This window comes from Ambystoma mexicanum, chromosome 2p (genome assembly GCF_040938575.1).
Source record: "Ambystoma mexicanum isolate Mex_15411 chromosome 2p, UKY_AmexF1_1, whole genome shotgun sequence".
NCBI classification, from domain to species: domain Eukaryota; kingdom Metazoa; phylum Chordata; class Amphibia; order Caudata; family Ambystomatidae; genus Ambystoma; species Ambystoma mexicanum.
In genome coordinates this window covers 1,015,780,070-1,015,924,248 of record NC_090923.1, presented here as the reverse complement: position 1 = coordinate 1,015,924,248, position 144,179 = coordinate 1,015,780,070, and the positions used below count along the sequence as shown (strand labels likewise).

Sequence of the window (144,179 nt, the reverse complement as noted above, 5' to 3'; positions counted from 1 at the left end):
ATTGTAAAGAGGGTATCTCTAGTGTTGACAAATTCGACTTCCTTAAGTTTTTTTAGAAAGTGAGTGGTGTCTTTAATGTAGGTCGGGGTTTCTTGTATCAACGGTTGTAAATCTTGATCTAAGTATTTAGCAAGTGGTTCCAATAGGCTATCAGTAGCCGCTATGATAGGTCTGCCAGGGGGGTCCGAAAGTCTTTTGTGAATATTCGGGAGGATGTATATCACCGGGATGATTGGATGTGTCTTCTCTAAAAATCTTCGTGTCTTCTCTGAGATCACCTCTCTTGCTTCAGCCTCATCCAACACCTCTCTGATCAATTCCCTGACCTGTTCAGTAGGGTTGTGGTTAATTTCTTGATAAGTTTCCCGATCAGCAAGTTGTAGTTCGATTTCTGAGACGTATTTCATCTTATTCATCAGGACTAGGGCGCCCCCCTTGTCTGCAGGTTTAAAGATGATCTCACTGTTATCAAGCAGCTTTTTGAGGGTTTGACGTGCATTCGTTGTAAAGTTGCCTCTCTCTTTCGATCTGAAGGAGATTTCTTTGAATTGGTCCAAAACTGTTTTCTCAAAGACCGCCAGCGCGTGATTGCTAACTGGGGGGTTGAAGAAACTCTTTGGTTTTAGTTCCAGGAACCTTGAGGGCTCCATGGTATTCTCTTCTTCCTCAAGATCATTAAAGAAAACTTTCAACTTTAATTTCCGCATGAGTTTGAAAAAGTCAATCTTTTCTTTCAGTAGACTGGTGTTATAGTGGGGTACAAAAGAGAGGCCTTTCTGTAGGACTTGTAGTTCCATACGTGTCAATTGGTAGGATGAGATGTTAACAACTATGTCCCTTTCCCGGGTTGTTTCTTCCTCTCTGATTTTTTTCTTCCCTTTTCCCCGTCTGGTTGGCCTTTTTCTAAAAAAGGAACGGATATTGGTGTAGTTTCTTCACTCCTTGATGAAGAGGGTGCGGAGCCTCCAATGTCTGTGGTGGCTTCAAGTTCTGTGCTGGAAGCTTCTAATGAAGTAGCGTCTGTATTTACGGGGCCAGTTTTTGGCGTGCGGGGTTGAAAAGGTCTGCTTGGGCGTTGACCATAGTATTCCTGCCAGGTATAAACAATGTCGAGCTTGTAATCCTGGGTGTCACGTCTGAATTTGCGGATTTTCTTTGTTTCGAGTTCTTGCTTATATTTGGCCAATTTCTCATTGGTGTCATCCAGCACTTGTTTAAGTTGGTCGGCTGTAAGGCACTTGCTCAACGTGTTCTCAATCGTCCCGATTTCCTCTTCAAGGGATGTCAGGCTGTGAGAGAGTTCTTCGATTGTCAATAGGATAAGGTCAAGCGAACACTTATTGAGGATCTGTCTCCATTTCTTTACAAAATTGGGATTCTCCTTGCATAGGGTTGGTTCTAGGTTCACTCTTAATCCACGTGGGATCCTCTGTGCTTTGTAGTAGTGTGCCAGTGTTGTAGCATGGAGTTTCAGGTTAAACTCCCTCCGAATCTTCCACTCAAGTTGCTTGATTAATAGTTCAGGCTTGTCAGAGCTGATCAGCTCATCTCCCGTTGTTTTAATGAGGCTCAATATCCTCTTGGCTTCTTCCTCGCTAAATCCTAGCGATTCAGCTCTATTGTTAGTCGTAGCATCTATTTTAGCGAAGGACATTCTTAAGTACGCTGTATGAGGGAATCAATGATATTAGCAAGTGTATATTGAGTAATAATAAGAAGGTATGAGTGCACTCCCTGGATGTGGCCACCGTAAAGATAAGAGGAAAGAGATTGGGTAGGGAGGCACACCAATTGGTCCGAAGTACTCAGACAAAAAATAAATAACCCATAGGGGGTCGACAATATTAGTGTAGGGTATTAATTCCTTTTTCTTCAGGTGCAGGAGGGAGAAACTCGAGGCCACTCGAGTTTCAGCAAAGCTCAAGCAGAAAACACACACCGACTGTTGCTAGTCGGTAACCCTCTGCTGCACTCCTAGTGGGAGATGGTCCCAAATGGTGATCATGCCTTGTAAATACTAAAGCCTCCAAGTCAGGAGTGTTTAAGGTACAAGGGTAGATATCAGAAATATGTAACAAGATAATAATAAATATTCTCTAATGTTCAAAGGGCAGATAGTATATCAAGGGCTCTATTAATCTGTGAATCTACAAACATGAAAGCATCAGGCTGAGAATAAGCAGACAAAACGATAGACCCATAAGGTGATAAATCCAAACATAATCAGTTTTAATTTATAACAAAATACTCCATGGGAGTGTGTTAGCAGTGGTCGTCTTAACAAAGCAATTTGTACAGGTCAATTGGTAATTCAACAACAAAAGGCAAAATTAGGTTTGAGCTGAACCCAGTACTCAAACATAACCTGTTTAGTTAAGAAACATAACCTGTTTAGTTTAAGAAACAAAAATGGTAAGGTCATTCGTATGCAGGCTCTACACCACCTAGGTGTTGCTCTGCTACTGAGCAGTAACATTCACTCTGCTCAGAGTTCCTAAAGACACTCCTATTGGGTAATCAGTGCCTACGCGTTTCGGATTAGGAAATCCATCTTCAGGGCAGGATGTGTTTTTAGTTTCATCAATGTTCAGTTGCAATTCCTACAAAGTATAAGGATACACTAATTAGACCTAGAACGTATTAAGAGGACTCTATCATTTTAACTTACTAAAAAATGGAAGTGCACTGACCTGCTCTTCTTGTAAAGCAGAATCAAGTCATAATCACCTGTGTGGTAAAGAAATGATCAACCGCTACTTGTAAAAGTCTGACCTTATGTAGGAGAACATATAAAATGATCCTCTATGGTAGAATGTGAGTACTCACCCAGTCACAAGACAGCTGTGTCTCGCCGGGTGCAGGGGTGTTGTCAGGCGGGATTGCCAAAATTGGGTAGCTAGAGGCATGGAGAAGAATCAAAGTTACTGGCGACTAAGGCATATAACTATGTGCGCTCTATAGACATAGTAAAAGACACACCGTGGATTTCTAGGTAATATTGAAGCTACGTTTCCCCGATCATTGGGTAAACCCATAAAAATGAGTCAATAACACCCGAGAAGGGAGTTAGTTGAGATTGATGCACCAAGTATATGTAAAGATGGAAGATATTTACTAAGATCACGTGGTAAGTGTGATCAAGAAGTGAGCACTCATAGGAGTAATGTCTACTTACATGGCGAGGATCGCCCACAACACTCCAAAGTAGAGAAGCAGCCGCTCGCACTGGCGAGCTGCACGGTGAAATGAGGAAGCCGCCGCTCACAAGGGTGCGCTGCAAGGTACTCCCAAGCCAAATGCCTTGCCATGGGAGCGCCGCGCAGTCGCGTCCCCGCGGCGGCCGCCTTCTTGGTATGGGACTGCCAGTCCCAAGTACGATCTGACAAACTGTCAATAACCAATTTCTAAATAAAGTACCGCCCAACAGGAGGTGAGCCGTACTCGGGTACATGGTGCGATCAGGGTGTAGAAGCACTGTAGAAGTGAATACAGCCACTTACAGGTTGTATCAGCAGAGCATGTCGTGTTGCGCATGCGTGTCACGTGCTGGGTTGCTAGGGATGCTTGTCCGCCTGCGTAGTTCTCCGAGTGTGTGTTGCTTTCCCTGCAGATCTTTGCTAAAATCGGACGAGGGTAATCCTCGGTCCCAAAAAGAACGGGCGAATTAAAAGTGGGCATTAGAACTGCATCATACTTGGAAACCATTCCTTCCGATCAGAATAGAGGAAAGAGTTCAGATAAAAGGTGGATATGAGGGCGGATGTGGGTGCGAGCCTCCTTGTATGTTAGGACGGCGGGGGGAGGGGCGTGTCGGTAGCGGGAGGCTGCCTAGCGCCCCTCACCCCCGCACAGTTACTGAAGAATAGCAGAAATCATAAGCAGGGTAGCAGAGGCAAGCTGCCAAGACCTATCCTGCGTGCTTGCTATTCAGATCTTTAATTAGTAGCTGGTTGGAACTCAGTTAAGTTCTGTACTCTGATTAATGAGCCTAACATGGGACACTGTCCTTCACTCGTGTCCTATTGAGAATTAAAATTAAAATCTCCCGGCTGAGTCGCCGTGCACAATCTCATTTTTTGTCCAATAAAATTGAATCAGGTAACAAGATTCACAATCACCATGCTCAACTAGTTCAATCTCAGAAAGATTACAGTCTCGTATACATAGTGCTACCGTCTCAACGGCAAGGTCAATACAGATTGTATCATGTGACAGCTGTGTTATGAAAATCAAACATATGACACATTTCTCGTTCGCCAAAATTTGACGTAGTGATTGAACGTGACAGTTGTAATCATATTTTTGTGCTAGCATAATGCTATTAAAACACTGTTAAAATCACTTGTACAAACACATGAAATGGATCACATGATCCAATGCCAGCATTGCAGTAACATTATACCAGGCAATATAATTTCCCATCCACACACAGGCAAATCCATCTCACTCAACCATTCCTGTACTTGTGACTCAACTAATGTAGTATATGCTCTTAAGTGTCCCTGTGGTAACTACTATGTGGGGATCACTATAAGGAAGGCAAAGCTACGGTGGACGGAACACAAGTCCAATATCCGAACGAAAAGTCTCAGGTCACCTGTGGCAATGCATTTTCTGGAGGCTAGACATTCGATTGCACAGCTTAAATGCATGATTTTAGAACAAGTGAAAGTAGGTCCCCGAGGGGGAGATGTACAAAAGAGACTACTCCAGCGTGAAATCTTTTGGATTGACCTATTGGATTGCCTCAGCCCAAGAGGCATGAACTGTGAATTTGATTTAATGTGTTTTCTCTGATCCTCATGTGATCCATTTCATGTGTTTGTACAAGTGATTTTAACAGTGTTTTAATAGCATTATGCTAGCTCCAAAATATGATTACAACTGTCACGTCCAATCTCTACGTCACATTTTGGCGAACGAGAAATGTGTCATATGTTTGATTTTCATAACACAGCTGTCACATGATATAATCTGTATTGACCTTGCCGTTGAGACGGCAGCACTATGTATACGAGACTGTAATCTTTCTGAGATTGAACTAGTTGAGCATGGTGATTGTGAATCTTGTTACCTGATTCAATTTTATTGGACAAAAAATGAGATTTTGCACGGCAACTCAGCCGGGAGATTTTAATTTTAATTCTCAATATGACACGAGTGAAGGACAGTGTCCCATGTTAGGCTCATTAATCAGAGTACAGAACTTAACTGAGTTCCAACCAGCTACTAATTAAAGATCTGGATAGCAAGCACGCAGGATAGGTCTTGGCCGCTTGCCTCTGCTACCCTGCTTATGATTTCTGCTATTCTTCAGTAACTGTGGGGGGGTGAGGGGCGCTAGGCAGCCTCCCGCTGCCGACACGCCCCTCCCCCCGCCGTCCTAACATACAAGGAGGCTCGCCCCCACATCCGCCCTCATATCCACCTTTTATCTGAACTCTTTCCTCTATTCTGATCGGAAGGAATGGTTTCCAAGTACGATGCAGTTCTAATGCCCACCTTTAATTTGCCCGTTCTTTTTGGAACCGAGGATTACCCTCGTCCGATTTTAGCAAAGATCTGCAGGGAAAGCAACACACACTCGGGGAACTACGCAGGCGGACAGGCATCCCTAGCAACCCAGCACGTGACGCGTATGCGCAACACGACATGCTCAGCTGAACAACCTGTAAGTGGCTGTATTCACTTCTACAGTGCTTCTACACCCTGATCGCACCATGTACCCAAGTACGGCTCACCTCCTGTTGGGCGGTACTTTTTTTAGAAATTGGTTATTGACAGTTTGTCAGATCGTACTTGGGACTGGGAGTCCCATACCAAGATGGTGGCCGCCGCGGGGACGCGACTGCGCGGCTCTCCCATGGCAATGCATTTGGCTTGGGAGTGCCTTACAGCGCACCCTTGCGAGCGGCGGCTTCCTCATTTCACCGTGCAGCTCGCCCGTGCGAGCGGCTGCTTCTCTACTTTGGAGTGTTGTGGGCGATCCTCGCCATGTAAGTAGACATTACTCCTATGAGTGCTCACTTCTTGATCACACTTACCACGTGAACTTAGTAAATATCTTCCATCTTTACATATACTTGGTGCATCAATATCAACTAACGCCCTTCTCGGGTGTTATTGACTAATTTGTATGTGTTTACCCAATGATCGGGGAAACGTAGCTTCAATATTACCTAGAAATCCACGGTGTGTTTTTACTATGCCTATAGAACGCATACAGTTATATGCCTTAGTCGCCAGTAACTTTGATTCTTCTCCATGCCTCTAGCTACCCAATTTCGGCAATCCCGCCTGACAACACCCCTGCACCCGGCGAGACACAGCTGTCTTGTGACTGGGTGAGTACTCACATTCTACCATAGAGGATCATTTTATATGTTCTCGTACATAAGGTCAAACTTTTACAAGTGGCAGTTGATAATTTCTTTACCACACAGGTGATTATGACTCGATTCTGCTTTACAAGAAGAGCAGGTCAGTGCACTTCCATTTTTTAGTGAGTTAAAATGATAGAGTCCTCTTAATACGTTCTAGGTCTAATTAGTGTATCCTTATACTTTGTAGGAGTTGCAACTGAACATTGATGAAACTAAAAACACATCCTGCCCTGAAGATGGATCTCCTAATCCGAAACGCATAGGCACTGATTACCCAATAGGAGTGTCTTTAGGAACTCTGAGCAGAGTGAATGTTACTGCTCAGTAGCAGAGCAACACCTAGGTGGTGTAGAGCCTGCATACGAATGACCTTAACATTTTTGTTTCTTAAACTAAACAGGTTATGTTTCTTAACTAAACAGGTTATGTGTGTGTACTGGGTTCAGCTCAAATCTAATTTTGCATTTTGTTGTTGAATTACCAATTGACCTGTACAAATTGCTTTGTTAAGACGACTACTGCTAACACACTCCCATGGAGTATTTTGTTATAAATTAAAACTGATTATGTTTGGATTTATCACCTTATGGGTCTATCGTTTTATCTGTTTATTCTCAGCCTGATGCTTTCATGTTTGTAGATTCATAGATTAATAGAGCCCTTGATATACTATCTGCCCTTTGAACATTAGAGAATATTTATTATTATCTTGTTACATATTTCTGATATCTACCCTTGTACCTTAAACACTCCTGACTTGGAGTCTTTAGTATTTACAAGGCATGATCACCATTTGGGACTAGCTCCCGCTAGGAGCGCAGCAGAGGGTAACCGACTAGCAACAGTCGGTGTGTGTTTTCTGCACCCTCCACCAGGCCCACACTCATGTGTCCCAGCACCCCCACCCCCCAGCATCCAGGAGCACCCTCCACCAGGCTCCCACTCATGTCTCCCAGCACCCCACCCCCCTGCAGCCAGGGGCACCCTCCACCAGGCCCCCATTCATGTCTCCCAGCACCCCCACCCCCCTGCATCCAGGGGCACCCTCCACCAGGCCCCCACTCATGTCTCCCAGCACCCCCTCCCCCCTGCATCCAGGGGCACCCTCCACCAGGCCCCCACTCATGTCTTCCTGCACCCCCACCCCCCAGCACTGTGGGGCACCCTCCACCAGGCCCCCACTCATGTCCCCCTGCACCCCCACCCCCCTGCATCCAGGGGCACCCTCCACCAGGCCCCCACTCATGTCTCCCTGCACTCCCACCCCCCAGCACTGTGGTGCACCCTCCACCAGGCCCCCACTCATGTCTGCCAGCACCGCCACCCCCCACCAGTCAGGGGCACCCTCCACCAGGCCCCCACTCATGTCTCCCAGCACCCCCACCCCCTTGCATCCAGGGGCACCCTCCACCAGGCCCCCACTCATGTCTCCCTGCACCCCCACCCCCCACCAGTCAGGGGCACCCTCCACCAGGCCCCCACTCATGTCCCCCTGCACCCCCAACCCCCTGCATCCAGGGGCACCCTCCATCAGGCTCCCACTCATGTCTCCCCGCACCCCCACCCCCCAGCACTGTGGTGCACCCTCCACCAGGCCCCCACACATGTCCCCCAGCAAACATGTCATCATAATCTAGATCCCTGGCCCTTATGATCAGCCTCCAAATGCCAAACACCCACCCGAGTATTGCATCCACCGACTTAGAAATGGCAATTACATGATAGAAGCCCAATTGCAAGTTTGTAAATGAACACATGTCCCTCACATACACACAATGGGTGTCAGTGAATGTCAAAACCCATATCATGATATCCATGAAACCAATGAGATGACACTACACATTCAAGTTTGAAGAAAAAATATGTATTAAAAGCAACCTAAATTGAATCAAAAATAAACAATCAAATATGGGAATTAAAAAAAAAAAGCAGCATGTCTGTGAAATAATGTAAAACCACAAATCATAATCCAAAGGAAAGGTGTCCAAAGTCACAGTCCACTAAAGTAAATCCAATGGAAAATTAAAATCGAAAACCATTGCTCCATGGGTAAATCATAAAAAAAAATGAAAATCCAACAGTCAACTATATACAGATAAACAATCCAGGGTCCATGATCCCAACAGAAGAAATGAAACCTATCTAATAACACTACCTAATAAAAAAAACTATATACAAAAATGTGGCCCATTGTCCAAAAGGTCCAAAAAAAATGCAAAACCAAAGGAAACCTAACACTAACTACAGAACTATTTACAAGGGCAGCGGGCTAGTCCGACGGCTCACTTCGGGATGTTCCGGGCCAGGGAACTCCTGCTCAATGTCCCGGAGGCGGTCCTCCCCATGGCCCCGAGGGTCCGCAGGGCCGTCGACATGTTCACCTCCAACTCCCTGCGGATTACCTCGAGGCACTCGGCCCGCCTCAGGGCCCTCCGCATGGAGTTCTCCGCCCTGACCATCGTGAGCCGTGCATCACGCCCGCTGCCACTCCGCATCTATGGCGTGGCCCAACAGCTGCCACACGGAAGACACTTCCCATCCTGGGTCCTCCTGCCCTCCAGCCGATGCCTGCCCCTCCGATGTCGAAGGCTCCGAGCCATCATGGCTCCCACCTCGTTGCTGCTGCTGCTGTGCCTCTGCCCGTGCCCTGCCTCCTGCTGCCTGCACATCCTCCACTGGCTGGGGTGCAGTCGTTGATGTGGCCACCCCTGCTGGATGTCCGACTCCCGACTGTGGCAGGGATGTCTCCTCCACCAGCCTGGCCGCACCGTCAGAGGCAGCTCCACAGGGCACCCAGGTGACTAATGGGTGGGAAGATGGCACGGAGGACGACTGGCGCATAGGGGGTTCAGTTGAGGAGGGGGTCTGAGCAAGCCCCATCAAACAGAGGAATCTGACCTGGGTGACCTGTCCCAGTAGGCCGACGCGGTCAACGAGCCATTCGAGATGACGTGCAGTCTCCTCATGAAAAGACTGGAGGTCACCTTGCATGGCCCATTGACGCAATGCCACACCAGTCTGGACAGGCTCAACCCGGACCCAGATAGCCACGTCTGCAGGCAGGAAGGCCAGTTGTTGTGAGCTCATCCCCTGCCTGAAAACGGGTCTGGACGTAGGCATCCCTGCTGGTGCAAGATGATGCAGTGACAGGATCAGGGACAGGATTGCACACAGGCACCTCCGCGGCGGCCTGTGCTGCCTCCTGTCCCTGGTCCTGCACTGCACCACTAGCACCAGTGGAATCCCCACCTCCAAACCCCGTCTCTGTTGCTTGCACGGCCTCCTCCTCCACCAAACCCCCCACCAACCTGGATGACTCTATGCCATCTTCCCCCGTTGGGCCCTGTGGGGTCCCAGCTGCCCCTTCTGCTGCCGAGGAGTCCAACTCCGACCTCTGCCTCTTGCACCTCCCCCCGGCAGCTGCGGCCTGGGACGCGGCACCGGACTCCTCACTCCGACGAGATCACAACCTGGGAGGGGAGCCGGGCCTTGCGTCCCCGCCGCTGTGCTCCAAAGAACCTTCTCCGCCCTCTTCATCAGTTGACGGTGCAGACAGGGAGAAATAAAACACAGGCATCAGGGCACTGTACAATGCACACATACACACATGACAGTTGTACATGAGTGGCATTGGCAAACCTCAGACATGGCATCACAATCGCCAACACACATGTAATTTCAACTTGCACACATGAGCCATTTCACAGCCATATCGCAACTGCCAGCACCATCCATACACATACAACAGCATGAGCAGGCAAAGGTGAGCCAGACATCACATGCAACACAGGGAGTGCACTACACATGCACACACACCACCACACTTGCATGCATGTGTACACCTCTGCCAACTGTCGCAGTGTTCAGATGGGCATCCATGTCACATCTGCCAATCAGACTTCCACATCCCGCTGTCACATGCATCCATGTTGCATCACTGTTGCACCCTTGTCAAATACACACACATGCACATGTACACAGTGCTGATACATGCAGCTGAAAACAACATCCATGTGTGACATCACGAACATGCCTACTTACATACACATTCATCCAAACATGTAGGCCCACACTGCATTTGGCATGCAAGCCTACACACACAAGCACCATCCATGTCTCACACATGACAGCCCTCGCAAGTGTTAGCCTCACGGCCCTGTACACCCCCACCCATACTCGCCCCCATACAAATACATGTGCAACCTGCACACTACTGGCACATCACCACACGCACAGCTTACAATCATGATGCATGTACACTTACCGCTCGACTCCAGACGGGTCTGCCTCTCAAGGACCTGGACGTGGAGCTCTGGGGATATGCGTTCCAGCACCCTCATCTGATCGTCCGACAAGTGGCCCCGGCGCCCCTTAGCATCCGCTGCCTTCAAGAGGCGCCGGGCCTTGTTGAGGGTCCTGGACCTGATGTCCTCCCAGCGCTTCTTGACATGCTGGAAGTCGCGGACTGCCACCCCCTCCACGTTGATGGCAGTCACGATGTCCGTCCAGATCCGAGTCCGTCCTTCCTTGTCGGCGCGCAAACTTCCGAAGAGGGCATCATACTGCCCCAGGACTTACTCCACCAGGACACCAACTTCGGTGGCAGTGAAGCTGGTGCCCCTCTGCCTCTCTGGCGGGGGTTGTCAGTGGTGCCAGATGTTGCAGTGCCCGACATGACAACCCCAGAGGCAGGAGTGGGTGAACAACTGGGTCCTGGGGCTGGGCTGTGGAGCGATGGAATCCCAGTCGGGAGTCTTCGGTTCCAGCAGGGGTGGTCACAGCAACAGCACCCCTGGCTAATGTGCAGGCAGCAAATGGCAGGGCACGTGGGCAGCAGGCAATCAGGCAGCAGTAGATGGCAGGTGGGAGCGTGCTCGGGGATCTGGGGGGCAGTAATTCGGCCTTCTGGGCAGGAGCGTGGTCTTCCGTGTGCTTACGTGTGGTCAGCTTGATACGGAGTGATTTGGCACGTGAAAATCCAGCACGTCTGTGTGTAATTCGAGGAAAGGGCCTTAGCGCGTAAGCGCGTCAGCACAGGTACGCGTATTCATTGGCCCAAAGGCCAACAGCGCGTATGCGCGTCTGTGACATGCATGCGCGGGCGTTTCCCTGTACACATGTGCATGTTACACGTCCAATGACTGCACGTCAGAGTGTCAGCGCGTGTAATTGGAGGATGGGGCCTTAGCGCGTACACGCGGAAGTGACGCTGGACGTGTGGGCATGTTTAAAAGGTACGTGTAGAACGCCATTTCCTTGTACGAGCGGGTGAAATCTGTACTTCTTGTCGGTTCACACGCAATTTACTTCATGGCGTTCCAAGTTCGTACTCCCTGTTACGTCTGTCAGCTTTTTCTCTTCTTGTCTTTTTCCTGGGCCCGTTTCCTCAAACAGCGTTCACTTCTCCTGTTGTCCTGTCTCCTCAGACAGCGTACAATTCTTCTTTTGGCGGGGGTGTTGCCAACGTGCACACGCGCGTATTTTACACGCGATTTTTCCTGGCAGACGGTGAGTTGCGCACGTATTTGACATATGTGCTTGCCCCGTGTGTTGCCTACCCCTTCAGAGGTGAGTCTAGGCTGTGTGTGACACGCATACGTTCATTTTTGTGTTTCTGGGTGCCACAGCATAGTGCAGGTTTTTTTTTCCATGCACGTGGTCTAGGAGGGGTTGCGTGCACATTATCTCCCTTTTTCGGGGTGCCTGTGCGTTGCGTGACCCGTCATCTTCCCCCAGGGGTCACATACAGCCTTGCTAGAGCACTAGGGTACGAATTCCATCTAGTACCCTACCCCTTTGACCCCCAATTGCCCAGGACAATAGTTTACTGCAACTCCCATATGCACAACTACATCAGTGCCATGGTTGGGAGGCGAGCACGCGGTAAGGGTGGCAAAGGTGGGCGAGCCACAAGAGGTGGCCGTGGTGGATACGGTAGGGGACGTGGCCAGGACTTGCAGGGTGCCCTTAGCCCCCCATGTGTGTGACCAGTCAGGGACACCCATGCCCCCCCTGGTTGAGGGTAACGTGGCTGACACCATCCCCGCTCAGCCCTTGTTGGACCAGCCCATTGTGGCACCAGACCTGGCACTGGGTGACTCCATGGCTGACTTCCAGGTCAGCAGGTCTAGGCCACGTGTGGCGGTGCACGTTGGTGTCACCAGCCCACGTGGATCAGGGGCAGCTATGTCATCTGCTGCCCCGAGTAGGCAGGGTGGGGAGGCTGCAGGGGCAGCTGCGGCACCATCCACCCCAGCTCTGAGTGTCCCAGCCAGGACAGTGTCGGTCCTAGTCCATCCTGCTGACGTTCCCCCTGACTACATCACACTTCAGCTAATGCCTGCACCAAGTCCCATAGTGAGTGTTCATTCCCACACTCCTAGTCCACAGTACACCGGGGCTCCTGCCCCAGAGCGGCGTACGACACTCAGTATCACCACCACCTTCCAAGAGGAAGAGGAAGAGTGCTCGTCCAGTACAGGCTGATGCCCCAGAAACAGCTACACAGTCCGGCCCACCAAGGAAGCCCAGCTTCAATTGGGTCGAACTTGATGCACTTGTGGAGTATGTGTCCGCACATGACAGCGAAATGGTGATTACTGCAGGATGCAAGACCACACCTGCACAACGTCAGGCACACTGGCAGACCATTGCGGAACTCATAAGTGCCCTTGGATTGGTGAGGTGCACAGCTAATGATTGCTACAAGCACTGGAATGACCTTAAGCGCAGGGCAAAGAAAAATCTGGCCTCAAGTCATGCCGCAACTCTAGTGACTGGAGGTGGGTCTCCGGCAGAGGACATAGAACTCACTCCACATGAGTATGTTGCTGGGACCTACGTCACGGAGGAACAGATCCAAGGCGTGGGAGACCTGCCAGATTACGAGGCATTGTCCGGTGAGTGCACATGCATGTGTGTGTCATCCATGTGCATGGCGTGTGTGTGAGTGCTTCTGATTGAGTGCCAGGTGAGGGGGTGTGTGCCTGAGTGGTTTGGGTCACCCATGTGCTTCATCCAATACATTCTGCACACCAGGATTTGGGTGTTGCAGTATCCCTTCTGGCAACAGTAGACATTCAGCCCAACCTCACGCCAGTTGCCCTTGAATTGTCATCTTGCCACAACATAGTTGCATGTTATTCTGTGTTCATTCAGGCTGATTGTCTGCATTCCACCACTTTCACTAGGCATTTCTCAGTCCTATTGCCACATGTGTGACATGGCTAGGGTACATGCCATCTGTGTGGTGGCATGTGTCATGTGTGTGTATTGGACATGCCATTCACAGGCCAATGTGTGATGAAACTGCTAGGTAGCATGCAGCAAATTTGTTGGTCTTCCATCTTGGTGTCATCAATGTGTGCCATTTGCCTCCCCTTCATACGCAGTGACAGTGCATGCATGGGAGGGTTATAGTCATGTGTTACATGTGTCAATGAAGTACTGTTTCTGTTGCTTCTCAGCCCTAATTGTGTTCCATGTTGCTAATGCCTGTTCCCATTTCTTTTCTTTCATGTCTTTGCAGGGGATGACGCACTTGATACTGCTGGGGTTGTGGAGATGGTACAGACCCAGGAGGGGTCACAGGCCCGACCGGGCACCAGTGAGGGATGTGGTGTGGTGGTGGGTGAGAGCCCACACTTGCTGCAGGCCGTCCTCTCAAGGGGTGTCTCTGGGTGCACCTCCCCCGAGCTCTATTCAGGTGTCGATTCGGATGATGAGACCTATGTTGCGTCGCAGGTAAGTGTCTTTGGGAGGGATTCTGTACTGTCCAACCCACCTGCACCAGGGGTAGAACCCTCAATGGGGATGTCAGTGTTGGTAGGTCAGCCTTTGGTGGTTACGGATGCAGGGTCACACTCCGCTACATCTGATCCTGTTCCTGGGCCAGCAGATCAGAGGGGGAATGCAGTCCTGCAGCCTCAGGCAGGGCAGGCACAGCAAGGCGCAGTTCGCCTTGCCCCAGACAGGTGTGGTGCCCGCCGACGCGGTGGCCATACGCCACCTGGCAATACCGCATGGGAGCAATCCATATACGTATGGCAAACCAACAGGCAGCATCAACTGAGATGATGGCTCAGGCCATGGATAGGGTGGCCACTTCCATTGTCCCCCAAGAAAGGCTAATTGAGCAACTACAGCAGGCAACAGACTTCATTAGCCAGTCACACAGGGAGGACATGTTGGCGTCCAACAGGGACAGGCGGGCGGCACTGGAGACTCTGCGGGAAGCCATTTCCATTGAGTCCCAGGGCCACAGGGAAGCCCTGAGGGTGGAACTCCGTCAGCTCAGAGCAACTCTGGTTGAGCTTGAGGCTTCTGCTAACACGATGACAGAACAGCAGCTGGAGCGGCTCACACGTATGCTCTCAGCTGAGATGCAGGCAACTAGGGCGGAGGTCCGGGCATCCCATGAGTTGTTGCATGGGGACCTCTGCACAATTATCCTCCAGAACCAGACCTTCCACACCCGCATGCTTGCTGCCATGGAGGACCAGACTAGGGCTTTGCGTGGGCTGCCTCCCATAGTGCCACCATCTCCTGATGCAGCTGCAGAGGGTGAGGAGAGCGACAGCAGTGATTCTCCCACAATAGGGTAGCCGTGCAGGCCATGAGCCCATGGAGGTGTTTTTTTTTTTCGCAAGATCCACACAGGTGGGTTTTGGTGTGCACCCTGTCCTCGGACCTCCTGGGTGGCCTCCCCCACCCCCCGGGCCGATTCATGGCCATTTTTGATTATTTATTTTATTTATTTTTTTGATTTTTGATTTTTGATTTTTTGGACAGTGTGTTGCCTTGTGTGGCTCCCGTGGGCATATGCTGTATTGTGGCTGGGCACATGCAGGCTTGTCCTGAATTTGGGTCAGATGCTTGGGTTTGTGTGACACATACCCCTCCTGCTTCCCGTTTCCATGGGCTTGCAAAGGGTGTGCCCAAGTGACATTGACTTACACGGTGACGTTGGACTCCCATTTGATGTGTGGGCAGTCTGTAGTCAATACTGTGTAAACATTCCTAGTGCATATTTTTGTTGTATTGTACACTGCATGGTGTATTGACATGTGCCTCTGCATCCATCTCATCCTCCTAATTTGCAGGTCCATTTCTCATGTCTTCACAAGGCAGTCTACTTTGGGACTGGAGTCCATGTTGTAAGCAGTGCACTTACACTCTTGCGTGGCGCTAACACTGTATACTTGGAAGTGTTCGAAGTGCTGCCATTATCAGGTAGTGAGGCTACCAATTTTTCCGTACTGTCATGTTTATGGTAGGTTGGAGGTTGTGTAGGGGATTGGTATTCTTGGTAAGTATTTGGTAATGTGTGTTGTTGGTCCTGCATTACTGTGAGCATTTCATGTGTGGCCAGTTTCCATTAGGGACACTGTAGTTGGTGACACTTGGGGCATGTTGTGGGGATTCATTTGTTTGCTCTCACATTGCATGACATGCCATGGTGTGTTGTGTGGCCGTGCCAGGGAGGGGTTGGGTGACATGCCACTGTTCTCGTGTTGTATTTTGCAAGTGGGTATTCATTTTTGCTTCATGTGTCTTTTGATGACACTGCATTGGTGGTGTTTGTGTAGGTAGAGATGCACACATTGTAACACTTCCAGATGAACAATCTCAGGCTGCTATGATTCTGACAGTTGACTGTCCCTTTGTTCATCATAATTGTCAGATTGAGTCATCATTGATTGTCAGATGGTATGTGCCAGAGCTGTGTGCACTCCACAGGGGTGTGCTTTCTATGTGAAGTAATTAGCCACCAGCTGCGTACGGGCTGCCTCACCCCGTAACCTTTCCCCTCCCATGCACAGCGGGCGTGCATGTGGTTGGGGATGTGGGGGCACCACCATGTCCACAGCCAGGCCCCGGCGTGTTGCAACATTGTGCACTATGATCCTGCACACTACTGGGGGAGTGTATAACTGCTGCCTGCCAGAACAGTCAAGGGAGCGTGACTTGAGCACTCCGAATGTGCGCTCCACTACACCCCGTGTTGCAATATGGGCTGTGTTGTATCTTACCTCGGGAGGCGTGATGGGGTTCCGAATTGGCGTCATCATGTGTGTGCTCAGAGGGTAGGCACTGTCCTCTGGGGAGGTGGTGATGGGGATCATTAGTGGGGTATTGGCATTACTCTGTATCTGTCATGCCTGCGTGTGCTGTGGCATTTCTACTCACCAAGCAGCCATGCATCACCATGCCGCCCAGCTTCCATGTCCCGGTTTAGAGTTGACATCCTGTAAATGAAGCTGTCGTGGGTGGACCCTGGATAGTTGGCATATACTGAGGTGATGATTCCCTTGGCATCACATACTACCTGGACGTTGATGGAATGCCAGTGCTTGCGGTTTCTATAGATGTGCTCAGTTGCCCTGGGGGGACGTAGAGCCACATGGGTGCAATCAATGGCGCCTAGAACTTTGGGGAATTGTGCCACCCTGTAGAAATCCTGGCTGACAGCCTGCCTTTCTGCAGGTGTTCTGGGCAGGTATATGTGCCTGCGGACTGATGGGCGTGCAGTGATGATGGCGAAAACCTGGTGTAGGCACCGTGACTGTGTGGCCTGTGACACCCCCCCCCGACTATGGCACTTGTCCGCTGAAATGATCCGGTAGCCAAGAAGTGCAGTACATTGAGGACCTTCTCCAGGGAGCTGAGTGCTTGGGAGCACAGGGTGGGTGATGTGAGGTCATCCTCCCACTCACTGACCAGGTCGAGTATTATGTGTGGTGGAAACCTGTACCTCCCATACATCTGGTCATCTGGCATACCAAATAGGCTGGTTCTGGGTGTGAAGATTCTGGCCCTGACTATCCTTCTCCTCCTCCTGCGGTATCCCACGGCCACTGCTGCTAGGCACGGTATATTCATCCTGGCGTCTGAGCTTGTTTGTTGTTTGCGCACTCTTTTATGCTGCGCGGGACGTGCGCCTGCTTCATGCTCGCGTACGTGTTTCAGGATTGGTCCTTTTATTTTTTGGCGCGTTGTAGGCGAGCGTGTAAATCTTCCCGCCCACCCCAGCAATACACGTAACACGCTCTCCCAGGCCCAGTCGCGAGTAAATAATCCCGCCCACCCCTGGAATACACGTACCCCACTCTCACAGGCACAGTCGCGTGTGGAACTTCAAGCGCACACACCGAAATAGACGTACCCTGCAAATTTGCGTGTGAAACTTCCCGCGCACCCCGAAATACACGTACCCTGCTGGTATCGCGTGTGGAAGTTCACGCGGACCCATGATACACGTACCTTGATAGAATCTCGTGTGAGACTACCCGCGCACCCCTGGAGTACACGTACCCAGGCAAATCACACAGCTTGGGGGTGGGGGTGCTGGGAGACATGAGTGGGGGCCTGGTGGAGGGTGCCCCTGGATGCTGGGGGGTGGGGGTGCAGGGGGACATGAGTGGGGGCCTGGTGGAGGGTGCCCCTGGATGCAGGGGGTGGGGGTGCTGGGAGACATGAGTGGGGGCCTGGTAGAGGGTGCCCCTGACTGGTGGGGGGTGGGTATGCAGGGAGACATGAGTGGGGGCCTGGTGGAGGGTGCCCCTGGATGCAGGGGGGTGGGGGTGCAGGGGGACATGAGTGGGGGCCTGGTGGAGGGTGCCCCTGGATGCAGGGGGTGGGGGTGCTGGGAGACATGAGTGGGGGCCTGGTGGAGGGTGCCCGTGACTGGTGGGGGGTGGGTATGCAGGGAGACATGTGTGGGGGCCTGGTGGAGGGTGCCCCTGGATGCAGGGGGGTGGGGGTGCAGGGGGACATGAGTGGGGGCTTGGTGGAGGGTGCCCCACAGTGCTGGGGGGTGGGGGTGCGGGGAGACATGAGTGGGGGCCTGGTGGAGGGTGCCCCACAGTGCTGGGGGGTGGGGGTGCTGGGAGACATGAGTGGGGGCCTAGTGGAGGGTGCCCCTGGATGCAGGGGGTGGGGGTGCTGGGAGACAGGAGTGGGGGCCTGGTGGAGGGTGCCCCTGACTGGTGGGGGGTGGGGATGCAGGGAGACATGAGTGGGGGCCTGGTGGGAGGGTGCAGGGAGACATGAGTGGGGGCCTGGTGGAGGGTGCTCCTGGATGCAGAGGGGTGGGGGTGCAGGGGGACATGAGTGGGGGCCTGGTGGAGGGTGCCCCACAGTGCTGGGGGGTGGGGGTGCTGGGAGACATGAGTGGGCGCCTGGTGGAGGGTGCCCCACAGTGCTGGGGGGTGGGGGTGCTGGGAGACATGAGTGGGGGCCTGGTGGAGGGTGCCCCACAGTGCTGGGGGGTGCGGGTGCAGGGGGACATGAGTGGGAGCCTGGTGGAGGGTGCCCCTGGATGCTGGGGGGTCGGTGTGCTGGGAGACATGAGTGGGGGCCTGGTGGAGGGTGCCCCTGGATGCTGGCGGGTGGGGGTGCAGGGAGACATGAGTGGGGGCCTGGTGGAGGGTGCCCCTGGATACAGGGGGTGGGGGTGCTGGGAGACATGAGTGGGGGCCTGGTGGAGGGTGCCCCTGACTGGTGGGGGGTGGGGATGCAGGGAGACATGAGTGGGGGCCTGGTGGAGAGTGCCCCTGGATGCAGGGGGGTGGGGGTGCAGGGGGACAAGAGTGGGGGCCTAGTGGAGGGTGCCCCTGAATGCTGGGGGGTGGGAGTGCAGGGGGACATACGTGGGGGCTTGTTAGAGGGTGCCCCTGGATGCTGGGGGTTGGGGGTGCAGGGGGACATGAGTGGGGGCCTGGTGGAGGGTGCCCCACAGTGCTGGGGGGTGAGGGTGCTGGGAGACATGAGTGGGGGCCTGGTGGAGGGCGCCCCTGGATGCTGGGGGGTGGGGGTGCAGGGGGACATGAGTGAGGGCCTGGTGGAGGGTACCCCACAGTGCTGGGGGGTGGGGGTGCTGGGAGACATGAGTGGGTGCCTGGTGGAGGGTGCCCCTGGATGCAGGGGGGTGGGGGTCCTGGGAGACATGAGTGGGGGCCTGGTGGAGGGTGCCTCTGACTGGTGGGGGGTGGGGATGCAGGGAGACATGAGTGGGGGCCTGGTGGAGGGTGCCCCTGGATGCAGGGGGGTGGGGGTGCAAGCGGACATGAGTCGGGGCCTGGTGGAGGGTGCCCCTGGATGCTGGGGGTGGGGGTGCAGGGGGACATGAGTGGGGGCCTGGTGGAGGGTGCCCCTGGATGCTGGGGGGTGGGAGTGCAGGGGGACATGAGTGGGTGCCTGGTGGAGGGTGCCCCACAGTGCTGGGGGGTGGGGATGCAGGGAGACATGAGTGGGGGCCTGGCGGAGGGTGCCCCTGGATGCAGGGGGGTGGGGGTGCTGGGAGACATGAGTGGGGGCCTGGTGGAGGGTGCCCCTGGATGCTGGGGGGTGGGGGTGCAGGGGGACATGAGTGGGGGCCTGGTGGAGGGTGCCCCTGACTGGTGGGGGTGGGGATGCAGGGAGATATGAGTGGGGGCCTGGTGGAGGGTGCCCCTTGATGCAGGGGAGTGGGGGTGCAGGGGGACATGAGTGGGGGCCTGGTGGAGGGTGCCCCACAGTGCTGGGGGGTGGGGGTGCTGGGAGAAATGAGTGGGGGCCTGGTGGAGGGTGCCCCTGGATGCAGGGGGTGGGGGTGCTGGGAGACATGAGTGGGGGTCTGGTGGAGGGTGCCCCTGACTGGTGGGGGGTGGGGATGCAGGGAGACATGAGTGGGGGCCTGGTGGAGGGTGCCCCTGGATGCAGGGGGGTGAGGGTGCAGGGAGACATGAGTGGGGGCCTGGTGGAGGGTGCCCCACAGTGCTGGGGGGTGGGGGTGCTGGGAGACATGAGTGGGGGCCTGGTGGAGGGTGCCCCACAGTGCTGGGGGGTGGCGGTGCAGGGGGACATGAGTGGGGGCCTGGTGGAGGGTGCCCCTGGATGCTGGGGGGTGGGGGTGCAGGGGGACATGAGTGGGGGCCTGGTGTAGGGTTCCCCACAGTGCTGGGGGGTGGGGGTGCTGGGAGACATGAGTGGAGGCCTGGTGGAGGGTGCCCCTGGATGCAGGGGGGTGGGGGTCCAGGGGGACATGAGTGGGGGCCTGGTGGAGGGTGCCCCTGGATGCAGGGGGGTGGGGGTGCAGGGAGACATGAGTGGGGGCCTGATGGAGGGTGCCCCTGGATGCAGGGGGGTGGGGGTGCAGGGGGACATGAGTGGGGGCCTGGTGGAGGGTGCCCCACAGTGCTGGGGGGTGGGAGCGCTGGGAGACATGAGTGGGGGCCTGGTGGAGGGTGCCCCTGGATGCAGGGGAGTGGGGGTGCTGGGAGACATGAGTGGGGGCCTGGTGGAGGGTGCCCCTGACTGGTGGGGGGTGGGGATGCAGGGAGACATGAGTGGGGGCCTGGTGGAGGGTGCCCCTGGATGCAGGGGGGTGGGGGTGCAGGGTGACATGAGTGGGGGCCTGGTGGAGGGTGCTCCACAGTGCTGGGGGGTGGGGGTGCAGGGGGACATGAGTGGGGGCCTGGTGGAGGGTGCCCCACAGTGGTGGGGGTGGGGTACTGGGAGACAGTAGTGGGGGCCTGGTGGAGGGTGCCCCTGGATGCAGGGGGATGGGGGTGCAGGGGGACATGAGTGGGGGCCTGGTGGAGGGTGCCCCACAGTGCTGCGGGGTGGGGGTGCTGGGAGACATGAGTGGGGGCCTGGTGGAGGGTGCCCCTGGATGCAGGGGGGTGGGGGTGCAGGGGGACATGAGTGGGGGCCTGGTGGAGGGTGCCCCTGGATGCTGGGGGGTGGGGGTGCAGGGGGACATGGTTGGGGGCCTGGTGGAGGGTGCCCCTGGATGCTGGGGGGTGGGGGTGCAGGGGGACATGAGTGGGGGCCTGGTGGAGGGTGCCCCACAGTGCTGGGGGTGGGGGTGCTGGGAGACATGAGTGGGGGCCTGGTGGAGGGTGCCCCTGGATGCAGGGGGGTGGGGGTGCTGGGAGACATGAGTGGGGGCCTGGTGGAGGGTGCCCCTGGATGCAGGGGGGTGGGGGTGCAGGGGGACATGAGTGGGGGCCTGGTGGAGGGTGCCCCTGGATGCTGGCGGATGGGGGTGCAGGGGGACATGAGTGGGGGCCTGGTGGAGGGTGCCCCTGGATGCTGGGGGGTGGGAGTGCAGGGGGACATGAGTGGGGGCCTGGTGGAGGGTGCCCCACAGTGCTGGGGGGTGGGGGTGCTGGGAGACATGAGTGGGGGCCTGGTGGAGGGTGCCCCTGGATGCTGAGGGGTGGGGGTGCAGGGGGACATGAGTGGGGGCCTGGTGGAGGGTGCCCCACAGTGCTGGGGGGTGGGGGTGCTGGGAGACATGAGTGGGGGCCTGGTGGAGGGTGCCCCTGGATGCAGGGGGGTGTGGGTGCTGGGAGACATGAGTGGGGGCTTGGTGGAGGGTGCCCCTGGATGCAGGGGGGTGGGGGTGCAGGGGGACATGAGTGGGGGCCTGGTGGAGGGTGCCCCTGGATGCTGGCGGATGGGGGTGCAGGGGGACATGAGTGGGGGCCTGGTGGAGGGTGCCCCTGGATGCTGGGGGGTGGGGGTGCAGGGGGACATGAGTGGGGGCCTGGTGGAGGGTGCCCCACAGTGCTGGGGGGTGGAGATGCAGGGAGACATGAGTGGGGGCCTGGTGGAGGGTGCCCCTGACTGGTGGGGGTGGGGGTGCTGGGAGACATGCGTTGGTGGGCAGTAGTGCAAGATGACATGTGGGTTGGCTGGGGGGCATGGCCATGGTGGATGGGCTGCCTGCGGGACATGTGCAGGGGTGCAGGGTAGTCCCCTGTGGTGTGGGCCGCCTGCAGGGGCCGTGGAGGGTGTAGAGGGATCAGCTGGGAGGACCCACACAGCCAATTCACGTGTGGGACTCCCCGGCACCCCCGAAATACACGTAGGCTGCTGGATTCGCGTGTGGAATTTGCCGCGCACCCGGAGTATCCGTACCCTGCTGAAATTGCGTGTGAAACTTCCCCCGCACACCGAAATACACGTACCCTGCTAATTCACGTGTGAAACTTCCCACGCACCCCGAAATACACGGACCCAGGGCAATCGCGTGTGGAACCTCCCACGAACCCCGTAATACACGTACCCTGCTAATTCGCGTGGGAAACTTCACACGCATCCCGGAATACCCGTGCCCAGGCCAATCGCGTGTGGAACTTCCCACGAACCCCGTAATACACGCACACGCTATTTTTCACACAGCGGGTGTCCGTGTTTTTCGGTACCCCTTTGCACCTCATTTGTACTAGAGGGCCACTGTATATACCAGTCATCATAGCTGTATATGGGTGCTTTTTGTTAGCGCACATTTTGGTGCACATTTATTTCAGGCGCAGGGACGCTACCGCCTGCTTTCTTGTGGCGTACTTTTTTGGCCCTGTGCGCGCCTTTCACCGTGCGCTGGATTGCCCTATTCGATTCCATGAATACGGGTTGTAGGCGAGCGTGTGGGCGTTCTGCGCACTTACCTCCTGTACTTCCCCCGTGACGCCCATATTTTCATGCGTTGTTCCCCATTCCGAGTGTTACGCCCCGTGTTCCGCCTACTTTTGTGATGTGCGCCGCGCTATGTGCGATTTCGCAGTGGCCGTGGCGCACGCCGTTGGATGATCTGTGCGCCGGCGTGCGCCGCGCACTTTTTCAGCACACATCCAATGTTTTTCTCGCGCACGGACTTCCATGAATCGATGTGCGCTGGTTTCCCTGCAATTTTCGCAGTTGCACTGCGATTTTCGCACTTTTACTGCGAATCGCACGTTTTGGCACCTCTGCGCGGGAATTTTCTGCGCACATTAATTCCATGAATCGACCAGTTAATCTCTTCCCAAAATGTTAACTGGTATCTTCCGTAAATACAACAATGGAACAGACATGTCACAATCTCGTATAGAGACTAGTAATTCATCAGTAAAAGGAACTCGACTTGCAGCTCCATAGAACCCATGAGCATTCATGGAAATTCCTGACATTGGATATTTTCCCTCTCGTATACATGAGCAAGTAGCTCCAGTGTCTACAAAACTGAAAAAGATTTCCCTCCTATCGTTATTTCGACACTTGTTTCCTCCTGGGGGTCTGGTGTTACAGATAGTACTGAACACATCAAGTCTATCCTATTGTAGATACATGCACACCCCTGTACCTGTTAAAGGATTTCCTCCCACCACAGTGTCACCCCCTATTCTAGGTGTCAATAGCTGTCCTGTGTTTGCATTCTGTTGTATTTGCATAGGGGTGTACTGTGACTGTCCTTGCAGTGGATTCAATGGTGCTTGCTGTGCCTTTTGCATTTGCATGCTTGTGCCTGATACACCGTCTGTTCTTTGCCAAACCCTTCCCTATCTTGTGAGCTATGTGCTGGAGGATAAGGTGTCCCCCCTCTTGAGAATTGGCCATTCTGTACATACTATTGGCTTCCACATACATACACAATGTGCCCTGTCATCCCACATGTCCAACATATAGGAGAAGACCGTCTGACTAGTTCCCCTTGTTTGAACCTTCCTTGCGCATTCTGATTCTCATTCTGCGCATTCTGGAACCCACCTTGATTGTTTTGGAATCCACCCCACCCTCTGTAGCCCATACCTCTACCTATTGGTACAAACTCATTCTCTCCTTGGCCCATCAGGCGCTGATTAGTCGCCTGCCGTGTACTCATTGCTTGCTGTACTCCCAGCCCTTCTCTGCTTGTCAGTACTGCCCCTACTATGGCATATTTTGACAATTTCTTCTGAACTAGTCTAACTTCCTCAAGTTTCTGAACCTCTTCTTTCTTCTTATTTTTCTCCTGTAACAGTCGACAGTGATGCACTATAGTCAGCTATATTTTTGCCCATTGCTTTACTTCCATTCCCACTAACTTCTGGAGTTGCCTCTGTACTTTCTCGTGCAGCCCTTGACATAAAATGTGGTAAAATACTGCCACTGTTTTACGCCATGGCTCAAGCATTTCAAGAGTCTAGTGCTCCTCAATGTAGCAAAAGGATCCTCATCTTCTTTCCTCTTATGTGTCATAATTGCACCCATGTCTGATGTGTCAGGATACTGTACCCTGAGAGTCCTCCAGATATCTGCTCTACAATTATTGAACAGTGCTCCATCTTGCGCTGTGTTCTGTGCTGACACACTCAAATAGCCTGCTTTCTTCCATATGTCATCAGCTCTTTCGCCAAGAATGGCTGCTAGGAGACCCTTAATGTCCCCTATCGCCAAATTATTTCCTCCTGTCATTTTTTCTAATTCATAAATCCATTTTCCCGCACCCACTGTTAAACTGGGGAGTTTGTACCATACATTATCCTTATCCATTTGTAGCCATGGAATATACTGTGGTCAAGCTCCTCATTTGTCCAATAAGGGAAACTGCGTAAACCCTAACCCGCAATCTGCTCCCATAGTCTGCCTATCCATAGTGGGGCTATAGTTCCTGACCATTTCCTCCCTGGAAACTATCTTAACCTGCTCACATATGGCGGTGATTCTCTCTTCTCACTATATGGTTGTCCTTTGGGACTCTCCAGATACTCTACAGGGTCAGGTGTCCTTTCATTAGGTTGTTCTAGATTGGATCATCTTACTTCCTTGTCCGCTTCCAAGTTTCCTTCGGGGGCACATGCACCTCCTCCCTCTTCCCCACAGAAGGATTCTCTCTCCTCGTCTGAAATATCTAGTCCCCAACTAGTGTTGCTCTCGTCTCCTTCACCCTTACCTAAGGTCAGTATGCTTAAGGACAAGGCCCTATGCTCGAGACTGAACAGATTTTCCTCTTTGCTCTGTGATTAGAAGACCAGGGTTTGATCTCCCTTCCCTTGGCTTCCCGATTTGCTTCGATCCCTTAACTCTTGATAGGCTTTATCAAACCTGTCTCCAATGCTTCCTATGTCAAAATTCTCTTCTAGGGTTACCCTAGATGGCCCTGACGTTACTCCCTGTAACAAGAGGAACTCTTCTATACTGCCCCATTGTATTGCGTATTGCGTGACTTGGTTCTATCAACTCCTTTGGAATGAGATTAATATCGTGCTCCCGCTGTCCTCTCTTTTGTTCAAGTTCTTCATCTAATATGGCAAGGGGAGCAGAAGGCTCGACTCCTTCCTCCTTACACTGATTAAGCATCCACTACTGAGGTGGCGTATCCGCTCTCTCTTCCTGGTACATTTTCCAGAGTTCCAGAGTTCTAAAATAGCTAACCTTTTCTCCAATTTCTTTCCGGTGTATGCAGCGTGCAAGTATGTGGTCATGTGTTGCAATACCGTCTTTGACAATGATCCCCCTTGTGGTCATGGCATAAATATCTTATCTGCCGTGCCTTTCCCTTATTCCGCACTTTACTGTTTGAGCTAAGTTCGAAGTTTGAAGTTTATTTTATTTATAAAGCGCAAACCAGGCCCAGGGGCAACCGGGCGCATACTCTTGACAACAGGTTACAGTAATCAGTACATACGCAATAACTTTACACAAATATACAAAAAATGTACAGAAAAATAACATTGGCAAATTAAAATACAAATGTAATAAGAGGTGTATATACACAAGACCTATATTACACGTAGAAGCAGGACAGAGTGAGGGGCCTCATAAATCATGTGAGAACAGCCAGGTTTTAGTGTTGTTCTTGAAAGTTTGGAATGATGGTTCAGTTCTAATAGGGGTAGGCAGAGTGTTCCAGAGTTTGGAAGCTAGGACAGGGAAACTCACGCCACCCGCTTTTTGGAGATTGAATCTGGGCAAGATGAGGCTATGAGTTTGGGTTGATTTAGTGGGCCGAGAGGAGGTGTGAAGTGTAAGGCGAGCGGAGAGTTAGGGTGGGGCATTGTTATTCAAACATTTGTGGGTCAAGGCTAGCGTTTTCAGGGCAATTCTTTGTTTTACCGGGAGCCAACATAAGTCGGATCTGACGGTGGAGATATGGGAGCATCTCGGGATGGTTAAGGCTGCCCTTATGGCATTATTTTGTACAGTTTGTAATTTATTGAGGTTGGATTGACTAGTCCCTAGGTAGAGAGCACTACAATAGTCGATTTTGGCCATAATACGTGTTCTAGCGAGGGTGATGAAGTTGATGGAATTTAGAAATGGTCTACAGGCGGTGATGACTTACAAGTGTAAGCTGGTGCAGCCCTTACTGCATTTGTTTGTCTGTTCAAGGAAAGCGTGGAGTCAAGATAGACGCCTAAAGTTTTAGTGCCTTTGGAGACCATGATATTGTTGCCGTCAATGGTGAAAGACTTGTAAGTTTGATCTAATTTGTTAAGACGGTGGCTTGATCCTAGTAGTAAGAGCTCGGTCTTATCATCGTTAAGACAAAGTTTGTGATGTGCCATCAGGCTTGAATGACCAGGTAGACATCATTCAAGGCTTTGGTGTCGGCTGTGTAGTCACCTGTGATAGGAATGAGTATCTGGGTATCGTCCGCGTAGTTGGTGTAGGAGACACCCAGATAATCAAGCACATCGAAGAGGGGCTTGGTAAATACATTGTACAATGTAGGGGACACACAGGAGCCTTGAGGAATGCCACAGTGAATGGGGGAGGGGTCTGCCGATGCTGTAGGTGAGAAGACCCTCATGGATCTGTTACTCAGGAATGAATGGATCCAAGCATTGGCAGTCAGAGAAGTGGGCCGCAGATTTAAGATGCTGGCAGAGTATTTGGTGGTTGACCAAATCGAAGGCCGCGGAGAGGTCAAGTAGAAGGAGTAGGGCTAACTTACCATTGTCCTTAAGTGTCTCCATCTGAGTTTCAGATCAATCAGGGCTGATTCCGTGCCATGTTTAGGACGGAATCCTGATTGTCTTAGCCCCAGAAGATTGTTGGATTCGAGGTATTCTTGAATCTGCAGGTAAACTGCACGATCCAAGATCTTGAGCAGGAACGGGACCGTAGTGATTGGTCTAAAATTGGTTGGGATGTTAGGGTCAAGGGAGGGTTTTTTGAGAAGTGGGATAACCCACACATCCTTTAGGTTATCCGGGACTATACCCGTCTTAAAAGAGGCATTTATGAATGCTGTGATGAAAGGGGCTAAGTCGTGAGATGCTTCCTTGATGATGGGTGCCGGGCATGGGTCGCCTTGGCAGTTGGACGGTTTGAGGTTGTTTATAATTCCTTCTACTTCAAGGGTGGTGAGCGGGGAGAAGGAGAAGGGTTTATGAGCGGGATTGGCTTGGTGAGTATTAAGTATGGGTGTGGTCAAAGGTTGGTCTGACTGTAGAGAGTTTTGTTTTTCTCTAATTTTAGTTCAGAGGGTGGCAATTTTACCCAGGAGTGCTGTCTGAATATTTGTGCACCAGGTACTATCTTTGGTACACGAGTCGGGGGGGCTGCAGGTGTCTCAAGTTCCTTAAGTATTTTGAATAGTTCCTTGGTGTTAGACTTGGCTGACACAATACGGATGTTGTAGGAATCTTTTTTTGCTTGGAGTAAGGCTTCTTTATAGTTAAGAGTGGCTAGCAGAAGACTGTCCTTATGGGTGTCAGAAGGGTGGCTTTTCCAGCGTGGCTCTGCAGTACGTTTCTCTTTGCGTAACACTCTGAGCTGGGGAGTGAACCATGAGTTAAGGTGAGCGCGCTGTTTTGGTCTCCTAAATTTGAGCGGGGCAATGGGGTCGATGGCTGCTAGCACTGACTGGTTGTTCGTGTCGGCTAAGATGGTAGGGTCCGGGCACGAGTCAGGAGCCTTATTAAGGGTGGGAAGAATAAGGGGGAGTAGTTTTTTCTGTGGTTATGTTCTTTTTGTTTCTGGTGAGGGTGGCCGGGGCGACAGGAGGCGAGGGTAGGGAGGCTGATTCAATACTGAAGGTGATAATGTGGTGCTCTGACCAAATGCAGGGGGCGTTCGAAAGTAAGCGGATATTGCAGTTGGTGTCACTGAGCCAGTCAAGGGACCGCCCTTTGATGTTGGTGGGTTCCTGTATATGGTGTGAGAATCCTAGATCTGTTAGGGTGTTGGCGAGGTCGAGGGCCGCGGAATCATTGGGGTCTTGGAAGCCTAGATTAAGGTCTCCCAGAATGATGGTTTGAGAATTAGCTTTCGCTTTATCAAGTACTACGGCGGAGATGTCATCTACGAAGGTTGTGGGAGGACCAGGGTGTCTCTATATTAGATGGATGATGACTGTTTGGTTGGCTGAAAGTTGGAGTTTGACAGAGAGTAGCTCTGCGGATTCCACCTTAATGCTAGGGATGGATCTAAGTCCTAGTGAGTTTCTGTAGATAAATGCAGTTCCGCCACCTCTCGAGGTACGGTCGCATCTGATGATGGAGTAATCTGAGGGGATGGCCAGGGAGAGTGCAGGGCCAGATGTGGCGTGTAGCCAGGTCTCAGAAATGGTGATGAGGTCAAGTTCCTGAGTCTTGATAAGATCAGCAATGTCCAGAGCGTGGGCAGCTAAGGACCTTGCGTTGCTCAGCGCAGCCTTGATCAAGCCGACGTTGCTTGTTGAAGCAAGGTTGGTCTGAGGACAATGGGGCATAAGTGGGGTGGATGTTAGTTGGGGCGGGCTAAGCGTCGGAGTTTTCAAATGTAAGCTCGGGTACATGGGGTGACCCTTCTTGGCTGTGAGTCTAGAGCCTAGTCTTTTGTTTCTTAGGGCGGTGGGGAAAGGTTGGTTAGGTGTAGGTTTTTTGGCAAAATGGTCAGGCCATAATGCTGGAGCATTGACATAGATGTTGTGGTTTTGAGGTCCAGTACTTGGATAAATGTCAGCAGGTCTGTAGGTGCTGGCCATTGATGTATTGTGCAAGGTGCTAAGTGCAGCTAAGTGTGTTGATGAGAGGTAGAGCGTCCAGGTAGATACCCACACTAAAAGTGGTATTTGTAATAAGGAAAGGAAAGACCTTAGGGTGGACAGGTGTGGTAACATGTTACCACAGTTAGAGGAGAGGTGGGCGCAGTGCAGATGCACAGGCAGGAGCACTAGGCTAGCAACAAGTGTAGGCAAACAGTCTCAAATTCACTTATAAGGCACAACGAATTTAGGTAATGCAGAAGCGCTAGCAGCAAGTGTGGGCAAACAATCGCAAATTCAATTATAAGGCACAACGAATTTAGGCAATGCAGATGTGCTAGCAGCAAGTGTGAGCAAACCGTCTCAATTTCAATTATAAGACACAACAAATTTAGGCAATGCAGATGCGCTGGCAGCAAGTGTGGGCAAACAGTCTCAAATTCAATTATAAGGCACAACGAATTTAGGCAATGCAGATGCGCTAGCAGCAAGTGTGAGCAAACAGTCTCAATTTCAATTATAAGGCACAACGAATTTAGGCAATGCAGATGCGCTAGCAGCAAGTGTGAGCAAACAGTCTCAATTTCAATTATAAGGCACACCGAGTTTAGGCAATTCAGATGCGCTAGCAGCACGTGTAGGCAAACAGTCTCAAATTCAATTATAAGGCACACGAGATTGGGCAATGCTGATGTGCTAGTCTGGTAACAAGTGTGGGCAAACAGTCTCAATTTCAAATTGGGAGGCGTGGCAAGATAGGGCTATACAGATAACCTGAGGTTTACATCAAAAGTGGGCATAACAGGACGGGGGCAGAGCAATGTATACAGCATAGTTCGAAAGGTGTGTCGCATCAGGCTGGGTGTTACACATCAGACACTATTAGGCTAAGCAATGTAACGTACAAGAAGAGCAGGTCGGAATATGGGCGCACCGTGTTTTAGACAATGCCGGAAGTAAGGGAGTTAGCTTACATATCGTGCTGTCGGTCGGCACGCGTAACGGGGAGCATCGTAAGTAGGCATAGGCAACAGGGATAGTGTTCTGCTCGGCTAGACACGTACAGTGAGGCCTTAAACATTGGGTGCTACAGAAAGCATGTCGGTAACAGCCTGGGGGCATGCATTGTAGACGCAAAGCAAAGCGCCGTATCCTAAAGTCAAAAAGTACGTTAGTGGCGGTGCGTGTGGCGGGATTACCTTGCGTTGCAGGTAGACAAGCACCGCTGGATGAATGAGCAGGAGGGGCACAGGAGACAAGATGAGTAGCAGCAGTTTGGGCATAAGGATGTCGCCTGGCGCTGGTAGCGCTCGGTCAGCTCAGTCAGAGCCTTCTCTCATGAGCCTTACCTCGTGGGCCGGCTCTCTCGCATGCCGGCGAATCGTGGCAGGTTTGGAAGGATACCTGGCCAATCGGCTCGAGGCTACGAGCTATGGGGAGGCAGGCAGGGGAGAGGACAAGGTGCCTTGGTGGCGGAGGCCATCTTGGAATTTGGAGAACCTCGTGTGTTCCAATGATGGCAGTGGCAATTTTCCTGCAATATGGGCATATGAGCAAAAAACGAATCTAGATGGCATGGTGGATGTGAAAGGAACGGCTTCTCGTAGCGGTTTCAGGATTTTTGGATAAAAGATCGGAATTTTGCACGAGGGGCACGCAGCAGCTGGTAATATGCCTGTGGCCTACCTCAGCATCCTGGATTCAATGCAAGGGGGGAGGCTGCTCCTGCAGCCTACCGCATCGCTGGGGAGCTCCTGCTCCTTACGTGGTGAGAGGTGGTATGTGTTTTGGCAATGTCTTACATACATGCATCAGAGGAGTCATGTCTACCATTGTGGAAAAGTCACAATTGTCTGTCAATACTTACCAGCATTTACAAAATACCTTTATGAAAACAACAAATATGAACGAGCTCCAACAATCGCCGCTCAAAACCTTTATTTCTCCAATGATCTCACTCTACCTCTGGGTCAGTACCGACAGGTTCCCTAGGCAGACAATGTGACTCCTTGACTTTCTCTCAGTTTCCTTACACATATGTCACTCTTCGACACCTTTTTTCAATACAAATACACAAACAAACTAGTCGACTCTTCACATAAACCTTAGTGATCACTCTTAATTTCTGCCACTAATAATACCCAATGGAGACATGCCATTGCAATGCAGACATATGCACGGTTTCATCTACTGTGCTGTTTTGGGCACGTATTGCATGTGGTATAGCTGGTATCATTGAGGATGTTTTATATGTTCTGAACTTTTGGGCATACTTATAAACCTTTTTGGTCCGTGGGCACAATCAATGGTATAGTTGTGTTGTTAAGAAGAATCCATACTCATTAGACAGTATGTGCTGTGGTCTATTTCTTCCTTTTTTTAGGGACGTGTTGGCACCCTTTATAATTCAAATATTTGGAATATACAAAGATGGAAGACAGACGCATAAAATAATCTGAGGGTGGGATGGGTAATTGGGATGAGTTGGTTCAATTAAAAAAAAGACTTATCAGAACGGAATTACACGGCCCCATCATGATAGAATATTTAAGATCAGGCACTTTACCACAAGGACTTGTAGTGCACAATGAACCCCGTTTATTTTTTGACAACAAACATTTCATACTACAATGGAGCTACATAGCTAATAAATGTGGCCGTGATTGGGTGATTCTGATAATCGATACAGCGTGCACGATGACCATAAAACTTACAGGAGATCTAGAAACAATGGATGACGCCATCAAAAAATGTGTCCCGCTGGAAACTTACAAAAGAGGATTAGATGAAATCACGCGAGAAATGGTCGGATTCAAAGGTTTCTGTACACAGGAACGCATTACAAGGATCCGTAAGGACTTGGTTCAATTTTCCCATGAAAATGCATACCAATACACTAAAGAGGAGTATATTTCTCCCTATATGTCTCAACAAGGACATCAAAGACAAAGGGCAAACACCTCCTTCAGCTCTGGAAGTTCAAATGGAGGTGAGTTCAACAGAGGAAATGGACAAAGACCTTACAGAAACCAAGGTCGCCAACAACGAGGTAGCAATCGCAATAGGAGACCCCAAAGAAGAGGTGGAGCTTATAACGAGTTTACCCCGGGACAACAATTACCACCACCACAACAACAACAACGAACGAGCAGTATACCCACGGTCTCTTTTTTGGACAAGCGCGCGATGGGGGAAAATTGGGACCTTGACGAAAGGAGAACGAGGAGCAATCATCCCTATTAGTCAACTTGTCAACATATCAACCAGAACCTGTGGAAGAACTGATCTTGAATAAAGGTTTGGGTTTTGTGCCCACAGCACAGTACGACAGCTTTCGGACACATATGGAAATCGAACAACTACAGCGCAAGATTCATTTGAAACAATTTTTTGCTGAAGAGCGCTGCGACAAAGAAAGTAATGAGAGTGGGTTACGCAACAAATCCTCTTTTGACCCTCCTACAGCAAGTCACACTCCCGAAGCTTTAGTCTTCGAGAAAAGAGTGTGGAAAGATTTGAAGCTCCTGGAGAGTACTCCTCTAGGTCCCACATTTCAGAATCTTAGTAATGCCGAAAGGGCAGCTGTGAAAAGTCTGGCTAACAATAAGAACATAGTGATACGCAAAGCGCCAAAGGGGGAGCAGTTGTTATTCAAGACAGGACAGCATACAGGCAATTAGAAGACACCACCTTTTATGCTCCCATTGAAACTGACCCTACCATGAGATTGTCAGCCTTGATACGTAATAAAGTAGACAAAGCTTTTGAGAGAGACTGGATTTGTAAGCAGGAACATGATTACTTATGTGTATCTAAACCATCTATCCCAAAATTTTACACTCTACCTAAAATACACAAATCTTTGACGAACCCTCTGGGCCGTCCGATTGTGTCAGGCACCGGCTCTGTGTTAGAACCTCTTTCCAAGCTAGCTGACAAGTACCTCAAACCGTTTGTTCTCACCATGTACTCCTATATACAGGATACTACGGAAGCTATTAATTGTGTGGAAAATATGAGCTTTGACCCTAATACACAACTATTAGCAAGTCTTGATATTATAGCTTTGTACACATGTATCCCACAGAAAGAAACCTTAGAGGTGCTGGAAGTCGTTCTTTCATCCAAAAGAACTGCAGGCTCGATACCGAACAGTTTTATCTTATGATGTGCAGAGATGGCGCTTACCGAAAATTACTTTTATTTTAACGGTAAATTGTACCACCAAGTCCGGTAGCGCCGACAGCAGCTAATCTATACGTTGAACATTTTGAGCTTGAACATATTTATCCTCTCTCTAACCCTTTTTCACCAAGATTGCCTTATGGAGGAGGTTCATAGACAACATTCTCATTGATCGGGATGGCACAGAAGAGTCATTTGCAGAATTTTTTCAATGGATTAATCAGAGGAATCAATTCCTCAAGTTTACGTACACCTGCAGTAGAAAGAGAATAGACTTCTTGGACATCACCATTGAGGTGGATGAAACCAGTTCCACTCTGAAGGTCAGTCCATTTCATAAACACACGGACTGTAATGCTCTGTTAAAATTTGATAGTTGCCACCCTAAGCACACACGGGAAAACTTACCATTTGGGCAGTTTCTACGCCTCAAGAGAAATAGCACCCTCAATCACACGTTCCTGACAGAAGCAGCACAATTGAAATTGGAGGCCAGGAGCTACCCCCCGAAAATAGTCAAAAGGGCTTTAAAAAGAGCTAAACATAACAACAGGGAGGCACTTTTAGAATACCATCAGAAGGAGCCCAATACTAACAAAATTGTTTTTGTTTGCACTTTTTTGCCCTAGATCCAACAAGGTTACTAAAATAATACGAAAGAACTGGCACATTTTGGCTGGAGGTGAATGTCCTTTAGAGTTCCCCATGTATGCATATAAAAGAACTTCCAATTTGAAAGAATTGCTTACAATGAATGACATCACAAAGAAACAAGTGCATGCGACAAGTGTTACGGAAACCTGGGGTCTCCCTACCCTCACGGAACATTCTCCTTGTGGCCATTGCATTAATTGCAAGTACACCAACCGTACAAAAGAAGTTGACATAGGCTTGAAACGACCTTGGACACAAGATCAATTTACTAATTGCAATTCCACCGATGTGGTATATGCTATATGGTGCCCTTGTCATAGGCTCTACGTTGGGATGACAGAAAGGAAAGTCAAGAGTCGCATTAGCGAACACAGGAGTTGCATTAAAAGGAAAAATATTGCAGCCCCACTTGTAAATCACTTTATCATCATAGAACATAGCCCCGATGATGTACAATGGACTATCTTATGGCAACTAGATAAGTCTCAAACAAACGATAACAAAACAGATAAACTTCTGTTCAAAGAAAAATTGCTAATATTTCTTACCAAGTCAGCAATTATTGGCCTTAATGAACAATAAGACGGGCATTGCAACATACTTGTTGCTTCTATTCAATTGATGTCTTATGACACGTTATTTTTTACCACTATAATGGTCATTCTTTCCATGTGTTGGTCTGGGAGCCTGACATCTGCTTAAATGGTTCCCGTTCAACATTACATTGTCTCCTTTCCTAACACTTGATGCTACTGTTTTTTATCCGCGTTACAGATCACGACTTGCTCACGTTGTAGAATGGCTGTATCACCTTCGTTTTGTTTACAGAGATCGGTACTTTGATCGGAGTCCCCACGCTCTATTGTGTTCACGCAGTAAGGGCGGTCCCATGACTCATCACATGATCGGTAGAACACACCCCCTGCCCCTACTTACACCGGGTGCTTCATAGGGACGACGCTGGGGGAACAGCGTGAACGAGAGGAAGCGTCCTGGAGTTTCTTCTCCCCGTGAATAGATGTTTACGGGTAAGCAGCCGATTATGCTTGTGGTGGCTTTCTTCTGCTTTTGTAGAAACTTTCCAAACAGGAGTCGGCACATAGACTAGGAGGTCGGATTGACTCTGTGTTTCTTGATTGCTGTTTTTTTTACAGAATTGTGACTTATGCGAATGCCAGTCAGGTGTTTTGTAAATTTTCCAACACAATGCGCGACTTGAAAGTGGGCAATACATAGCGGTCCAGCCATTTCGCAGAACACTCACCTTCCTCAATGGTAGGTGGCCTTGATCACGTTAGTTACACCTTTCCGTCATTTATCAAATAGTTGTGACAGTTTGGCAAACCCGTAGGGCAACACTGAGGTGTGAGTGCATGAAAGCATTTTTGCTCTTAGTGCATTTTTTGTCTACGCTCCACGCGGTTTCCGCATTGCATGGTTTAAAATACATATCCCCAGCTAATGGTGACAGGATCGTGATGATTCACGTGGTGGTGATTCAACATGCACTAATAATGTTTTCTGTCACTGATTTTGGGAATCACTATGGGGAAGTTATAAAAACAGCGATAATTTAACCCCTTGTTATGTCAGAAGAATAGTGAATGGTTCTATTGTGCTCACACTAGTTCCTTTGTCCTCTTCTCTTGGTCCATAGAATGTGTTTAAACGTCTACAGTCGAGATGTTCCCCTCTTCACCATAACATAGCAGTATTTGCTTTAGCAAAGCTGATACTGGTGAGTCTCACATAGGTTAGATACAGCCTTGTGAGTTGATTTGAGGTACATTGTTAACTCGGATCTCTTTTCTCTTTTTTCTCCCCTTTTTTTGTTTCTCTGCCTCCTTTCTCCCTCCCCTCCCTTGTTTAGTGGGTTGCATATACTACAGATCTTCATTTACTTGGAAGCAACCCCGACGTCGAGATACACTTCAGCTTCTCTGACAGTCCTTACAACGTGTCGTGGATTCTGTTCAGCTATTGTGTATAGTGGGAATAGTTTTGGATCCCCTGATGAAGTTCATGTAATCTGTTTCCAAATGTATTGTGAATGAAACATGTCGGGCATACTAGCACCTTAAATGGTAGGGTGCGGTTCATTGATCAATTCAGTTGTTATAGTCACCCTAGTAGCATCTCTAAAGGGTAGACAATTACTAGACAGGTGATTAACGACATACCTCCAACAAACAAATATTAGTAGTTGTTTGGAGGAGCTACTGACCAAAGCGTTACTATACACCAGGGATTTATTTTTTGTGTTGCTCTGTTTAGATTTGTATAGGCATGAGCTTTTTTTGAGTGTATATGTGACACCTAGGCAGGTTGGTGCTGTTGTTTATCAGTTTTTTATATATTTCATTTAAACTGATTCAGAATTGGTACCGTGGTTTTGTATTTGATGTTTTAGTAAAAGTGCACTATGTTTTACACTTTTTTATAATGTTTTGATTTCATTTTAAGATATTTGCATATTGTGTTTTTTTTTCTCTTTAATAAAGTTGTATTTGGTTACATTCGTTTTTCAAAACCTAGACTCGGTCCTTATTTGGTCCATGGACCGTGAGCGGGAGAATAGGTAGAGCTTTAAGAGGAGATAGACGGTTGTTTCCTTGTTTGTCTGGTATTGTCAATAAGGCTTCAATAGGAGTGTGGAACAGGCGTCTTTAAACTACTCTGTTGGTCTCTCATTGTTATTAGTTGTACGTCAATGGATACCATGCCTAGTGAGCAGATACCCTTTTCAAGTTGGCATGTACACGCGTTCACCGGTTGTTGTTTGAAATGTGTGACTGTTTCCTCTCGTTTTGATTGTTTTTAGTGTTAGAAACCCTGACACTTTTCTAAACCGATGTCGAGATTGGCAGATCCATAATTAAAAAATCAGCCCTGATTAATGTCCTATGAAATAGGTGATAGGGACAGAAACATGTTGAGCCAATTATTGTTTTACACAAATTGGATTATTACAAATGTGTCTTCTCACGATTGTGGTGTAATGAGAGTTTCAAGATTCATGTGTTCAGAATATTTTCATTGATTATATGTATTGTGATTTTTGTATTGCTTTTTCTTCTGTGGGTTTTTAATATTTTTTGTATTATGCAAAAGATTGAAATGAAATTGTAATAAAAATGTAACTATTCATTTTATGTATATGCTTTCGGTCCATTTTTTTCAGGACATAGCAATTCTTTGTTTGTTGGGGGAATTAGACACTAGAGGGTTAGTGTGGTGTCATTAAGGCACCGTGGGTTGACATGACAAAAGACCTAGGCCACCACCCCTCTGCGGCGTAACATCGAGTGGTCCTGAGGTCATGGGCTGACCCCAAAGTGTTTATGGGGATAATATTACCCGATACCGGCAAAAGGGGTTTGCAGCTAGACATAAAGTGAGCATTCCCAGGGTGGGGGTGGTGGTGAGGGGGCCACCTGCTGCATGACTAGCCATGTTATTTAGTGCAGACACTTGTCTTTGGATATTGGACGTTCCATGTTACCTAAGCTGATTTACTGCTGGAGGTGCGTGTCAAGATGTGCTGCTAGGCTAGGAGAGGCTATGTCAGGTGACACAACAGGGCGTCATGACAAAATCAGGGACCACAGGGGCTAGTCATTTTCTTGGCGCCTCACTTCTGACTGCTCACTAACACTCCAAAGACATTGCAGCTCTGTGTGTTACAGTGGATTGTGGTACAATGCAGCTGGACATGCACCATGAGCTAGCAATTGACAATTCCAAAACATGCGCCACAACTACTTCATTACCATGCTGGCTGGTGCCATCAAAATGTGCATTTTGTATTTAAAGCCTATCATGTTTTTGGGCAATGTCACTGGCCCAGCGTGCATTAAATTGGCTGCCAATTTGCCACTAGCCCCCACAAATATTGCTTTGGGACGACAGCAATGGGGCCCCATACAAGTGCATTTCCCCACCCACACAAAGTCTCCGAAGGTAGCCCCTCCCCTACCATTTGACACGTAAGCTCCTGTCCCCCAAGTTTCGTTCGAGTTGCGTCCCTGCCTTAGCTAGGCTGCCCCAGGAGAGGGCAGGGATGGGAGAGGGACAGGAAGTCGTGTGAGGGAGGAGACAGTGCGGAAGGAGGAGACGAGGGAGGGGAGACTTTCATGAAGGGGTGGGCTGAGGGAGGGACTGAATCTCCGGTAGGGGAGGGAGAGACTGGCTCGGGGACAAAGGGGAGAGGGAGAGACAGCCGCGGGGAGCCCACGAGGTGGTGTGACATCCCGTACTTAGGGTGGACCGAAGCGAGACCGTGACAGGCGAGACCCAGGCGCGTCAGCAGGGAAGCGTGAGGCTGCAGAGATACAAGAGACAGCCCGGGAGACGCACGCGAACTGCAAGTGACAGCTCCAAATGAAGCCCTGAGACAAGAGCAGGAGAAAAGCGAGAGTCTGAGGCAGCCACCAGGGGGCATCCAAAGAAAAGTGGCAGACGAACAGAGACAGCCCGACACAAAGACTGCACCGGCAGCCCTCGCAGAGAAGTGCAGTAGCCGCGTCTGAAGAGAGGGAGACAGTCACGCCAGGACAGTGGACCTCTAAGAGCAGAAGGCGGTTGAGAGACAGTGGATCTGTGAGACAGCGGGATCCTATTCTATGCATACATATTTTATAAGGGTTTGTAAATAATCCGACGTACAGTAAACGCATAGAGGGGTCAAGGCACAAGAGAGACAGCCCCGGAACGTAGGGTGTCTCCGGTACTGCTCGCTGGTAGTCCTTCAGGGAAGAGCTCCGGCGTCCCCTCCCTTCATTATTGGGTCTCTTCAGTTGAGAAAGCCGTTATAGAGCCGACAGTCTCCTGTGTCGAGCTGCTCTGAAGTCTCCAGAACATTGACAGTTTCGGGTGTCTCGCGAGTGAACGCTCTCTGCCGAGAAGCCGGCCTCGGTAACAGACTCAGGTGCGTCGAGGCGTGACAGGCTCTTGCTGTCAGAAGTGACAGAGCTCCCGGCGCCAGGGGTCTCCGGCAGTGACAGGCCCGTCCCATGGCGGCGCTGAGCAGCCCAGAGAGCGGTGCCCACTCGCCCAGGGTGTACTTCCAGAGCCCCTCCGGGCCCCGAGCCCCCGGCGACGAGGCCGAGGAGATCCCCGTCCGGCGCCAGGGAAAGGTGACCGTCAAGTACGACCGGAAGGAGCTGCGCAAGAGGCTTAACCTGGAGGAGTGGATCCTGGAGCAGCTGACCCAGCTGTACGACTGCGAGGTGAGCGCGCACGTTCCCCCCCCCGCCCCCCTGTGCCCACCACCCCCGTGCCCCGCGTGAGCCCCGGTCCAGGGACCGGCTGGGGCGTGCATCTACCCCGGCCGGCACCATCGGAAAAGTGGCCCTCGATAACGCTTGGAATTCATAGAGTTTCCTGAGGACGGTTTGCCTTTATTTATTTAATGTGTAAAGCGCTTATCCCACCCGCGGGCATTGAGGCACTGAATACATACAACTCAAGGGGGAGTGTTTGGTAAAATGTAATGCAAATAGTGCATTTTAAAGGATATTTAGATAGTAGCACTTTCTAAAACTATTGGAGTAACTCAAACCGGCCCCCTATGGCCTAAAACACGGGACCACTTTGACCCAAAAAACTGAGACAAACTGTAATGTTGGGCCGGCAGCTCAGGCATTGCTTTGAGCCAGTCCGAGGCTGTGAACCACGCACACCAGGCAGAACGACAGGTCCACTAGGTGGGAGAGAGCCCACCTCCCCAAAAAAAAGCCCCACCGCCTATATCCGCAGGATCCACTAACAGAAGTGCCGAAACTGGTGCTCAGGTGGGAGTGAACCCCAACAATTGCCAAAACCCCTTTAACCAACAATTACCCAGTGTTGACTAGCAGAAGGGAAGTCACCGTACAAGGAGATGGGAGAGAGCGTACCCCAAAAATGCCCTAACTGCCCGTTATCCAACAGCCATTAGAGCCACGGGGTGAAAGTGTACCCTAAAAAAGAGCTTGTATCCAACAGTAACCGAATATTGGCTAGCAGAATCGCAGAAACCATAAAAGGAGAGGTGATAGCGTGCACCCCAAAAAATGCCCCACTGCCCATTATTATTATTGCAATATCTGTAACAACAGTATGATGTCTTGTAGTATTCATAATGTGTCAACAATCGCTACAATGCCTGTACCATGTAACTAAGCTATTGCAAGTAACAGCGCCTCAATGCCCCTGGGCTGCTTGCGCGCTATATAAATATAAATAAATAAATAAATAAATTATGCAACATAAGCCCAACAGTCACCAGCAGAGCCCCGTGGTGAAAGTCCACTCTAAAAATTGACCCAATCCCTTAAACCAACTTTAACTCGATTGTCTAGCAGAATGGCTGTCATCCTTCAAAGAGAGGTGACAGAGTGCACCCAAGAATTCCCCCAACACATGCCCAATGTTATGAGAATATCCCTAACAGCATGGCGGAATACGAGAGACTATTGGCGACAGCGGGTTGCAAACACTTTAATGTTATGTTAATGTTAAAGGATATTTGTACCGCGCACTATCACCACCGGAGTGGCGCTCTGGCGGCTCTGAAAAAGGGAAGGGGGGTTGAGTTGGTGGGAATAAGCTGGAAAAGTGCAAGAGAGCAGTGATGTGCTGTTGGCAGCCTTAGCCCGGTTGGTCCGTTGGCTGGGCTTGGGGTGTTTTACGGTCGGTAGTCGTTGTGTGCTGTTGTGCGAGTCTATGTGTGGTTTGGTTTGTTGTTGCAGTGTAGTGAAGTTTGTGCAGATTGCTGTGTTTTAGGCTTGTGGTTGTGTTTGGTTAGAGTTTGAGAGGTGATTGCAGAGGGGTGAAATTGTTAGTGGATTGGTTAATTGGCATGGCTGTCCTTGCAGTTATGTCTAGGTGTGATGCTTGCCATCATTCACTGTTCCATCTGAGTGCGGCACTTGCTAATCTTCAATATCCTATCTAGATGTGTGGCAGGCCAGTGATCACGATTCCATCCAAGTGTGGCGCATGCTAACATTCACAATCCTATCTAGAAGTGACGCAGGCTAAAGATAAGCATTCCATCCAAAAGTAACCCAATATCCACCTGCGGAATGCCAGTAACTGCACTGAGAGGTGAGAGAGTGCATGGATAGGTGGGACCCCCCTTATTGAGCATTACCCCATCCTGCAGGATCAGCAGGGCATACACTGCACCCTGACACACGACCTCACAGCACTGCGCTACTGTTAAAAGATGCAAGCCCAAATGCCGGCTACCTACACTCTGTACCGTGCTCTGCTACTCCCGAGGAAGGCCTGCGCCTTAAACAATTAAAAAAATGGCAGGACTAAGCGTTAAGAGGCAAGCAGCCAACACCAAACAAATGACCAGAAAACCTTGCTCAGCATTAACCCAACATCTGACAACAGAACCCCAATAACAAGCATGCTCCTCACACCCCTTATCAAACGGAAACCTGCTGCCCACCTTAAAATGCCTACTAACACCCTGGGTGGCGGGCGTGCAAGCACACATTGACTCCTCTCATCCGATTTGTTGGGCCCTCCCACTCCCCCCAACAGGACACCAGCATCCACCTATGGTGGCCAAGTACGCCAAAGCATAGCCGCCATCAGCCCAAACAGTGCCACCTGGGTATTGTAAAGAACTAACCCACCCAATGGGGTGGGTTTATGGTGTGCACCAAAATAGCCCACTGAAGGTCCCAAGACCCCTAGGAAATAGTGAACAAATCTAGTCCCCAATGGACGGGGGCGGAAAGTTAAAAACACCCCCCTCCACACCACACATATACCACGACTCTCAGCTGGCGCGCCGCTCATTGGGGGAGGACCGACACCCCCTAATCCATCAGTAAGCAGAATGCACCAGTAGTGCATTATCGGAGGTTAGGGGTGGTCGGGAGCTGGTTGACTCCTTCTTGAAGGACTAGAAGGGCCTGGTGAGTTTACCAGAGACCCCCTATCAACACCAGGCGCTACTTTTAACTCCAAGGCAACTGGGGCCATGTAAGTATATGCCCGTGACGTCACATCTGCACCGGCATTCTGGATTTCCCTGAATATGTACCTTGATCCCATTTGTAACTGTGATTTATTGTAAACTATGCAAAATAATGCAACATGATTAGCAAGCCGCCTTGTGTGCTTTTTGGAGTTCACACTGAGCCAGTCAGGCGTTGCTCAGTGACGGGTTCCCGAGCGGATCAGCCATTCACTCGCTGTGAATAATTGTAGGGACTGGATTAGAAAGCACCCCTTCATGTGTGCACTGCCACACCGGAGTGTTCTAGAATATACCGAAAAACACCACACGTGTCCAAAGCGTGATTACACCTGCTGGACAAGTTATGTGCTTGGCTCACATGCCGTGGTAATGTGCACTCTAGGTGCTTTTGTGGTAGTTTCTGGTCATTGGGTGGTGTGCAGTACACAGCAGCTGCCTGTCATACTAATGGACGACTGGCCACGGATGCACCAGAGGGGTGCTGAACCCCCACTTCTGCAAAGTAGGCCACACGTAACCAGGCAGCCAACAGCCCATCCACTGACCAGCCCACACTGCCTCGGCACTCCACAGCCCGCACTGCCTCTCCACCGGTCACGCTGCCTCTCCACTGCCTACGCTGCCTCTCCACCGGTCACGCTGCCTCTCCACAGGTCACGCTGCCTCTCCAAAGCCTGTGCTGCCTCTCCACAGGTCACGCTGCCTCTCCACATCCCACATTGCCTCTCCACAGGTCACGCTACCTCTCCACATCCCACATTGCCTCTCCACAGGTCGCGCTGCCTCTCCACAGGTCACGCTGCCTCTCCACAGGCCATGCTGCCTCTCCGCATCCCACATTGCCTCTCCACAGGCCGCGCTGCCTCTCCACAGGCCGCACTGCCTCTCCACAGGCCACGCTGCCTCTCCACAGCCCGTGCTGCCTCTCCACAGGTCATGCTGCCTCTCCACATCCCACATTGCCTCTCCACAGGTCACGCTGCCTCTCCACATCCCACATTGCCTCTCCACAGGTCTCGCTGCCTCTCCACAAGTCGCGCTGCCTCTCCACAGGCCACGCTGCCTGTCCACAGGTCACAGGCAGAGCCTGACCTGAAACCACGTTCCGGGGAAACTATTGCTCGGCTTACTGGTCCCCAAAGCTAACCTGGCCCCAGTAAATATCGATCCGTCTCAGGATATGCAGTCCCCGGCCAGATGCCACCAGAGGGAACTAGGCTGAGGGATTCGGTAGCAGTTTGCATAGTTTGCGGTTTGCTGGGTGACCTCCCCCCCCCATTGCCTGCTCTCCACCTTAACCTAACGATCCGCGGTGTTCATGCAGGGGCATAACTGTGCAGGGGCATAACTGTGCCCAGGGGTGAACTAGGAACCAAAAGAGACCCTGGAAATAATGTTCAAAGTGGCCCCACATTACACATGTTAAGCCAGCCCAACCCTTTCCCTATGAGAAAACGTGGAAGTTAAATAGATTCCCCGACAAAAGAGGCCCAGGGTGCAGAGGCAGACCGGGAAATCTCCAGCGCTGCCTCTAGGCCAGTCCAGCCCTGACTGGGCCCGTGACTCAGCAGTACCCTGCTGGCACCCAGAGGACAGCGGGAGCCTGTCAGGAAAGGTGCGACTGGCTTACTCACAGAACATGTGAGGCGCTGTTCTGTGTCACCTACTCGCCCCCGTATGCCCTTCCCTCACTCATTTTCTCACTCACTGTTCAACTCAGTCATGTTACTCATTCACCAGTTAACTCTTGTTCACCTACAAAGTCAGCCACCCTCTTCACTATCCATCGAGCCCCCCCTCGCCTACTCACACATTGCCCCCTATTACTCAAGTACTCGCGTAGCTACTCGTGTAGCTCATCCCTTGCGCGCCCCCTCTTTCACTCCCCATCACTCGTGCATGTGGTAATCCTCACTTCTGAGAGAGGCGTATTTCAAGGAGACACCCAGCCTCGTACTTTAGGTCAGTTTGTGTGATAGACCATGCATTTGTAAACTGCATTACACACGGGTTGTGTAAACGGTGCCTTGTCTGTTAAGTGTCTTTTTTGTTGTTGACAGTTATGTAAAGTGCTTGGAAAACGAAGTTTGGCGAAGGCCCCGGTGTCTGTCGCCCGTTTCGGGTACAATGTGCCACTACCCTCTCCGGTCCGGTTCGCTCCCACGGCCCATGTGTCTGGGTAGCGTGCGAATGGCCGGCCTTGTGGTACAGTTTGGATGAAAGGTCGTGTGTGTGTGTGTCTGGAAAGTCCTTGAGGCGGGCTGCAGGCCCCGCGTGCTCACATGAGGTCAGAGAGCTGCTGCGGAGCCGGTGACTGTGCGGCGCAGGCCACGTGTGGGGAGGTGGGGGGTTGCTGGGCTCCTGCACAGGCCGGGCGGGGGCGTTTCATACAGGATGTTGCTTGTCCTGCAGCTGTTATGGACATTTCTCATTGTGCTGTCAGCAAACAAGAGGCGGTGTTGGGTTTTATAGTGCGCGGATCTGAAGCCTCTTCAGTTGGGAGCAACTTCCTTCCTGCTTCCGGGGGTCTTCTTCCGCCTCTTCAAATACAGCAGTGCGCTGTGGGCTGGTGGCTTGCCCCATCCCCTCTGTGCAAAAGCATGACAACTTTAAGCTGCATCAACAGGCCTGAACCAACAAGACATGTATTCAGCTCAGGAAAGTCACGAATAATTAAGCCCCACACGACACACGCGTGCTCTGTTTCAGTCTCCTGGAAAGTTGAAGGGCGCTTTCTTCCCGACCCCTTGCCCCCATTTCTCTTTCGTGTTGGCCCGAGGGAGGTTGGGAACCCCAAACTGCTTCTCGCAGCATCCTGTGACATTCCAGAGCCTGGCCTAAACCAACATGGCGCATGGGTGCGCCAGAAGATTCTGGCTCTCTACGGGGGAGGCTGAACACGCGCCGTCTATGGGGTTTAGTCGTCTAGTTTGAAAAGTTAGTGAGACCCTCCTCTGCCCCCTCTCTTCACCTCCTAAACATAGTGTGTGCGAGCTGCCGTGACACCCTACTCCTATCCCAATTCATACTGAAGCAAGTAAGTGCACTTCTATCTCCGGAAACGTGGGGCTGAATCTGGCGACACCTGGGCACAACCTTGCAAAATGGCTTCCTAACAAGACCCCAGAAAGAGAAGGGCCCCAACGTTGTTCATACCTGTCTTTATTGAAGAAATGTTATATCGACAAGAAATATAAGCATACAGTGGTCAAGGCAAGTGAACAGGTGCCTCGCAGTAAATTTGTTATCAATAGACAATGAGTAATTATGGGTGTAGGGCATAAGCACAGCTGGCAAGTTGCCCTGTGTCCTACTCTAACAACCCGAACCAGTCCTGATTTTTCCCATTGCCTGAAGTAAGCCCCTACAATGGGAAAAAGAAACGACAAGTCCCAGCATGCATTGGAAGAACAACAGACTGGCTCGACGTGGCAGGCATGACGGGGCAACTTGGCAGCTGTGTACCGGTGAAGAGCACAACATGAGCCGGCAGACAATGGAACAGAGAGGAGTAGCTAACGAGAGATGACACAACCAACTCACACGCAAGACAACACACCCCGACACCGGTTTCTCCCGGTTCTGAACCTATCCTATAACTCAATCCTCCCTAAAACACCCCACCCTCTTTTGTGCAGAGCCACGTCAGCACCTGGAGACCACCCCAGTGGTGGTAACAGTGTGCGGTATAAGTCAACATAACAGATGATGACAAATGTACAAACAGCGTAAAGGAGAGGGTTCACGTGGGAGGCAAGAATGGGCCGGATTAGTGTGGCGGACCCTACTAACCATAAGAGATGGACTTTGAGGGCCGAAGTGACTGCATTCATGTTGGTGGTGGGGAGGAGTGCGGGGGGGTTGAGAGTATGCAATGGGTGTTCATGGGACGGGGAGATTGAGGAGGGAAGTAGAGCGAAGGGAGTGAGGTGAAGAGTGGCGGGAGATGGAAGCAGCCAGGTAAGGGGTGGTGGGGAAGGGTGAGTGCATGAAAAGATTTGCAGACATGCAGCAAGAATTTTGGGGACGGTTGTGCATAGACAGCCGAAAAGCATATAATATAGTTGGAGACGGTGAGTCATGACAGGACGAAGTGTGCAATTGGAAAAGTTGGGAATTTTGTCGAGTGGGGCAAAGGGGTAAAGAGGTAGGCACACGGGAGGATAGCTCAGGGGCAACGCACTCATCTTGGAAGCAAGACGATGCAGAGCACAAAGGTTCGATCCCCAGGTCCGCGCTTAGAAACCTCTGGGTATTAAGTGCGTTATAAATGACCCATTACAATTACACAAGAGGAGACATGGAGCCATCCACATGTTTCGGTCACGGCCAGATGCTGCCCCCACCTCCATGCTGGCGGTCTCTTCATGCACAGCCACACTCTTTTCAAGTTCCTCCTAGTCTACAAAGCTGCAATGGTCTTGCTCCTAAGCATCTGTCTGATTGTAGCTCGTTCCCGCCGATCTTCCTCTGTGCTCAACCTCACCGTCCCATGCCCTCTGTGTGCCTCCTCTTGCTTCCGCTTTTCCCCCCTACTCGCCTCGCTCCACTGGAACGCGCTGCCCATAAAAATCAAAGCCAACCAAACGGTGGATCTCTCCAAAGCTCGGCTTAGACTTCACTTAGTTGCTGAAGAGGGAGAGCCCCTGCTCTTTCCTCCATCCTCCCTACTTGACCCCACCGCAGCCTCCAGTGATGCTTAATAATGTAATTGTGTACAGTTAATTAGTGCTCCTCTTTAGTTTGAAGCTCTTACCCCCTTAGGTTAATGTTACTTTTGTAAATCACCTGTATTCGTATATATATATATACATTTTGCTTCAGTTTGTTTTGGTTTGTCCCTGGTATATGTCTTAATTGTTTACACCATCATAATCTGTCTCACTACTTCTTCTCATCTGTATGCTATTGTAGAGGCACCCTTAAAGAGAATGCCTTCACCATCTGTAAATGTGTTATTGCAAGTCATTTCTGATCGAAATTGACATCCCTGTTATTCAAATATATACGAAATACAATACAAATACCTCCAGCAAACCTAAAGGCAGCAGCTCCAACCGCATCATGGACCTTTGCCTTGGTCGGCACCCTTAGATGTACGCAAACCACAGCCCCCATACTAAGAAGGTAGTGGGGAACAGCTGTCAACATGTTCCTACTCAAAAGTTGCTCCCCTCTATTGGAGAGCTGCTAAGAACTACCCCCTCTAGCTGTTGACTTGGTGATTTGAAGCAGCTTCGAGGGTAACATGCAAGAGAGCCCCTGTTCCTGTCATGCCAGAAGGGCATTTTAAGCAGAGCTCTTCACACCACTTCAAGTTGTTGCGGCCGTGGGACAGAAGAGGTTGATTTAGGGATATTTCTGGTTGTTTTTTTATATATTTCGTAGCCGGTGTCATTGTATTCCCACTGTCCCACTGGTAAAAGCTAAAACCGCAGCATTAATAATGGTGGAGGATAGAACACCAGGATTAAAGGACTTAAGGAAGAGGAAAGAGGTGAAGAAGGGAGAGAGTGTTGAATGAAAGAAAGTGTGAGGGGGAAAAGAGAAGGAACAGTGGGGTAAGTAAAGAAGGAAGAGTAAGGGGAAAGAGAAGGATAAAAGGGGAAAAGGAGAGTGAGGGGGGAAGAGAGTGAAAACTTGCATGAGGAGCAAAGGAATAGTAAGGAGAAAAGAGAAGGGAGACAAAGGGGGGAGCAAAGAAGGAAGAGTGAGGGGAAGGTAAGAGAGTGGGGGAAGAAAAGAGGGAAGGGTGAGGGGAAAAGAGAAGGAAGAGAGTGGGGAAAGGGAAGGAGGGAGAGGGGAAATGAAGGGTGAGGGGAAAAGAGAAGAAAAAGTGGGGAAAGGGAAGAAGGAAGCGTGAAGGTAACAGGTAAGCAAGAGGGTGGGGGAAGGAAAGACGGAAGAGTGAGTTCAAAAGAGAAGAAGGGTAAAGGGAAGAAGGAACAGTGAAGAGAAACAAGAAGGCAAAGAATGGAGAAGGAAATAAGGAAGAGAGGGTAATAGGGGAAGAAAGAGTGAGGGGGAGAAGGGAAGGAGTGGGAAAGGAAAGGAGGAGGAGTGACGGGAAAAGAGGAGGAAGAGAGTGGGGCAAGGGAAGAAGGATGAGTGAGGGGAAAAGGGAAGAAACAAAGTGGCAGGAGGAAAGAAGGAAGAGTGAGGGAAAAGAGAAGAAAGAAAGTGGGGGAAAGGAAAGAAGGAAGAGTGGGGCAAAGAGAAGCAAGAGAATGGTAAGGAACGAAGGCAGAGGTGAAAAGTGAAGCATGTGGGGAAATGGAAGAAGGAAGAGTGAGGGGAAAAGAGAAGAGTGGGGAGGAAATAAGGAAGGGTAAGGGTAAAAGAGAAGACAGTGGGGAAATGGGAGAAGGAAGAGTGTGCGGGGGAAAGAGAAGGAAGAGAGCGGGGAAGGAAAGAAAGGAGAGTGAGGGAACAGAGAAGGAAGAGAGTGGGACGGAAGGAACCAAGGAAGGGTGCAGGGAAAAGAGAAGGGAGAGAGTGGGGCAAAGGAGGAGTGAGTTCAAAAGAGAAAAGAGTGGGGAAAAGAGAAGGGAGGAGAGGTTAATGGAAAGAAGGATGTGTGAGAAAGTTTAGGAAGAGAGAGGCAAGGAAAGAAGGAAGAGGGTGGGGTAAGGGGAGAAGGAAGGGTGAGGGGATAAGAGAAGAGAAGGGAGAGAGTGGAGGAAGGAACGAAACAAGCGAGGAGAACTGTAAGAGGGCAAGGAGGGCTTGAATAAGGGAGTAAGCCACAAAGTCACCAAGGCAGGAAACGAGAGAGTGGGGGGGGGCGGGGAAAGAACATGGAAAGAAGAAAGTAGAAGGGTGAAGGAGATTGACAAGGATGCGATTCTTCTCATCCCAGCCTTTGCTGAGATCACATCCTGCTGTGAGATTCTCCCCGAAACCTCCCCCCACCCCTTGCCTCCTCCTGTCCCAACTCTTTCCCAGCCAGCCCTCCCCCGCCCCCACCCCCCTCCCTGCATGATGTGTAGGAATGAGGAGGCAGCCCCGGGGAATAACGAAAGACCCATCCTGGCTGCCAACCAGGCCTATAGGCGGGCCCTCCCTCCCTCTTCCTCTGAAGGATATGTCATCATGCTTCGGGCCTCGTGGCGCCCCCGCCCTTCCCGCTTACCACACATCCCATCCCAAAGCCAGCCCCGAAAATGACAGGGCTCGGAGGTGCGGGAACACTGGGCGATTAGGGTTAAAGATGCGCGAGGCCGCGGCCTCAACAGAATAGCACCGGAAGAAGAAACGCCGCGTGCAGCTCTTGCAGCGCACGTGTGTCGGGAAATGGTGGCGCAAAGCAGGGGTAAAGCTCGAGACCGTGCTCAGTCTGCGAGCCTAAAGTAAGCACGGAACGTGCCCTGGCACACACTTGGGGGGGAAACATTTTACCGCCAAAACAAGGGGAACGCTCGAGACCATTCAGAATCTGCTGATAAGAGCAGGTGGTAAGGAAGCGGCATAGTGGGTGGGGTACGGCAGAGAAACACGGGAACCGCGGTACCGAGTAGGAAGGGGTGGTAAATCTGGAGACCTTGCACGGGTAGACAAGGCAACGGACACAGTGGGTGGCTACGAAGTTGGGGTGATGGCGCTTTCCACCCAATTTCGAAGAGTTTATGCAACACGTGCACACAGTAAATGCAAAAGAACATGGAATCCTGATGACATTAGAGGTTAAAATGCGGACCAGTGCCCTCTTTCGACGCGCCCACCCACTGCCCCACAGTGCATTGGGTGATGACGCTGATCACTGTAGCGCTCAACACCTGAGTGCACTATAGAAAGGTGATGTTATTTTTGTTATCGTCTTGTTTTTGCGTCGTACCGTTATTGAAGGTCTCAGGAGTGTCCCTGAGCATTCAGCTGAGCCCTAGGAGTCTATGTGGCAACTGGGATGGGCCCGCGCACCTGTGCACTGTACACCACCAGATTTCGCTTTCAACTTTTTCTAGAAAATGTCTCGGATTTTCCAAAGGGATTAGGAAAACTACTGCTTTTGGGCATGGTTCAAAGTCACAGATCACTGGTGCAGTTATCGGCTAGGAGGGTGAGGGTTAGGGAGGGAAGTCTCTCAGTGACCCCAGTGGAGGCGTTCTCAGGAGCTTCAGGGTTAGTGGGGGAAGTCTCTCCGTGAACCCAGTGGTGGAGTTCTTAGTTTCTAGCATAGTCGCTCCTTAGACTCAGGGGTACAATTCTCAGTAGCCTGATGGGCAGACACTACTTGTCCTCAGTGGTGGAGTTCTCAGTTAAGAGCTTGAGGGTTAGTGATGTGCGTCACTCCATGACCTCAGTGGTGGAGCTCTCTGTTAGGAGCCTGAGAGCTTCTGAGGGCAGCCATTGCTTGACCTCTTGGGTGGAGTTCTCACTTAAGAGCAGGAGAGTTTTTGAGGACACTCGCACCTTGATCTCAGTGATGGAGTTCTCAATTAGGAGCCTGAGTGTCTTTGAGGACAGTGACACCGTGGCCTTGGTGGTGGAGTTCTCTGTCAGGTGCATGAGGGATTGGAGTGGAGTACATCCTTGACCTCAGTGGTGAAATTCTCACTTAGGAGCCAGAGGGTCCTGGATGAGATCCAGGACTGGAGATCAGTGGTGGAGTTTTTGGTTATCAGCCTAAGGTTTTGTGAGGACAGTCGCTCCTTGAACAAGCCACTCCTGGAGATCGGTGGTGGATTTCTTGGTGAAGAGCCTTGGGGGGGAAGTGAGCAGAGTCGCGTCTCCAGTTCTTTGCTGGAGATCTTGGTGAGGAGCCTCAGGGGTTAATGAGTGCAGCTGCTCCTCCAGCTCACTAATGGCATTCTCGCTTAGAGGCGTGGGTGTCGAGGGAGCCACCTGTTGACTTAATTGGAGTTCTCTGTAAGGAGCCTGAGTGTTGGGGAGCTGCCTCCTTGATTTATTTGGTGGAGTTCTCTGTAAGGCACCTTGGTGTTGGGGAGCTTCCTCTTGACTTAATTGGTGGAGTTCTCTGTAAGGCACCTGGGTGTTGGGGGAGACGCCTCTTGACTCAATTGGTGGAGTTCTGTTTAAGGAGAGTGGGTGTTGGGGGCTTTGCCTCTTGACCTAATTGGTGGAGTTCTCTGTAAGGAGCCTGACTGTTGGGGAGCCGCCTCTTGACTTAATTGGTGGAGTTCTCTGTAAGGAGACTGTGTGTTGGGGGAGCAGCCTCTTGACTTAATTACTGGAGTTCTCTGTAAGGAGCCTGACTGTTGGGGAGCCGTCTCTTGACTTCATTGGTGGAGTTCTCTGTAAGGAGACTGGGTGTTGGGGGAGCAGCCTCTTGACTTAATTGCTGGAGTTCTTTGTAAGGAGCCTGACTGTTGGGGAGCCGCCTCTTGACTTAATTGGTGGAGTTCTCTGTAAGGAGACTGTGTGTTGGGGGAGCAGCCTCTTGACTTAATTGGTGGAGTTCTCTGTAAGGAGACTGTGTGTTGGGGGAGCAGCCTCTTGACTTAATTGCTGGAGTTCTCTGTAAGGAGACTGGGTGTTGGGGGAGCCGCCTCTTGACTTAATTGGTGGAGTTCTCTGTAAGGAGACTGTGTGTTGGGGGAGCAGCCTCTTGACTTAATTGGTGGAGTTCTCTGTAAGGAGACTGTGTGTTGGGGGAGCAGCCTCTTGACTTAATTGCTGGAGTTCTCTGTAAGGAGACTGGGTGTTGGGGGAGCAGCCTCTTGACTTAATTGGTGGAGTTCTCTGTAAGGAGACTGTGTGTTGGGGGAGCAGCCTCTTGACTTAATTGCTGGAGTTCTCTGTAAGGAGACTGGGTGTTGGGGGAGCAGCCTCTTGACTTAATTGGTGGAGTTCTCTGTAAGGAGACTGTGTGTTGGGGGAGCAGCCTCTTGACTTAATTGGTGGAGTTCTCTGTAAGGAGACTGTGTGTTGGGGGAGCAGCCTCTTGACTTAATTGCTGGAGTTCTCTGTAAGGAGACTGGGTGTTGGGGGAGCCGCCTCTTGACTTAATTGGTGGAGTTCTCTGTAAGGAGACTGTGTGTTGGGGGAGCAGCCTCTTGACTTAATTGCTGGAGTTCTCTGTAAGGAGACTGGGTGTTGGGGGAGCAGCCTCTTGACTTAATTGGTGGAGTTCTCTGTAAGGAGACTGTGTGTTGGGGGAGCAGCCTCTTGACTTAATTGCTGGAGTTCTCTGTAAGGAGACTGGGTGTTGGGGGAGCAGCCTCTTGACTTAATTGCTGGAGTTCTCTGTAAGGAGACTGGGTGTTGGGGGAGCCGCCTCTTGACTTAATTGGTGGAGATCTCTGTAAGGAGACTGTGTGTTGGGGGAGCAGCCTCTTGACTTAATTGCTGGAGTTCTCTGTAAGGAGACTGGGTGTTGGGGGAGCAGCCTCTTGACTTAATTGCTGGAGTTCTCTGTAAGGAGACTGGGTGTTGGGGGAGCCGCCTCTTGACTTAATTGGTGGAGATCTCTGTAAGGAGACTGTGTGTTGGGGGAGCAGCCTCTTGACTTAATTGCTGGAGTTCTCTGTAAGGAGACTGGGTGTTGGGGGAGCAGCCTCTTGACTTAATTGCTGGAGTTCTCTGTAAGGAGACTGGGTGTTGGGGGAGCAGCCTCTTGACTTAATTGCTGGAGTTCTCTGTAAGGAGCCTGACTGTTTGGCGAGCCGTCTCTTATGATATGATAATTTATTTGTATCACGCTCGTACACAAGTGTTTCAGAGCACGACAAGGCAAGGGAGGGGAAACAGGGGAGAAACAAAATAGCAAGCTTACTAGGCCCAGTGACATTGAGAACGCGCAAGTGCATGGGAAAGGGGAAAAGTGCATGGAAGGGGGAGAGTGGAAAGTGCGGAGCAGAGATAAATAGATAATAGAGGCAATAGTGGTAGTGCAGCCAGCAAGTTGCAAGTGCTGTGTTTACGGCAGCAGACTAGGTAAGTCTGAATAAGTGCAGAAAAAGAAGAAAGTGTCGGGAGTGGGGGACTGTGTGGGTACAGATACAGCCCCCAGTGCATGGGGTGCCCAGGAGGCAGTGTAGGGGGTGGCAGGGTGAGCAGGTACCTGGGCCCAGGGGACAGAGGGTGGCCTGATACACAGTGCCTAGCGAGAGCAGACCCCCAGGGGAGAGGGGGAGCGAAGGCCGAAGCAAAGAGGAAGGTCTTGAGGTGCTGCCGGAACCTGAGATGATTCTCCTCAAGTTTTAGAGTGGCAGGGAGCCGGCTGTTCCAGAGGGAGGCCCCAGCCGAAAACCGAGATCTTCCCCCCAGCTTGTTTCTTTGAAAAACGACTGACCCTGAGGTGGACTTAATTGGTGGAGTTCTTTGTAAGGAGCCTGACTGTTGGGGAGCCGCCTCTTGACTTAATTGGTGGAGCTCTCTGTAAGGAGCCTGAGTGCTGGGAAGCCACCGCTTCACTTAATTGGTGGATTTATTTCGGGTCCCGAGGGGCAACCACTCTTCGATTTGGAGTACAGTTCTTTGCTATTGAGCCATAATATTTCCGGTCTGACTTATGATATTACTGAAGTCCAGCAGACATTTCACTGTTGGCCTTCACTCCCAAATCATCACTTCCCACCCTCCCGCCAAACTCACCACACTTGCCTGCACGCGTCCTCTGGGCCTCTAATCCTTGAACAGATCCGCCACCTTGTCCAGCTTCTGAGTCTGTACCCCATAAACGGATTACTCTCCTAAAGCTAGGGTGACCAGACGTCCCGGAACTGGGTGCTCTGCCCCCACTTTTCAAGATTATGTTTCCATTGGAAAACTCAGTGGTCCTGGTTTCCGGTAGTAGGTCTTCATAGCTGGCAGACAGGAATGCACAATCTCAGGCAGAATAAATGCTGCATTTTACAACGTAAAATAGTGGTCGTTTGTGATAAATGTAATATAATATATGTTTTACACCAGTAACACTTAACCCCCCTTCTCCTCCAACCACTACTGAAGTGTAGTGCCTTTGACAGCCACTTTCAAGAGTAAGTCCTACTTTTATGTTAGTTGCCCTGCCCAGTTATTTTTTTTTTACTTTTTATATCTGGTCGCCTTGCCTAATGCCCAGGCCCCACTGTCCTGTCGCTTTCCCTAAAAGTAGCCCCGTCACCCCGTTTTCTCCCACAGTGCACCACTTCAAGCTGCAGGCCCCGCTTGACAATTAGTTCACATCCTGCGCGACCACACGCTCCTGGTGCAGCTTCCTGTGGTCTTTTAAAACCGAAACATGTTGGTCATATGCGACCTAAAAGACAATGGTTGCCTTTTGTGAAACGTTCAGCTTCCGGTCCCGTGGTGAGATGCGACTAATTGTGTACTGCGCTTCTCACACCGCATTCCAAGTCCCCGGGGCTTTCTCGAGGGCAACATGTCGGCCCTGCACGCTGTGGCCTTGTCGTGAACATAAACCGTGGCGTCCTCGTTTTGACTGAAGTCAGTGCCCAACTGGTGCCTAAAACTGCACTCGGACTGTACGAAACACGTTTCTGTGTCTTTAAAGTGTCTCGTGAAAATAGAGTGTGCGAAAGATGCTTTGGCTATTAAGCAGCTTTGGATGCAATCTGGATGAAAGGCGGAGCTTCTTCAAAAGTCCATGTCCACCGTTTGTGTGAAGTGGTCAGTGTGAAGCAGCAGCCCCGGCGTCTGTAAAGTGTACTGTGTATAGTCTTTGTGAAACGCGGCGTGTAAAAAGTTTTATCGGACGGGAACGTATCGAGCATGAAGGTTACGTGAAAGGCTCCCCGTTTGAAAAGTGCTTTATGTAGCTTGTGTTGCGTGAAATTCCACCTTCGTTCATTTCGTGTTTTGTGTGATCGGTGTCGCAAGGTCACACCTGTTGCTTGAGGGGTCACTGGCCACTGTGGCCAGCCTTGTGAGCTCAGCCCCTTTGACCTCTAAAAGGAGCCAACAGCTTAGCCTCTGTTGGAGGGGCCACGCCGCGTGATTGTGGTGGAGGGGCGCAGGGGGAAGAAAGGGGCGGCATTCTCTCTACTTGTTGTGGGAAGGGGTGGGGCACCCCCCGCAGTTCTTTCTTGTCCCCCTGTTGAACTAAACAAACCACTCAGTTAATATATATATATATATATATATACACACATACACACACACACTGGAAGACCTGTAATAACATCCACACAGACACTAGAATATGCCGGGTGTTAATAAAGTTACCACTTAAACTGCCCGAAGTATCGAGGAAAAGCTCCTGATCGCTTCACCTGGTTCCCTGTTCAGACAGTCCAAGGGGCATGGGTTCTCGGCAGTGTTGTCCCCAACTTTGATCACCCACTGCTGGCTGCAGCCTCCAGGATTCCTTTTCCCATCTGGGCAGAGGCGATACTCACACCAGGCTTTTGCCTTCCCATGGAAGGAAGGAATCACTGGCCCCCATGCTATGGCTCAATACGAAGCCCGGCTATGAGGTGGATACTGGCCCTATCAGAAGCGCGGCTATTTGCCGATCCCTCTCACAGCTCGGGTATGCGGCTATTTACCGATCCCTCCCACAGCTTGGGTATGTGGCTATTTGCCAATCCCTCCCACACCTCGGGTATGTGGCTATCCTTCCCACAGCTTGGGTATGCGGCTATTTACCGATCCCTCCCACAGCTCGGGTATGCGGCTATTTACCGATCCCTCCCACAGCTTGGGTATGCGGCTATTTACCGATCCCTCCCACAGCTCGGGTATGCGACTATTTACCGATCCCTCCCACAGCTCGGGTATGCGACTATTTACCGATCCCTCCCACAGCTCGGGTATGCGGCTATTTACCGATCCCTCCCACAGCTCGGGTATGCGGCTATTTACCGATCCCTCCCACAGCTCGGGTATGCGGCTATTTACCGATCCCTCCCACAGCTCGGGTATGCGGCTATTTACCGATCCCTCCCACAGCTCGGGTATGCGGCTATTTACCGATCCCTCCCACAGCTCGGGTATGCGGCTATTTACCGATCCCTCCCACAGCTCGGGTATGCGGCTATTTACCGATCCCTTCCACAGGTCGGGTATGCGGCTATTTACCGATCCCTCCCACAGCTCGGGTATGCGGCTATTTACCGATCCCTCCCACAGCTCGGGTATGCGGCTATTTACCGATCCCTCCCACAGCTCGGGTATGCGGCTATTTACCGATCCTTCCCACAGCTCGGGTATGCGGCTACTTACCGATCCCTCCCACAGCTCGGGTATGCGGCTATTTACCGATCCCTCCCACAGCTCGGGTATGCGGCTATTTACCGATCCCTCCCACAGCTCGGGTATGCGGCTATTTACCGATCCCTCCCACAGCTCGGGTATGCGGCTATTTACTGATCCCTCCCACAGCTCGGGTATGCGGCTATTTACCGATCCCTCCCACAGCTCGGGTATGCGGCTATTTACCGATCCCTCCCACAGCTCGGGTATGCGGCTATTTACCGATCCCTCCCACAGCTCGGGTATGCGGCTATTTACCGATCCCTCCCACAGCTTGGGTATGCGGCTATTTACCGATCCCTCCCAATGCTCGGGAATGCGGCTATTTACCGATCCCTCCCACAGCTCGGGTATGCGGCTATTTACCAATGCTTCCCACAGCTCGGGTATGTGGCTATTTACCGATCCCTCCCACAGCTTGGGTATGCTGCTATTTACTGATCCCTCCCACAGGTCGGGTATGCGGCTATTTACCGATCCTTCCCACAGCTTGGGTATGCGGCTATTTACCGATCCCTCCCACAGCTTGGGTATGCGGCTATTTACCGATCCCTCCCACAGGTCGGGTATGCGGCTATTTACCGATCCTTCCCACAGCTTGGGTATGTGGCTATTTACCGATCCCTCCCACAGCTTGGGTATGCTGCTATTTACTGATCCCTTCCACAGGTCGGGTATGCGGCTATTTACCGATCCTTCCCACAGCTTGGGTATGCAGCTATTTACCGATTCCCTCCCACAGCTCGGGTATGCGGCTATTTACCGATCCCTCCCACAGTTCGGGTATGCGGCTATTTACCGATCCCTCCCACAGCTTGGGTATGTGGCAATTTTCCGATCCCTCTCACACCTTGGGTATGTTGGTGATGCTGTATCTTGCATAGTTTGGATATGTTGATGGTCGGGCCCTATTTGAAGTATGGCTATGTTGGTCCAACTGGCATCACCTGAAGCGTGGCTATTTTCTGGCCCCTCCCACAACCTGGGTATGTTGGTGATACTGTCTCTTGCATAGTTTGTCTGTTGGTAGTTCGGCCCTATTCGAATTATGGCTATATTGGTCCAACTCACCTCATCTGAAGCGTGGATATTTTCTGACCCCTCCCACAGCTTGCATATGTTGGTGATGCTGTCTCTTGCATAATTTGGAAATGTTGATGGTGAGGCCTTATCTGAAGTATGGCTATGTTGGTCCATCTGGTGATACTGTCTCTTCCATAGTTTTGATAGGATCCATGTGATCACTGCATGCCCCATAATATGAAAGATGAAAATACCGAATCCGAAAGCGGCGGCGTGCAGTGATCACATAGATCACACCGCCTTGTATTCCGCCTACCCACAACCCCTCTATCCTTACCTTTTTTTGGCGGTCCTTCCTTAATGCCGGCGTGTCATCTCGCTCATCTGTCTGCAACGGAAGTTTCCTATCCCTTTAGAGGGTAGGGACTTCCATTGCAGGGCCCTTTGATTCCCCCAAAATATGTATTCTCCTCTGCTTTGCTTTCTATCCCTTCAAACGACACCCCCGCAACCCCAAATCCCATTATACCGTCCAAGGAGAGCGGGGGACACCCCCTGCAACCCCGGCCCGCCCTGTTTGGTATAATGGTATTCGACATTTTCGTAACTGCCAAATGCGCAGTAAATGTGCAATCGGCATTTTCTCACTCGATGGAAATGGGCGATACCATTTGGATATGTTGGTGGTCGCGCCCTATCCTCACTATGACTATGTTGGTGTTACCAATCCCATTTGAAGCTTGGCTATGTTGCTCCAGCTGACCTCATCCGAAGCTTTGCTATGCCGATGCATGTAGCCTCATTGGAAGCTTGGCTATGTTGGTCTAGCCAGCCCCATCTGAAGCCTGGGTATGTTGTTCCACCGGCCCCTTCCGGAGTTTTGATATATTAGTGCTACCAGTCGAACTCGATTGGCACCACCTGCTTCCTCTCCTTGAGTGAGGGTGGAAAACGGCCACCACTGAGGGAAAGATCAGGCTAATTGGAGCTTGGGCTAAGAAGTTCGGGTGGAGAAGAGTGCACACCCAGCCCACACCACAGCTGCCGCCTAAGTGCGACCAGCATGCACAAGCACCCTCGTCTGAATGGGGGTACAGCCATGCCTGTGCCTCTCCTGCAGGCTAGATCCCAGCACCGGGGTTTCAAGAAGCCCATACAATGATGAAGCCAGACTTTCACTACAAGGTGGCTCTGCACTGTACACACGAGGGCCTAGGCAGGGGTCCCAGTACATTAAGGGAGATATATTTATTTAATTGGAGTGATTTTTATGTGTGTGTTCCCACCACTAGGCCAAAGGTTCAGCGTGTACGCGTGGTCTGTCTTCATTGCGTGTTTCTGTTTGCCAAGGAAAAGGCGCATCTGTATGGAGGCATGGAATCCACCGGAAGAGCCGGGCTACTGCTTCCGGGGGGCGCGGTCTTGCCCTGGGATTATGATGATTCACTGAATGATGGAAAGTTAGGCACGCAAGCCCGGGCATATCCCACGCGCCCGTGCCTAGCACCGCATCGTGACAGGGCATCCAGTCGAGATGGATAATGGAAGCTGCCACTACAGCGGATCCTGGTGGACGCCATCTCCTCCCCTCTCATATCAGCAAATGGTAACGACCAAGCTTAGTGCGGAAGTGGTCACTGCCTCAATCAGAATACCGACTGAAGGCAAGACCCCACCCCCCTCCGCCCCCCGCAAATTCTATCCCTGGGACATGGTGCATCTCTGCGAGTTCACCCACATAAAAATGAGGGGCTAAATGGTACTCATTTTATGGGCTGTGTAAGGATGAAAGGCAGAAAGGGCACTGCCAGAGTTCTCAAAGATATATACATGCATTTGAACCTGGACCCTTGGTATGAACTCTCTAACTTTAGTAATGCAGACAAAATACCACCCACCTTTCCCACCCAACTACTTCACAATAGATTCAATATGTTGAAACACAGGTTCCAAATCAAGTCCTGCTATTATTAGCACAGGGCATTTTGCATTTCTCTGCAGTTTAGTTCAGAATTCAATTTGTTGTGATCCTAAAAGCAAAGAACGATTGCACATTCCACACCTTGCATTAGACTCTTGAGATCCTCATTACCTTTGAAACTTGGGCACATCCTAGAAAAGCCATTGTGCAGTCACATGCCTGTAGTCATTTTTAACACGGGCATGTGTCTTGTTTTTCTGCATAGTATGCATAACGTAGTCATTTTTAACACGGGCATGTGTCTTGTTTTTCTGCATAGTATGCATAACGTAGTCATTTTTAACACGGGCATGTGTCTTGTTTTTCTGCATAGTATGCATAACGTAGTCATTTTTAACACGGGCATGTGTCTTGTTTTTCTGCAAAGTATGCATAACATGTGCCTTTAAACAATAAGCTCCCAACACATCTTTTGCACATCACACAGGAAAATGTGCGCCTTCATCAGCAGTTAGCAACGTCTTTGAACACAGCTGGGCTGTGGGCAGAACAGTGTGTTGGGGGCTCGAGCTATGAAGATGGACCTTTCCCCTTATGCCACCCTGGTCCATATAACATGGATTTGCATTAGAAACTTTCCAAAGGCTCTAACGCACTTTCACGTGGACATCTTGGCGCTATTGACAGACAACAGAGGTTTATTGTTGCCCAACTTAATGGTACTAATTTTATCACCTCGCAAGGATGAAGGGCTGAGTGGACCTGCCGGGATTCGAACCTGTGACCATGAGGTCAAACACATGCTCCTGTCCGGGAAGAATTAGTGCAATAAGCCACACACCCGGCTATGTCCCCGATAAATATGTATTCCCCAGGAATGCTTGAAATCCTGGCTCCCCACAGGGCCATCTGAAGATCCGCGGGGACCTTTTTTTAAAAGGATGTCTGGCGCCCCACTTGCATTCAGCTGGAAAAACCCATATGCACATGTCGAAATGAAAATACCCTGGCGTGGTGTATTTTTCAAAAGCAGAAGGGCAGCAGAAAAAATATATGTACGTTTTGGGGGCACACGCAGTCTTTCATATTACACCACATTTTAACATCTTCCTTGCTGGATTACAAAGCTCTCAGATCAGCATAATACTACGAGTGTGGCTTCCTTGGGGAACGTCTGCATTCGCTACAGCCTCCGCTTGTGCCTGGATTGTGTTGCACCCTCTATGCCATGCAATGCAGGGTTAAGGGAATTTGTATTGCCCCCTGCACAGCAGAATAAAGAAAGGCAAGCACTAGATGACCGCTTGTGAAAAGCCATTACTTTTTCAGTCACCGATCTCACACCTCACCCAATGTGTGGGGTCCCATTTCAGCCGACAGTGTTAAATGCCCCTACAACAACTCTGCCCAAATTGCTTCCCCTTTTTATGACGTACTTGTCAAAACGGTCTGCCTCAACATGGAATGGTCAAAATAAGAGCAACTGCGTTGTGCGTTCCGTGTACAGTACTTACCGGGACGCACTGAAATGAGCCAGTCACTGGCTGCGGGAAGGGTCTGAGGTGTGCGCAGTCGCGCCCCTGAAGCAGGGAGGATTGTGTGTGTTGTTACCGTGCCCTGACAGACCCTCGCGAGAGAGAACTCTGTGATTGGCCAGCTGACCAGCAGAAGTGACAGAGCTTGGAGACAACTGCGCGCAAGGCCAATGAGCTGGGCACGCAGCCGCGTGGGCCGGACTCGGGACACCCCATCGCGGTGGCCATTTCACTGCATTTTGAATTAATTTCTTTCATGGTGGGAAGACCCATATGCCCTGCGCTGATGCCCCCACTATCCTAAAGCTCACTACTATGTTCCCTTACGCAGCCCCCTAAAACAAATGCAGCAAAACGGGCATTTCACCAAAAGTGGGGACACGGCCATGGCAAAGTGGGCGGGTACACTGTGGGCCTTCCCTCTGAGTTACATACTTTCAAGGCCACACATTGAAAGACTCTGCAGTGGGAGGCAATCGCAAAGTATTCTAAAAACGTATTTTAATATATTGTCTGAGAGTGCAGTGTGCATAGTGCAAGGGTTCTGTCCAGGGGTTGCATGTGTTATGATTGTTACGCAGCAGTACCTCAACATCTCTGCCATTAGTATACACAGAGACAACAAACGGAAGGAAATTCCGTATAGCTGGGCACACATCGAATCTTCAACACTAGCACTCTATCCTAAACCACCAACAGCGCCCGCCCACGCACCTGACCTCTGGGCCGCTTACTGGGGCTTAACCAGCTCACCTAAGGCCTAACCCGGGCAAACATGCACACAAGCATCTTTAAACTTTTAGGACCTCCTGCACACAGACTGCAGTCACAGAGGGCGTCCCAACCTCAAAGCGCATTTGCTAGGCAGAAACCTGTGCAGTTCCCTTAGGGACCACTGCAAAAAGTTTAAGACCACAGGAGTAAGCAGTAAACCCAATGGGTAGCAGTCTGCACCACCCAGATTTACCTGGTAGCTGTGGCTGAGCAGTCAGACTTCTCTCAAGAAGCGTTAGGGAGTATACAGAGCATACATAATAGGGCCAAAAATACAGTAGAACAAGCAAACACTGACCAGAGCTTTGGTATTAAAAGTATATAATTATTTATTTAAAACACACTTATGAAAATACACTGGCACTAATATATCAAGCAAGTTCAAACACAGTCACTATAAGTATATACACCTCCCTAGTTAATTATTCGACAAGTCTAGGTTAAGACACCACTTATTAGCAAAACAGAGGTGAGCGTGTAACCTTAGATGGCACTCCAATACTTCGTTAAAAAGGGAGATAAAAGGCAGAGCATGGAAATAACACAGTACCAACACTTTTAAGAACCCCCAGCAAGGCAGGAAAGGCAGGGTCTACTGTAGAGCCAAAGTTCATAGGCCAGGCCCACTCTTAGAGAGAGCAAGGCTGAATGTGCCCAAGATCACACAGTGCAAATGCACTCAAAGTCTTTGCAGAAAATGTGAACAGAGGTTGGATCAGTTGAGAAAGATAAAGTTAGAAGGTTTGGAGGCCATCCCAGTTGGAAAGTCAAGGATTTACGGGACACCTTGGACAGTCCGTTGCAAGGGAGGCCAGGTGGGACACAGTGCCTTAAATAGTGAGAACGTTCCAGCGGAGGCAGTTGTTCCTGGCAGCGGGTGCAAGTTGTGGCTTCGACCAGAGGAAGAGATGATTGCGACGAGGAAGAAAGCTGGAAGTCATTGCACTGCCAGGGATGAAACCAGCCGCGGAGTTCCCGATTAAAAGGTATGACCCTTTTATTCACGGTCAGTGGTGAAGCGTGGCTATCCGGCCGCTGGGGTGCTTGGCACGGGCAATTCGACCACGAGACGTTGTGGAAGGCGAAAAAGGCGAACTGGTTGGTCCCACTAGCTCAAAGGGAAGAAGACTCTCCTGGAAGAAGATCTCCTCTGTCGTCGGGGAAGTGGTGAGTTCTTTACAGCAGGGCTCCACCGGTGGTGTCATCGTTGTAGATGGCCCAGCTTCTCCCCTCTTCGGATTCTTTAGGTCCTGTGGCGACTTCCGAAGTTCCAGTCCCCAAAGCCCTGCTTTTTATGCAGAAAAACCCCCATTCAACAGCCTAGTTGTCACTCAATGCTAAGTGGTGAGCCTGGCGGCTCACCACTGGGCCAATCACACAAGAGTGCGACTTGAGTTGCCAAGGCAACTCAGTCCAGGGTGCCTAATCCCCCTCCCACACATCCTGTAGACCCCAGACAGAGTGGCACCATTTGGAGGGCTTCTGTGCAGAAGCCTGCCAAAAAGTGGAACAAAGGGCTCGACTTGGGTTAGAGTTCCAGAGGCGAACACAAACGCCATTTTAAAACCGAGTCCTGGCAAAAAGACCCAACCGGGGAATTAATATTAAATAAATAACCTGGCAGTATCTTTAACATTGCACCAAAAAGTGGTGCGTTTAAAATCAATGGGAAAATCCCATAAGAAATATTCCGGTGGAATATTTCGCGTGGTATCCACTGCCACCAGCCAGAAACTCGACAGGGGGGACTGGACAGTGCCCCCTTGGAAAACAGACCATGGGGCAATTCAATTACCCCTACCAGTACTTCCACAATATGATGGTTTGTACTGGTTCTGTTCACAATTTGAGACTAGTAAAGCCAATGGTGACTTTACATGCCCTGGGAGACAGTAGTCAGTCCCAGTGTATGGAGTCTATGTTTGGGGGTCACTATGACACCCCTGTGTTACTGCACTGAGGGTGCTGGGTACGCACATACTAAAAACACATGAAGCCCTATGCAGTAAAAGACCCCATAGCCCATAAAACACATTCACAGTCAATGGACATTCTCAAATCATGCCCAAGAGTGGGAGAAAAAGAGTCTCACTCTTAGCAGGAGAAAAAAATAAACCCCAAAAATCCAGCAAAGCTGCTGGGGGACTCACTAGGTTTGGGAAATTAGCCTTAACAGAGAATTCTCCCTAACAGCATTGAGGTCATGCACATGGGGAAAGGGCGCTATATAAATGACGAATACAATACATACGTTTATGACACCTTACTGGTGTAGTGCTATATGCCACATTAAGAGCACCGCGCAGCACTGTAAATGCAGCGAATAGTCTGTACCGAAGGGCCCCTCCTCCCAGAAGTTCTATAGTAGAGATGTGTGGGTTACCCTAAAGGCGTTTTAAGGTTCGGTTGGGCTTCGGTATGTAGGTTCCCTTTTGAACATACAGGTGTGTGTCTGTGGCAACTGGGGTGTTTGGTGACGCGATCTACAGCAAGAAGCCATTATTCCCCGCCAGCAAACCTGTGGGGATTTCTAAGGCCTGGTGGAGAATGGTCACCTCTTGTGGGGTTGCTGGACTCGTCTGTGAATAATATCATTATATAGCACTTCTTTCCAACTACCACCCCAAGCGGCAGTGCGGTAAACCTAGGTAAGTCTGGGGGGAACTGCCCAGCTTACAGGACAACATGCTCTTTGTACAGCACTGAACTGCACAAACAAAACTGAGGCGACTGAGTGAGGAAGAGGGAATGAAAATTATGAAACGGGTGTAGGGGGCACAAAATCCCCTTGCAAAACTTCCTTGGCCCCCGTCAGAAGTAGGCTGATCTCTGGAAGGCGTGTTGGTAGAGTTCACTGGAGCTCTGGGGAGTGAATGCCGCGCGTGCAGCAGGATTTCCACATAGGCTTGAAATGGGTGAGAAGCAGGGAGACTTCAGGCTGAAAGTGGAGAAAATGAAGAACACATTAATTTGCTCCAAAACTGACCCATAAGCAAGAGAAATGGTTATCTAGGCAGATACACCTGGAATCCCTTTGAACACACAAGCAGGATTGTATTAAAGCCCATGGAAACGCACATTAATTGGCATCACAGCGGATATCCAAAGAAGGCCCTTTTCCCGCAGCATCGGAAATTGATTTTAGTTCATTCAAGAGATTCTGATATATCTTTTCCCCTTATGGTACTGGCAGCAAGAGGCAGGAGGCAGGAGAAGCAAGATGGCGTCTGCGCATTTGGTGCAGGGAGAAAGCAGACCCAGATGTAAATGCTTCACCACTTCGCCCTCCAGATGCAGAATGTGCTTCCAAGTAGCAGAGGCCAGGGTTTTTATATCAAGATGCCATGTCCTGTCTGTTTCAGAACAATTGGGAGGTCAGCTTGCACTACTAAGGAGAAGATGTCGACATTTAGAAATGGCCAATGGCTGGCCTGCTGGGAGAAGGGAAAAAAGAGAAGGGATGAGTGGGAAAGTAGGCGCAGAAACTGGGGTCGAGGAACGTACAGTATGTTGGTTACTTGTGTAACACACCGCAAGGTATTAGGACTTCCTCAAACACTGAAGGTAAAGGGGTGTGTGAATAAGAGAACCGGGCATGCAATGTTGTCATGTTAAAGCGAATATTACACTGCGCCATTCACTACTGTAGTGTAGGCTTTCCAGAGAGTGGTGTATTGTGCCGCCGTCCGGGGTATACACATCCTTGAACTGGAGTTGAAAAGAGCAACAGGGGGAAGGGAAATGGCAACGGAGGATTAAGGTTAAAAACACTTGAAAGGCGTCTGCGCAGGTAAGAAAGGGAAGGAGGAGTAGGGATGCGGTTTGTGATGGCTTGCATGTCTGTAGAGCCAGTGTAGAACAATTGACACCAGAGGCGCTGCTAGGTGGGAGGGCAGGGAAGGGGTATAGTCCCGGATCGAATCTCAAGGGCTACAACCAAAAGGCTAGCTAGCGATGAGTCCCTACATTAGCGTAGCCCCAGATCTTTTACAAACCTAGACACACCCTTGATTGACGCAAGTGCTAACGTCCAGATACCTGTGCGAGCACTGTGCACTCTCTAGCACTCACTGGGAAGCACTGAAATGAGCGAGTGGGTGGTTGCGTGATGCGCCTGAGATTTGCTTCGGCATAACCTTGAAGCGTGGTGGCGCGTCGGTCTCTTAGGTGTTACCGTAACCTGACAGACCCCAAAGAGGACATCCACACTGTCTACACACAAGGCCACTAATTAAATATAAAAATACACTCCATGACACATGAACAGTGTTACGAAACACATGCGCTCTGTTTACAACTGGACTCTGTAATAAAAAAGGTATGTACACAGATACTGAGATGAAACAGATATACATAGACACACCCTTGACTATTACAAAGTAAGCAGACACAAACACTCATCTCCACAAACCCCCAACCTGCTCAGATCATGCACGCCTACACCATCAACACTGCTGAAAAACCTGTTTGACAACATTAACTTTATCCAGCGCAATTCGTGTGGGTTAGATGAAGGTCATCAAAGTGACATTGTAAAACAGGGATGTGTCTGCAAGCTGTGGATCTGCGCACATGTTGGACCACAACGCCCATGATCCCTCACTATTCACTATGCCAGCCAAGGTGGATGGGAGCTGTAGTCCAAAACATCTGGAAAACTTAAGATTGCAGATCCCTGCTGTAAAATGCCATGAGAAACCAACATAAAGGTGCCGATATGGGGGCATTCCCAGACATGAGTAACTTTACCAGAGGAAGGCTGGCCCTAACAAGTTGCCTAAGAATGACGGTGCTAATGGGCTGGGTGTCTCCTCAAAAAAAAGTAAACTCTGCGTCCTTAAGGAATGTTCCCTAAATTTGAAACACCTGTAGGTTATGATTGAGGATACGCTCAGGATAAATTGTGACATTTATTTGGTTTAATACAGGTTCTATTGGCAAAGTACATTTGCTTGACAACGCTTGTGACTTTATTTTGTATTTCTTATAATCCACTCACAATAGCCCCACCACATTTATTCCAGAAGCTTAACTACATTTGCAAGCTTGTATTGTTCAATTCATGCACGTAAAGAGATCCCCTGCACGGGTATTGCTTTCTGTACTTCTCCCTGTCAAAATTCAATCCAAATAAACGGGATTTTCATCTTCAATTCGACCATTTTACTGCAGGGATTTGCAATCTTTGACTCTCTAGATGTTTTGGACTACAGCTCCTATCCACCCTAACCAGCATGCTGAATGGTGAGGGATCATGGACGTTGTGGTCCAAAGTGTCTATAGAGCCACAGGTTGCAGATTGAGCCCTGTTTTACAGTGTCAATTTCATGACCTTCATCTAACCCAAATAAATCTTCCGTCTCTATTTTTTTAACCATTATCCCGTCCCACTCGCCCGCTACCTCACTGCCACACCACCACCACCTCTTAACCACACTGAGGTGGGAATGTGTATTCTGAAAATGCAAAAAGTACAATCTTTCAGTAATGGAGTCCGCTTCATGGCCCAGGCCCCCAACACCATTTCCTTGCGCTATTGGGAACGTCATTCACAAAAAATCTAGTGGTAGCGGAATAGAGATCGCACATCCAATGACTTTACAGGAAGTGATTTTACAGGAAGTGAAATCACTGATGTGCATTGCTACAGGAAGCACACAATTCATACAGTACATAGATAACTAAAGGAGAAAAAGGATGTTTTATTTACCCATCACTATGCTGCCTTTATATGCCACTGGTGCAGTCATTACATTTATTTGATATTTTATTTACATTTTTATTGGATATTTGTAAGGCGCTTATACAACATGAAAGGGGGGGTGGCGATGGGTGAGGGGAAGAGGGCCACAGGGGCTAGGTGAGTGCTAAGGAGAGGTTAGGAGGGCAAGTGCCAGGGATTGCATGGGGTGCAGGGGGCGAGGGTCCACATGCTAAGTGCGAGGGGGGGTGGACTGGCCTGGGGGGCCTCGTGACCTGTAGAGGGAAAACTGACAGCCAGACACTGCAACAGACAGGAGTGTTAGCAAGGGAGGGGGAGTCGGAAGGAAGAAGAGAAAAGGAGGGTCTTGAGGAGCTTCCGGAACTTAAGGAAATCCGGCTCAAGGCTGAGAGGGGCAGGAAGACCATTCCAGGGGGAGGCTCCTGCGGAGGATATAGATTTACCCCCACTATGTGCTTAGAGAAACATCTGATCTGCAGAGAGTTGGAGCTGCAAGACTGAAGGGCTCTAGTCGTGAGGTATTTAGGGAGGGAGAGTTGGATGTATCAGGGGTTCCAATCCCCAGAAATCCTTGTGGATCATGCAAATTGTCTTGAACTTGATCATAGCAGCAACCAGGAGCCAGTGGAGAGATTTTAGGGCAGTAGGGATGCAGTGTCTGGGCCTGAGGCCAAGGATAAGTCTTGCAGTCCTATTCTAGATTAGTTTAGTTGAAGAGGGCAAAGGGAGGATAACGGAAGATTGAGGAAGAGGCTGTTGCAGTAGCCCAGCCTAGATAGGACCAGAGCTCTGGAGACATTGAGTTTCTGGGGGAAGGTGAGGAAAGGGAGAATGCCTCTGAGGAGGTGCAACTGATAGTGGGCCTTCTTGTCAAAGTTTGCGATGTGAGGACAGAAGGAGATAGAGGAGTCAAAGATGACACCAAGGTTTTTTGCCTCACCAGAGGGTGAGGGGAGGGGACCTATAGAGGGCAGCCAAAGGGTAGGAGGGTGCTGGAGTCCCAATGAGAAGGATCTCAGTCTTACTGGCTTTAAGGTAGAGATCATTGGCAGCACACCATGCCTCAATAGCAGACAGACAGTCAGGGATGAGAGAGGAGGAAGAGGAGGCAGTTGAGGGAAGATTGAAGGAGAGCTGTCTGTTGTCTGCATGACACTGGAAGTGAGGAGAGGAGAAGATCAGGTGGGCCAGAGGGGTGAGATAGATGTTAAAGAGCCACAGCAAGAGGATAGAGCTTTGATTGACGCTACAGGTGGGGAGTGTGATAGGGCCAGTTTGACCTGGGAAGTTCTGTCAGAGATGAATGGGGTCAACCAGTCCAGTAGCAGTCCCGTGAGGCCAAGGGTGTCACTGAGCCGATTTGTCAGGGTGTCTTGATTGACCGTGTCAAAGGTAGTGTAAATATCCAGAAAGATAAGAGCGGATGGGAAATTGAAATCTAGATTTGAGAGAAAGTCATCACGGGTGTTCAGTAGAGCAGTTTCCGTGCCTCTGGCAGCTCTGAAGCCAGACTGGCGGTCGTGGAGACAACCAACAGATTCAGTGTGTTGGATCAGTTGGGAGAGAACCAGCTCCTCCGGGGCTTTGCCCAGGAAGGGAGTAATAGAGATAGGGTGGTAGTTAGCCAGGCAGGAGGGGTCGGCAGAGGGGTTTTTGAGGAGAGGATGAACAATGGAGTATTGAGGGGTAGCGGGAAGAAGCCAGTGGCAAAGGAGTGATTAAAGAAATTGGCCAAGGCTGGCACAAGGGAGGCAATGTCATGGATAGTTCTGGAGGAGCAGGGGAGCACCTGTTTGGAGGAGACTTTCATAGAGAGGACTTGTTTAGAGACCTCATCCAGTGCTATGGGCAGGAAAGAGGAGGAGGTAAAGCGTGAGGGGCGCCAAGGGTGGCCTGAGAGCTGCAGAGGCATGAGGGAGGGGAGTAGAGGAGAGTGAGGGCAGGATGTCCTGAGTTTTGGTTTAGACGTGGGAGGCCAGTGAAGTGCAGAGGATCAGGGGTGCAGGGGGAAGAGGAGACTGCAGTAGGTTTGGTGAGTGGCAGAAAAATCAGCAACTGCCACTTGCTTCATCAGTCGATTGACGGTGAAGGAGGCTGGCAGTGCAGGCAGAGGCTTAACCGGGGGACATAAAAGATCCAGGCGAGAGGACATGAGAGGATGGTCAGACCAGGAGAGAGGTGCAGTGAGTGGTTTGGAGATGAGGATATCTGCTGAGATGAGAGCCTCCAAGGCATGTCTGGCTGAGTACGTCATACCAGAGGGATGAATGGTAAGGGAAAGAAAGTCACAGAGGCTGCGGAAGAGTCCAGTGGCCGAGTCAGGAGAGTCAAGTTGAATATTGAAATTTTCAAGGAGGAGAAGCTTGAAGGTGGAGTCAAGAAGAGGTGAGGTCAGACCATTCCAAGAGGAAGAGGTAGAAGGGACCAGGAGTCCTGTAGATGGTGGCGAAAGTCAACGAGAGGGTCATAGAGACACCAAGCCTACGAATTAGGCATTTGAAGGAAGAGTAGGTCTGAGTGGGAATGATAGCAGCAGGGACCCATTCAGGGAAATTCAAGGCCACTCGGCCTCCAGGCCCGTTAGGCCTGGGCTTAGTGAGGATCTTGCAGCCCTCAGGAAGGAGTGTGTCAAAAGCAGTGACGGAGCTGGTAGTGAACCACGTCTCAGTGAGAGCGAGAATGTCAAGGTCAAAGTCTTTAAAAGGAGACAGATATCAGAGGAGTTTTTAACAGCAGAGCGAGAGTTGAGGGTAGCTAGGTGAATCTGGTTGCCACCTTTTTAAAGGCCTTCAGAGGAGGTGTACAGGGATGTTGTACACCCGTCGGTGATGGAGAAAGAGCAAGAACGGCGGCAGACAGGAGTGGCAGGAGAAGGAAGGAAGTTGAAGAGAGATGGAAGATGCTGATCAAGAAGGAGGAGGTTGGGCTTAGAGCCCTGGGCTATAACAGTGCCATTCTGATAGACATTAACGATGCACCTAGAGGATGAGAAACATGCCAAGAGTACTTCCCATCTGGTGCCACCATTAATGGGTGATGAAGAGAAAGAGCAGTGGACAGAGACCATGTCGGGGAGTCCATAGGTCCGGAGAGGGCATGACAAAGTGAATGTCTGTGACAGTCTGCCTGGAAGAAGCATTGACCTAGGTGGCCGCAATGGGAACCTTTTCTTCCAGGCTTCTCGAGAGAGATAGGTCAGGTGATAAAGCAGCCATTAGAATAGATATGTAAGATGAAGAGCACCATGGAGGGAGAGGGCAGAGAGATGGAAGGGGAACAGCCAAGGAACACCCAACATAGACCATGGGTACTGCATCTATATGCCATTGCAGCTTTATACAGATACTTAATACTATCTCAAACATATTATAGTCTTTTGTGGCAGTTAGTCATCATATGCAAGGCACAGCCTTACCTACCCAGCGGGTTCCGAAATATGGCAAGTTGAGCCTCTAACACCCAATAGCTGCCACCTCATGTCAAGTAACACCACCAATGCTCGGTTTTGTCACTAAAGGTACGGTACAGTATCACGTGTCCAGGTGCTATTATCATAGGATGAGTGCAGACTCACATGCCCCATTATTACCATCTTTGCCTGGTATAGTGACCATATGTAAGGTACAGCCTCATATGATTGAGTACTGCCACCATTTGCAGCCTCAAATGCACTAGTACTGCCATTGTATGGCAGATAACAGAGCGCATGTCTGGTATTACTACCATATGTAAGATTTTCTTACATGCCCAGGCGCCTTCAGATGCCTAATTTATGCCACACAGTGCCTCATTTGCCATGTATAATTAGCAAGTGAATACCTCACAGGTGCAGGTGTTGCCCCCACCTAACCTTTACCTGCATATTGTGTTTTGGGCTCTAGCAAAGGTGAGGGAAGAGGGGAATGATAGAGCAGGCTTCTGTGTGGTAGGGATGTGGCAGGACGGGCGCGGTGTAACCCGTGAACTAGGGCATCAGGCACATTGCGATCGGAAGGGGAGGGAGGCTAGAGGAGACCTTTGGTGGCAGGGGCAGGATTTTCGTTTCACTTCCGCTGTCTCTGCGGTGGAAAACACCCCGCCCTTACTTCTCCTAGTAGTCAAAATGAGGATGATGTCAGCGTGGGGGGGGGGGTGGAGCGGGTGCAGGGAAAGTATAAGCGGTGGTGTCTTGGCCTCTTGTCCCACTGTTCTCCCCTTAGTGGCTTCCTATTGGATGCTGGAACAAAAGCGCAGGGACAATAGGCTTGATGCACAGAAATTCAACCCGGCTCAAATTTAGCCCGTTTGCACTCTATGATATGATTGGTTATTTATAACGCGCTTAATACCCAGAGGTTTCTAAGCGCGGACCGGGGATCGAACCCGTGTTGCTCCGTGTCGTCTTGCTTCCAAGGCGAGCGTGTTGCCCCTGAGCTATCCTCCCGAGACAGTCTATGCCTGATGCTGCCATTATGCCCTTTGACCCAGGGTTCAAGGACAGCGCCATTGCTATTAAAAGGAAGTCGGGGGTAACACTTGTTGCTCTTGATATACACGCCTCGTAGTTAACAGGGGGTGAGATGGGACATCTGCTGCAACTTCTCTCACCCTTTCTCACTTTGAGAGGAGGCTCGCCTCTGCATGGGTGTCCTTCCTCTTACATGCAGCGGGGACCCTGACCTCTGGTTCTCAATCGCCTCTTTCTGGCGTGTATGAGAAGGAAGCTGTGGTCCCCACATAACGTGGTCTCTGTGACAAGTTAGACTACAAATATGCAGTTACCACTAACCTGAGCAGAAGGCAAGTCCTTGACGACAGGAAAATCCCTCTGGGACCTTTTACAAGCCTCCGCCTGAAGAGAATAGGATTCGGATGTTTGCAAAATCCCTGGGGAAAAAACCCTGCTCTGGATTAGCGATCGAAGATTGTGGAATTTCTTCTATCTTCGGACCCCTGGCTGAAGCGTGCCAGACTAGTTTCTCCAAGGGTGGGAGCAGGAGCAACCTTCTGTCAAAAAGAAGGACAAGGTAAGTAAGGATAAGGTGAGCATGAGTAAAAGAGTAGAAAGAGGGAAAACGATTTGCACCTAGACTCTGACTTGAACCATCTCTATTCCGCAAGCTGCTGAGGCGGTGAAGGTGCAGAATTTCTTTCCAATAAGAGATTGCTAAATGGAAACAGAAGATTCGTAAGAGAGCGGACTTCCCTGACTCTGATCTATGGCTTTTCCTCCCATTCTACTTACGGGGGTACTTCAGTAGAAAATCTTGGCTGTTCAGCAGGGGCTGAGTGATGATTAGCGGAAAAGACACAGGCTTCTCCCCAGAAGTGCCTGCAGATAGAAATAGATTATCCTTTTGGGTCGATCAACGATATCAGGTAAGAATCGCATGTAAAGTTCCTTACCAGGGTTTTGCATCTCTGAGTTCGAAAGATGAGATGAAACGGAAGCGAGACTTCCGTGTTGGGGACGTAGACCGGCAAGAGGTACTGTGCCAGTGGGAAGACTGAGAGTCTTTAGCGGATGCGACCGCGAAGTCAAAAGAGCTGCAAACAAGAAAGACAGGTAAGCATAGGATGATACAGGAAGTAGAAATTGGAGGATACCTCGGTAACAAATTTACGGAGCATCAGATACAAGAGTAGCAATGCGCCGATTCCCAGGAACCGACGGAATATAAGGCATCACATGATCCCGGGTAGGCGGAGTCCCTTCCAAAGCAAGAGCGGACCAACCTGTCGTAGAGACCCGGCTGCCCGCATCTCTCTGTTGAGAAGGGGTAGAGTGTACAGACCCTGAGCCTGCTGGGCTGTTTTGTTCTCTCATTTACTAACTGCATAGCTGCCAAGCGGTTCCAGATCTTGTTGGGGCTTCAACCAGTCCTGACATTTCAAGCTGACAACCCCTTGTGTTCTTGAAATTGTTGCCCGTAGGGGTCTACAAGCCCCACCTCTACAGTCAAACTGGGGCAATATATCGGTGCAGGCAGCAATCGCGCATTAAAATTCATTAGCACCCGGGGCAGAAGGAGCAGCCAATCGGGTTCCTTGGATCTCAGGCTTAAACTGCTAATCTCAGCATGCGTTCCATGGAACCTGAAGTCTGCTTCCCCCGCCCTGCCATCTTCCTCACCCTCCATTATCTTATTATTTTTCCCGTTCCCCCCCACACCCTTGCCCCACTTAGCTCTTTACTTCGGCAGCGGCGGCACAATCTCCCTCCACCATTGCGCATCTGCTGCTACTCCCTGGCAACCATGGAAATAGAAGAGGGGCTCCTTATGAAGCCACACCTTCCAGAACCATGCTGGCATCTTGTGGCAGTATTTGTATTGAATGAACGGGATACTGCACGTGGGAGGATGGCTCAGGGGCGACGTGCTCGCTTTGTAAGCAAGATGACACGGAGCAACACAGGTTCGATTCCCAGGTCCTCACAACATGTCATATAAAATACAATTTTTCTTAACACCCCGGGTTTCTAGATTGGAAACCCTGGGTGCTAATAGCATTAAGATTGGGTGTTATTGGGACTTCACGCTTAATTATTATCCAGAACCCGCTGTTTGAGTACTATCCAAAAGGGTATTTTTGGTAAAATATGTTGCACATGATGCATTTGAAAACATATTTTCTTAGTAACGTTGGCGAAAACTAGTGTAGTAACCTGGCCCAGTCTGGCCAAAAAATTGGTCCTAAAAAGTCCATTCTGTAAAAAAAAAAAATGGCCCTAGAATCATGGGCTGGCACTTTGGGCATTCTATTGCCATATATGCCATTCCAAGCCTTCCCGCCCAATGCTCATCGCTCTTCACTAAAATGTCAGGAATGGTTAAATGTGTCACCTGTGACATGGGGTCATTGAAGCCTCTGGGCTGGTACCGTCTCCCCCACCTACTCTCTCATGACCATAGGAAGGAAAGCGGAGGGCCTCCGCAGGGTATGCTAATATGGTCATGTGCCTGCACGAGGGGTAGATGGAGGCAGCAGCTACTACCCTGGCAGGCCCTGGGCACTGCTCTCGCAACCCCTAGCCTACTGGCCTTCACACACAGATGCCACAGACGGATGTATCACTCAGTGAAAACGGAGCATTGTGTGTGTGTGAGAGAGAGAGAGAGAGAGAGAGAGAGAGAGAGAGAGAATCAGTTTTTGCTTAACTTTTTATGTTTTATCTGTGACACTTTTATTCATATAAACATTTCAGAAATTGCCCTCTTTTCGTAAATTATGTTGAAAGGTCAAAATGGAGATAATTCACTGAGCTAAGTGGCGCTTTGAAACAGTGTATTCCAATAGTATAAGAGCCTAACAAGCAAACAATAAATAAATAAATAAATAAGTGCTGCTGCTTGTAATTGACTTCTTTCCGCATCCTATCACATGATTGAATCAAGCAGAGCCGACTCAGTCTTTCATCTTTATAATGATGAGAAATAAAAAATGATTATTTGGACAACAGTGGACAGAGATGGCTCACATGGCCGGACTTGACCATAAAACTGTCTCAGCCACCAATGAAGAAGCGGCCCTCCGTTATAAATGGATATTCATTCCTAGTTAGTCACAGACTGTTTGAATAGTACGCAAGGGGGTGTTTTTTGTTAAAATGTAAGCAAATTATGATAACTTAAGAATATTTATTCAGCAACAATGCTCAAAACTACTAGCTGCATAAGAAAGTAACTCATCAAACTGGCCCACATTAGCCAGAAAAGTTGCCCATTTTGACTGGCCTAGACTAGCAATTTGCCTTTTTGATACGGCATTGCCCTATTGCTCTATGGGCCAGTCCAAGCCTGGCAGCTCGTCCATAATGGGTGAGGGGGCGTCCACCCAGTGGCCCCCTCACCCATTACAGAGGAGCCGAGGAGCCAGCCCAGTGAAACACTGAGCACTCCCTCGGCTGCTTTTTCCAGCTGAGGGGAGTGCCCCTGGGCTGTCTGAACTGTCAAAGGGAAACACTGTTTCCCTTTGACAGTTCAGTTCCCCAGCCGCACATGCTCACTGAGCCATGTACGGCTGGGGGCGTTTTGATTCATCAGCCTTTCATCCTTTCATAGCTCATTGGAAATGCTGGCTGGGGCACTGCATGTCTGTATCTGCGAGGGGAAGCTCCTGCGTCTCCTCGCACATAAGGGCAGTGCAACCTGGAGCATTTCAGCACCCACGCGCAGGCCCCTGCAGAAGGTATGTTTATGTTCATTTATTTTGTATTTACAACGTGTATGGATGCGTGTATGCTTGTGTTATATGGTGATGGGTGCTTATATGAATGATAGAGTGATTGCTGTGTGAATGTTTGAGTGTGTGTGTGTGTGTGTTTGTTTTGGTCCGCTGAGCTGATTTTGGCGAGTGCGGGGTAGATGGGTTGTTGCACAATCCACCTACTCACCTGCCAAAATCAGCTCTCCTTCGGAGGCCCTGTGGAGCCCAGGGGACAGGGATGGTATTTTTCTTACTCAATTTATATCATAGATGTCCACTCAAACGTACCATGCTTTCCCTTTCCCCCTTGACCCCCCCCCAGTGCCAATTGAAAACTGTTTGGCTTTTTATCCATTTTGCTCAATTTGCAACATTTTAACACATTTTTTTTTAAAATATACGGGGGAAACCTCCCACCCGAACCCCTCTTGATTGGTTCGGGCTCCCTCACTGCACTCAGTCATTATGACATGTTTGTGGGAGAACGGGGTGGGGAGCCCAGGGACTGTAGTGGCAGCAGGATGTTCTGAGCACTGGGATGGTGGGGGGAGCAGGGTGGGGAGAACCCAGGGACCTGGTAGGAGTGGGATGAAGGAGCCCAGCAACTGCAATGGGAGCAGGTGGGGGAGCCCTGGGACTATACTCGTAGGGTGCGGTTTCGGCACGCAATAGTTCATATCCATTTGTACATACTGTCCTTTTGTCATTTTTGAGGGGTCCGGCCTGCCCAACTTTTGCTCAGGGGGGGCCCAGGCCAAAAAAGTTTGAAGACCACTGATATAGGGAAAGAAAAAGGGGGCGCTACCACCAAGGTCACACTCGTTCCTCTAATTGGCCAATTGGCCGATAATGCTCTCACTCCCACTACTACTGTGAGATTTTGATGTGAAGTCGAGCAGTCTTGGTCAACACGCATTAAAGCAGTCACTGCCCACTGTTTGGCGAGCATGCGCGAAAGCCACTGTGCCATTTGTGCAAGACCCCATATCAGCAGAGCAGATGTGATTGGAAGAAAGAAAGCAGCAATTTACCAGCTTTGAGTGAAGGAACCTCTGTGAGGGAGACCCTGTCTTCTCCAGGAACACAGAGGGGAACCCGACACGCCTTTCTTCCAGCAGTGCCAGCCACTTGGCACACAAGGCCAGCAGAAGGCACAATTATGGCTAACCATCCCAGCTGTTGCTGCAGGAATGAACGGGCAGCAATACTTTTAAATCAGCGCTGGCTGCAGGACCCCTGCTTAAAACATTGTTTAACATGTGTTGTAATAACCCGATTTAATAGTATTCAGTTTATTGTCTGTGAGGGAGTAAGGGCTGAGTCGGCCCTGCCGAGATCGGAACCTGTGACTGCAGGTCGTGCACACCCGAGGCGAGCGCTTAACTCGCTGAGTCGCTGCTAGCGGCATAGAATCGCCTGCCTACAGGGATTTGCAGGGCCTCGTGCCTCTGTGTCTCCTATAAAGGAGGGCCCAGGCCTCCGGGATATGGCACGTGTCTATAACTATTGAATATGCACATTATTTTTCCGATGCATGGCATGTACATTTTTCTCCCGAGAGGTAGTGGTAGGAATCTTGTATGCCACAATGGATAGGGGCCTGTAAGATTATCAGTGAGTACCCCTCCAGAAATAGGCTATGCCTTCTTAGAACTAATTGAATAGGGACTCTACTGTGCCAGCAACCAAGATGGCTGCCAGCGGCACTGTGGGACCTTTGATCCCGCCACTACTTCTTATTTCCAAGTATGTGGCGTCAGAATCTGAAGACGGTCTGGCAGCAAGCCTATCTTCATAGATAGCAGGCTGTAAAGATAGGACATTTGGCCTAACACAGATTTCGTTTCGAAGCATCCGGAATGTTCTAAGTTTCCACAACACATAGGCACCTTTTGGCCCCTACTTGAGTTGGCAAAGCGGGATAGAGTTCGTTGTGTCTGCAGGAATTCCTGACGACAGTCGCCAAACTCTTGCACAGCTCTGCTCCCAGGAACTTAGACGTGGGGCGTGGAGTGTGGTGGGGGATTCTGTTTGGGAGGTGACTTGCTGAGGTAGACTCTGGACCCCATGTTTCCTGTAACACTGTGATGCTGGTCTTGTGCCTTGTGTCATGTGTCTGAGAAGTGGATTTATAGGTCCCAGCAGACGCAGGGGCCTCACTGCCAGTCCAGGTGCCAGAGGTTTATCCAGAGGTGGCTCATGGCATGTCTGCAGAGGCTTCAACACCAATTATGGGTCTCCAGACATGTACGTAGGGATTAAGGGTCTCCATAGATGCTTTGTTTCAATGTGTCATAGCTGGTTCTGCCTACATTCAGGGAGCTGCCTTCACGGTAGAATAGTTGATTCTGCTTACATGCAGAGAGCTGCAGTCCGGGTAGCATGGCTGATTCTCCCTACATCCAGGGAGCTGCCTTCAAGGTAGAATGGCTGATTCTGCCTACATTCAGGGAGCTGCCTTCCATGTAGAATGGCTGATTCCGCCTACATTCTGGGAGCTACTGTCCGGGTTGCATGGCTGATTCTGCCTACATTCAGGCAGCTGCCTTCCAGGTAGAACGGATGAGTCTTGCGTACTACGTGACATTACAGTCGGAAAGGGCCGCGCCAGCACCTGACCCGCAGAACTTTCCCCACGGCAATGCGCCGCCCCCACAAACTGGGGAATTTCATCTCCTCCAGAGGCTCCAGGTGTTGGGGCAATTGCGCCCCCCCGGGCTATGTCGCTCCGGGCAGCTGCCCGCCTCGCCCAGGCCAAGATACGGGCCTGGCTGCAGCACCTTAGGGTCTCACCCCCACATTAGCGAAATCTCTGCTTTCCAAACTTGCTTCATTTCCCCTCGGATCCCATAAAGCCTACTTCCCGACAGCTTCGATTTGTGATCCTAGAATTATTGGTCTCCATACTTCAAACATCTGACTACCACGCTAAAACATGCATAGGCTCAAACATTACAGCATTTGAACGTTTTTACAATACTTAACCTGGAATTCAGCTTTCATTCACGCAAAGCCTTTTTCTTTTAGCCAACGCTTCTATATAGTGGTGCAAAGTTCCACCATAAAAACTGATGGAAGAACATTGACTAAGTGTGGTGCTGGTGTAATAAAAATGCCTTAAACAAGTGTCCCTTCAGACACTTTATTCATAAGCAGCATGTGTGTCCTTGCATTCAAGTCCTGTTAAAAACAAGCATTGACAAAGCCAACAGTTTTGAATTGTGTATAGGTATTTAAAAGGCGATTGCCAGGCCCTGTTTTCATACGCCCAGGTACAGACGCCATTTGGCAGCTGCTACTATTAAGGGCCTGGAAGTAGCATTATGACAGTGCCTGGCAAATGCCTATCCCATGTCTAAACAGAAGCCCAATGTTTTAGCATTGTCAATGCGTGTTTTGGTATGTATTGGACTATGGTGTCTAACATACATTTTATGTTATGTTATGTTGTTATCTTTTCTTATACCGCGCACCGTTACCATTGATATGGTCTCCTGGCGCTCACGTGTCTCAGCAAGAAAGAGGGCAGGGTGAATTTGTGTGAGAAGAGTGATAGGATAGGACCAGAACCTTGTGTCTGTGCGTGTCGGCTTGCTGAGGAGTTGATTGTGTGCACTGGCTTGTTATATCCGTAAGGGAAAGATGCAGTGTCCGGGTTGTTTGTTGTATGCAAGTGTTTGTTATGTTGGGTGAGTGTTTTGTGTGTTTTATGTGTAATTTGGCAGGTAGTTATGATTGAGCACACTGGCTTGTATCCGTAAAGGCAAAGTCCAGTGTCTAGGATCTTTGTATGCAAATTTTAGTTATGTTGGGTGTCTGTTTGTGCATAGCTTGGCTAGCCCACAGAGTGTGTATAGTACTTGAGAGGTAGGTTGGAGGGGAGAAGGAGCAAGGCGGTTAGTACATTGGCTACTTATAAAGTTCTTCCAAGCATGTCCTCGAAGTTCATCCAGCTGCAGCACAATGGTACCCTCCAATTATTCCAAGTGCATTACACTGGCCACTCCCACAACCGCTCCAAGCTCAACACACTGGCAACTCCCACAAGTTATGCTATGTAATGTACACTTGCTCTGCACCGTGCACCATCCCCACTAGCACAGTCTTCAGGCGCTCCAGTGGCTCTGCGAGAGAAAGAGCACCGTGCACCATCCCCACTAGCACAGTCTTCAGGCGCTCCAGTGGCTCTGCGAGAGAAAGAGTTGGCTAGGTCAGTGGGAAGTGAGGGAGTGGAACAGAAACCACTCTACTCTGTTCGTGTTTGCGGAACCAGCAGGAACCCGCGCCTAGTGCATGCCAGGTCTCCAGGTGCGCCTGAGTCGTGCACACCGGGGCCACTGCGTCCAGGTGGGCAGCATCCAGTAATTGGGTGTTTGTTTGCAGCAGTTGTTTCCTGATTCACTGGTGGCTTGTGTGTTTCTGTGGAAGCTAGGCCGATCCAGAGGATCGCATGAGGTAGGTGTGGGTATGCTAGAAAGGAGTCAGAAACAGGAGGTTAGTAGTTGTTGGTTTTCGTTTCGCTCCCTGTTGGGTCATTGGGAGTTGAAAAGCCAAGTTTTCAGTCATTTTCTGAATGTGAGATGGTCTTCCATTGTCCTGATTTCCTTTGGCATTTTGTTTCATAGATTGGCAATTAGGCGTGAGAATGCTATTCCTCCAAAGTTCCTTTTTTCGTATTGTTTTCACTTGATTTGGAGATTGTCGGTCTCTTCCTGGATGGTAGCAGTTGATCTTGGCCTAGAGGAATCCTGCTTCTTGTCCATGTACTTAGCTATGTGTAATGCAGAGGGTTTTGAGCTTAATTGTTTTTTTTTTTTTACTGGGAGTCAGTGTAGGCTTCTTAGCGCTGGTGTGATATTCTATTTTCTGTTTAGTCTCCGGATTATCCTTTTTGCATTGTTGTGGATGCGCTGGAGTTTTTTATTCAGTCATTCTTAGTCGATTCTTGATAAAACCAGGGAGATGACTGTGAGGGTTCTGCGTGGAAGGAGGGATAAGGCAGAATCCCTCTGATTAATCTTAGGAGATAGAAGCATTTCTTGGTAATAGCGTTGGCTTGTGGTTCCAGTGAGAGTACGTTGTCCATTAGTATTCCCAGGATTTCTACCACATATGATGTTTCCGGTTGAGTTCCCATGCCTGGTGGCCAGTCCAGCTGTGAGTTGGTAGTGGTGTCCTCTGGGGCAGAGATCATTATTTCTGTTTTGCCGGGTTTAATTTGAGATTGTTTGTTGTCATCCAGCTGTATATAATAGTTCTTTTATAATGCGCTTAATAACAGCAAGTGGTTTCTAAGCGCGGGATCGGGATTCAAACCTATGTTGTGCTGGTTGTGCATTGCCCCTGAGCTATCCTTCCTCCGCAGTGTGTGTGAGGCACTCGTTGAGGATGTCAGTCGGGTCGTCAGATGTTGCTATCTTGATGATCAGTTGTGTATCGTCTGCATAGTTGTAGGCGGTCAGTCTGTGGTTCCGGAGGATTTTTATCAACGGGCACATGTAAAGGTTGAAATGGGGAAGGGCTGGAGCCTTGGGGCACTCCACAGCAGACGTTTTTGGACATGTTGTAAAGGGTGTGGTAGTTAGGTTCTTTCTTTCTTTACAATTTGTGGTGAAGGATTTTAGCCATTTTAAGGCAGAGTCTTCCTCGTATCCCTCAAGTCTTTTGATTAGCGTTGTGTGTCTGATTGTGTTGAACGCTGCTGATATGTCTAGAAGTATATGGGCAGATTGGGTGTTGTTGACTGCGTTCATTTTTAAGCTGTCCCTTATTGATACAAACGTTGATTCTGTTCCTCTCCTGGATTTGAAGCCGACTTGTGAGTGGTCGAGTAATCCATTAATTTCTATGAAGTTCATTAGAATGTTATAATACATGGTTCTCCAATATTTTTGCCGGGTACGGCATGTTGGAGATCGGTCTGTAGTTGATGGGGTCTTCTGCGCTTACCCTTTTGTTTTTAATCCGAGGTTTAATGTATTTGATCAAACGAATGACACCAAAGACAACCTTATGGCAAGGCTGTATAGTGAACTTCTATTCATTCTGACTTAACCATGAGTCTAGAAGAATTTTGTTTTCTTGTATAAACCTGCACGTTTTAAGTAATACTGGTAATTCGGATCCCCTACCATTAGAAATGAGGAAAGGGCAATCCTCACCAACAACAGGAACTCTCCAAAGGCACTTCTTCTATGGAAGACCGAAATAAATATTTCTTTAATGCTTATAAATATACATAAACATGCCTGTTCCCCCTACATGTAATCCAGCCCCTACACCTCCCTTGCTATTGCCTGTTTGTCCTAATCGTCCTATCTGATACCCTGGAAACACTTTGCAACTTCTGTTTCACCTCCTATCAGTCGTACCTTTGAACTTTGCAAGGTGCTCTTGAGACCCTCTGGGCCCCAGTGATTGGTGCAGGCTAAATCCACCTTAATGAACCAATCCTGGGTCCCCACCAACAATCTTCAGTGATGCTTCATGTCAGAATCAGAGCACTTGGCAACAGAGAGGGGAAGGATGACAACATATACTTCTAAGTCCCACCCATCTTCCTGTCTTCTGTACATCAGTGTCTCCATAATTAACTGAGCCCTATGCAGCGCTTGGTCACAACATGGGTCTCCTTTGAAGTAGTGGGTTGCAGGCAGACGTTTGACTTCTACAATTTACATACTTCCCTGTTCTGAAAGGAGTGGTTCCAGACAGGACATTCACTGCCCTTTCATACCAAGGAGGGGTATTAGTACTGAGTTGACACATTGCATTACAAAGAGGTGTTGGTCTCTGGTTTCCATTGTCACTTCCTGCACCCAGGCCTTCCCCGAGGCCTGCTAATTAACATTCTTCAGTATTCGCCACCACCAGCAAGGTGTAACAATGGAGATGCAAATCCATGGGACCTTGAAATGCTAATCAGGTGCCCACAGCCAGAGGCTTTTGATGTACCCAGAGCTGTCAAGTGTCAGCTATACATTGCAGGGGAGGGCAGCGCTGGTAAGCTGTGTCCTCCCAGAGTACATGACTATTTATCTGCTGTGCGGTGAGCATGGGAAATATGTGCAGGAATGACCCCACATATTTTCTGGAGGTTGATCAACCATCATTCATTCTTTTAAATAAATAAAAAATCAAATAGCCCAGACGAGCTTACTCTCCCTGTGCGGATGGTCGAATTCCTCACAATGTCCCCACTCTACTTCCTGCCCAAGTGAGTGCATGTAGTGGGGTCAGGAAGTAGTCTGGGATCTAGAATACCTTTGCGGCTACAGCCTATGTGGGCTGAATGACTGGCAGCTGCTAGCTACTTAAGTCCTTGAGTTGCGCCTCTATGGAAAGGTTCCATCAGAGTCTGTGCATATAACCAGTCTTCTTGGAGCAGAAACTCCAAAGCAGTAAACACTCTTGCCGTAGTAGCAGGAATCCACGAGGCTGGAAACTATTTTCCATGATGGAAGGCAAACAGTGCTGGACAGGCCTTTCCCTGACAGAGGGCATGCCTGAAAGGGTTGTGTCAGATTTGTGAGCCATAATGATCTCTGTGTTGAGAGGTGTGCTTCTGCACAGCATCAATGCTCTATCGATCACGTTCGGTGCATTACACACCAATATATGGCATTATAATAGTCTCTCAAACTGTGCACGGCTCCATGGCCTCTTCTAATTTATCCATTGAGCATCTGTATTCGTCCCCATGCAAGAATACCTTGTCAATCATTGCAGCTGCTAGATAGGGGGGGAGGGGGATTTGTGCCTGAAGATATGAAATAAAGTCATTCCTATTATTTAAGTTTTTGTTTATTTATTGGGCATTTGTATGTCGCCTATACACAAGTGTTTCCAGGCGCCACCAAACATAAAATGGGGATGGGGGAGGCACAGGAAAGAGAAAACAACAATGATGGTTATATTGGCCTTGTGCCACTCCTACCTACAAGTGCAAAGACAAAGGTGATAAGTGCAGGGGAGGGAGTAGGGGGCAGGATGGGGGGTGAAGAGCTGCAGTGTGGGGCCCAAATGGGGTGAGCAAGTGCTCAGGGGGGGCAACAAGGGCAAGTGCAGGGGAAAAGGGGGAAAGGGCAGATAAGTGCGATGGACAGGGAGGACCAGATTCAGGCTAGTCCAGGGAAGGGTGCCTGAGGCCAAGTGCTGGTAGGGGATGCTGGGGGAGAATGGCCAGGGGTGGTCTGGCCTCTGTATGATTCAGAACGGACCAGGCACCAGTCGCAGCGCCAGAGAGACATTAGCACGGGAGCGGTATGGGGAAGGAAGAGGACAAAAGGAAAGTCTTGAGAAGTTTCGGGAACTTAAGAAGATCCGGCTCAAGTCTGAGGGGGGCAGGGATGCGGCTCCAGTGGGAGGAACCTGCCGAAGAAAGGGATCTAACCACCCCCGCCCCCAACCCCACTCTCTGTTTGAGAAACGTCTGAACTGCAGAGAGTTGGAGCTAGAGGATCGAATAACTCGAGCCAGGAGGTATTTAGGGAGAGAAAGCTGGATATAGAGAGGTCCCAGGCCCCAGACAGCCATGGCAATGATGCAAAGGGTCTTGAATTTGATCCTTGCGTTCACTGGGAGTCAGTGGAGAGATTTTAGGCCTGTAGAGATGCGGTCCCTGGGCTTGAGGCCATGGATAAGTCTTGCAGACCTATTCTGGATTTGTTGAAGGGAGGAAAGAGGCAGATTGTGGAAAAGGTTGTTGCAGTAGTCCAGCCTAGAGAGAACCTGAGGTCTGGAGATATTGAGCTTCTGGGGGAAGGTGAGGAAAGGGAGAATGCCTCTAAGGAGGTGGAGCTGAAAATTGGACTTCTTGGCAAAGTCAGTGATGTGCAGAGACAAATAGAGAGGAATCTAAGATGACCCCAAGGTTTTTTGACACACAAGAGGGTGAGTTGAGGGGGCCCAAGGAGGTTGGCCAGAGAGATGAGGGGGTGGGGGTGGAAGTGGGAGCAGGCGTCCCAATGAGAAGAATCTATCTTACTGGCATTAAGGCAGAGATCATTGGCAGCACACCGTGCTTGAATAGCTGTCAGGCAGTCGGGTATGAGAGAGGAAAAAGAGGAGGAGGGAAGCTTACAGGAGAGCTGTGTGTCATCAGCATAACACTGAAAATGAGGAGAGAAGGTGGAGAAGAAGTGGGCCAGAGGGGCAAGGTAGATGTTGAAGAGCCATGGCGACGGGCTCGAGCCCTGAGGGACACCCCAGGTAGAAAGTGAGGTGGAGGAGAGGAAGGGGCCCAATTGTACTTGGGAGGAATGGTTAGACAGGAAGAACATCAACCATGCCAGTGCCCTGTCCGTGATTCCAAGGGTATCATGGAGATGGTTTATAAAGATGGAGTGGTTGACTGTGCCAAAGGCAGACGAGCGATTGAGGAGGATGAGAACAGATAGAGAGTTGGAATCAAGGTTTGAGAGCAGATCTTCACAGGTGTTCAGGAGAGCAGTTTCTGTGCCTCTGGATACTCTGAAACCAGACTGGTGGTCACGGAGGCAGCCAGCCACTTCAGTGTGTAGGGTCAGTTGGGGGATGACCAGCTTCTCTTTTTCCCAAGAAAGGGGTGATAGAGATAGGGTGATAGTTAGCTGGGCAAGAAGGATCAGCAGACAGCTTTTTCAGGAGAGGGTGCGCAAGAGAGTGCTTGAAAGGATGTGGGAAAGAGCCAGTGGCAAAGGAATGATTGGAGGTCAGCCAAAGCAGGAGCGAGGGAGGTGATGTGGTCCTTGATGGTTCCAGAAGAACTGGGAGCACCTGTTTGGAGGAGACTTTCATAGAACAGACTACTCTAGAGACCTCGTCCAGTGCAATTGGAGAGAAGGAAGAGACTATGGGCGGGAGAAGGGGGCCAAAGGAGGAAAGAGAAGAGTGGGGGTGGCGGTCGAGTAGATGGCAGTGAGGGCGGGATGTCCTTAGTTTTGGCGAAGTGGGCAGCCAGTGCAGCAAAGAGGGCCTGGGAGGGAGGAGGAGCGGATTGGCAAGTTCCTTGAAGAGTTCAGCTGTGTTGTTGGCAGCCTCAGTAATACGGGCTTGGACACGGGCCCTCTTCTTGGAGCAGATGACGAGTAGATATTGCCTTTGTAGTAGGCGTCAGCCCAGTTTATCAGAGGATGTACCTGAGGCCTGCCATTTCCTCTATAGGAATGTTGGAGAGCACAAGTCTGGGCAAACACAATCCTACTCTTCTATACCATCTACAGAATGTGCTCGGACTTCCATCCTCCCATAACATTAGTTGACCAAAGATGCTCAGCTTATCATCAGCATACGCATCCCCTGGAATGATTTCACACCAATGTGATTCCGTCTTAGGAGGGGTGGGGTGCTAAGGAAGGGCACTGTTGTCTACTTTGAGATGTCTGCCTCCTTAATGGTCCTTTTCCCATTGCTGGCTATGCTGAGGTAATACCCACTGGTGCTACCCAACACTCTGTTACTGGATCGCCACTGTTGCCTTCTCAGTATTTTCCCACTGTGACTTCCACATGGGGATCCTCACTGCTGCCTACTCCAGGATGTAGGTTGCCGTCCTTTGCCCCAGAGTGATTCTCCACACTGCTTACTATTCCGAGGTACTACCCAGTCCCACCTCGCGCCACTGCGCCTTGGTGCCCATTTTATTCTAGTCCTGGAAGGTTTCCCCTCCGTCTCCATGGTTACACAAACTTGCATGGTTGCCTGAGGACAATCTCGAGTCCCTCATGCACCCAACATTATGTTATGTGCTAACTTAGAATTCCACAAATCTGTCCTGGAGATACAACCCAATTATCATAACACATAGGACCTGTCCTCCCTTTTGTAGAACCATGTTCCACCTAACTGGATTGCCATGCACCCGTGCTACCACAACATGTTCCTCCCCTGCTGCATCTCTCACTCCCTGTGTCTGTAGTATCTATTTCCCGTTTTCCCATCATCTTATCTTCCCCTCGCTCGTTTTCTTTCTTCTTCTCAAGGACTATTGTACCCCTGGTGGAGGCATAGTACGCCACTCCATGGACACGCCTGGGTGCTCTGATACTACTACGGTGGTGATTCGGCACCGTATAAAAGCCTATTAGCATTACATAACATAATATTTAGGACTAGGTGCTCCTCATGATATGCTGTCCAGGGATACAAGGTCGCTCAGGTGGGCCCCAGGGCTTTTCCATACAGTGGCCCTTCCAAAGGCCGAACCAACATACATATGAACATCCCGACCAATGCACCTTCACTCGAAGCTCCCCTCTGGATACAAATATCTTAGGTGCACATGGCAGCAGCACGTGCTATTCAACCTCACCGTAGGAGAGAGGCTAACAGTTAGAAAAGCTCATTAGAGTGATCTAATCTCCAGGAGAAGGGTTAAGACCCAGCAGAACCCATCACCCACACACTCCAGCCACCTGCCCATGCTCCTACACAGTAGAAGCCATGAGGAAAACATCCTCCAGACTTGCCTCGGCTCTCCTGTATGATATGTTATTCATAACGCGCTTAATACCAAGAGGTTTCTAAGCGCGGACCCGGGATGGTACCTGTGTTGCTCTGTGTCATCTAGCTTCCAAGGCGAGTACGTTGCCGCTGAGCTATCCTCCCGAGTTTGTAGCTGCCCCGTGCAATAACCCTTTACTTTCTGACCAACAGGAGGAAGAAATACCCGAGCTGGAGATCGATGTGGACGAGCTGCTGGACATGGAACACGATGAAGACCGCAGCTCGCGAGTGAAGGTGCGTGGATGTCACTAGGGGTGGCAAGTGGATGACACATGAAACACTTGTGTACGAGCGCGATAGAAATAAGTAAATATCAATGACTGGTGAACGGAGGCCATATCGGGTGGTGGTAGCAGCAACGTGGGCTAGTAAACGAGGGTCGCCACCAGTGAGTAGAGGTGGATGAGGCATTTTAGAGAAGATAATGTGATACAGGGAAAGAGAGGGAGCTGATTAGAGAGCATGGAGGGTGGTGTGTAAAAGCCACGGGGCGAGAAGAAGCTGTGAAAGATGAGATACACACATCTTGCATCTCACACACAAATAAGCCTCCACACACCTTGACCACATTTGGGAACGAGAGGGGTGTGTGGCACAGAAGTCTGCCCAGTTGCCGTCAAGGTTTTGGTGTAACATCTGGAAGCAGTAGCAAGCTACCCAACTCCAGAGTGGACCAGTGGGAAAAGGGAGTGCCAATCGAAGGCATCAAAGAGAAGGGGTTACTGCCCCTGTCCTGGCAGCTAAAAGGTCAGTGCCTCCTCCGCTTTCACACATACCTGTGCCTATACATTTGCAGGGCATCTCTTTGCAATCTCACGGTGGCTCAGCTTCTCCTGGGCCTGGCTTCAGTGGGCTGATGTCATGAGCAGTTAGGTAGCAGGAGTCTGACGCAACCCCACCAAAGTGCTGGGCGACAGAGGCAGAGTATGCTCGTCCTTTTTGCCTAGACTTGCATAATAGCCTGGCAGTTAAGGGGTTAAAGGGACGTGGGTCTGAATGGACATTTAAATGGGCACATCTGTTGCCTCTCCCACACCCTTCTGTCATATCCTTCTCTGTCCCCAAGTTCCATCCTCAAATCTATAATGACCGCCTAAGAGATCCTTTTCCTTCGTAAAAAGCTCAGGTTGTTTACAACACTTGTTTTCTTGTCTCTTTACAGGAGTTGCTGGTCGAATGCTTTAAACCGACAGAGGTAAGTGCATGCGTTGCTATGTTGTGAAATGTATAAAGCGCCACTGTGACCAAAAGGTATCCTGGATCTAGGGGCTCACAAAAAGGACTGACACCGGTAGAGAAAATAACTAAGACAAGAAAGTCGTGCATAGACCCCCAACCCCAGATCAGAGAGTAAACAAAAATGTTGTCGAGACTTTTCGGAAGCAGAGGTGATCAGTAAACTAGGCATGTGAACTGACTCTCTAAAGCAGGGGTCTGCAACCTGTGGCTCTCCACATGTTTTAGACTACAACTCCCATGAACCCTCACCATTGACTGTCATGGCTAGGGCTAGTGGGAGTAGTAGTCCAACATATCTGGAGGGCCAAATGTTGCAGTCCCCTGCTGTAGAGCCTCTTAAAGGTAAGGATTGCAGTGCATTGGCAAAGCTGTGCGATGATGTTGGTACTGAAATAGCAGGGTAGGATTGGCAGTGGGGCTCTACCCAAAATGGGTGGTGTGGCAGTACCCAAAACCAAGTAGGCAGGAGCCACACGAAGCACAGCAGGCAGCAAAGCGACTCACCGGAGGCCAACAAGTGGGTCACATCCTTCCTGGGTGAAAGATCCATCAAAGTATTCGCTGAGAACAGCAGTGCCCCCCCCCCCATCCCTACTGCGCCGATCACCTGCAGTGTACCGCAAGGGTCTTGTGTATCCCTAACCCTGTACAACATCTTTATAAAACAACTATTCATCCTTCTAGTCTCTATCGGCATATCCTATACAAACTATGCCGATGACACACAAATTCACTCCTCAACTCCGGAAAATACCATGATGACTCATCCTATCTAAAATCCAGAACTGGTAAAAAAGCTTTATCCCCAATACTCCTCCTTCAACATTAATGGCATCTCAATTCCCGGTCTCACCCTCCGTGAAAACATTAGGAGTCTACCTGGATGCTACGCTCTCATGGCAAGTAAATGCCATCGCCTCCTCCCCCGCCAACACCACTAAACTTATAAATGTGTCCAGATCATTCTTATCCCCAGACAACTGCCTGACAATCGCCCGAGCTGCCAACGGATCAAGGCTTGACTATTGTAATGCACTCCTCGCAGGCACTTCTGAGCATAACATCCGAAAGATGCAGACTGTTCAGAATAATGCACTACGAGCAGCCTTGAACATCTCCAAACGGGAACACATCACCTCAGCTAGGAGAAAGGCCCATTGGCTCCCCATTCGAGATCAGATTCTATTCAAAACATTGTCAATCACTGATAGGTCCCTTTCCAATGAGGCCCCCCCCATCTTGCGCAGAAGATACCCAAAGTAAGATCCTCCAGGCCCACGAGGTCAGCCTAGGTCCATCATCTCTCCCAGCCAGCCAAAATGTAGAAACGGGCTAAAGATGGAGGCTCCAACTTCCCATCCATTGAGGCTAAAAAATGGAACCTACTCCCTCCCACCTTGTGAGCCGAACCTTCCTACTGGACCATCTGCAAATCTCTAAAAACTTTACTATGTGCGTGAATGTTGTTCCTATAACTTGATAACTTGATATATTTGACTGTCTGGACATGCTCTGTCTTTATGAGGAAAGGGTTATGTAACAGCTCCTTGATGCGCTTTATAAATGCAAAAATAAATAAATTAAAGGATCCCTGGCCTGTGGCTGAGAGGTGTGCTCTGAAGCACCTGGCTGATTCTGATCCCAGTGCATTCATGCTGGAGGCGCTCACCCTCATGTCCATTTCCCTGTGTGTGGGGTAGGGCAATCCTTGTCCACCCACACTGATCCATCAGCAGCATTTCTTTGAAGAGAAACACTGGTCGGTGCACCTGAAGGGTCACAGAAGGCTTTCAGCATGCTGGGAGTTTACTGCTGGTGCATGCACAGAAGCTGGCCACCAGGTGGCCTGAAGACATAAAGAAGAATAATTGACACAAGGCTCTGCTTCCTGCACGTGGTACTAGGGCACCAGAGGTGGCAGCAAAAGGAGCATGGGTTTCAAAGATGTTGTGTGAGTCAGTTTGCACGCGTGTGTTGCAGGGATTGCTTTGGGTAAAGGTGAACTGGCACTGGGCCATCTCCAGTGGGCAATGTGGAGGAGATATGGGTCTTATAAAAATGGCACCAAGCGGTGGGAAAGTGATTAGGGCATTGGGCAAGTTTCTGGGGCCAATGTGAAAGGGACATGGGGATATCCTTGGGTAAATGTGCTGGGTGGATGGAGCAACTCTAGGGGCAATGTGATAAGGGCATGAGGGATCTGCTGAGGTAAATGTGAGATGAACATCTGGCCATTTTCAGTGGATCGTGTGAAGTGGCAAGGGGACATTTTCTGGCAATATTGTGAAAGCGATCTAGAGAAATCTTGCTGGAGCAACAGGGAAGGGGCTATGTGGCAAGTTCCTGGGGGCAATGTGAAACAACATAGGGCAGTGTTCAATAGGCCACGTGAAAGGGACATAGGGAAACATCAAGGTACTTGGTGCATCTTTCTGGGGGGAATATGAAAGGTCCCTGGGGAAATGTGAAAGGCTTCTTGAAGAATTCTGGGGTCAATGTGAAATGGCAAAGGGCAATGTTCAATAAGTCACGTGAAAGGGACATAGGGCAACATCAAGGGACTTGGTGCAACTTTCTGGGGGGAATATGAAAGACACCTGGGGCAATGTGAAAGGCTTCTGGAAGTATTCTGGGGCCAATGTGAAATGGCAAAGGGCAATGGTCTAAAGTTCATCTAGAATGGGGCGCGTGGTGATTTTCTGCGACCAATGCAAAGTAGCAATGCGAACAACAGGTGACACCTACGTGGACTTGCATATCAGAAATTGCTGTTCTATCAGTGTACATTCAACCCAATTGTTTATTTGTGATCTGTTAATATCCAATTGTATGGTTTGCTTGAAGTCTTATGATGGCAATATTATGCCTAAAGCAAATTCATGAACGGCAATTATAATGCAATATCTGACTGTCGAATTCTACAGCCAGTTGAACGCATACCCTCCGGGTTGGTTAGTGAGACACACCATACCCAATATGAAGAGTCCTGTTTTACCTTGGATATGGGCTTAGCCTGCCTTGATCTTGTGTTGGAATACCTATAAATACGTTCACCATACCAATTGGTGAAGTATATGTAACTCGTGATTGGTCGCACCCATCCTACGTGTTACCCAATAGCATGTAACATGCACAGACTTTCGTGATCCATTTGAGAATCCCGTAAGAGCATGGACTGCCATTTCTACAAAGTGATGACATCATAACACTTGCACCCAAAAGTATAATTCGATGGTTTCAGGGGACATGTTTATAGATTGGTGTGACCTTACACTGATGCCTTGGTCATTTCACTTATCATAGGGGACTCAGTGTTTACCCTGCGAAAATCTATTGTTCAGCGGTTTTCCAGGGTCTCCCTGCACATAGGAGTTTAGGTGCTAGCTGCATTATGTTGTGTTGTATTTCGTTAGTGTACTGTTGTGGTGTGCCGACTCATCGCTGATATAAACGCTCAACAGAAATGATTGCAGGGTGTTGAACTGTAATCACAGTGTACTTATGACAATGTGAAGTGGCTTAGGGCCATAGTCTATGGATTCTGCGAAAGAGACATGGGCAATGTTATGGGGCAATCAAGAAACTAGCGTTACTAGCAGGGCAATGTGCTTGACTGGGCCAACAGAGGTAAAGCGCAGCTGGCCCAGCTGGACAGGTTTCTGGTGGCAGTGTTAAAACTAGCATGCCAAAGTACTAACAGTAAGTAACAGAGGAAACACTGGCATAGCACGTTTAACAAGGACACATGGTCATCTTCTGGGGGAAATGTGACTGTGGCATGCATGTGTTTTTGGGGGTTGGCGTCAGCCTGAAACTGGCATATCAACTTTCTTGGGACAATATGGTAACTAGAGGGACCATGTGCTTAACAGGGACAAAACTGGCATGTGTCATGAGGATGAGTGGGCTCTACAAAGACTCACAACAAAGTTAAGGTTCAACAAAAGATTTATATGGGGATCATCACAAAGTGGGGACAAAACAAAGATGAAAACGAAGTCCAAGATTGAACAGTAGGTCAGAATGTGGCGATGTTAGGGTTCAAGTCTTTATTTCAAAATCACGCAGAAGTGGCTCCTCTCAAAAGTTCCTCTGGGTCTGACCCCAGCGTCACTCGTAATCCTTAGTTTCTTGTCTTGGTTTCCTGATCTGGTTATTGCTCTTAGATATGCTGATTGACATGAAGCTCTCACCTCCTGCGCGGCTTCTGACCGGCTGCTTGTCTAAGGGTTGTGGCTCGACAACCCACCAGCCCGCGGTCACTCGTTCTCTCATCACCCTGACGTAAACTTGTACCCATGTAGCCTACTGATACTTGCCATCTGTTGGTATCTCTATTCACTCCTCCTCGTATCCCTCCTCAACACGGCGCCTTCTGCCCCCCTCCCGTCTTCCCTGTACACCATTTTGAATTGGGGTTGGTGTTTCGCTTCCTAGTCTACTTCCAGCCTCCTTTTAAAGACTTCCCTACTCCTCCTTTCCAGCCTTCTCGGCGCACCAACCTCTCTTTTTTGCCAAACTCCTACCTTCTCCAAACTCCCACACCCCAAAACCTTTTAGGGACTGGGTTTTCTAGGACCTTGTCCCCTCCCTCACCTATGTTGGGCTTTTGCTATGCCTGTGTACCTGTGTCTGCTCATGATTTTCCAAGTGAGTTTGGTCCACGGTATATTGTTTGATTAAACCAGGTGTGTCTGTTTGGGGAATGCGTGTCTTGCCTTTCGGGTGGACCGAACAGAGGAGTGGGGTCCGCCATCTTGTTTTGCATGTCCAAGAAGCGCAAGCTCCATTCCACTGGCAGCTCCCTACAATGTCCTCCCTGGGCCCTAGTATTTAATATTCCTGTCCATGCTGTCATTACACCATGATACGTCCTTCTCAGGGCCTGCGCCATCTAAACAAGTATAACGTTGATTTCTATTTTGGGAAACACTTAAAGGGCATGTGTTAGGTGGCAAGTCACGCCCCTTTGACCCAGGTGAAAGGGATAATCAAGGGATCCCAACACCTTCCTCGGGACCTGCATCTTGGGGTCGGGGGGCAGCACCCCAGCCCACATGGTTTCTCCCCCCATATTGCCGTCAGACGGTTGACATCAACTCACATGAATGACACGGTTGAAACTGGACTGCTAATATTCGGAAGGCAATGTGTAGCCTTGCATGATTGTGGGCTTAACTGGGGCAAGGCTGGAGTGACACTGCCAGCTTTTCATGATGGTAAGCGATGAACAGGTGTGTTGGCGGCCTGCTCCTGGATCACCGGAGCGGGCCACCGCAGATGTTGGGGTCACCTGACATGAACCATGCCGCTGCGCTAACGCAGCAGACACGCAGCAGGAGGCATCCTGCGGGCCCCGGATCACCGGAGCGGGACCTTGTGGCTGGCGACACCCAGCCTACAGCAGTCCTGGATTTGGGGCACCCAGGCCGGACCGGCAACCATTGCAGTGTTCACACTGCAACCCAAGGATAGTGGGGCGATGTTGCCCAGCAGGGGCACCGTCCAAGTGCAGGGCCCATCCCATAGGCCGCCTGCACGCGGCGTAGCACCAGCATGGTGCTCCCAGTAAATACGCCATACCGGGGCTTGAGCCTCATTACTCCACCTTCTCGGGTTGAGTATGTAGCAGTGGGTTAGTATTCTTCTTGTTCTGTGTGGTCTTGTCACAGTAGGGCTGGTTTCACAGGATCGTCCCATTTATTAAGTAGGTCACATGGTTAACACCGTGTGACCCAAGCACAAGTCCTGGGAGCTACCATGCTCCCAGGAGGGGTGACATTCAACAAGGTGTGGCTGGAAATTGGATTTGCAAAGTTCAAATTGTCATGGCAGTGGAGGGGCGTGGCCAACCACCAAACAATGGGCAGGTGAATCTCTGGAGCTGCCATGACGCCATAAGAATCCAGGCAAAATCCTGTATAAAACCCCCCATGGACTGTGACCAGACTGCGGGGGAAGGAGGTTGGAGTGTTGTAGCAGAGGATAGTTACCTCCGGAAAGGGAGCGGGAGGGGGCAGGGGGGAGAAACCGTCACTAGAGCTCGCCGAAGATCCGGGTGGCTTGACGAAAAGGTGTCCAAGACGGCCCCTGCGACGCAGTGAGTCGGACACCGGCGGATTGAGAGGAGCCCGCTTGTAGTGGAGATAAATTGCATGCCCGGCTGAGGCGGGGGCGGCGGCGGACGTGGTTGCGGGCCCAGCGGGGAAGAAGCGCTGGGCTCAGTCAAGAAGTGAGCGGTGATTGGGGAGGGGGGGGGGGGGGGGGGTGTTCTGCGGTGGTGCCCCGCGGAGCGCGGCATTGGGACCGGCGGTGCGGGACGCACTGACGAGGAAGGACGTTGTCTGCTGGGACTGGTGCGGCAGACAAGGTTAGCCCCTCTGGAACTGTGAGCGGCGGCCAGGCTGGTGTGACCCCGGTGTGGCTGTATGAAAGACCGCGGGAGGACGTGCTGCCGGGAGCGGGCCTGTGTTGCTGAGCAGCGGGCTGCCCCCTGGACTGGTCCCACCGCGTGAACACAGGTGCGGCTGCTGGAGGGGCCATACCCTGAGGGGAGTGAGGAGAGCGAGAGCCCCAAGCTGCAAGGGCCTGCAGGAGTAGCTGCCCAGTGCCCACCCCTGGTGCGCGGCGTCCTTGGGGGCGCTTGGCCCCTAACCTCGAACAATCAGTTGTGTGAGCCTGAGGCGGCGGTGGCCCCAGGCCCGGCCGGAGTGCACTGGTGGGGGCAGAGCAGGATAGAGGCCCATTGGGGGACACTCGGAATCCACCCTTGAGGCAGTGAAAGGGCCCGGGGGAGAGGCCAAGACTGTGGAGAGGTGGGGGGTTGCAGCTTCTGTGCCCCCCGTGTTGGAGGTCCCCGCAGCCCTCCTGAGAAACAGAGGAGGGGTGTGAAGGGGGACAGTTGGACGGTCCCTGGAGGCGTAACTCCATAGGAGCTGAAGTGGTGGGTAACTGGGGGAGGTCCTCATCTGGATTGGTGGAGGCAGGGTGCCCAGCTGGGGGCACCTGGGGGAGCTTCTGCTGCAGACCGTTGATACCACGGGCGGTGGTTGTGGCCCCGTGGGCAGGGGGCCCCTCTGGACCTAGTGGTTCTTCACATGCCCGGGAGAGGTATGGGACTGGTTAGATACGAGGTCACATAAAACGGACCTTCCTCCGAAGGACCTTAAGGAGAAGGTGGGTCAGGTTGCAGAAGAATGTGGGTAAAACCCAGCGGAATGTGAGCGAGGGACGGTTTGCAGGGATTGGCTTTCTGGGAGTAAGGGGGCAATGGGAGGAAGGAGGGGGGACAGGAAAAAGAAAGTGGGGGGAAGGTGGGAAAAAGACAAAAAAAAGGGGGGACAGATATTGGTGGGGCGGCATGGGGTAGGTGGTCGAGCCCCCAACCTAAGTGACGCTAGTGACTACCAACCCTATGGGAGGTGAGGAAGGGAGGCTGAGTAGTTACAGTCACGGAGGAGGAAGGAGAGGGGAATGGGAGTCCAGGGGGGTGGGTCTACCTATGGCAGCGGGGGGGATCATGGGGTCGGAGGGAAGGGGTGAGCGGGTGAGCAGCGGAGGGGAGAGGAGTGGAGGTGGGAGGGGGATGGAGGAGGGGGAGGGTGGATGGGGGAGGGTTGAGGGTGAAGGCGCCAAGTTGGAGTCAGGTGCAAGAGGGAGGGGGTTACTACGAGGGAGAGTAAGGTCCGGCACAGCAGCAAAAAGAGGAATGGGGGAAGTGGAGATGGAGGCGGTGGACGATAGGGATGGTGAGAAGGAGGGCAAACCTGAGAGGAAGTTCCAATATCGGATGGGTAAGCTAGGCAGTCTGAAAATCGGGACATGGAATGTCCGGGGCTTGGGGAATTACCAGAAGAGGCGAAGGGTGGGGGAGTTCCTGAAAAGGCAGGGGATACAAGTGGCCTTGTTGCAGGAGACACGTGTGAATGCAGAGCTGTTAGGGAAGCTGGGGAGGCTGTGGGGAGGGCAGGGAAACGGTACGACATACTCAACCCAGGCCAAGGGTGTACTTATTTGGGTGGCAAGGGGGACGCCATTGAAGGTGGAGGCGGTGACGAAGGATGGGATCGGCAGGACGGTCCTCGCACACTGCTTGTGGGAAAACAGGTCAATCTGTTTGGTTAACTCGTACGCACCTAACGTGGATGACAAGGAGTACTTCCCCTCGGTGCATCGCATGATTGGGGCTTATAGGGGGGAAATGATAATATAGGGAGGAGATTTTGATTGTCACCTGGATGAGTGGTTGGACGGGTTGGGGAGTAAGGGGATGCCCAAGAGGTGCATGGTGGGGTCTCTACAGGAGATAATGCAGGAACTGGATCTGGTGGAGGTGTGGAGGGAGAAGCATGGGGAAGAAAGGGGTTATTCCTATCATTCGAGTGTGCACGGCTCATACTCGCGCTTGGATTATATTGTAACGAGAAGGGAGTACTGTCAATATTTTGGGGAGACGATATACCCGGGTGCATGTTGTCGGACCACTCCCCCCTGGTGGCAACGCTGTTTGGATCCGCCGAGAACCCCCCACGGCGGTTGTGGCGTATGCAGAGGGAGGTGCTGCGAGATGGGGCTTTTGTGGCGGAACTTAGAGAGGGGATCAAGTTGTACTTTGAGTTGAATGATGGCTCAGTGGAAACTAGGGGAGTGCTGTGGGAGGCCTTCAAGGCGACTATGAGAGGGAAATGCCTGGCCATGACAGTAGGGATGCATAAACGACTTCTAGACACTCTAAAACGGGCAGAGGCTCAGGTTGCGGAACTGGATAATGAGGTGGCGGGGGGTGCAGAGGTGGGGGAGGCCCTGGCGTGGGCGCTGGAGCTCCATCAGAGGACCCTGAAGGATCTGTCAGACTTTGATAACAATATGCGGGATGTTAGGGAATAATGCGGGTAAACTGCTGGCTTGGTTAGTTAGCAAGGAAAACCAGAGTCAGGTAATAACCCATCTGAGGACAACTACGGGGGAGGTGGTTGGGACCCAGAATGGTATCAATGAGGCCTTTGTAACATATTATAAGGAACTATACATGAGTGAGCGTGGATATGTAGAGGTGGAGGACCTCATGCATGTGCTGCGGTTGCCGAAACTGGGGGAGGACCATCGGGAGGAACTGGAGGCCCTTGTAGAGGAGGGGGACATCCGTTGGGCGATCCGCACTACGAGGAGGGGTACAGCGCCGGGTAGTGATGGACTTCCGGTGGAGTTTTATGTGATGTTTGCTGACCTCCTGGTTCCGCAGCTACAGAAGGTGTATGAGGAGGCCTTCCGGGGAGGCTGCCTCCCAGAATCGATGAGGGAGGTTGTGATTACAGTGCTCTTAAAAGAGGGGAAGGATTGCGCGGCATATCGGCCTATTTCCTTATTAAATGTAGATGGGAAGATCCTAGCTGCCAGGTTGGCGATGGTTACACTGAGTTTGATACACCCCGACCAAGGCTGGTTTATTGGGGGAAGGAGTACGTAGGGCAATATCTCCCGGTTACATCATGTGATGGACCTGGTGAAGTCACAAAGACATGACATGGCGATAGCTTCATTCGACGCCATGAAGGCGTTTGATTCCCTAGAATGAAAATGGTTGTTCTGGGTGCTGCGGGAGTTCGGGGAGAACATCTGCAGGTGGTTGCTTGACTGTATACTAAACCGCTAGCGATGGTGGGGACTAATAATTGGGTGTTGGGTACGTGGGAGTTGGGATGGGGGACAAGGCAGGGGTGTTTGTTTGGCTTCCCCGATTTTGTTTGCTTTAGCCTTAGTACCATTGGCGGCGTTCCTGCAGCAGGAAATGATGGAAGCTGGAATTGAGGTGGGAGGGCAGAGACATGTAGTGTCCCTCTATGCGGATGATTTGTTATTGTACGTGGTGGACCCCAAGCCATATCTCGTAGAGTTGTTGGAAATACTGCAGAACTTTAGGTGTATGTTGGGCTTCCGCATTAATCCGGGGAAGTCGGTTTTGTTTCCATTAGGGGGGTTACGGGAATGCCGTTGGAGGAATTGCCAGAGCTGGGGTTAAAATGCGAGAAGGAGTCATTTCAGTATTTGGGGGTGCGGCTATTCCATGATGTGGTGGACACGTTCGTGCATAATACAGGAAGGGCATTATCCAAAATAGGAGACTCCATCCTCTTCTGAAAGGTGTTACCCCTCTCTTTGATGGGTAGAGTGGCATTATGTAAAATGGTGATCCTGCCGCGGTTGCTCTTCTTCACCAACATACCGTATGTGGCAAAGAAAGTGTTTTTTAAAATGTTAGATGTCAAGATCCGGGAACTACTGTGGGACGTGGGGAGGAGAAGGGTGTCCTTACAAACTTTGTGGAGAGCTAGAGAGGAAGGGGGACTTGGCCTCCCGAATTATGAAAAGTACTTTGTAGCAACACAATTGCAGTCGGTACTGGTGTGGGATCAAGTGATCATCCCGTAGGCAGGTGGAATTCCTATGGCACCCATTTGGTGATACAGGGAGGTTGGTAGTCTTTGAGGTGGTGAGGGAGACATGGAGGAAGTATGTTGGTGGCAGAGGGGTGAAGGGACGGTATGAGAGGGGCCTACCTTGGGGTGTTGATCAGAAGCTCCGTCAGGCGATCAGGAGGATGGGGATACAGAGGCTAGGGGAGAAGGGGTGTGAAAAGGTGGGGGACTTCTTTGAAGGCGGGAAGCTCCTTACATGCAAGGAATGGTGCGATAAATTTGACCTGCCGCAAGGTGTGTTTCTAGCGTATGGGGCTGTGGTTCGTAGTATGGTAGAGTTATGGGAAGGCATTACAGAGGAGCCGGAGACATGCCCGGTGCTTTGAGTGTTGCTTGATCAGACGGGAGGTAGGGCGCACATCTCATGGATCTATAGGGCCCTCGGGGAGGGGACTGCAGAGGGGTAGCTGAAGGCTAAGGAGAAATGGGAGGTGGACATGGGGCGCTCTGTATATCGGGTAAAGAATGGGGGCAGGTGTGGGACTTGGTCCGGAAGACATCAAGGAATGCCCGCTTTCAGCTCGTCCAATTCAATATTTTGCATCGGGTGTTTATTACCGCAGTGGCACTCCGGGCAATGAATGGGGATCTGTCGGACGAATGTCCTAGATGCGGTTCGGAACGGGCAGGGTTCTGGCATATGGTATGGGAGTGTGGAATGATAGTGGAATACTGGGACGAGGTTCTTAAAGAAGTTAATGAGGTACTGGGGACTAGTCTGGAACGATGCCCGGAGGTCTGTCTATGGGGAAAGCTGCCAGGGGGGAAACGAAACAAGATACGGAATAGAATAGCTGGTTTTTGCTCATATTGGCTAAGCGCTGAATGGCGATAGCGTGGAAACTTCCGCAGGGCCCGGCAATTAATTTATGGCGGAAGGATGTGCGGAGATGGGGTTTGGCAGAATTAATGGTGCTGCAGAACATGGACTCAGAAGAGGACAGGGAAGAGGTAACGATTCATTGGTCCCAACTGTTAAATGATCTATCGAAGGACAATGACTTACGTCCACAGTGAAGAGGCATGTGAAGGAGGGAGGATGTGAGGGGTTAACGGGAAGGGGGAAAACGCGGAGGTGTGAACTGCAGGGGGACCTGCCCGATTCTCAAGGAACAATAGACATGGAAGACCCGTGTGCTGTGGCCAATGGAGAGAGGAGGAATCAGGTGGGATACCTGGATGTGGGGGGGGGGGGCGGAGGGGGTGGGTGGGATTGAGAATTTGTTGACTTGTTTGATTAAAGCTTGTTAAATGGCTAAGGGGGGATGGATACAGAGGGGTAGGGGGGGCAGTTTGGTAGTTTTGGGATTGTTATTACAAAATGTCAATAAAGAGTGTTTAAGAAAAATTGCCATGGCAGTGATTGCGTTGAAAAGCTAGCACAATGAACAGAACTCTGGCACACTTGAGAGGTCCCTCGGCACCCATGGCACCTGGGCAGACTCAGATACCACGACTAGCAGGGCTCTGGGTTATTAGAGTGGCACTCAGGCCACTACAACTGTCCCCCCCCCCCCCCCCCGGGCAGTTCTAATTTGTATTTTTGACATTACCTCAAGCACAATGACGCCCTTGTATATCTTGGCGCATTACCTAAAACGAGTGCCATTCTATAGCCCCCCACAATGTGTACAACGCGTGTCGTTTCTACTGGCTCGTCATCCGCGGTTGGCATGATGTCCCCCGTGTGGTGGTGGCTGCTGTGTCAGCGACGTGGCAGGCACGCCCCCCTCCCCCCGTGTTTCTATCGAGCCCCCATTGACATCATTTGCTGTAGTGACTGACATGGTCCTGTGTGCAGTGGCAGACCTGGCCTCGGAAGTGTTCTCCGAGTTCTTCCTCCTTCATATCTGCCTGGAAATCGTGTTGCCTTTTTGTCCAATTTGAGCATTGTTTTAAAAATAAGATTCTTATTTTGGGGGCGGGGGCGAATGCTTGCTCGCCTGGCGCACCCTACTAGGCTGAAAGCCCCCCAGCGTCTAGGGAATTGGAGTGCCTTGCAGTAGACCTGGGCTTGCCGGCCCACAGGACAGAGAGAGCAAGGCACGTTTTCAGAACGAATCATAACTATGCAAACACACTCAACTGAAATGCACCGTATGCAGGCTTGTCTAGTGCATATACATTGTGGATAGTCAGAACGCCTGACCGGGCGTTACTGCGCGTGCGCGGCGAGTTCCAGGTCTTGCCTTCACTGGCGGAGTTGTCAGAGCCCTGGGATAGCAAGGGCAGCAGGGTGGAACTGAGGTGCATCGGTAGAGCTCTGGGTGGTTCTTAGAAAACAGCGGGGTTGCTCAGGAGCCAGGTTCCCTAACAGACTTGCGTGTGTGGGCGCCGTTGGGCGGGATGTCAACGGCGTAATAGTACGGGCCGGATTGAGGTGCATTGGCAGAGGGTTCAGTTTTTCTCGAATGCCGGGCTGAAGTAGATCACTGTAGAGGGGCGTGTGATGTCCATCCACCGAGGCGGGATTGAGGTGCATTGGCAGAGCTGTGTATAGGCTCCGTTTTTTCTGGAATAGCAGAATTGAAGTAGGTCACTCTAGGAGGGGGGTTGATATCCGTGCAATGGTGCGGGATTGAGGTGCATTGGCAGAGCTGTGTATGGCTCAAATTCGTTCTGGAATAGCAGAGCTGAAGTAGGGCACTGTAGAGGGGTGTATGATGTCCGCACTCTGGGGCCCGCTGGAAGTGCATTGGCAGAGCTGTGTACGGCTCAGGTTCTTTCAGGAATAGCAGAGCTGAAGTAGGGCACTCTAGAGGAGTGTGTGATGTCTGTGCACCGAGGCGGGATTGAGGTGCATTGGCAGAGCTGTGTACTTGATCACGTTCGTTCTGGAATAGCAGAGCTGGATTAGGGCACTGTGGAGGGGTGTGTGATGTCCGTGCTCTGGGCAGGATTGAGGTGCATTGGCAGAGCTGCGTAGGGCACGGTACCGTGCACTGGGGCGGGATAGAGGTGCATTGGCAGAGCTGTGTGAGGCACAGTAGAGGGGTGTGTGATGTCCGTGCTCTGGAGCAGGATTGAGGTGCATTGGCAGAGCTGGAGTAGGGCACTGTAGAGGGGGGTGTGATGTCCACGCTCTGGGGAGGGATTGAGGTGCATTGGCAGAGCTGCGTAGGGCACGGTAGAGGGAGGTGTGATGTCCACGCTCTGGGGCGGGATTGAGGTGCATTGGCAGTGCTGCGTAGGGCACTGTGGAGGGGTGTGTGATGTCCGTGCTGTGGGCGGGATTGAGGAGCAGAGGTGCATTGGCAGAGCTGTGTACGGGCTCGAGTTCTTTCTGGAATAGCAGAGCTGGAGTGGGGCACGGTAGAGGGGTGTGTGATGTCCGTGCTATGGGGCAGGATTGAGGTGCATTGGCAGAGCTGTGTAGGGCACAGTAGAGGGGTGTGTGATGTCCGTGCACTGTGGCGGGATAGAGGTGCATTGGTAGAGCTGCGTAGGGCACGGTAGAGGAGGGTGTGATGTCCGTGCACTGGGGCGGGACAGAGGTGCATTGGCAGAGCTGCGTAGGGCACGGTAGAGGGGTGTGTGATGTCCCCACTCTGGGGCGAGATTGCGATGCATTGACAGAGCTGGGTATGGCTCAAGTTCTTTCTGGAAAAGCAGAGCTGCGTAGGGCACGGTAGCGGGGTGTGTGATGTTCGTGCTCTGGGCGGGATTGAGGTGCATTGGCAGAGCTGCGTAGGGCACGGTAGAGGGGCCTGTGATGACCGTGCTCTGGGGCTGGATTGAGGTGCATTGGGAGAGCTGTGCGCCGTGTTTAGTCTTGCAATGCCAGGAGGCGCTGCCTGCCGCCCATGATTGGGTGCTTTGCTGGAGCTCTTAGATGTGTTATGAGAAGCGTCTGTATGCAACCTCTCTCGTGCCAGCGTGGCCTGCCTTGGCAGCTGACACCAGCTGTTCCCACACCCTTGTGGCGCCAGGGGGTGGAGGGAATCTCAGGGGGCGGCTGTGGCAGGGCAACGGTTGCCGAGGCTCCTTCAGCTGCTGCTGGCACTGCAACGCCCCGCCTCCACCCTTTTCATTACCCACCCTGCCATTCCGAGCGCTGGGATATCATGGCAGCTGCACTAGGGCTGGGGGTCAGGCAGGGTCAGGCGAGGTAGAGCAGGTTGGAGGCACAGATTATTCTATATTTTCTTTCCTCTTTTTCCCACACACCCCCACCCCTGTCCGCCAGCTTTCTTAAAACATCTCACTATTAATGTGGTTATGTCCCAGAGTTCTGCTCTGCCCCCCCCCCCGTGGGTCACGCCCTCTGCTGTTGGGGTAGTCCATGTTGAAGGCTGTTGGCCGGATTACCTCCGTGCTTTTAGCAACAGTGCGCAGGGCGGGAAGAGGGTCGCAGAACGTGCCCATCTGTGATCTATGTTGCGCACATTCTCAGGCCCTTTATGGATGGAGGGAAGGGCCCGATGCATAGAAAAAGCGCAAAGTACTCAGCGCGAAAAACAACTTTGCGCCTACTTGCGGGCACTCATGGATTTCCAACTGCAAAGTAACCCGAGGGGCAAAGGAAATAGAGTAGCGGCCGGAACTCCCACAACACGTCCTCACGCAAACCGATACCAGCAACACATACCAACCTTTGCACCTAGCTTCTCAATCTCCCCACCATCCCGCACCCTGGTAATACTGCTGGCCGCCCCCCCCCCACCTCCCAACCAAGGCAGCAACCTGGCAGACTGAGTCTGAACCCCCATAACCAAAAACTGGACTCCAATGATCTACGTTCCATTTCTCGTAACTCATGGCATCGCCCGAGTAATCTGACTATGAACCTCTGTAATTCAAGGCAGCACCCCGCTAATCTGCGTACGATCACCCCTAAAACCAAGCAGCACCTCAACTATGTACCGTCACCCCTCAATTGCTATGTAAACCTTACCTTTGCACATTGCCTCCTACGCGCATAGTGCTTTGCGCATACTATCATGTGGCGGTGAGGTCACAAGGTTTGCGTGTGACTTTTCGTGCTGTGAAATTGCAGTTGGAATCCATTTAATTCGGTTGGGTTTGTGCTTGACTGGGCGTTCAATTTCTTTGCGTGGCCCGTCCCTCAACGCACCCACATTATTCCTTGTTCGTTCTCATTTTGCTGGGAGAATGGGGTACATGCATGTTTCGCCCCCTATTTCTTTGTATTGGCACATCCCACACTTTACGTGGAGTGTCGTGCAAAGCGCTCAACGGCACCCAAAGACGAGGAATCAGCAAAAGGAGTTTTGCTCACTGAAAAGAGCGCAGAGTCACTTTTCAGCGCGCAAAAAATTCCATGAATCAGGTTCCATGTTTTTCTAGCGCAAAGGAAGCGATTCGCTAGAGCATCCTTCATTTGCACCAGAAAAACGCCTGGCCAAGGGGCGTTGCTAGGGGGGGGCTAAGGGGGCTATAGCCCCTGATCTTTTGGTTGTAGCCCCGGATAGAATCTCAGGAGCTACAGCCAAAAGACTAGCTAGCCCCCAGCCCCAACAGTTCCAACATCAGCTTAGCCCCGGGGTCTTTTCCAGACCTAGCAACTCCCCTGCGCCTGGGCCTCGGTATGGGCACAACATAGATCGGTATCGGGTAATAAAATAGCGGCAAAAATGTGCCAGTTAAAAAAATCACCGCAAAAATGCTGTGGTTTGACCCAGTAAAGGTGTATGTACCCCATTACACCATTTACGGGGAGCAGGGGTTGCGGGGGTGTCTCCCGCTCCCCTTAAATGGTATAATGGGTCCTGGGGTTGCGCGGTATCCCCTGCATCCTTTACATGATTGTGGCGGCAAAACCACAGCATTTTTGCCGCAATATTTTGCATACACGGCCATTTTTGCCACAATTTTAAGACCTGGAACCCCTAGATCACAGGCCACACTATGAAAGCTTTGCACTGGTGCAAAAAAAGTGGCGCAAAAGAGTTTAGCAGTGATTTTACTGTTTAGATAATTGGAAATGGAGCAAAGACATTTAGCCACATTTTGTATTACCTTAACATGTTTTCACAAGGGCAAAAAGGAAACAGACTGGTTTATTTACTATGTTTGATGAGCTACATGACAGGAAATGTAGCAAACAGATTTCATTTTATGTTATGCATCAAACATAGTTCAAGATACAGTATGATTTATTTTTGCCCCGGTGCAAATGTTTTGAGATAATATCGATTGTGACAAAAATGGTTTGCTCCATTCTATATTATCAAGGTATTTGCTCACTTTTTAGAACTCGTGCAAATGCTTGATAATCGGGCCCATGCAGGGCGCAGTCCTCTGGACTCTGGTGATTCTGCATGTGAGCCCTTGCGGTCCTGAAACGAACAGGAATCCTGCATAGGCTCTGCTAGGCTTCCTCAAGCCCCGGCTCCTGTCACAATTCCCACAAAAAAGAACCGATGCCCAGCCAATTACTGGCCACTTCTCCATTTAGGAAAATGTGCTGTAACTAAGTATCTATTGGAATGCCATGCTAGCAAGATTATCCCAGCATCTGAAAGTTGTACCTCTCATACACTTGGAAAGCGCCACTTGAGCAACAATGGTGTGCTCCGCAGGTGGGAATTTCACGGCGAGTGGGAAATGGCCCCCAATCCCACTGCTGAGTGAGGCATGGCAAACGATCACCAACACATGTATTGGCAGGTCACTGAGTGCAGAATCTGTCATGCCATTCTCGACTCTGAGCAGGGGTGGACAGGGAGCCAAGAGAGGCTCTGGGAATAATGTTCAGTGTGGCCCCATATTACACATTTTCAACAAGCCCAACTCTTTCCCTATGAGGACATTTGGGAGTAAAATAGGTTACCACACAAAAGAGGCACTGGGTGCAGAGGCCTACTGGGAAATCTCCACAGTTCCCTACAGGCCAGTCCATCCCTCGCTGTGAAGTGGCTATCATTGGAATTTGAGGGGTCCCGCCTTGGATTTTGCCCTCCCCCCTCAGAGGGCCCACCCCACCCGCCCACCCCCTCACACACCAGCTTCCACATAGTTGTTACCACTGCATCCCTCAATCTGGGAGTTGGCTTCTCAACCTCAGGCTTTTCCTTCAACCGCTAACGGCAGGGTGTTCTTTGACTATCTTATGCTCACTGCTTATTTACTCTGCTTTAAATGTCCTAGCCTGACAAATTGGGTGGACTACTTACCGGCTCAATGCCGGTTTATGCAGGTCACAACTTTCACTTCAGTTGCAGTCCTCTGAAGTTAACCCACAATGCCGTTTCATTCTGTGTTCAGGGCCTCAGCAACTGACTGTATGCTTTGGGACTTGCTTTTGGTTCTCTCAAAAGTAAGGCTCTTCTGGTGGTTTTGAATGTTGGCATGTCGCAGGATCTCCAGTTGGCATATCGCAGGATCTCCAGTTGGCATATCGCAGTAACTCCAGTTGGCCTATAGAAGGATCTCCACTTGGCGGCATATCTCAGGATCTCCAATTGGCATACTGCAGGATCTACAGTTGGCGGCATATCTTAGGATCTCCAGTTGGCATACTGCAGGATCTACAGTTGGAATATTGAAGTATTTCCAGTTGGCATATCAAAGGATGTCCAGTTGGCATATCGCAGGAACTCCAGCTGGCATATTGAAAGATCTCCAGTTGGCGGCATATCGAAAGATCTCCAGTTGTTGGCATATCGAAAGATCTCCAGTTGGCGGTATATCGAAAGATCTCCAGATGGCGGCATATCTCAGGATCTCCAGTTGGCATACTGCAGGATCTACAGTTGGCGGCATATCTCAGGATCTCCAGTTGGCATATCTCAGGATCTCCAGTTGGCATACTGCAGGATCTACAGTTGGCATATCGAAGTATGTCCAGTTGGCATATCAAAGGATCTCCAGTTGGCATATCGCAGGAACTCCAGTTGGCATATTGAAAGATCTCCGGTTGGCGGCATATCTCAGGATCTCCAGTTGGCATATCGAAGGATCTCCAGCTCCTTGGTCGATTGTCTGTTGGCCCCTTACTTATAAGTTACAACTGCATCACCAGCTCAGTTGTCTATCAGGGTTTGGGGCACAATGTAGTATCCTGCCTTACTCGGCGTCCTTCCAGGTTGCGGGAGAAATGGTGTAACATTGGGACATGCTCTAGGCAAAGGAGGGCAGCACGGATGGGCGTTGCATTACTGGTGAGGAGTTCTTGCACCCCTAAACTAAGCTTGCTCTCTCTTCTGAATCTGCGTTATCTTTGTGCATGGTTCCTGCGGTTATTCGTTAATTACAGGGAAGTTTAAACAAAGGACTTCCTCATTTGACCTGCACGCACATATCCGTACAGTGGCGACGAGGATGGGATCTGGCATTTCCCGTCCCAACCATGCAGGTGGACGAAATGACATGCAAAGTGCATGCATGCAGAGTGACTGTGCAGCCAGCCAACATGCAGGAAGACACTCAACAGCCACAGCGTCTCGCAAGGCCAGAGAGAGTCTTCATTCGATGGAGACAGTGGCTTCCCCGGCTTAAAGAAAGTACAACGAAGCAATAGTTGGCACAAAGTATGCCCCATAGAGGGGGAAAAAAAGCAATGCTTCTGAACACCCTAAGGCAGTGGTATTCAAACGGCTTTATGCTGAGCCCCTCCACCCCCCTTGAGTAAAAATATTGTTACACCCCCCCCATGCCATATCTGTTCATATTTTCTATTATAGCTCTGGTAGATATGCAAGTTCGAATCCCGGCAAGGCCAACTCAGCCTTTCCTCCTTCTGAAGGTGGTAGATGAATACCAACTCCGGTTGGGTGACGTTGAATGTATATATGTTCTATGTATAGCGTGTAGACGTAAGCACTAAATAAATAACACATCATTATCATTAAAAGCTCTCACACTACTCCCCTTCTGAAGAGCCTGGAGCCGCCCCTGGCCATCCTTCGGGCCCCCCTATGAGGGCTACCCCATAGTTTGAAGACCACTGCCCCAAGGTGAAGAGCCAGAGAGTATTTGCTGGCTGGAAAGAGATCCTTCCCCCCATGGGACCATGAGGCGACGATGATAGAAGGCACGATGTGGAGATTGGGCAAACGCTGTGCGTATAAACAACACCTCAACTGCCTAGAATAGGATGCCACACCCGAAGCCACAGCCTCATCGTGCCTGTAAAGGCTTATGTGGCAAGCCAGCGGGAGCTGGGGATAACACTGCTGCCAACATGCAGGCAGGCCACACCAACAATCTCAAAAGACGAAAAGAATTAGAACATGCCAAGGATTTTTCATCTGAAGATCCTCTCACCATTGCCCGGGTGGATGAAGAAACTACAGCACCCAAAGAAACGAAGAGGGAAGTGGTAACTGCAGAACATCCTGACCAAATCACTTTTTTGATCAATACTGTATGGGTGGAGGAATGCATGAGTAGAGAGGGGTGGAACAGGCAGAAAAGAGAAGATGACAGGACCGTGCAGCGGAGAACCTGTTTCCGCTGTGACCGTGAACTTCATATGATATGATGGGTTATTTATAACACGTTTAATACCCAGAGGTTTCTAAGCACAGACCCGGGGATCGAACCTGTGGTGCTCCATGTCATCTTGCTTCCAAGGCGAGCACGTTGCCCCTGAGCTTTCCTCCCGAGACGGAGGATAGGGAAATTAATACAGACGGGGTCACTTCACCAAAGTCTACCAGCAAAAGCTGCATCACATCCTCGCAGCAGCAAAGACAGAAACCGCTCACTGTTGGTGACAGCGAGGGCACATCATTTGAGCCACATTTCATGCTGACAGTTGATGTCAACGCAATCCGGCAGACAGTGGACTCTGACTCAGATCTGTGATCCTGCTCGATCACCGTAAAAAGATGGTAGTCCAGGAGAAAGCCTGTGCCAAAACAGTGAACGTCTTATCTTGAGTGTTTGGTGGTGTCTGGGCAGATCTTAGGCTAGAAACCTTGCACCATAACATTTAAAGGATTCATGGAAGGTATACTATACAGAACATGTCCCAGCCACCTGTGATGCCACAACAAAGTAGACTCAACATGGAGTTAGATCCCTGCAGCAGAGAACAGGTGATGTGCCTGGAGACAGAAACCTGCCAGAGCATGACTCAAGACCACTGCAAGGTTTTCTCTAAAGAAGTGGAATGTGTGTTCTTCATCGCAAAGAACACGAAACAAGGTCAGACCAGCTCCTGCAACAATCACCCAAGCCCTAAAAGACCTGCTTTGTGATATCGAAATAGAAGGAACCATAGAACCACAGAATGTTCAGTCCAGTACTTCTCAGCAAGAAACTGAGCCTCTGGGGGGACCTTCTTAGTCTCAAAAGAGAAATAGTTACAGTCAGTTGTGAGGAATTTGGCAATTCCCACACAGGGTGTACGCCCGCTTGGGCTTTTTTGAAATTTTAAATGAAATTGAATGATGGGTGATCCACCTCCCGGAAAATGTGTGGGGCTAATCCGCACAGCTTTTCCTATGCTTACTGCACAACATACACACAGACCTGTGTACCCTGGGTGCACACAGCCTAGAGGCGCCACCCCCCCTGTCCTTTTTAGTTGGGATATGACAGACAAGAGTACATCATGCATCTAAGAAGAGGGAGGGCTAAAACCTTCCTCATGCCATGGCCAGCCTAATTAACAATCAAAGCCTCCAGGGATCTACCCTGCCGTTTGTTTACCCTCTGCAGATGGTGGCAGCAATTCACATAATTAACATTCTAATAGAGTATACTTTAAAAAGGCCCACATGGGACCTGGCTGCAGAGTTTAACAAAGAGGACAGAAACCCCCAACGATCTTTGATATGGACTGTGTCAACCTGAAACCAGCTCTCACCTCTCAGTATCAAGGGCAGTGACCTGTCATGCTGGGACTATGTGTTTACAGTAGGAAACCCCCAAAGGGGGACCCCATTCAGAAGGTATGTGGATTGATGGAGACAAAGTCTGTTCTCGCTGCAGCTTCAAGGGAGACTTGCCGCTTTAATCAGGAACCACAGAGAGCTGTATTAAATAGAGAGACCCTTTGATCCACAACAGACAGGAAGAGAGGTGGGACTTAGTATTACATTTTCACCCCTTTACCTTTCCTGTTTCAAAGCACTCTGATTATGACCTCATGCATACAGGAGATTGTTGGTGGGGACCCAGGATTGGTTCATTAAGGTAGGCTTAGCCTACACCAATCCCTGTGGCCCATTTGGCTTTAAAAGACATGCTGTCGGGCAGGGTTTATTTCAATTGGGATCACTTCTCACCAGCAGTATTCCCAGTTGAAATTAAACACTTCCCGACCTGTGAGCATGTCGGGGAGGGTTTCATTTAATTTGTGAGCCCCTCTTGCCATGCTCGCAGGCAGCTTTTACTCACTATGCACGCCGCCTTTTGCCCTTTACATTTGCACCCCGAAGTTGGCAGCGGGGAGCCGCCTGCGGTAACGTAACCGCTCCCTGCAGTAACATTATATGCTCTGGAGAAAAATGAGCTCCTCTGTGTGCAGTCTTCAGTCGCAATCACATGGTTAAAACGTGAAACGTGCTTATTCCATGTGTCCAATAAGTATGGAGCAGCAGCCCGACGTGGCGGGGGTGGGGGGGCGGGGGGAGTCTGCACTGGGCAGAGGCGGTGGTCATCAATCGGGCCTTGTTTGCCCAGCCTGTGGGCAGTGCTTTAAGTGGGCCGGGGCCTGCAGGGGCCGGGCCCCGGCAGTCTCCAAAAAGTGGGGCTGAGCCTTGGCCCTGCTGGGGCCCCCGTTCCCACCACGCCATGGTAGGACACATTATCCCGCCGCAGCCGCGACGGGAGATGCGCCCGCCACTTTAACGTCAGGCAAGCTGACAGAAGTGCCAGGCAGGCACAGCGTTGCTGTGACTGGCTGGCACTTCCAACAGTCACTGTAACTTTCTCTGATGACCTCTCATCTGAGGGGCCATCAGAGGAAACTCGACTCCCTTAGTTTTCCCTCGCCAGGTCACTGACCCTCAGCGAACCCGCGGGCTCCATGATCTAATATGCAGATTAGATCACGGAGCACGCAGGTTCTCAGAGGGTGAAAGACGCCTCGGGCTCTGTGATCTATCTGCTCTGAGCAGAGATCACTGAGCCCGAGGCGCCTTTCTCCTTTGGCAAGGCTTTATAAAAGACGCCTTCAACTGTGTACGTTTAAGCCATATTTTATAAACGTAGAAATATTTCTATGTTTATAACAGACGGCTTGAATCATACACAATTCAAGGCATCTTTTATAAAGCTTTGTCGACGGACAAAGCCACCTTGGGTTTTGTCCGTCCTCAACGCTTTATAAAAGATGCCTACATTTCAAGCCGTCTTTTATAAACATAGACATAGACCTATATCCAGGCCCTCAGCGGTGCATCAGAAGGAAATCCCCAGCTGCCGGTTCACTCTTGGGGCTTGTATGCAGTCTACTGCAGCTCGCCAGCACGCGACAGCAGGTGAGCGTGTTACTGCGGCAAATTAATGGCCCCTCCGTTATACCGCTGAGGACCGATGCCCTTTTATCCTACTGGCTGCTGTTGCTCCCCGTGGGCCGAGCAAACATTGCCATTGATATCTGCACAGTCCCCCACATTGGGCTGCCGCCTCGCACCCCGAAATCAGGTCGCGCCCCTTGTTAGAGCCCCTCATCGATTTCTCATCCCATTTGAAGTATTGCCAAAAGGACAGCTGATTCCCCCCTCCCCGCAGCCCCACCTCCCAAATTACTCGAGCTTACCATCCAGGAAGTGTCTTGTGTTGGGTGTGTAGAGTGCTGCATACAGCGGGTTTAACAGTGGCCAGAATAAGCAAACCCCCAGTATACTTTGGCTGAGTGGAAAAGGATCGGCCATAGTTTGGGTTGGGGAAGACCAAGGTTTTGGAGGATAAATGGGTAGGCAAAAGTCTAGGCCTTTTTGAGATAACGCATGTAAGTCGTTCAAAGGGCACTAAAAGATGCTCAATGATGAATAGGGTGGCATACTAATTGGGAAACCCTGGGGCACGATGTACAGGTGCCAAATGCAGCCACAGCATAAGCCCTGCTTCATCTACCCCTGGCACCGGATGTAGTCCCCAGCCCTGCTGTGCGCGGCCTTGCCAGCATGCGTCATTCCTGGCCCTCCTCTACTGCTTGCCGTTCCCGCTCCTTCTCCGCTTCAGTCCTACGCGCCAGCCGGCCACCCTACCTTACCCTAACAGCTGGAGTCACTTGCTCACCCCTCACTCTGCTGACTGCATAATGTTCTTGTTTTTTCACCCATTTATTCCTGGAGCCCAAACTCCGGCTGTAATGTGCCGGCTACCCACGGGCCTGGACCATTAGCCATTTGCTGATCACCTATTGGGACATACTGATTATGACCTCAGCCTTGTGCTGAAAATGTAACTTAAATACTGATTATGACCTCAGACCAGTGCTGAAAATGTAACCTAACTACTGATTATGAGCTCAGCCCAATGCTGAAAGTGTAACCTAACTACTGATTATGACCTCAGCCTCATGCTAAAAATTTAACTTTACTGAATACGACCTCAGCCTTGTGCTGAAAATGTAACTTAAATACTGATTATGACCTCAGCCATGTGCTGAAAATGCAACTTAACTACTGATTATAACCTCAGCCTCCTGCTGAAAATGTTACTTTACTGATTACGACCTCAGCCTTGTGCTGAAAATGTAACTTAAATACTGATTATGACCTCCGCCTCAAGGGTCAAGTCCTAAAAAAAGAAGTGGGGGGACTCATTTGCATCGGCAAGGGGAAGTGACATCACCGGAAGTGACATCACCGGAAATGCCATCGCCAGAAGTCACATCCGTTGCGATGTGCCCTTGTTACAGGCTACTACACATATGGCCCAGTACACTGCATTTCCTGTGGTGCATCCAAGCCACAGAAAACATAGTCGACACAGACTCTGTTTTGTTTCACCCAAACCAAAAAAAGGCTTTATGCAGGAATTGGGACTATGGTATTTATTACAGTTCAGCAGACACAAACACTCACCCAGGAGCAAGAAATACCTATTTCATTATTTTATTTTTTGTATTTGTATTGAACTTCTATTGCGCTTCATCGCCCAAGCGCTGTACAGAGTAATCAATGGTACAATTTACATGAACAGATAAACAGAAAACCAAAGATCAACAAGGAGATATGTTTTTTAAACAGGACTTGAAAATAATAAATAGAAGGAAGAGCAAGGGAAGTGGAGCAAGAAGAGCAAATGAACAAAACAGCCGACAGAAAAAGATTCAGAACAAAGTGAACAAGCTGGAGAAGAACAAGAAACTACAGAAGATATGGGGCACTTAAAAACAATACAAAGAGAATTAAGAAAATATGTGATTTTCAAAAGAAAGCCAATGCAAGGAGTGGAGGGCAGAAGTGATTGCATGTCGAGGAGCAAGAGTACAAAGAACTTGATTAGAAGAATGATAAATGAAGCGAAAAGGAGCAAGATGAGATGCAGGAAGACCAAAAAGAAGAGAAGTACAGTTGAACAGACCAGTAAACGCTGAAGATGAGATGAGAATCTTAGCAAAATTGGAGACAGTTGGAGGTATTGAGGACCCAGGCCCCAGAAGGCCTTGTGGACAATGCAGAGGGTCTTGAACCTAATCCTTGCAGCCACTGGGAGCCAATGCAAAGATTTCAGTGCTGGAGAGATACGATCCCTGGGCTTGAAGCCGAGGACAAGTCTCACAGTCCTGTGTTGGATGAGTTGCACGGGGCGGAGAGTAGAAGTAGGCAGATTTAGAAAGAGGCTGTTGCAATAGACCAGCCTAGAGAGAACCAGAGCCCTAGAGACAGTGAGCATCTGGGGAAGGAGAGGAAGAATACCTCTGAGGAGGTGAAGTTGGTAGTTTGACTTCTTAAAGACATCAGAGATGTGAGGAGAAATGGAGAAGGTGGAGTCGAAGAGGTTCTTAGCCTCACAGGTGGGAGCAGGAAGAGGGCCAAGGGAGGCCTGCCAGAGTGACAGGAAAGAAGGGTGCAGGTGTGCCGATGAGGAGAATCTCCATCTTACTGGCATTAAGGCAGAAATCGTTGGTAACACACCACTCCTGGATAGCAGACAGACAGTCCGAGAAGAGGAAGAGGTGGCAGAGGGGAGCCTGAAAACAAGCTGAGTGTCATCCTCATAGCACTGAAAGTTGGAGCAGAGAGCGGCAATGCGGTGGCCGAGAGGTGTCACATATTGGTTGAACAGCCCTGCATAGAGGGTAGACCCATGAGGAAAACCACAGGTAGAGAGTGATATAGAGAAAAGGAAGGACCCAAGTCGGACCTGGGAGGGTCAATCAGAGAGGAACGAGGTCAGCCAGGCCAGGGCCTGATCGGTGATACACAGGTTATCACGGAGGCGATTGAGCAGGATGGCATGGTTGACCATGTCAAAACCAGCAGAGAGACTGAGTAAGATGAGCACAGAGGGGGGATTAGCATCAAGGTTAGAGAGCAGGTCTTCACGGATGTTCAGGAGAGCAGTTTCCATGCTTCTGGCTGCTCTGAAGCCAGACTGGTCATGGAGACAACCACGAGATTCAGTGTGAGGATTAAGCTAGGAGATGGCCAGCTTTTCCAGGAGTTTGCCTTGGAAAGGAGTGATTAGAGACAATAAATAAATGTTGTACCCCGCTGTTTAAATAGACAATTAAAGTGAGGGTTTTGAGTCCACATAAAGGTCTGTACGAATGAAGGAATACAAAGGCATAATCACACACGCTGTATAAAGGGTGCGGGCGGAGTACCTCAGTCTGCCTGCAGCATATCAACAAGTGTGGCTGTGCCCCCGGGGGGCAGTCTCCTGCTGCTTTAGTGGAAGCATCCCAATGGTATAGGTGGGCATTACGGGTGGGTTGGAAGCTGCAAACCCTCCCCTCAAAGTGGTGGTGAGTCCCAAACTTTACTCTGCTCACTCCTGTGGTTTCGCAGCTGACATGTTTAGCCTCACCTCCAGGCAGCGGGGTCCTTGTCTTACACACCCCAGACTCTGCTTACCTACAGGCTAGTTCGGTTTTACTGCTCACCTCTTTCTTGATTCACAGGCATGGAGCATGAGTCACAGCAATGTACGTGCCGGAATCTCGAGGAACAAAAGCACACAGTACACATGCTGCATTAAAAAAAAAAACTGCAAGTAGGCAGGGTATGTCCAGCAGGCCATTTTGTGAATTGGCCTCATAGTTTCATGGTTTCTGAACAGGAACCTTTTCTGCCCCACAGGAGATCCTATTGGTCAGCAAGACGTTAAAGGGGACTTTGGGGGGAGGGAGGTGGTAGGGGGTCAGAAGTCATGGAGGAAAGGTTGAATTGTTTAAGGGGGAGAGGAGGCTAGTTTGGGTGAATTTTGTACAGTTTTCTTGGTTAGGGCACCCTTAGATTATATGGCAGATGCTCAAGCTGAGCTCTTTTGCCTTGCAATTAAGTGGCCTTTTCAAAACTTACAATCTAGGGAGTGGGCTTCTGTACACTGCTGATCCCCTGTTCCTGTTGCACGGCTTTCTGTACCATGCCCACCCTATTTACAAGTGTGAAACATTAGCTGCACCCTCCAAAAAGAAGTCCATATCATTTTAAAGGTTGAGGGGGGCCAATGTTCTAATGTCGCAGGGCCTTGGCACTCATTTAGTACCTTAGGGAAATGTAGAAGCTGAAGCACAGTCCTTGCAGGATCTGTGGAAGGTAAGCATGACAGCTGCATTCTTCCTGCCGCAAATCCATGAAGTGGTTTGCTCTTGTACACCTCCGGGCTTAGTAGTAACGGTTGCTTACAAACCCTGTGAGTTTTGTGAGATGACCCTAGACACCAGCAACCCCAGGCTGAAAATGATTCTGTCACCCTTGGCATGAACCATTGAATATATAACATCACTGCAATTTCATTATCAACCTCCCATTTCATTTACTTACGCGTTAATTGAATTCAATGTTTACAATTCACTTTGCTCTGCGAGCCCCCACCCATGCCTCAGTGGCCTGTGCTTGGAGACGTTGATTTCCTCCGCAAAATGGAGTCCATGGAAGAGCGTGTGACAATTGATGGCAGGCCATAGCCAGGGGTGAACTGGGCTGGGAGCCAAAAGAGGCCCTGGAAATAATTTTAAAGTGCCCCATATTACATATTTTCAGCATGCCCAACCCTTTTCCTATGGTAAAATTTAGAAATACCACACAAAAGAGGCCCAGGGTGCAGAGGCCTACCGGGAAATCTCTCGAGTTCCCAATGGGCCAGTCACCCCTGAGTACGTCTCAGAGGTTGGGTTATAAACTGCTACCGGGATTGTGAACAGAGGATAGCACAGGGGCAATGGGCAAAGAGCAGCAGACTTTTGAATCCCGGATTCGCGCTAACTCGGGTATTAAGCGCGTTGTAAACAAACAATTGAATAAATACAATAAATAAACAAATGACAGCGTGCTGTATGTAGGATTAACTGATGAGCTGGTGCAAAATTGAGCAGTCTGTCTTATTTTTCACCTTCCCAAGTTCTGTTCCATCTCCCCCTATCGTCAAGGACTCTATTGACTTCCTGTGCATCAACAGATTATCTTTAAGATATTATGCTTCGTTTTCAAATGCAAGCATGAGTTTGCTACATCTTACATGTAGTCCCTCTTAACATAGGACAAGTCAACTACAAGCCTTAGACCAGAAAATAGAGGTAGCTTGTCCAATCCAGATGTTTTCCTGTGGCAAGTTCCAAACCGTGGAATCGACTGCCTATGGAAATTCACGTAGTGAGTTCTTTGGAAGTATTTCAGAACAAATTCAAACCTGTCTCTTATAATTTGTGCTCACCGTTTGATATGCTGTATCTTCTTATCTGTTTGATGCTTATAATAGATCTGCGCCTAGACGCAGGTTCTCCAGGGTGGTTCCTTATGTAAAGGCGCTTTACTAATGAATCAGTTAAACTGAAATCACTACTACAGGGTTATCTGCCATGTACCACGCTCCCCAGATGAAATATCTTCTCCTTCACTGCCCTGCAGTGGTCCTTCCCACGTCACCCTCTCTCCTTCAATGCTAGCACCCCTCTCTTGAGCTGAGGAGTGATGTCTTCTATCCTCCTCTAGCCATCACTCAGAGCTGGAGCCCCATTGGAATCCCTGCCCCTCAATGTACCTTCTTTTTTTGTCAGCTAAGGACTCAATATGGACATAGCAGTGATGTATTCAACAGGGCAGTTTATGGGGCGACTGCTGCCATTTTGACAACCTTTTAGCATTTGGTTCTGAAAGGAACAGTGGGGGTGAGTTAAGAAGGAGAGTGAAGTTGTGAAACCGGAGGTGCTGCGTTGGGTTTGAGCATGTGGGGTTTGCGTTGCTTAGGAGAGGCTGGTGCTGCTGCTCTGATGCTTTGCTGTTTACTAATAAATGACACCCGACAAGCAGAGGTTTTTGATAAGAAATATATTTTGAAAAGCTCCTGTTTTTAAAATGTCCCCTTATTATGAGTTGGGATATGCCATTTTATAGTGAATTGGGGTAACGCAGGCTATTTACTACACGTGGTACATAGATTGCGCTGCATGAAGTACATAATCCATATTTCTCCATACAGCACTTTTCAACCACTGTGCCATAAATATCACATGCAATTGAAAATCACAATTCAGTGTTTTTTTTTTTTAAAACGGTGCTATTTAAAATACCAGGTTTGTACAGTTAGCATCATATTCACAATGAGACCATGCACAAAATTCACCTTGTGCAATGTATTTAATTCAAAGTTGAAGTTGAACAGGCATTTCAACATCAGGCAACCCCCAACAAATCCGTGATGGGATGAGAGCTGTACCTCATTCTTGCAGTGACATGTCATCATGTCTCATGTGTAGCATTCCATAAGGCCCCCTCCCTGCCCGCCCCCCGTAATTATTTGTGCACCCCTCTTGCCTGCAGTGGCAAAGCCCATTCTCGTTACTTTCCTGTGGTGGTATCCCCCATGCACCCCTTTGTTTTGCAGTTGCACGCTCAGTGCTCCCCTCACGTGCAATGGTGTATTTAGGCAACCCTTTCCCTGCAAGGGAACAGGCCTGCACTGCTCTCATCCTGCCACAGCGCTTTCTTTCCTCGGATAAATGCCGTTGGCCTGGTAACCCCAAGAGAGACTTTCCATAGAAAAAAGGACTGGACTCCCATAAATCAAGCACTGCTCTTCCACTGTGGGTAATACATATCTTCTGAAAAAGTCCTTACCAGGGCCAGAAAATCCTACTGCACAGAGGTGCAGCACCTTTAATTATAGGAAGTCAGTCAGAGGTCAAAGTGTACGAAAATAAGTAGTGAAACTGTGTTCCCTACTGACCGACACTGCTCGTCACAAACCCCATTGCCACACCCCCAACCCCTCACACGCAGAATACAAACCCCAAAACACATGATCCTGCTGTTTAGGGGAACGCTCAGTGCAGTGCACTGAAAGTGCAAGTTTCACTTCTTCCTACGCTTTTATTTTAAAACGAAACAATTCTGGAACGGTTTCTTTTTAAAATAAAAGTATAGGAACAATAAAACGTAATTGGAGGACGTATAGGAGCACTAGCTATGCCAGTGTAAAGTGGGTCTGAACACGCCCTGCCACCCCCCCTGTCAGGGCTTTAAGTGGGCCGGGGCCTGCCGGGGCCGGGCCCCGGCAGTCTCCAAAAAGTGGGACTGAGCCGGGGCCCTGCCGGGGCCCCCCCTTCCACTGCACGCAACATTGGCGGGATGCATTATCCCGTCGCGGCGGCAGCCGCGACGGGAGATGCGCCTGCCATGAAGTCAGGCATCTGACAGAAGTGGCAGCCAACCACAGCGATGCTGTGCCTGGCTGCCACTTCTGTAAGTCATAGTAACTGCCTCTGGTGACCTCTCGCGCGAGGGGTCACCAGAGGCAGTTACTGTCCCTTTGTTTCCCCAGGTCGCCGAGGCGTCTTTAACCCTCGGCGAACCTGGGGATTCCTCGACATTTTTCGAGGTTTATGAAAGATGGCTTGAAAAGTACACAATTCAAGCCATCTTTTATAAATCTTTGCCGACGGACAATTTTGTCCGTAGTCAAAGTTTTATAAAAGATGGCTTGAATTGTGTACTTTCAAAGCCATCTTTCATAAAACCGAAATGTTAAAAAAAAAAAAATGCCTGAAAAGTAGGCAAACCGTAAGGTATGCACACACACATATATATATGCATGTTATAATATCTGTGTGCGTACCTTACTATGGTTTGTGTACTTTGCAAGCCATTTTTTCTAAACATAGAAATAAATATTTCTATGTTTAGAAAAGATGGCTTGCAAAGTACACAAACCATAGTAAGGTACGCACACAGATATATAACATGCATATATATGTGTGTGCATACCTTACGATTTGCGTACGTTTTAGGCCACGCCCCCCACAAGCCACGCCCCCAAATGAGGGCCCCCCCTCGATTTCTAACCCCACTTAAAGCCCTGCCCCCTGTTGAACACCTCTCCTGACCCCGCCAATCCACATCCTTCTCTACCTCCTCCTCATGTTTCCCCCACCTCTGTCTCCTCATGTTATGTTCAGTGCAGCTCGGGTCTTGCATCCATGGAGAGACCGGGGTCTAGGAGCTTCAAGTTCAACTTAAAAGCTCCAGGCTACGGTCGCCAGTGCGGGCAAAGCTTCAGGCTACGGTCGCCAGTGCGTGCTCGATTATATTATTAGCCTGAAACTTTTAAATTGAACTTGAAGCTCGTAGGCCCCAGCCTCTCCCTGGGAGACTGGGGCCTAGAAGCCCACCTGACTCTCGGTCCCCTCGATGCAGGGGGGACAAAACAGTTTAAAAAAACACACGTTTTACAAACAAAAGGTGAAGTATAAAAGAAACAAAGGAAAGGGGTGTTTGCTTGCCAGGCAGCAGGCAAGGAAGGCCACACGCACGCACAAGTCCACTTTTCTCCTTTCTGGCTCTCGTGAGCCATTGCACCCACCCACACTCAGTGTTTGACAAATTTAATTGGCTGGTTAGCAGCCAATGAAATTAAAGTATTTCTGTTACGCAGATCCAGGTCTGGCCTGTCTGCTTTTAACACTGTGTTTGCCTGCCTTTTCTTGAGCATTGCATACTTGGTGCAATGGTGAAGACTGCAGCCTGTTAACCTTGCGACCATGGTTTTAGTCCTGGGGATGGCAGATTTAAAAAATGAAATGTAATTTATATTATTATGCACATGGCCAGGCGTCTAAAATACCCAGAGGGGACGGCGTCCACCCTCTGAAAATAGTGGGTGGACGCCGTCCACCCGCGTGTACCCTCGACTTGAGCCCTACTCAGCCTTGTGCTGAAAATGTAAGCCAACTACTAATTGACCTCACTGAAAAAAAAATGTAACTTAACTACTGATTATAACCTCAGCCTCAAGCTGAAAAGTTTACTGAACTATTGATTATGACCTCAACCCAGTGCTGTAAATGTAACCTACCTACTGATTATGATCTCAGCCTCATACCGAAATGTAACTTAACCACTGATGATGACCTCAGCCCCATGCTGAAAATGTAACTTAACCACTGATGATGACCTCAGCCCCATGCTGAAAATGTAACTTAACCACTGATTACGACCTCAGCCCTGTGCTGAAAAAGCTACTTAACTATCATGGCCTCATGCCGAAAATGTAACCTACCTGCAACTACACCTTGTAACATCATTTCTACTGTAACTAGCGCCTTGATGCCTCAGGGATTTGGGCACTGCTATGAATACATAAAATAAACAAATAAATGCCTAGGTTATTTGAACTAAGGCTGGCCCAGAGGAGCACCAGCACTGTCGCCTGAACATGTACATGCACATTTAGACACATGACAAGGAACGAGTTTAGGGAGGGAAGGGATCCTGGGGCGGGTCTCAGCAACACCACTTACTTCTAGGGCTGCATGAAGTCATTAGTGATGTTATTAATAATGTCATGTAATCAGAGATGGCATGTTTCCATATACGAGCAGCACCTTTACCACCTTCCAGGGGGAAGGTGAGTTAAGGTTACATTTGTACCACATTAGGCGAATTTTGTTATATTTTCTGGAAAACATTTGACTTATCAGTTTATCATCCCCTCAACTGAAGGCTTTTGTAAAGAATTTCGAGCTGTTTGTTGGTAAATCTGAGCCTGACCAAGTCTTTGTCATTTCAGGCCTTCGTGAAGGATCTGCTGGACAAGATCCGGGGGATGCAGAAGCTGAGCACACCGCAGAAGAAGTGATCGAGTGATCGAGCAGGGATCCCACACACCCGGAGTGCCACCGCCACTGGGCCATATCAGACCCCGGCCGCTCTGCCAGGGCTGCCAAAATCAAAGAGACAATCTGGTTGGCCAACAACCGGGCGGGTTTTTTATAAGGACCTTGCATCCTGACTGTATGGTGGGGGCTCAGGACCACCTCTGCTCTCAGCCTGGCCTCCCCTTTTCAACCAGTTTTTTTTTTCAATCCGTGTTTTTATTTTATGGGGTATTTTTTTAGCAAACGATGTTTTTTTTAACTAAGTTAAGTGTGCAGTTTTGAAATAAACCGTTTTTTAGAAGTGCTGCTGGCTGCTGTTCTTGGGGCTGGCGGGGGCCGGATCGGCTTCACATATTGTTTGGGGGGGGCGTGTTTGTACTTTGAGGACCCTCCTATTCCTGTGTTTTGACATTTCGCTTCATGCATGGAATTTGCATGCCACCTTCCCGAATGGCATAACTGGGTCTGCATGAATCTCAGGGTTCCAGGAGCTACTGGCGAGGACGTGTGTAAAAAGTGTTGCATATGTCTATTTCTATTTAATGTAGCGGTTAGACGCTACTACCGGCATGGTTTCAAAGCGCTCGCAAAGAAGGCCCAAGAAGAAAAGAGAAGAGCAAGAATACAAGATGCCTAGAGGAAAACATGACCCAAGCACATGTCATGAGGCACCAAGGTCACCGGTTCCCCTTAAACCAGGTGGGGTTTCAGTCTCTTCCTGAAATGTCCTGGATGTGGCCGGACCGGCTGCTGTTGCACAATTCCCTCCCCGCCACAGAGTCAGAACCCCCAACCACAATAAGTTTCTGGAATCTGGGAAGTGGGATCGACAGGCGCAATGCTGATCTAAGCGGTCTCTCCGAGCTATGCCAGGCAAAGCATTCCTTCAAGTATGTGGGGGCCAAACCATACAGGGTTTTGGGAATCAGTGTTAGGATCTTAAAGTGGATTCTGACATTTATTTATTTATTTATATGGAGTGCCTAAGCCCAAGGGCGTCCAAGTGCTGTCACGAATAAAGCAACAAGATCGAAGTCTATTTGGGGAGCCAGTGCGTTTCTGCTGGAACAGGAGTATACGATCCCAATGGCCACTACTGTGGACAATACGCATGGCCACTACTGTGGACAATACGCATGGCCATATTGTGTAGCCTTTGAAGGTGGTGATATGTTTGTTTACACCCAGGTAAAGTCTGTTGCTATAATCCACCCTAGCAGCTATGATAGCCCTGGCTATAGAGGGGCACCATTGGGAATCCTGAGGGGAAAACGAGGAGAGCTCAACAAGCCACTAGTGATTTGGGAATTCATGGACAGGAATTTGACACATCCACTCAGAAGATCGCTTGGAAGATGGATTGTAAATAGAATAAATGTTTCTTGTAATTACTTGTCAATTTGAAACTTCTGTTCTGCTTATTTGACTAATACCGCGTGCCGCTACCATCAGCATGGTCTCCAGGTGCTCACGTGGCTCTGTAAGAAAGAGGGCAGGGTTGGTTAGTGATCAAAGAGGAATAGGATAGAAGCTATGCTCTTCCGTTGATGCTCGCGGAACCAGGAGAAACTGGCGTCTGTGTGTGTTGGTTTTCTTGAGTGTGCTTTGATTGTGTGCACTGGCCTGTTCTGAAGGGAAGAGTGAGACTCAGTGTCTGGATTCTTTGTGGTTGAATGTTGTGGTGGGTGTTGTTTGCAGCGTGGCTGGTCCTGTGGGGGGTGGTGTGGTGCTTGGGAGTTACCCGGTATATGTGTTTTGTGTTTGTGTGTGTTGTGGTTGGCCCGTATCTCGTGTGTGGTACTTGGGGGGGGGGAGGGGTTGGGATGCAGGAGAGGAGTAAGGATCTGTGTGTCGCCAGCATCATTTTGAAAATACACACCACGGTTAATAAGCTGGTCAAGTAGGGGCTTCATATAGACATTAAACAACAAAGGCGAGAGGCGTGAACCCTGTGGAACCCCACAGGTTAAAGTTAAGGGGAATGACTGCTTATCCGGTGAGGAAACCTTACCGGATAAGCAGTCATTGACCTTGATTCTTGATCTTTTATTGAGGAAGGAGCCAAACCAACTGGTGGCCAGATCCGATTCGAACGCCAGGTCTCTCAGGCGCCTCAACAACATGTCTTGCTCTATGGTATCGAATGCCACTGAGAGGTCCAGCAGCATCAACAGGCATGCTATGATATGATAGTTTAATTATATAGCGCCTATACACAGTGTGTTTCAAAGCGCTTCAATGAAAGGGAGGGAACAAGGGTAAATACAATGACATGCTTACAGGCCATGAACAGTAAGGATGTGAAATGAACTATAGTACTCGGCCTGATGACATTTCAGATAGTACAAGAGCTAAGACATAGATAAGAAAGGGAGGGTGAGAGTGGGAAGGAAATGGAAACAGACAGGAGACTACCGTACTAGGCCTGACGACATTCCTGGCAGAGCCGGAGATTAAAAAAAGGTGAGGGAGAGGGGTGCAGAAAGGAGGGGAGGAAGAAAACAAGCGACTATCATACTAGGCCTGACGACATTTCAAATAGTGCTGGAGGTGGGGACAAGCAATGGGAGGGGGGAGGAGACAAACAAGGCTGCTATCATACTAGGTCCAGGGACAATTCTGATAGAGTAGGTGCATAGAAGAAAGTAAGGGGAGGAGAGGAGGAGGGGAGGAGACAGGAAAAGGGAGAAAGGAAGAGGAGGGAACAGAGAGTAAGCAGTCAAAAAGAGTGGAGAAGCAAGAGTGGAGAGCGAATACAATTGCAGAAGTCCGGTTTAACACATAATGTTGCAAGCCAGGATACAAGATGAAGATGGGAACAGCATGATTCAGGGCCACCATGAGAAAGGGTGACGCACCGTGAATCAATGAAGTCCATAAAAGTCAAATCCAGCATTGGCCACAAGACGGTATTGGTGAAACCAGAATGTATCAAGACACCGACAGACTCCTGCAGAAGAAGGCTGGATGGGGTTGTGGGGGAGAAGGGTAGAAGAATTGGGGTTGGACATGGGCTTGCTGTTAAAAAATCCAGGAAAAGTTAAGAGATCCCTCTTTGATAAAGACTAGTGCGACACAGTGTAACAATTCCATGCGTACCCTTCCCTGCGGCATCTGTCAACAGAACCTGGACACGGGGGAACCATTTCATTCATTAAGTTCCAATTTACAAATAAAATCATGCGCAATGGACTCCTCAGATTAAGGTGGAACATGCTGTACTGCAAGGAAATCCTTGTGAAGCCTGGAAGTCTCAGTTAGAATCATAGTGAGTGTAGGTTCTGTGGTCTTGAGGGTAGTGTTGGAACAAGTAGACACATGACCACAGATTGCTTGTCTTTGGCAGAAGCAAGAAAGACACATTGCAGGGACCGGAGGGTCTTGCCGGTAGATCAAGTATGGCAACGATGCGTCTGCATTAATAGCACAAAAGATGGCCTGGAGATCACAGCTTCTCTGAAATCCTTGGAGTAATTAAAGACGAAACCTCTCAGAAACATGACAGGTTGAGGGGTTTTAAGGTAAATAGAGAAGGTGAATGAAAAACCTAAGAATATTAAGTGAAATTGTAATGTTTTTTCTTTTAATGTGTATAGGAATGTACGGCCATTTCTTGTTTCCTGATGTTCTTTTATTCTTTTTCTTTTTCTTCGTTTAAGAACAATGTATTGTGGTTTCTTTACAGCTTTTGTTTTGTATGTAATTGTAAAGGTTTACTTTAAACCAAGACAATACAGAAAAAAAAGAACTTGGAGGCCAGTGAGGTGAGTGGCAGTGTCATGCAGGCAAGTTAGACAATGTGACGCACTTGAGAGGGACGTCATGCTGCCCAGACCCATCTGACACATGACGTCCTCGTGGCGCAAGTTGCAGGAGGAGGCTCGCAATGTTTATAGGTGGCCGGGAGGGTACTGAGCGACTAGCGAAGGACTAGTAATCTTATTATCAATGTTGTTATGATACCTACACTTAAACAAGAGTGTTGTGGCTACTTCCCCAGCTGCCCCTTCCTAGGGGAGATCACACTGACATGCCCTTTGCTTTTGAGGGTTCCTTGGCTTGTCTCCGGGAGGCTTTAGTGGGTTACACTTGGAGTGATAGAAATCTCTCTCGTGTCACCTGTCCCAAAAAAAAATGCTCTTATTTGCAATGTGGGTGTTTAGCATGGTTCTCCTTAGGGAAAAGGTTGGAGCTCTGCTCTTCGCCGGTTGCCTGCTTCTAAAAACTGTGCTTTACTGTCAGCATTGTGTGTTTAACTGTGATTTTCTAACCATACCGATAATGCAATGTTTCAATACAAATAAGGGGTTCAGCACTACTGGCTGGTATCGCTCTTTTATGGTTCCCCTTAGCAAGAATTGATTGCGGTTTATTTCAATAAAAAAATCGTTACTAGATCAGTGTTAGGTGAATGAGTACATGACTTTAGATCAGGTTGGATCCTAGTTCTCAGTACAAAAAAGAAGGTGGGTGAGGGGCGCACTCCCGGTCCTGGTCAATTAAACCTGTTGCAAAAAGTAAGTAGCTGGGTCACATCCCAAAACGGACAAATATTCACAGGGTTAGATCCCTCAGCTGCAGTTCTGTTGTCTGTAGTTGTTCTCCTCCTAGCGCTTTCTTATCTCAAATAATCATCAGGGAGGCTGTTAAGCAGGTGTGTCTAATTAGGCTCAAAGGATTCTGGTAGCTGTAGTGAAAAACTTTTTTTCTGTTCAGGTGACCAGCAACCGACACCCCTCCAAAGCACAGGTCCTTCCCGATCCTAGTTCTGTCGTCGCGGAATGGAAGGCATACCTGAACCTCATCTGATAACATGAGCAATGTATCCTTAACGTCCAAAAGCGCTATTTTCCTACTCCAATAAGGTCAGAAACCAGACTGTGCGTCTCCTAACAAGGCCTGGTTTTCTTGATGTGTAATTGTAGTTCGGCAGCTTTGTCCCGGATTTTAAGTATAAAGGGCACATTACAAATAGGCCTATAGTTGGCAAATCTCTAAGGCACCAAAGAAGTATTTTTTTAAGAGGGGGTTCCCCCAGACGCGTTTCAAGATATCCAGGATGAAGGCCGTGCTAAAAGATGCAGTTATGGTCACCGTGGTAACAGGCGCGATGTCTCTACACGCGATGGGTCTTAATTGTTGTGGCCCGCTCCGGTCAGCAGTGGATCGACTGACGAGCCGGAAACGGCTCGTCCCTTTTATTTCCACAGTCACATGGTTACCCCATGTGACCATGATGCCAACTCTGGAAGGTACCATGCCCCCCAGAAGCGGTGACATGCAACATTAATTACAATTGCATCGCACGGATCACCTGGAGAATTTGTAGGTTTTAGCCCGGCTATGATATCTATAATCTCAGTGACTGAAAGCTGCCTCGAGTATAGCTGTTCTGTATTGGTGCTGCGCTGAACCAGCCTATTCAAACCGGCTACGGCTACTAAGCGACGACGTGCATTAGATGGATGGAGGGTAGGAATTACCTGTTGGGTCACCAAACTGATTCAGAGGCGAACTGCAGCTTCGATTACAGGGTATTGACAAGTCTGAAATGCCAGCCCTAATGTTGTTCATTTTAGTTTGGACGTGATTTGGCATCTTGAGTGGAGGGAGGTCTCAGATTTGAGTACTGGGCTTGTTTGTTCATGTAGAAATTTAAACAGAGCTCTGGGAGAGTTAGCCGTGGAAGCCATCTTTTGTGGCAATGCCTTTTCTTGGCTTGCATGGTGGATTTTTGATATTTCGCTCGCCGGCATTTTAATTTGAGGCAGATTGATTGGCTTGGATTTCTCTTCCATTTGCGTTCTAATCTTTTAAGCTCTGATGTAATCAATTCCACATCATTATTAAAGCAGGGGTTACCTAAGTGCTTACTTTTGATCATTTTCGTTTTCAAGTACCTGTTTTACTAATGCACTGACCTCACCTGTTATATATGTAATCAGTGTACGACCAATGTACTTGTAACCAAGAGACCTCCCTGGCCGCCTGTAAACCACTTAATCAAAATCTCTTACAAAAATTCATGTAACAGCGCCTCCATGCCTCTGGGCTGTAAGTGTGCTATATAAAAAAATAAACAAATAAATAAATAAATAAATAGGTGAGTATTGCATGGTCTGTCCTTTCCAGCCATCTAGCTAAGGTCTTCAAGGAAAAGACCCAATCAAGTGAGCGGCCTTCCACGTGTGTTTACGAACAATCAGGATACGAGAGACCTATATCTAATAATTCTTGTAAAAGAGGGAGTAGCTAAGGTATCCAAGTAATGGAAGTCAAAGTTAAAGTTTTCCAAAATGAGGGGAGTCTTTAACTTTTGACTCGTAGAGGATTAGGTCAATGAGATTGTCACTTAAAGCGGATCCCTGTCAAATGCAGCAGTGACCTCTAATGGCTATTAAGTGGTATGGCATGTGCACCAGTAACACCGGCCCACGTACACCGCATGACAACTGCCTGAGAGGTTATGTTATTTGACTTATATATAGCGCCTACTGCCATTGGTATGACATTGAAGCGGTGTAAGGACGAAGCGCCCCTTGGAAGACCATACGTAGCCTGTAGGTCTAGGAACATGTGTCTGGAAGCTCCACACACATCACTGCACCAGAATAGGGCCCTGCGGTCTGCAAATTGCCCACATGTACTTTACAGCATGTGCATTTTCCAAGCGAGCTATCTTCCTGACATTTTAACCGTTGACGTGTTTGTAGGCACTGTCTGCAAACATCCGTGTGATACCATCCTTAGCGTACCTCGCTAGATTGTTTTGTCGGTTGGCTTCAAAGCGCCTATGCAGCCATAAGGTCGCTTCAAAGCACGGTGGGGTAAAGGGATCGAGTGACCGGAACAACATTGTGCAGTGTAACTTGCTTGAAATGGTTGTGAGGATAAAGAAGAGGCTGGGGGATTAGGTCTAGGGGGTGGTTAAAGGCAGGCCAGGGAAGGGAGACTACTTTTAACATGGACACACAACCACCAAACCACCCCATCGCTTGTAGGGTGGGCAGGGCCCATGGGAGGAACCCCCCAAACGAGGATGGTGAGACTGAAAGAAATTAGGAGAGTGAACAGGCGTTACAGGGGGGATAGAGCGAAAGCTGCCAGCACAGCACGTACATGCTGCAGGCTTAGTAATGGAGGGAAAATCAACCGAGCATCTCCCTTGGCTGCTATAGTCAATCATGTTTTATCTTGTTCGTTTCTTCCAGGTGGAAAGGTCAGACAACCGCAATACATCATAAACAAAACATACACTTTGGGCATGCACCACATTCAACATAAGTACAAAGATAAAAACCATCTTTATCATGTTCAATGTTTAAAGTGCACTGGGCTACTAAAGTGATATTGTGCTTCATAAACATAGACTGTAAACATTAGCTATAAACTGTACACACCTCAACCCTGAGTGATTAGCACCAACCTTACAGACAACAATAGAGAGAACATTCTCCATAAACACGCCCAAGTAGCAGAGTGCGTCTTCTTTCCTCCAGAATCTGGGACATAATGCGGGTATCGCCAGGGCTAGCAGTTGCTACTCCGGTCTCTGTCTTTCCGCCATTTGTTTCCATGCTGGCGGCAAAAGGTGAACTGGATTTTGCTGAGCCCGGTTTAAAATTAAAAAACAATTCAGTTCAATTATATCACACTTCATGCTGGATGCCAACCTCTAAGTGTGGGTGTCACACGCATTCTGCTCAGTGTTGGGTGGAGTGTACCAAGTGCTGGACAGGATTAGCACAATAACGGATTTCGGGCCCAAATAACCGGACAGACTCAAAGAATGTGGCAAAAGACTACTTCATTATCAGTTCAATAAAGTAGAGAAATCTGGCGAGCAGAAAAAATAGCGTCTCACACACTCTCGACTACATTTCAGTTACACAAAGGCTTTATACGCCAATATACGTCAGCTATGACATCACCCTATGTGGCAAATAGTAAAAACCTATCAGGTGGAGGGATAGGTTATGGGAACATATATACCGATAGCTTATTTAGGTGCTAACATCATTGGCTGCCCCTTATCAAGTAAGCACGCCTGGAACAACCTCGAACTACGTATGATACTGATAATAGCATGATAGCAGCGGATTGGCTTCTGCATCAATGTATATTCCCTCATCACATAGGCCATCTTGATTGGTTGGCACCTGTTTCCATCCTTGGACATTCAGCTCGTTAGCAGCATGTAAGCAAAACAAAACAAAACCTAGGTGCAGGGAACGTCAGGCAACTGCCCACTTGGCCAATTAGACTACCATCTCTCATTAGTTAGGTCCTAATCCAAGGACTCTTCTTTCTAGTTGACCTTGCTGACTGTTCTCTTTCTCTGAACTTTAAAGGGAGTGAAGGTACATTGCTATCTTCTTCTGGAGCGTAATGAATAGGCCTTGTTTTCTGGTCTTGCACCACGTATGAGGAGACCATGATTTGTCCATTCTGTCCACTTATTTAGTGATATTTGATTCAATTATATTGGGTGCTATTACTCTCATCGGCCTCTGGAGACTTGGTTGCTCCATCTGCATGTACTTTCTGCATCCTTGATTGTTCAATACTTGGCACTCGCAAATGTTTACTCCTTTGCTAAATCTAAGAGAAATATGTCTTACGTACATGGCTTATCCTCTTCGACTCCTTTTGTGCCTTGTGGTTGCTTCTTGCTGCGGCATCCCTGATCCTGAGCCAAACAAATATTTGTGGTTCTTGCACACATTTGTATTGCAGTGCCTGTCAGCTCTGCAGCCTTATTCTCTATCCTGGGGGCTTTTAGCTTACTATTATACAAAACCGACATCCATCTTCTCAACATGGCTGCACCATGTTATATTTTCTACTCTTGCGAGCTTATATATAGCTTATCTACCTTGCGTTTCTGCACATATACATATATATTCACATTGTCACTTTAGTCACATCTTCATTCTTTAAGTATTCATATATCGTTTCAGTGCGCCCTCGTCTCTTCTCTTCATGACGTCACTTTACACTTGTCAGAGTTTAGTTATAGTTATTCTATGTCCATTGGTGTCTGCAGACTTCCTTCTACCACATCCGTTCGAGGGTACATTCGATGCAGTATTTGGATGATACCAGGTGAAATGCACAGTGCTTTCTTGCTGCTCTTCCAATATGATGGAGGTGAGGGGTTGGGCTCAATGAGTGACGTGTACATCTGCTTCTCTACACTGTCTTGTTTCCAAGACAAGCAGTTGGCCCTGTGCTATCCTCCCTACCGGTTTACTTAGGCAGTTCCCGCCTTCCCGCAAAAAGGAGGCTGCTGGGGTTTTAAGGGGTGATCGGGTGGAAAGCGTCCTCAGTTGTCTCTGAGAAGTGTAGGGGAAAGCTGGACACATCTGGAGGAAAGGCACCCTTTTACCAAAGGCTCCTGTATGTCTGTTTGTCAGGGGGTGAGGCTGTCCCCACAGGACACGATACGTAGCAAAAAGTGTGATTCGAAAGGCAGTACCTGGACATATGAGGCTAACCTTGACATATGATGGCCTCACTACCTGGCACAGGATGGGTGTAACTGGGCATATGGGGTCACACATGGCATATAATGACACCTCTGGCTGTGAGGCTTTACCTTCCATTTAGTGGCTATGCCTGGTGTTTCAGAATGTAACTGGCAGACTGTACCCGCATACTATCAGTAACTGGGTAAACGGGGCTGTGCTGGCATAGAATGGCAGTGGCCCTGGGCTATGGTGGCTTTGCTTAGTATGCCACCTAGTTAATATGTAATTGGTATCAAAGTAGCCTTTTGACTATTCTGTTCACATTTGTTGTCGTTTAATAGACTTGTACTTTTTTGTTCAGTCACCACCTGTGATTTCCATTTCGATTAAATTAAAACACTGTTCGTCTACAGACTCTTTCGGGCATGGGGAGCAAGCGGTGAGTGAGAAATGGCCTATCGCAGATGCACGAGGTGAAAACCTGTGAGCAACTTGAATTCCCTCAAAAGGACCAATGGATCCAAAGGAAATGGCCAAAAAAGCAAATGCCAGACAGCCTTGTTCTATGCCTGTGAGTTAGAGAATGTTACTGTTTTGGGTCCTCCGGTCCAGTTAAGTGATCACTCGCCAGAGTACCTACCTGCCTTTAGTCCAGAGCTATCCTCAAGGTCAATATTTTCTCCTTCAGCTCCTTGCTCATCCTTTAGAAATCAGGGAAGGTCGCTTTGCCCACAATCCACAGCTATGCCCTCTGTCATTTCCGGGCACAACTCCTTTAAGGGAGCGCTACCCAAGACGTTCACATCTTGTGGTCCGCCTAGCCCGTGTCTACTGTTTGGTGGAGCCACAGTCGCACTTTGATTCTTAGTGAATCCACTGTTTCCCAGCGGATGGTTTCCACACATTTAATATTATCACAGTCCTCTTATCGTACAGTCATATGTTCAGTTGTTCTTTTTTAATCCATTGCAAGTGTTTCTTCTATTAGCAGTGCTGGAATTGGGCCGGATTTCCCTGCATTCCGAAGGTGGCAAAGATTGTCTTCCTGGAGTCCAAAACCAGAGAAACAAAAAACTCATGCCCAAACCATATCACACTGAACCTGCAGTGACCGGCTGTTCCAGCCTCGGAGAAAAACTTCTCAATTCTTCTCCAGTTTCTTTGTTTTGCATATAGGCACTGTAGGGTGTGATTAACCTCAGATGGCTTCAGACACAGCAGTGTGTGGGTCATTGGGGGCACTATTGTCCCTTAAGGAAACCAGATGATGGGTAGATAGAAATGTATGTACATGGACCCAGTGCAGGATCTATTGACTCCACACACATAATATAGGGCCTGATTCATGGACATCCGTGCATAGATCCGCAAAGCCTGCGCGCCGAGGCTGACTGCGCAAGCTTGCGTGCATAAGGAAATATGCGGGCTCCGCGTATTCATGGAATTGTTCCTGCAAAGTGCGCCTATCCGTAACTCAAGGCTGGAATGCCCCTAACACACCCCCACGTAAAGCAAAAACAGCCACATACCTACCTTTGCAGGGCTTCCCGGGCGTGAACACATGCACCCCGTGAAAAGTGCAGGGGGACCCCCACAACAAGGCTAGCACCATGGCAACACTGCACGGGGACCCCCTTAGCTGTAACCGGCATCTCGTAAACATGCGCAGTTTCCTGAAACTCATGTTATTTTCCAGTCAAACTGCGTGCAAACTCCCATAAACCGTCCCTACACCCCGCTCCGCTGCGTACATGCACCACTAAGTCCGATCAAAACCCCTTCTGCCTGCAATCACCCCAAAATCCTACATGCAAACTCACCTTCGCGTTGCGAATCCTCCATGCAAGTCTGTATGCCTGCTTTTCGGGTGGCAGGAAGGATCGAGGGCTTTGCGTGGGCTTTTCGACGGCAAGAGGTTGCGCATCCATGAATGCGCTTTGTTGTGCGCATTTGTGGGTGTGCTATGGACTGCCTATGGACCGTGCCTTGTAACACCCACTTTTTGCCTTGTTCTTCCTCCTTTATTCGTGTTCCACCTCCTACACCAGTCCGTGCACAGGCCACGCCCACCTCCTGTGTGGAATCTCGCGCAAGGCACTGGGCCGCTCGCAGAAACCTGTCAGGCTGGCACGAACTCCACGCAAGTCCCGGAAAAGCGCCACATAGTCCATTCCATGAATCGACAAACAGGGTTTTGCACGCAGAAATGCACGCAAAGTTCTGATTTTCCACAAAATTAATTCCATGAATCAGGGCCATAATATTCCGTATACAATCTGTAAACATTGATGAAAATGAGTAGTGCAGCCTCAACCTGGTTTTTACATTCATTAGAAATGGGAGAGGTGCGGTTGGTCACTTGGCCGTGAGTCTGTTTTGGTAGCTCATTCACTTCTGTCTCCTACACATTCTCTCCACTTTGGCTGGCTGGCCGAGGGGCCCCTCAGTAGTGAACTTTGCGTCCACTGGTGTGCACAGTTTTGGCTTGAAGCACACAGGATTCCATCCCTGCTCCTCGTTCCTGGGAGGTGACCTTACTATGGTAATAAGCACTGTACAAGCAACAGTGTGTATCATAGCCTTATGGCAAAAGTCATAACACACAGAGCTACCTGCACAGCACCCGAAAGCTGTACAGTGACTGCACTCTCACACATCAGAATATCAAATGATTCTCCATCTTTCTGAATGGCAGCCAGCCATGTCGACAGATCCATAGCAGCCCGTCTGCCCTTTTTGTTCTCAATGCATTAACCTTTCACACAGTCTATCTTTCACTGGGCCCCACCTGACCCCTCCGCCTCCACCCCCAACCCCCCGACTTGGCAGCCCCGAAGTAATATTCAGAAGGTTACCGCAGGAAATTATTTAGAAAGGTAATCCTGGGCCAAAAAACCACCACAATTTAACTGGATGACTGCAACACATCTCAAGCCCATCACGCAGCCAAACACTGTGTACACACAATGTATGTGTGTAGGTTATTTATATACAGCTAACTTAGCTAGAAAGCAAGGGAGCGCTGTACAATAAAGTAAGTGGAACATAGAAGTTGGGGCAAGGGTAATCGCCTTGTTGGTTTACGGTTGTCAACACTCTGCAACCAAAGAACCCCCAAAGGTGGTATGCTCTTTCTTCCCAACTGTGACGTAGGGTGAAATCTGAATATATGCTACTGGCGGGATTGGGTGAAAATGCAGGAGTTGCGCCAGCAGGCTCTCTCCCAGCTGAAAAGGAAAGAAGTCCGGAACTTAAGGAGATCCGGCTCAAGTCTGAGAAGGGCAGGGAGGCCGTTCCAGAGGGAGGCACCTGCGGAAGAGAGAGATCTACCTCCCCACTCTCTGCGTGGAAAAGCGTCTGATCTGGAGCGAGTTGGAGCTAGAAGACCGAAAGGACTCTATCAGGGAGGTATTTAAGGAGCGAGATTTGGATGTAGCTGCGTCTCAGGCCCCAGAAAGCCTTGTGGATGATGCAGAGGGTTTGAACTTGTTCCTCATAGCAACCGGGAGCCAGTGGAGATATTTTGGGGTTGGAGAGATGCGGTCCCTGGGCTTGAGGCTAAGGATAAGTCTTGCAGTCCTATTCTGGATTAGTTGAATGGGGCGAAATTAGGATTTAGCAAGATTGATGAAGAGGCTGTTGCAGAGGTCCAGCTTGGAGAGGAGCAGAGCTCCAGAGATATTGAGTTTCTGGGGGAAGGTAAGGAAAGGGAGAATGCCTCTGAAGAGGAGCAACTGAATGTGGGCCTTCTTGGCAAGGTCTTTCATGTGAGGAGAGAAGGAGAGGGGTGGAGCATATGGAAGCTTCTGCTACGGAGGTTGTGAAGTCATGTGTTTAGGCTGAGATAAGGGTCCTGCAGGGTGAGTTGAGGCTTCTCAAAGTGGTGAGATCTTCTTGTATTTATACTTATCTCAAGGTCGTTTTTTTATTGCAGGCAACACGTTTACTGTCAGTGAGCTCTTGAGTGTAGCAGGGTGTAGGTGGCTTGGTTTTGTTGGTTGGTAAATTCAATGGTACATGTATTTTGATAGGAGCATTTTTCTCGTATTGTAGTTCTAAACTAGAGAGTTTAGGGACAATCGACATTGACGGGTTCTGTAAGAAAGGGATGGGGTGGTGTGAGTATAGGAATCTCCTTGAAAGCAGGTTTGGCGAGAAGGTAACGACTTGTGAACTATGGAACATGTCTGATGCAATTGTGCTATGCCTGCATCACCTAATTTGTAAAATGAAACACTTGTGTATAGGCGCGTTACAAATGCCATATCATATCATATCAAAAGGGAAATACATGAGGGTTTCAATAACCAAGGGCCTCGTTAAATGTTCGATGGCATCATCTCTGGTAATATTGGCAAACAGAATGACTGTCTCTGTATGCAGTAACTCGAAGGGTTCAAATGATTCCTGCAAACACTTCAGGTCTTCCCATTCTTCAGCTCCATAGAACGCCATTGGGGAAATGTGATATTACCGAATGCAGTCCTGTTTTTTTCTGGGCTTGAGCCCAGAGCTGTTGCGCTGTAGTTGTATGGTACGGCGTAGACTCTGGATGCAACCTAGGGACGCTGGAGGACTTTGCCTTGAAACACCTTCATCTCGAGCCTTTGTGGACTTTCCTGGCTTTTTCCTCTGGTCTGTGACCAATCGTGAACAGGGTAACACAGGAAGTGCACCACCCAATGGTGGCTGTTTTCACTGCCCACTCACCCTTAAGCATGCCCGGCAGGCTTCCCCAGCAGTGCACCACTGCACCATCTCCCGCGATGTCCCCTGGATCATCGGTTGTATGCCTGAGGTCCCTGGCCAAATATCGGCAAAATAGAGGGAAACTTTGAGAGATCTGGGAGGAGGACAGCCTGTCCTTTTCTTAAGTACTCAAGGCTTCTAGCAAGACAGGCCTTGATACACTCGTAGCACACACAGCCTTGCCATTGCTTGACTTCAGAGCTCAAGGCCTGCCCCTAGGTTGTCTGATTGGCAGCTCCGAATGAAGCCCGAGAAGGCTTCACCCGACAAGGGATCTTTGCCATTTTAGTCCAATTTTCTGGGGCAAGAGATGGCAGCAGAAGAAATATGTCAAATGAGGGCATGTACCCCAAAAAAGAGGGAGGGTGGGACTCCTTTGCATGTGCCACAGGAATTGCACATCATTGTGTACCCCGGATCCACTCTGGCCCTCTAAAGAAAGGTATAAAAGAAGTCCGGTGTACATTATAATTTTTATAATTTTAGAATACCTTGTTATTATTTCTTCTGCAATTATACCTACTGTGATATCGACAACTCTAAAATTGTGCCTGTATTTACATCAGAAAGTGAGAACTTTCAGTGGGTTTGCAAAGGTTTGTGACTATGCAGGGTTTAATGCTTGGACTTGGCGCTAAAGCAGAGGCACTGCTCTTCTCAATAGAGCACTGCTCCTCTTCAGTGTAAGGCGGAAGTACAGCTCACATGTGCAGATCTGTCTCACTATGGAGATGTAAAATGACTATAGGCCTCATCTCACGAGTTGGGCCCTTACATGCAGCGGTAACAGTGTTACTGATGCATTTAAGGGTCCGCCCAATCTCGAGTCTGGTGTGTTTATCCCCAGCTCAGTGCTGGGGGTAAACTCACCCGAAATATTGCCATCTTCAGTGCAATTACCGCTGGTGGTATTATAACGCGATAATTGCACTGAAAAATCCCCATTGGGTCGAATGCACTCAAAGGGGAATGGGGAGTAACGGTTAGCGCCCAAACCGTGATTCAGCAGTAATACCGCAAGACGAGTGGGTGCTAGCGCAATTGAAGTTGGGTGGTATCACAGCAGGGATACCACCCAAATCGTGGTATGTTGTAACTGAGACTTCACAATGTGTATGTACTCTACCTAAGAACCAGGTCATACTTGTGTCCCTTTACTTTCCAATGCAACATAGTTTAGTGGATGTGCAGGCTGTATTCAGAATGCAATCAGTTGTGAGGACGTCTGTAGAACGGCAGCCTTTGCTTCCAATTAAATCTTTTGTGAGGACATTTGCCAGCTGTTCCTGCAACTGTATTCAGCTCCCAAGGGGGACAACATCTGCTCTCTGAAATAAGTGGGTGGACACCGTTCAGATGAGTTTACCCTCAACCTGCACCCTGTACCAAATTCACTATAGCCAAAAGGCTACTGGGCAAGTAGAGAGCAGGAAAGAGTTAATATAATAGACCTCATAATTTGAGGGACAATTTAATGGAAGCTGCAGGGTTCTTAAAAAGAAGAAAGGCTGCTATCTCTTTCTGCCGTTTTCCCTTTGCTTTTCTGCAAACATATAGATTACAAAGGTTTTAATTTTTTCTTATCAGAATGGTAAACGTTTGTAAGTCTTGTTTTCACAACAACTTGAGTCAGGGTTTACACATCCCAGGAGTTGTTGACTTCACCACTTCTCTACACTGCTTCTTATTTCTTCTGTCTCTAGTTCTCTGATGCTGCAATGTCCAACTTGCTGCATATGTATGTATATGATTTATAAAGCACAAACGCAGCTTTCCCTCACACTAACATACAAAAGAAAAAGGCACAATATAGTTTCTCTCATCACTTCAATCAAGTTGTGCAAAACATTATGAGGGCAATTCATAGATTCTCGCGCAAAAGTAGCGCACACGGCTGGCGCACAGAGGGAGCTTGCGCCAGAGTGTGCCAGCTACGTGTGCTAAATCCCATTTACGTGCACCGTGTATTAATGGATTTTCCAAGCCATTTACAGCTGTGGCGCAGTGAACATCCAGCAGTGCCAGGTCCGCCCCTAACACCGCCCCTTGCGCCAAAAACAGCAGCACAAATCCACAATATGGCACAAAGGCCATTGAACCAGCATACAGCCCCCAACAATGAAATTTCGCTAAAAAAGCGTATTCCAAGGGGTGCGCAAGGAATTTTTACACGCAATCTCGGAATACACGTACCCCTCTCATGCCAGCCAAATCGCATGTAAAACACCTCGCGCACCCCTCGGAATATGCGTACCCTGCTTGCGCCAGCCAAATCATGTGTAAAACACCTTGCGCACCCCTCGGAATACACGTACCCCGCTCGCGCCCGCCAAATTGCATGTAAAACATCTTGCTCACCCCTCGGAATATGCGTACCCCTCTCGTGCCATCCAAATCGCGTGAAAAAGGCTGCGCATGCTCGATCACCCACAAATGCATCACGCAAGCAGCCCATGCCACAACGGACCCCCCCAACCAGCCATGCCCATGCCAGCAGGCAGCCCACAACACAATGGACACCCCCAACCACCTGTGCACATGCCAGCAGACAGCCCATACCACAACGGACACCCCAACACCCGTGACCATGGCAGCAGGCAGCCCACACCACAACGGACACCCCCAACACCCGTGACCATGGCAGCAGGCAGCACACACCACAACGAACCCCCCAACCCCATGTGCACATGCCAGCAGGCATCCCACACCACAATGGACCCCCCCCAACCACCCGTGCACATGCCAGCAGGCAGCCCACACCACAACGGACACCCCCAACACCTGTGACCATGTCAGCAGGCATGCCTCGAATCATGGTCCCCCCCCCAGCGACGGCAACCTGCCAGCAGGCTCTGACTCATGTGGCCCCCCACCCCACCCCCAGTGATGGCAACCTGCCTGCAGTCCCCGACTCATGTCCCCCACCAAACCCATAGTCATTACATAAAACCATGTATTAAATATCCCCCAAAATGGTTCCACCTGCTGCCCCCCCATGCTACTCCATACCCATCCGTTGCCACACAGTACTGGCCCCATGACATGGCATGCCATACCCAGAAGCACACATGCATGCATGCACATAAATGCACAACATAGCCACACAGCACTGACACATGCCTGAGCCAGTGGCGAATGACACATGCAACAAACAAATGTGAGCACAAAACACTGTGATTGGACCAAATGAAAATGTATTGTGAAATCAGAAACTACACCTTACAAAAATCAGAAATGCAAATAAAAATGCAATGAACTGAAACAAAACAAAATGGCAAATCCAAATGAAGTAGAAAATCAAAAATATCCAAGTAAAGGATGAAAATGCACTTCCACAAAATAAATGCAGTCAGTTCCAAATAGTAATAAAAAAAGGAAACCCATTACTCCATGGGAAAGATTTTTTTTTAAAAACAATCCACACAAGTCCAACTATGTACAAAAAATGTCAAAGGGTCCATGATCCCAAACTGCAGACCTGTTAAAAAAACTACCTACAAAAAAGAACTATATACAAAAGAGTAGAGCAGTGTCCATGTCCTCCAAAAAAACATAGAAAGGAAACTTAACACTAAGGAACTATTTACAGTGGCGGTGGGCTAGTCCTATGGCTCACTTCTTGTTGTTAATGTCTTTGGCCAGGGCATGATTGAACTCCATGTGGATGTCCCGGAGGAGGGCCTGGGCTGTGTCCTCAAGGGCTCGCAAGGACGTCGCCATTTCTTTCTCCACCAACTCCCTGCGAGTCTCCTCAAGGAACGCTCCCCGCCTCAATGCCCGGCGCATGGAGTTCTCAGCCCTGCCCATTATGAGCCGTGCCCTCTCCGCCCGCCGCTGCTCTGCATCCATCTGCTGGCCCAACCACTGCCACATGGAAGACACATGTAGTCCAGGGTCTTCCTGCCCATCGGCCGATGCCTGCCCCAGTGATGTAGATGGCCCGAGACCTGATGCCTCCCATGTCGAGCCTGCCGCCGCCTTAATGCCAACTGCCTCTGCAACCACGACTGCCCCCGGGAAGATGAAAACACCCGGGGCCAATTGTGCACATGCCCTAATTGATGGTGCCTGGCTGGGGTCCAGTTGCTGGGGTGACCACCTCTGTTGGACCTCTGACTCCCGACTGTGGCAGAATGGGATCTCAACCAGCGTGGCTGTGGTGGCTTGGGCAGGCCCACAGGGGGGCCTGGTGGCATGTGGGCCAGAACACGGCATGGAGGACAACTGGCGGATGGTGAGTAAAGAGGAGGAGAGGGTCACAAGAGCGCCCTGCACATGGAGGAAACCCCCGACCATGAGCCCTCCCAGCCGGCACACATCGGTTCATGATGACATGCGTGGTCCCCCCAGGAAGCACGCACATCATCACAAATGTCACGTGTGTGCAACGTGAGACCGATAAGGACGGGCTCAACCCTGTCACGGATCGCCACGTCCGCAGGTAGAGGAGTGCCAGTTGACGTGGGCCTCCCCCCTACCTGCGGACGGGCCTTGGACAGGGCATCCCTGCTGGTGCATGGTGATGCAGACTCAGTATCAGGGACGGGAACATGCACAGGCCCCTCTGCAGTGACCTGTGCTGCCTCCTGCCCCTGCCCCTGGACTGCACCACTTGCACCAGTGGAACCACCCCCACCAGGCCCCATGTGTGGGTGTGATGCGGCCTCCTCCTCCTCCTCACCCACCACCAACCTGGATGCCTCTGCACTGTGTTCTGCTGTGGACAGCCCCTGTGTGGGCTCACCTGCCCCTACTGCTGCTGAGCTGCCCACTTCCAACCTCCGGCCATGGACGCGGCACCAGTCTCCTTGCTCCTGGAATATGGCATGTCCTGATAGGGTGACTGGGCAATTCGTCCCAGCCTGGTGTATGCATCCCCGCCACTCTGCTCCATAGCGCCGTCTCCGCCCTCTTCCTCAGTTGCTGCTTTAGACAGGGAGAGATTGAACACAAGCACCACGGTACTGAACAATAGTCTCCTAGACACAAAGCAGTTGTACATGAGTGGCACTGTCCAACGTCACTTCCATCATCACCCTCCACAACACACGGGTCAGTGCAAGCAACACACATGCAGAAACAGGCATGGCACATGCAACAGACATTTGCATCCATGTTAAAGGCACCGTTGGAACATCCAATGGGGGGGCTGCACCTCACATGCATCATGGGACATGCTGATCGCATGCATACACACCACCGGACAGTCATGCATCTGGCCATATCTTCCTCCCGCCACAGTGGATTAATGGAAAAGTAGGCCGCATCAGTGAATGCACACATCGTCATGGACATGTGTCATGCATCCATGGAGTTTCCCAGTCACACACACACTACACAGACACATGCACATGTACACCATGCATGACCATGACGGTGACAGCAGCATCCATGTCTCACACCCAAAACAAGGCCAAGTACAGACACAGGCATGCAAACATGTGGGCATTCTCACATGCTGCTGCGCATTATACATTGCAACACATGCACCTTCCATGTGGAACACACCTGACTGTACTCACATGCAGCACCATCATGTCCATGCACACACACATCCATACATGGCCCATGTCACACATACAGCCAACTTGCAAACTCCCCCCACACTGCAACATGCACTGTGTTGTACCAGAATGCATGGGCACTTACAGCTCAACTCCAGACGGGTCTGCATCTCGAGGACCTGGTGGTGAAGCACTGGGCGAATGCGCTCCAGGACCCTCATCTGCTGGATGTTAAGCTGGCCCCGGCGCCCCACTGCATCCTCTGCGTCCAAGAGGCCCCGGGCCTTTCTGAGGGTCCTGGACTAGAAGACCACCCAGCGCTTCAGGACGTGTTTCAAGTCACGAGGTACCACCCCCTCCGCGTTGATGGACCCACAATGTCCTCCCAGATCCTCCTCTGTCCTTCCTTGTCGGCGCGCAATGGTGTGAAGAGAGAATCGTAATGTCCCAGGACTTGCTCCACCAGGATGCCAACTTCATTAGCACTGAAGCTGGCAGCCCTCTGCCTCTCTGGCTGGGGGTTGCCATTGGTGCCAGATGGTGTTGTGTTGGACATGTGTACTCTGAGACCCCCGGCCGGCCCATAGAGCCGAGGTTTGCTCAGAAGTACTTTAAGACGAGATAGCTGCACCCTTGAGATGGATGGGGGTGCAGATTCATTACTCCAACACCAATCGATAAGGACAACTCAATGGTTTGGCAAAGGGAGTCAGTTTAATGACAAGTACAGAAAACAGGGAGTCATGGATATCAGCAGTGATGCGATCGTCCTTCTCGCTTCAAACTCCAACGAACTTCATACAAGTTGTAACATTTATACTCAAAACTCGTCATCATTGACGTGTAACACTCAAAAGTTAATATGCATTTCTATTGTTTAGGAAAAGGTACCTTTGCTATAGGTACTATATCTGTATATGGTAACAGAGTGAGGGCATTGGGTAAACACTGTCAGGTGGGCATCTAAGCCCTTCTTTCAAATATGACTACTATAGTTGTCACTAAAAGTACAACGTCTCATTGGTTCTAATAACTATAAGATGCTAGATTATTTGGTCCATTGTGATTGGGTTGGCACCAACCCCATGCATACTTTTCCACTTCGCTTAGCAGCACGCAGAATGGTCAGCCAGGTGTGGGGTCCCCCTTAGTTACCCGGCCTTCCTCCAATTATGGTTACAATCAATCATCACTTTAGTATCCATGTGTCAATTAGTTCACTGTGGTTGGCCTCGAGACTGCATCTTCTGTCTGGAAAAGTCCTGATATCTCCACCTGGTCAGGTGCCAAGCGTAGGTGTAAACCCTTGCTTCTCTTTGCTCAGCTGGTCACATGGTTCCTACACCGTGAATTTGTCTCTTTTCTCTCAATTTGTGTATTTGATTCTCATTTAGACCGCCACCTGCATAAGTCTTCTTATCTCGACCTTTCAGAGGCAGGATATTCTGTTCTCAGTTTCAATTAGATGAAGCTACTGTTCGCCTCTTTTATTAATATGACCTTGACTTGCCTGGCACGAGTTTCCTCTGTCGAGTTTCGATTCAGCCGCCTCTTCTCGTTTTGCTAAATATGAATCTTTCTCATTTGGCCTTTAGTAACCTGGGTTGATTCTGCTTTTTGTGGAAAGTAGAAATATACTTATAATACTGTGCTTCATTTCAGGTAGATTATGTATAATGGTGCTTGCCACACTATTCTTCTACTAAGCATTGCACGCTGCAGTGTTTTCTTAGCTTTCTTGTGGTTCCAAGCATATTTACAGGTGTAAACTGGTCGACTATCTTCATCTTGCTTACAGCTTTAAACTTCTTTGCATTTCGACATCGTCCTTTCACGTTAGGTTCACGATAGCCACATTCATGGCGTTTCGTCTCTGTGTGTCATTCTCTGGTCATTTCTTCTATTGACAAGTCAGTCCGGGTCCTTGTGACATCACCATTCGTCTTCCATTAAGACATTTTTGGTTTCTGCCGGGAAAGTACTTAGGCAATCTTAATTTTGTTTCATTTGTTGGTAGGGTTTTCTTAATGGATACCTCACTGTCCATGGTTATCTTGGTATTGGTACTTCAATAGGTGCTGTTCTTCTGATAGACACTGGGCATAGCTCTACTGCGGCTCTCTGCTGGTTTATTTGCTCATCATACGTCACATATCTCGTTGTGAACGTTCCTGGAACTTCAAAATGGATGATTGGATGCAGGCTTTACTTGGGACCTCCTCTACACTCCCCCCTCTGGGCGATTCATCGACCACTTTCACTTCCGTCTTTGCATTGATCTTACTCGGTTCTTCTGCATTCATCTTCACTTCATCGCCGGGGTTCATTACTTCTTCATCTTCTGGATCCGTACATGATGGTCTGAAGAAGTGTCTCTTTGGAGTCCATATTTTTATTACTCCTTTCAGGCTTCCTGCTGTCCTTACATGTTCGTCTTTATTACATGTCATCCATTGACATTGTCCATTTGGGCTGCATTTGGGCTGCAGTAAACCCATCTTCCCACATAGTTTTGATGTTGCAAGCGGTTCGATTGCCGGGAACACAATGTTACGCGCAATCGCGTTCAAACCAGTCTTACAAACAAATGTTTGCAAACGCGAGTGTCAAGTGATGTTGTGACTTGGTGCCGTTCGCGGAGCGCCATGTTAGTTTGGGGTGAAAAGCTTAATTAGTATACGCTTCTACGTTGTTGCGAATTCAATAGGATTGTATTCCAGCCTGGTTTAAGTCATTTGAAAATAATTTTTTTTGAATTATCTCAAACTATTTGAGCATAAAAACTGTTGTGAAGATCTCAACATGAATAAATGTAATCCTTAGGCTAAGAAACAATTGGACGTAGCATGATGTAAATCAAGAAGTCCCAAAAGAGGCGGTCATGCTGAAGCGACTTGGTGTATCATAGCATGCTCATCATTGACATGGTTTATATTTGATACTGAGGCATGGTAGGACATAAGACTCGTGAAGTGAAATGCCAAATTGCCATATACCATATATATTTTTAAATATGATTTTTTGAACCTTCTGATATCTATATTCCACTTTTAAATCGAATAGAGAAAGTAAAGCAAAGAAAAAATTGGCACATAAAAATGAAAGAACAGGAAAAAGAGATTGCAACATATCACATCATACTTGTCAAAGAAAATGGTATTGTTCCTGATCCACGTTTAGACCCATGTAAATTGAGTCCATGGACCATATCCAAAAAGCTTCCCTTTTGCGAAGGAGTTTCTCCAAGTTACCTCCTCTTCTTGGTGTAGACAGTTTTTCTATTCCATAACATTTGATATTGGTTATATCCGACTCCACATGGTGTTGATAAAAATGAAAAGCTAGTGGTGATTTCATGTCCTTGTTTTTAATTGCATGTAAATGTTCTCCCATTCTGATTTTGAACTTCCTGATTGTAATGCCGATATATATTTTGTTGCATGGGCATATTATGGCAAATATCATAAATTGGCTGTTGCAGTTGATAAGTTGTTTTATTGTAATTTTTTTGCCATTCGGTAGCACACATTCTTTCTTTCCATTCCACATATGTGGACAGATCTGGCAATTGCTACATTTGAAATTCCCATTTGAGGGTGGTGTTAGCCATGATGATGTAGTATTGGTTTGACTTAGTTGGTATTGTTAACATTTTTTGTTGTCAAAGAAAGATGGACTTATCATTTTCTTTAGATTTATACAATTTCGAAAGACCATATTAGGCTTTGTATCTACAATAGTTCTTAGTTCCGAATCTGCGGTTAGAATATTCCAATTTCTTTGTAAAAAATTTTTAATGACATGGTTGTTTGCACTAAAGGTTGTGATAAACCTGGGTTTGTCTGGTTCTG

The 144,179-nt window shown here is 49.6% G+C and overlaps 1 protein-coding gene across 1 annotated transcript; it reads left to right on the top strand.

The window, feature by feature from the left end:
- Positions 1–38,083: 38,083 nt before the first annotated feature.
- PPP1R14B (protein phosphatase 1 regulatory inhibitor subunit 14B) lies at positions 38,084–120,909 on the top strand. The gene is made up of 4 exons (XM_069644863.1): positions 38,084–39,149; positions 86,856–86,939; positions 87,868–87,900; positions 120,518–120,909. The coding sequence occupies exons 1-4, from the start codon at positions 38,934–38,936 to the stop codon at positions 120,584–120,586; spliced, it is 402 nt and encodes a 133-aa protein (XP_069500964.1). The 5' UTR covers positions 38,084–38,933; the 3' UTR covers positions 120,587–120,909.
- The last annotated feature ends 23,270 nt before the right edge of the window (positions 120,910–144,179 follow it).

What these genes read in the sequence shown, in the direction of transcription:
- PPP1R14B (XM_069644863.1), top strand. Translation starts at nt 38,934, where the DNA reads ATGGCGGCGCTGAGCAGCCCAGAGAGCGGTGCCCACTCGCCCAGGGTG. An exon ending in ACCGCAGCTCGCGAGTGAAG is followed by an intron (nt 86,940 to 87,867) that starts GTGCGTGGATGT and finishes GTCTCTTTACAG; the next exon opens with GAGTTGCTGGTCGAATGCTT. An exon ending in AATGCTTTAAACCGACAGAG is followed by an intron (nt 87,901 to 120,517) that starts GTAAGTGCATGC and finishes TTGTCATTTCAG; the next exon opens with GCCTTCGTGAAGGATCTGCT.